Source organism: Erpetoichthys calabaricus, chromosome 9 (genome assembly GCF_900747795.2).
Source record: "Erpetoichthys calabaricus chromosome 9, fErpCal1.3, whole genome shotgun sequence".
In the NCBI taxonomy this organism is placed as follows: Eukaryota; Metazoa; Chordata; class Cladistia; order Polypteriformes; family Polypteridae; genus Erpetoichthys; species Erpetoichthys calabaricus.
Window position 1 is genome coordinate 44,688,363 of NC_041402.2, and position 144,179 is coordinate 44,832,541.

The window sequence follows — 144,179 nt, forward strand, 5'->3', positions numbered from 1 at the left end:
AGCTGGTGGTGGATTTTAGGAGGCCCAGACCCCTCATGGACCCCGTGATCATCAGAGGTGACTGTGTGCAGATGGTGCAGACCTATAAATACCTGGGAGTGCAGCTGGATGATAAATTAGACTGGACTGCCAATGCTGATGCTCTGTGTAAGAAAGGACAGAGCCGGTTATACTTCCTTAGAAGGTTGGCATCCTTCAACATCTGCAATAAGATGTTGCAGATGTTCTATCAGACGGTTGTGGCGAGCGCCCTCTTCTACGCGGTGGTGTGCTGGGGAGGCAGCATTAAGAAAAAAGATGCTGCACACCTGGACAAACTGGTGAGGAAGGCAGGCTATATTGTTGGCATGGAGCTAGACAGTTTGACATCTGTGGCAGAGCGACGGGCGCTCAGCAGGCTCCTATCAATTATGGAAAATCCACTGCATCCACTAAAAGGTGTCATCTCTAGTCATCTCTAGACAGAGGAGCAGCTTCAGCGACAGACTGCTGTCACTGTCCTGCTCCACTGACAGAGTGAGAAAATCGTTCCTCCCCCAAACTATGCGATTCTTCAATTCCACCCGGGGGGGTAAACGTTAACATTATATAAAGTTATTGTCTGTTTTTTTACCTGCATTATTATCAATCTTTAAGTTAATATTGTTTTCTTGTATCAGTAAGGTTCTGCTGGAGTATGTGAATTTCCCCTTGGGATTAATAAAGTATCTATCTATCTATCTATCTATCTATCTATCTATCTATCTATCTATCTATCTATCTATCTATCTATCTATCTATCTATCTATCTATCTATCTATCTATCTATCTATCTATCTACAAAAAGAGACTGAAAATGTGCATACTCAGCTTTGGGATTTATAAAAGAAAACTTGAGAATTTGCATATATTTATTGCAATTCTGGCCTGTATGCAATATTTTGGAGAACGTGGGTAATGATGACACCCTCGATCAGTTAGGGAAATGCAGCCAAACCACCTAAATGATGACTCACTTACATCATAATTCATATCACTGAGCCATTATTATAATGTGCATTGATGTGACAAACATATTAAAGCTCAAAAGTGATATGATGCACACACTGCATTTAATTCCCTTTTAAGAGGGCCAATGCTGCAAATTTGCACTGAAGAACTTTCTTTTTATGTCAATTTATATTAGCTACCTGTTGTCTCTTCTCAAGATTGGAAACCAAAGCTCAGTAAAGCACAGGGTGTGACCTACTCCATTCATAAAGCTCTAAATATTATGCCTTATAGCCTACTAAAAGCCTAATGGTTTGTCACAACAAGGCTTGTCTGGCATGGTTTGAAAACTATGCAGTCATATATGAAGGAAATTAGCTTTTTGGGATCAGTTGAATTTTTTTGCTCATGATGATGACTGACTTATGAGCTGATTTAGACATTCAAGATCCATTTTCTTGAAACCGTGTGCTGACTTGGTCCTGGCATTAGAATGACAGACTACCTGAAATCGGTCTTAATGAGTCTACCACTGACCTTCAGTGTGGGTGGTCCTTAAATAATGACCAAGTGAGGACACAACAGAAGAGGCTACACACAGGAAAAGCCATGGGACCAGGTGGAGTCAGTCCTCATATTCTTAAGGCCTGTGCTGAGCCACTTTGTGGTATCCTCTGCTTCCTGTTCAGTCTGTTGGTAAGGCTCCAAAAAGTGCCATTGCTGTGAAACACATTCTGTATTGTTCCAGTTCCAAAGAAAGCAGACACTTCTTCACCTAATGACTACCCTAGTGTTTGTTTGTGCATACAAATGTGTTCACCTTGCAATGGGTTGTTCCAGTTTTTATGCCATGTGTTTGTGGCGATAGGTTCCAGATCCCCATGAACCTGCACAGGATTAAGCAGGATAAGAAAATGATATGATATGGAGTATGGTATTACTGTTGTCGTTGGTTGAGGGTAGGACGGGAGTCAAGCGGAAGGTTGGGATACCAAACAGGCCACCCCATTTAATTGAAAGGAAAAAGAAAATTGAAAATGCTAGGCATGTTTCAGAGAAGGGTTAACAAATGTAAAGGCGTTAGCCACTGGCTTCACAGTGATAGACTCTGGAGAGTGGTCTTATCACAGGATTGGAGCTCTATAAGGTGGTGCACTTACCTCCTGAATAAGACATTACTTGGGAGCACCAAGCTGTTATACCTCCCAGAAGGGTCATGGTCTGTGCCCTCAATGGCTGTCTTCTCAGAGCTGTTGGTGATAAGAAAGATACAAAAGTTAGCAATAGCACCCCCTGATGTCCTGGAGTGGTAGCGCTTACCTCAGTTGAGCCTGAAAGGTGACCCTCGGATGCACATGCATGATGACACATTATTATTATTGCATGTGCCTCAGCTATCATGATTTTAATGGTAAGCATTCTCCTACAATGCATTTTCTAACTTACTTAACATGTTGGTTGCATTTTGGAATTGAGTTAATTGCGTATGGAATGCTGACTGCAAGACCTTCGTAACCTATAATTAGATCTTCTAACATGTGAGTAGAATGCAAAAAGAGAATTACAGGCAGAAGTATTGGATCATATATTCATTATTTCATATATCACCTTTTTATAGTGAATGCTATCACAAGCTATTAATAATAAATAGTAACAATTCCTTACATTTATATAGCGCTTTTTTCACCAGTCAAAGTGCCACCCCACAGGGAGAACACTGGATGTGAACCCATGATCTCTTTATGGTAGCACTTCTACTGCACCACCTACATGTGTGAAGACTGAGAAACATTACGTCTACGTATATTTTTACAGTCTGAGTGCATGATAGTTAAATTACATGTTCTGGGTAACACAGCTAGCATTTGCAAACCTGTGGCTGGTACACACGTTTTCTACCCATCACTAAGATGTTCATTTATGGATTAACTGGATTTTTTAAAATATTTTTTTAGAAATGTTGGTGTGCAAGTGTGCTTATGATGGATTAGTGTCCCAGTGACAGTTAATGCTTACCTTTCTAAATAAGCTGCAGAACAGGCTCAATGTGATTTCTATAATAAAGCGGTCTCAGAAATTGGAAGAGAACACTGTGACAAATAACTCTAAACTGAGAATTTCACTCTTTTAATCTTAATAATAAAATAGCTAATACAGAAGTGTTTGAAACTGATAATAATGAATCATCCATCAATTTCTATTCGCTATTGTTATTCTTATTTTTGTAATTTTATACTGAGTGTGGCTGTAACAAGGAAGTAGAAGTTCCCACAAAAGCTAAATCAACATAAAGAATCATGGACATTGAATCAGACCAGACTGTATGCTGTGCCACCATACTCCACATTATTGTAATAATTACTGCTATATTTATTTTTACTACCACAATATCCATAAAACACAACTAGAACAGCAGAGTCACAGAAATAAACCTGGCATACTGCAAATTTAAATTCATATATTTTGACTGCATCTTCCGAGACTAGTCTTCCGTGGAGGAGACGCTTGTAGTGCATGGTTGGACTTATTACATTTTAAATAATGAAATAGACACAGCCACTCTGCTTTAATCTGCCTTAAATTAAAAAGGAAACCAATCTATATGAAAAAGTATCATGTAAACAAGGACACAATGAGAATATCTAAAGACAAATAGTGATGTTTATTCAAGGATTTAAATTTTTTGGTGTTCTTTGTTTGAGGTTGATACTGGCTGGATGAATTAGTTTTCTTTAAGAAGAACTTTGTTGTTTTGTATTCATATCCTTTCATGTCAGGCAAATGATGTGTTCTTATTTCAGCATGGAATTTTTAAAAAGAAGGCACAATAGAACCCAAGTTTTACAAATTATGCTTAGTGGTATTGGATGAATACCATTCTTGTTTTCTTATGCAGTATGCAGTGGTGATTCTCCAATTTTGACCTGTTCTGGATGGTATACTTTTGAAGGATAAATATTCAGACTAATTAATTCTAATATCTGGATCTGCTCACTTTACTGCTAACTTAAAGTGAAGATACGCTGATTTTGCTTATTTGTCTTGCATTTCTTGCTCATTCTCATTTTACAGTTTTTAACATAATGTTATATTCTATAGATAACTGTGTATATTTTCTTGAATATTTGTAGGAAAGTAAGTAACATCAGGCTTAAGTATGGATGTGCAAATGTGTTTCCAAGTGCTTGATATACAATATATGTGAAGATGGATGTGTATGTAGGTCAAGTGATGTTTTCTACAGGTATGTCTCTACATCCATTAGAGTATGTACTTGTGCCTCACCATTTTCATGCTTTTACAGATACAGTATGTGTCTAATTATTGTGCTATACAGGTCATAAGTATAGTCTTGTGACTAATGGGTTAGATGGTTAATCATAAGGTTGCTGGTTCAGTCCTCGTCACTGATTCGTCATGGGATCTGCATGGGCTCTAATTGTAGAATTATTTCTCTTTCTCTGAATAACAAAACAAAAACAACAAAAAAGGACAACAAAAAAAGCATTCTGTTCTCTGTGGTTAGAGGGGATGTAACCAACAAGGTACTGTCACAATATACTGTACTTTAAAATGTTCTGTAAACAGGTCCAGCATAAGTGTGTTTGGGTTTGTGTGTATAAATAAACCTGGTACCTTACAGGGTTGGTTCATACCTTATGCCAAGTGCTGCTGGAATAGGCAGTGTTTCTTTTGTAGCACTGAACTGAATAAAAAATAGAAAGTAAACAGATGGAAGGACGGATGTAATTTTGTTTGCCATTGTGGCCTTTTGATTAAAGCTTTAAAAGTCTGTTCAGTTCCTTTCTTTAACTTATAGTGTATTGTGATTGTAAATAAAACTACATATTAGGCACAAAAATAATGCTTTTGAGTAATAACTTCTGATTGAAAGATGCTATTTATAGATGCATAGAATGACTTATATTTGGATTGTATGGCAGCATTGTGATAGACACTGCTGTTTAATGGATTCAGTGTCCTGTGTTAGAATTGCACGTCTGATTTGCTGTCTATGTGGACCTTATAAGTGCTCTTCATGTTTGCCTAAGTTTTTCTCTGAGTTCTACGGGCTTCTTCCTACATTCCAAAGATGTGCATATTGGGTTGATTGGCAACTCTAAATAAGCCTTGCAGAAGTGTGCAAGTATGTGTACACTGGGCTGGTTCACCAATTATGTTTAAAGCAGCTGGGATAGGCTGTGGTCTCCATAGTAATTTTGAGAATGTTATAATTGATATTTTACCACAGAACAAGGAATATACTGTACACAGTGATGGCTAGTCAGTTATTCTTTAGTAGATGTAGTTGTATATTAACAATCATTGTCTTACTTTATGTCTCAGTTGTTCTTCTGCTTCTGCTCATAGCTTCTGCCATTGTTCAACACAATGTAATTCTCTTAATATCTATCTATCTATCTATCTATCTATCTATCTATCTATCTATCTATCTATCTATCTATCTATCTATCTATCTATCTATCTATATTTGTGCCTGTATTTTCAATTAATTAATTAATTACTTAGGAATAATAATAATAATAATAATAATAATAATAATAATAATAATAATATTAAGTGAATAAGGAAAATGTACATCTCTAAAAGTGCATCCACAAAGCTAGTAAAATCTGTCGTACCTGCAGGACGCATCCATCATAATACAAAACATGTATCACTTTATATAATATATAAAAATATATATATATACATAAATAAATATATAGAATCAATACTACAGGAACATTTCAGGTTTATAAGGTCATTATTGTCACATGTAGAGAGTACAATGAAATTCTTACTTGTATGTGATAATCAACTTGTAACACATCACCACTATCTGCCACCATGATTAGCTGATCACAACTACCTTACCTTAAAACATCTGTCTTGCTTATGCAAAGTTATTTATAGTACTTAAAATTCAATATCATTTTAATGTTATGAAGTAAAAGCGAAACCTCAAATACATTAAAGCATTTAAGTGAGAGTGATAAAATAAGTTGTTAATGTGTTTTGTTTGTGTTAAGAAATTAAAACATTATGTTGATGATGAATGCTCAAGTTGTTAGTGCGATGTAGAACAATGTACAGTAGAACAAATTCATTGCAATTATTTTCTAAATTATTCACTTTTACATAACACAACATTTTCAATCTTGTAGAAACTAATTTGGAGTCATAAGGGGATAGAACCTGTTTTGGCAATACTGGATGTAACGCAGAAAGAAACTCTTGATGGAGTGCCAAACCATTGCAAGAGCCACTCACACATACACTCATGCCTGGACAATTTAGAATGGCCAGGTAATGTAATATGGGAAATGAGAGGAAAACTGGGAGAAAATCCTTGTAGTAACTGGGAAAATGTGCACACAGGCAGTAATCGGGTATGGGATTCAAACCTAGGAATCTAAATATGTGAGGCTTTAACCACTGCACCATCGTGCCAAACTATTTGCTATTAATTTAAAAGATTTGTATCTATGTTTCACCATTATAATAATAATAATAATAATATTAATAATAATAATAATAATAATAATAATGGTGAAAAAGAGATTTTAGAACCAAGTCAAAGATAGTAGTAGCTACCTGGGTTGTGATATAGAGAGCGACCATAATACAGGTGCATCTCAATAAATTAGAATATCATCGAAAACTTAATTTATTTCAGTAATTCAATTCAAAAGTGAAACTCATATATTATATAGATTCATTACACACAGAGTGATATATTTCAGGCATTTATTTCTTTTCATTTTGCTAATTATGGCCTACAGGTAATTAAAACTCAAAATCCGGTATCTCTGAAAATCAGAATATTGCATAAGACCAATAAAAAAAAAGATTTTTAATAACAGAAAATGTTGGCCTACTGAAAAGTATGTCCATGTACGCACTCAATACTTTGTTGGGGCTCCTTTTACATGAATTACTGCAGCAGTGCAGCGTGGCATGGAGGCGATCAGCCTGTGGCACTGCTGAGGTGTTATGGAAGCCCAGGATGCTTTGATAGCAGCCTTCAGCAAATCTGCATTATTGGGTCTGGTGTCTCATATCTTCCTCTTGAGAATCTATGGGGTTTAGGACAGGTGAGTTTGCTGGCTAATCAAGCACAGTGATACCATGGTCATTAAACCAGGTATTGGTACTTTTGGCAGTGTGGGCAGGTGCCAAGTCCTGCTGAAAAATGGGATCAGCATCTCCACAAAGCTTGTCAGCAGACAGAAGCATGTAGTGCTCTAAAATTTCCTGGTAGATGGCTACACTGACTTTGGACTTTATAAAACACAATGGACAAACACCAGCAGATGATATGGCTCCCCAAATCATCACTGACTGTGGAAACTTTACACTGGACCTCAAGCAACTTGGATTCTGTGCCTCTCCACTCTTCATACAGACTCTGGGACCTTGCTTTCCAAATGAAATTCAAGATTTACTTTCATCTGAAAAGTGGACTTTGCACCACTGAGCAACAGTCCAGTCCATGTTCTCCTTAGCCCAGATAAGATGCTTCTGAAGTTGTCTCTGGTTCAGGAGTGGCTTGGCACAAGAAATGCGACAGTTGCAGTCCATGTCCCAGATACTTTTGCTTCACATTGCTTCACAATCCTCTCAAGGCTATGGTCATCCCTGTTGCTTGTGCACCTTTTTCTCAACTTTACATTAATATGTTTGGACACAGCACTCTGTGAACAGCCAGCTTCTTTAGCAATTACCTTTTGTGGCTTATCCTCCTTGTGGAGGGTGTCAATGACTGTCTTCTGGACAACTGTCAAGTCAGCAGTCTTCCCCATGATTGTGTGGCCTACTGAAACAAACTGAGAGACCATTTCAAGGCGCAGGACACCTTTGCAGGTGTTTTGGGTTAATTAGCTGAGTGGAGTGGGACAGCATGAGTCTACAATATTGAGCTTTGTCACAATATTCTAATTTTCTGAGATACTGAATTTTGAGTTTTCATTACCTGTTGACCATAATCAGCCAAATGAAAAGAAATAAACGCTTGAAATATATCACTCTGTGTGTATGTGAATTTCCCATTGGGATTAATAAAGTATCTATCTATCTATCTATCTATCTATCTATCTATCTATCTATCTATCTATCTATCTATCTATCTATCTATCTATCTATCTATCTATCTATCTATCTATCTATCTATCTATCTATCTATCTATCTATCTATCTATCTATCTATCTATCTAATGAAAATTAACATTTCGATGATAGTCTAATTTATTGAGATGCACCTGTATGGTTATGATAAAAAGTGAGTTGAAGTTCAAAAAACTAAGGAAGGGAAGCAGGAATAAGTGGAAGTTAGCAAAACTAAAAGATAATATATTAGAATTGTATAAACAGGCAACAGATGAGAATAGAGATCTAAATGGAAGTAATGAATTGCAAGAAATATGGTCATCAATAAAGACAAATATCCTAATAGCAGCATAGGAAGTACTGGGCAAGAAAATGAAGGAGAAATGAATAGAATGGATTATTGATGAACTGCAGAGGACAGGACAGAGGACAGAAGAAAACTAAAATACTCAGAAAAGGAGGAAGATGAACAGAAATGTTGAATCCTGAGGAACAGGACAAATAGAGAGGTAAGGAAAGCAAGAGAGAAGTATTGTGACCATCTATGTTTTGAAGGTGAACAAAACCTGAAAAGGGGAAATGGAAAATGATTATAAAATAGTACAGCTATTTTTTGGCGGAACATATAAATAAAAGTACGGCAATAATGGATAAAAATGGCAATATAATACTTTAGATAAAGATGAAGAAATCATAAAAAGATGGAAAGAGTTTATTGAAGAATTATATGGAGAGGAAGAACTGCCAGAAAATAATATTGAAATAGAAGCTGAAATAGATGTAGACGATCTTGGTGAACCTATACTGAGAGAAAAGTTTGTAATGGTGAAAAAATACTTGAAAAACAACAAAGCTCTAGGATTAGATAACATTCCAGCTGAGCTTCTTAAAGCAGGAGGAATAAAGATGAAGAACAGGCTCTATAAGCTGGTCTGCATGATACATGAGTGTGGAAAACCTGCTGATTTTGAAGAAAATATCATGATCTCCATACCTAAGAAAGCAGGTGCAATAAAATACAAAACACTACTGAATATTAAGCTTAGTGACACATGCATCAAAAATAATTATTAATAATGTCCTTCGATGCATAGAACGAAGAGTTGCGGCAATGGCATCAATTTGGATTTAGAAGGAATCGAGGTTGCAGGGAAGCAATATTAGCTCTATGAATAATCATAGAAAAAAGGATAGATAAGAATATGAGAACATACAGTACATAGCATTTATAGATACAGAAAAAGCCTTTGACAACGTTAAATGGGACAAAATATTTGAGATTCTGAAAAAAGGTGGAATTAGCCATAGAGAGCATAGACTGATATGGAATCTATAAAAGAATGAGAAAGCTATTTTGTATGGAGGGATGCAACAAGAATAGGCAAAAATCTGGAAAGAAGTTATACAAGGGTGTGCACCATCACCCATTGTGTTCAATATGTATATAGAAGAAGCTCTGCAAAAAGTTAGAGAACAAGTAAAAGTAGGAGTGATAGTGCAGGGGTAAAAGTAGGAGTGATAGTGCAGGGTGAAAGAACAGATATGCTCAGATTTGTGGATGATATTGCTATCTAACTGAAAATGAAGAAGACCTCAAATACATGTTGGAAATGAATGAAATTATGGAGATAATATATAATATGGGGCGGCACTGTGGCGCAGTGGTAGCGCTGCTGCCTCGCAGTAAGGAGACCTGGGTTCGCTTCCCGGGTCCTCCCTGCGTGGAGTTTGCATGTACTCCCCGTGTCTGCGTGGGTTTCCTCCGGGCGCTCCGGTTTCCTACCACAGTCCAAAGACATACAGGTTAGGTGGATTGGCAATTCTAAATTGGCCCTAGTGTGTGCTTGGTGTGTGGGTGTGTTTGTGTGTGTCCTGCGGTGGGTTGGCACCCTGCCCGGGATTGGTTCCTGCCTTGTGCCCTGTGTTGGCTGGGATTGGCTTCAGCAGACCCCCGTGACCCTGTGTTCGGATTCAGCGGGTTGGAAAATGAATGGATGGATATATGAGAATAAATGAATCCAAAACAAAAGTAATGGTATGCAAGAAGGACGAACAAGCGAAAGTGTAGATTAAAGAAGTAGATTCATTTATTTATCCGGAAAGAAGGATTGCTAGGGATGTGTGAAATAAAGTTGAAGCATTAAGCAGAATTAATCAAACACAAATTACTTTCAACAAAAAGATAAAGCTCTTGACATCTCAAAATAACAGTCTTCAAATCCGAAAAAGGCTCCTAAAAACATTTGTCTGGAGTGTAGTTTTATGTGGCTATGAGACATGGACCTTAGGAGTTCAAGAGGAAAAGAGACTAAATTAATTTGAGCTATAGTGCTACTGGCATATGTTGAAAATTAAATGGGCTGATAAAATAACTAATGAAGGCTTTCTCCAAAGAGTAGGCGAAAGGCACAGTTTATGGAAAACTATAGTTCAAAGACATGTGCTTGGGGGACACCTATTGAGATATGAAGGGCTCCTGAAATTGATAATGGAAGGACAGGTGAAGGGGAAGAGAGGCAAAGGAAGACCACATTTGTGATATCTTGAGCAAATAATGAAAGATGTAGGATGCAGGAAGTACCAAGAAATTTAAAGGAAGGCAGAAAAACATGAGGAGGAGTGGAGAGTTGCTACAAACAAATCTCCAGATTGAACAGTAAAAAAGAAGAAGAATCTTTGTTTGTTGGAACTCTTGGCACATTACACAAATGTGAATATGAAACTGATGTGTTTCATACTATTTTCAGACTAGTTTCAGACTATTTTTATATAAGACTAGGGGATCTACCAGAGCATGTGAGTAGATTAAGCAGTAAAAATATATCCATCCATCCATTATCCAACAAGCTATATCCTAACTACAGGGTCCTGGGGGTCTGCTGGAGACAATCCCAGCCAACACAGGGCATAAGGCAGGAAACAAACCCCGGGCAAGGTGCCAGCCCACCGCAGAGTAAAAATATATAAAGATTAAAAAATGAAGTACTGAGGAAGGGTTCAAACATGTTTTCAAAGAATAATGTAAAGTAATTTAAACTGTATAATTATTAGCTAAACATAAAGTCAAAGAAGAAATATTAGAATGATATTTTGTGCTTAAGACATTCTGGATTATCAGGTCCCATTCCATAAGACAGAAACTAGACCCTTATATAAAGGATATTCACACACACATGTGCAATGTGGAGCCAGAAATTAGCCTCATTACACATCTTTGTGATATGGATGAAAAAATGGGGTAAAATTCATGCTAACATTCAGAGTCTTAGAAAATGGCACACAGGTAAAGCCAAGGGTTGGTATCTGAACCGAGAACTTTGGAGCCATTAGACAGCATGGCTAGTCACACTGAGCCACCACAAAGAAAAACTTTCTTTTCTGATTAAACAGAGAGTGATGATGTTATTGCAGTAAGCTACAACTAAAAACTAAAAAGTAAAAACAAAAAAGTAGCTTTTATTGCGAATGTATTATTGCATTTATTGTTGATTTTATCTATCAAAATAAGAATGTTAAAAATATGTCTATCTACAAACAATGCAGACAAGTCATTTTATTTTCCCCTTTTGCTTTGTTTATAGTTGAAGAGAAGAAAATCTATAGAACAAGAACTCCTCAGCAAAGGTCATCTACGTTTTATCAAAAAGGTTCAAAGAATTTATTTGACTGCTGGGAACATTTATTAACTAAATGTTTTAAAAAATGGCACATTTACTCTAAGGTGGCAGAACTTTCTTTTTTGATGAAACAGAGTGTTGATGTTATTTCATTAAGCCAAAACTAAAAAGCAGGTTTTCCTTCAAGTGTATTGCATTTATTGTTTGTTATGTCTATCAATATAAGAACGTTAATAATACATCTATCTGCAAACAAGGCAGAGAAGCCATTTTCCCCTTTTTGCTTTGTTTACAGCTGAAGAGAAAATCTATAAAACAGGAACTTCCCATCAAAGGTCATCTGTGTTTTCTCAAAGAGGTTCAAAGAATAAATGCTGGGAACATTTATTAACTATATTTTTAAAATATTACATTTTATTCTAATGTGACACAGTGGTTAACACTTTTGCTTCATAACTTTAGGGGCCTGTATTCAGTTTCTGTGTGGAGGTTGCAGATTTGTTACAAATCTTCATGGATTTCTTCTGAGCATTATGTTTTCTTTCCACACTTCAAAGAGAATTACTTTTTATTAGTTTATTTGGTGTCTCTAACAAACCTGAATCGAGAGAACTCTATTTCTCACCTCTCTCTCACCATCACATCCATGTATACTGGAAATTAAAACAATGACCACCTTTGTGTAAGGAAAGACTATGCATTACAAGGCTCTTTTCTGTTGTTTTCATGATAAATGCCACTTGATTTTACTAAGAGCAAACTTCAGTAAATCTACAAAATCACCTTTTCCTATTTTATTCAACATGGAGCCATTTTCATGTCTAGAGTGGGCTAGTGGGCTCACTTAATTTGGGCTGTTTTCCACAAAATTAAATCACATTTTTATAGTCCAATTCTAATACACTAGTATTTTCAAAACAAAACTGTTCCCTGAAAAGTAAATCTGCTTCACTAGTAGAACATGGTGATCCTTCTGATAACATAACATTCAGTGAGTATTTGCATTCCTTTCAAAATGTTAATAAAACAAACTATGAATGCAATGGCTTTCAAGATTTGTGCCAGTCTCTGAGATAATGTATATAGGACCTCAAGAAATCTGACAATCTATTCTTCAATACACTTTTACAGAAATAATAAAGTGAACCAAAGTATCTGAAGTTAGTAACTACTGTATACTCATTACAAATGCCACTTGAATAGTGAGACAAATTTCCAATAATAAATAAGCATTATATGAAAATAAATGTGAAAGATTGCTTTATAAGCAGATATTTTGGATAAATAATACTACCTCTAAATATGACGCTAAATGTAAATATTGTTGCACATTTTTGTATTCAACATATTGTAAATGTCTATAAATGTAAGATATTATTCAGGTCACCTAAACAACATAAAAAACAATGTACAGGTATATTTAATGAGGAATTCATTGTAAAGATAAACAAGGATTATTTTGAAATATTATTTCCCACAACATGATCAGAAGATGCAAGGAATTGATGTGAAGGACAACTGACAACTCCCTAAAATTAGTTTTCTCTTTTGGTGAAGTTTAATTCCTTTACAGACTGGTCCATAGTTTAATACACATGATGTACACTTTTTATAACATTCTATAACATAAACTATCCTGGGGAAGAAAGGACTAACAAATATCTTTTGGGGGGCTTTAGACAAGCACGAATGCACACAAATATTCTATATCATTACTGGCAGATAACTGAACAAAATGTACTCATGTATTTGGTTTCAGTTGTCGTGGACGGCCGGGGCCCTTGCCCAACCGGTACGCCACCACACCGGAAAAAAACATCGAAGGAGATGTGGCCAGAACATTACCTCCCCCGGAATGCAAGGTGGTAGCCACCCTTGATGACAGTGGTGCCTCAGACTCCCGCAGGCCTCCATGGGAGTTGAAGTTTGATACAGCCCAATTGGGGTCCGTGGGTGCCGCCAGGGGGTGCTGCAGCATACACTGAGTCCTGGGCACTCTGACGGAAGTTCATCACCGAGCACCTGAAGCACTTATATAAGGGGCCAGCAGACACTACTCGGGGAGCCAGAGTCGGGAGGAGGAGGAGGAGGAGGATGAAGCTTGCTGAGGAGAGTGGAGGAGAAAGAGAAGAAAAGAAAATAAAGAGAGAAAAATAAAGAAGAGGAAAAGAAAGAAAGAAAAATAAAAGAGTGTGTTTTTGCTTGTTGGGACACTGAAATTGTAAATAAACCTCACGTATGCTTGGACTTGTGTCTCCTGCATCTGTGTGTCAGGTTGTAGTGCTCTCTAACAGCCACACAGTAAAGAAAGCATGATCATTGACCCAAACTATTGAAAGCTCAAATAAGACGTAAAATGTTACTGTTACTGCAAAAAGGACATAGCACAAAGCTAGCATAATTAGGGTGAAGGAAAGTATACTTAAACATTTCTTAAAAGCTTTATTTATTTTCCAGTACATGACTGTAGGGGGATGTAGAGCTTATTATGGCAGCACTGAGAACAGGGCATGAACCTACCCTTGGTAATGTGCTAGTCCATTACAGGACACCCTTAGCCTTACAGGGCCAAATTAAGTGTCAGACAACCTGCATGTTTTGGAAACCGGACTACCTACTAAAACCCAGGATAATAGTGAAAAGGCAGTGATTTGAACCCAGGAATCCTGTACTTTGACACATATTTTTAACCACTACATCACCTCCTTAACTGAAGCAGACAACCATTTGTTTCCCAACCCACTAATATGAGAGAAGTGTACTGGAGCGTATCTTGTCAACATTAAGGAAAAAGGTAACAATTAATTTTGGACAAAGCATAAGTCCATTGCAAGCCCATATGGCCACTCACTCATATGTCTGGTCAGTTTAACACTACTGAGTAACCTAACATGCATACATATTTGTGATGTGAGAGGAAAACCCTAGTACCTGGAAAAGAAAAAACCCATACCAACTGTGAAGGAATTGAACCTGAGGCTTTAAAGCAGCATCAAGTGCCATGCTCTCCTTAATTCTTAAATTCATAAAAATGTGAAGTTTACCACAGAGAGTAACATGTTGGATGTAGTCTACACAAACAACCCAGAAATATGTAAATCCAAACCATCTGCACGCCTGGGACTATCAGACCATGCATCTGTTGTGGAGTAGGAGTCCCAAGCTCTAAAGTCCAGGAAAGCATATAATCCTGAATATGTCCAATAATGCCCATGAGAGGGCATTAACCCTGGCTAGTAATAAGGGCAAGCACAGAATCTTTTTTTTTTTTTTTAAGATTTATTCCTCACAAAAATGTATTCCCGTCACAATAAAGCTCTGTGGAGCAGAAAGGCAACATGAAATTGCCTGTAACAATAAGGCAAACCAAGGTAAACAGAGTCCAAATATAGAAACCAAAAGCAAGGTCAAAACACAGAGCAGATGGTCAAAAAATCCAGAAAGTGCACAAGACATAAAGAATTTACAAAAGCACAAGAACTCACCACTCCAGAGAGCATTCACAATGAACTGCCAGGAACTGTGAAAGACCCTCCAGATTTATAGGATGCATGGCAGTTCCTGGTAGTGATTGGAGGGTGGCGTCACCTCTGGGGGACCATCCACAAAACACATGGAACATAGTAAAGGCAACAGATATACAGTACATAGGCAAAACCAAAAATAAAGAATGAAATCATAAAAGAACCAAAGAGAAGCAAAACATGAATCTGAACCCCAGCCAGGGGAGGAAGCCTGGCTGAGATATGACAATATCCCTAACCCTGTCCCTAGTCTACAAACCAAAAATCCACAGGATAAGACCTGTTATTAAAAATGTGCAGGTATTGACAGAGGAAGCAGCCTCAATTCTGCAAAATGTCCTTGAGTGTACAGACTGGGATTTGTTTGAACAGGGAGCAGATCTTGAGGAATATGTCTTATTTGTACTGAGATATATAAACTTTTGCACTAGGAATGTTCTTTTAGAAAAGATGGTAAGGATGTTTTCTAACCAAAATCCTTGGATAAAGTACAATGAGCAGGCATTGCTTAAATAATAAAATGTAGCGTTTAGGTTAACACACAAACAGACTTACAGAGCAACATGAGGGAACCTCAAGAGAGGCATCAGGGATATTCAGAGCAAATATAATAAGAATACTGAGGAACACGGTGAAAGCAAACAACCTGCAGTATGTGAAATGGAATTAAGGGACTGATAGATTACAAGACCAGCACTTTGCAGTTAGTGATGACACCAACCTACCTGATGTTCCAAACCAGTTCTTTGCCTATTTTAATACTTTAAACAGAGAAGATGCACCTTACATTCCACCCTCTGTAGGACAGCAGACACTGGTTCTATGGTGCCACCAGGTGAGATGCACACTGCAGAATATTAATGCCAGAATACAGTGGGTCCAGATGGAAGGCCCAGACATTTAACCTCATATTACAACATTTTGCTGTCTCAGCATGCCTTAAATCTCACCATTCCAAGCCTAGAATAGCCAAACACATCTGTGAATATCCTATTTGTGGACTTACCTAGTTTTAGACACTTTTCTCTGCTCATGGATCATGAACTTCCTGTTAAAAAGACAACAGCACATCAGCATTGGGAACCACACTTCTTCTGTTCTCATCCTGAAAGTGGGAACCCCACAGGACTGCATGTTGATCCCAGTGCTCTTCACTGTCTTTACCTATGACTGCACCTGTCCAATACTATAATTAAATTTGCTGATGATTTCACAATAGATGGACTCATTTCAGACAGGGAGCAAACGGCCTGCATGAATGAGGTGGAACAACTAGCTGAGTGGTGTAAGGACAACAACCATCTTAGACTTCCTTAGAGCTGACATAAGATAACAGCTGGCATTGTCCTTTAACTCCTCTTACTTGGTGACAAAGACCCAACAGAAATTCACATTCCTTAGAAAACTAAAAAATGTTTAACTTCCTCAAAAACTTCCACAATCCTCTCCCACTATGTGACTGTGGATCTGCATCATTTGGTGTAGGTGGCTCAGCGAGCCACTGGGGTGGGCTTCTTGCATCTGGACAGTAACTGTTTTAGCCAACTGAAGAAGGTGGCTAGCATAATCTGCACATAAACAACACACCCTGGACATTCTCTGTTTGATCCGTTATCATCTGGTAGGTGGTATAGGGTTATCATCAGCTCCCACACAAACGGACTGAGAAATATGTATATTTTTTTTCCCAGAGTTGAGGCCTCCATCCCCATGTCCAACCTCAGAGAGCTGATTTGAAACCCACCTTAGACTTTTGTTGTACACAAGCATAATTGCAAATAAAGATTTCATCCTTTCTTCATAATAAGAAAGGAAATATTTTTTAATTTATGGCGGGTTGGATAATGGATGGATGGATGGATGAATAAAATGAAAGGAAGTTAAAAAATGACTTTTTATTACATAATTTTGAGGATTTATGAATGAATGATTAAGTGAACCAATAAATGAATGATGAAATATAGCCTTGATATAAGTCTCTTACTATGAAATTCAGCATGTTATGTGTCGAATTCACTATAGACAAGCTGAATGAAACGTGTTTAATTTATGCATTTTATTGTGTAGGCAATGGGGTGTAGTGTCGTCAGGAGACTAAATCACATAGTTCCTGGATCAGTTTCCGTCTTTGACGCAGTTTGGTCCTAAGCAATTAACGTAATCTGCCTGTGCTCCAACTGTACAAAAAAAAAAAAAAAAAAAAAATTACTAAAAACAGCAATGTATCCGAAACTCAGGATAAAGGCGTATACACAACCTCAAATACTCACAACTTTATATTGTGAAATCTAAACATTGACCCCGTAAGAATTAGTAGTAAGACCGGTCACCCCAAGTGCCTTCTCATGAACTCGTACACAGTTGTTTCCAGGGTATGTGACACTGTAACAAAAAAAGAAAAAAGAATAAGGAGTTTCTTAATCTGATTATTCAGTACAGAGCTGCGGAATTAAGTATAAAGTCGTTTTATGCCAAGACATTCATTTTAACCTCACTTTCTCTGGCACAAAGTAGGAACCAGCCCTAAACGGCACATCTGTTCTCCGCCTGTAATAAAACAATACAATGGCCGGAACATAGTATTAATATAAGTGGTCTGATAATAAATATGAGACTCATACATGTTTCACCTCCCCTCAAACTCCCTGTCGAAAAATAAAAATGTGAAGCGATGCGTAACCTTACCGGGGAAGCCCTTTTTTATCTCTCAGTTGTTCTCTATCCCTTTAAGAGTGAAGGCACCTGTTCCCATTGTCGCTGTTGCCCAGACGATATCGGTGTGACGTGCCGGGTGATATCACTTGGCAGTATCCTTGCCCCCTCCATGAGACGTCAGTGTTGTGAGTATAAAAGATAACCACGCCCCTTGCAGGGAGATTCTCACTCAGCGGGCCGTGTGTTAGAGGCAAGCGGGCTCCGCTGGCAGTACGCAGCGGCGGCTGGGCAGCAGGCGGTGTGAGCGAGACGAACCCTTTACATGGTTTTCAACGTTAGGATTACACGACATCTGACAGACATGTCGCGGCATCAGAGGACACCATCTAGGAGCCTTGACAACGTTATTGAGGTCAAAAGCAAAGTAAGTTTCTCGCGGTATTGTCACGGCTATCATAGTACAAGAGATTTTAGTAAATGATTCGCGGCGGGGTAACGGGAGGGAAGGGGGTGGGTGTTGGGCTTAGCGTTGGAATAGCAGCTCCAGACAGCTTTGTGTCGGGGGAGCCGTGGCCTTTCGCTGTTTATATTCCAGCTAATGAATGCTGCGGATGTGACACCTGCAAGTGCGGAGTGCGCTTGCCAAGCAGCCTCCCCCACTTGAGCGAGAGCGCGGCGTCGGCAGCGTAAGTCGCGGAGAGCAACGATGACAGTAGCTCGCAGAGTACCGAGTTGCCAGTCTGGGGAAGGATTTGGCGACAGAAGGTTGTCTTCATTCTGCAGCCTTCTCGGGTGCCTTTTTTTGAGACCAGATACTTCCATCGTTGTGCCCCAGCCAGCATCGCATTGTCTGTCTAGTTGACGCGGCTAAAGCTCGATCCGTTAAGTGTGCTGGATCAGGTGTGTCTGTCAGGTCCCATTAAAGGGGGACAGTTTAAGGCCATCGCACTGCTCCTGCATGTCTGAGGGGTCTTGTCGGGGGGTTACATCAACAAGATAAATAAAGCTGGTGTATTTTAGGTAGTCTTGTCTCTTATTTGAAAGGATAAATCTGGGGTGATTGAATTTCTCTTGCTTATGAGAGTGCATTGCAGTGATGTTGTTTGTGTGTCAGCATCCGAAGTGCCAAGTTTATACTGCACTAGAGTACCGATCAGGAGCTAGCTATCTGTATGACTTTATGTCGAAAGGTTCCTATATCAGTTTCACAGGTGCAAAATGTGGATCTGAAAATGGTTGTACGGAGTATTGTTTGAGACAGCTGTATTCCTTTGTAGGGCGTTTCAATTGCACGGAATGCAGTAGAACATCAAAATCTTGCCTGGAGAGTTAGTCCTTTGCGATTCCTGTGTAATAGGGTCGACATCTGGTGCCTGTTTTTGGGACAGGTTGCACTCTTTCATGCTTTTCCTCTCACAACTGTGCTGATTCATTGATTGATTTCATAATATGCTCCCCAGGCGCCACTGATACCCTGCATTTTCTCTTTTTTTGATAATAGGATTTCTTCCTTTTTCCAGACATTCAAATACGAATTGGGCTGCATTTTACATGTTGATGGGATTGTCTCAATGTCTGTCCATGCAACTTTAAATTTCAGTTATATTCAGACATCATTTTTGCATAAACAAGAAAGAAATCAACAAACAGTAACAAATAGTTTTATGGAGTGATGGTTGTTAAGTAAGTGTACACAGTACAATGAAATTCTTACTTGCATGTTGCCAGTAAACATGTAATGATGATTAGTGATGACAACTACTTTACTTCAAAACTTTGTTTCCCCTCAACTGAATAATTTCAGAATTTCATTGTCTATTTAAGGACTGCACCCTTTGTTAGGTTTACATGCCTCTGCCTCTCTTATTAACTCAGATACAAAGATATTGGATAAACATGGTATCCATCTAGTATGCTGCATTTAAAAAGCCTTGTCATATCAATAACAGACTTGGACATTTTCATGGGCATCATTAAAGTGAGGCAGAGTTCAGTGTGCAAACTGAGAACTCTCAATTAGAGATTGTGATTGGAGAAACCAAAAATAACATAATTGGTCTGACAAAAATGTCATTAAATGGTATTTGTACTGACTGTTTGATATTGTCAGACTGTTTATCTTTGACGGTATGGATTTGAGACAGGCCTTTTATTGATCTGTTTGCAAATTCTGTCCCCCCCACCCCCGCTACTGGTGTCTGCTGTGTAGGGCTCTTTTTCCTACATTGTTTGTTTGTGTTATATTTTAAAACATTGTGACAAGTGCTTCATAATTACATAAAAGCATCCTTGTCTAGAATTTTTTAAAGCAGTCTAAATTGCTTTATGTTTAGAAATGTACGGATAACATTTGTTTTCTTTATTAAACTGCTGCATTTCCGTTAAATATAATTACTGGTTATATCAGTGTGTCAATGAAAAGTGTAGTTGTAATAGTTCTCCTCTCTGTGTTCAGTTATCTTGTGTAATTCTGGGTGAATTGCATACTGAATGATTAAAGTACTGAAAAAAGCCTGCTATGTAAGGTGTCTATTAGTAGCGTATATAGGAAATGCTAGCATTATATAACAGTTTTACACAATCTAAGTGAATGTAAAATGTGTGTAATTTCATTTGGAACATTTTGTCTTGCTCTACAATGTACTCACACATGTTTTAAGTGAGAGAAGAAAATGACAAACTCTTTCACATGCTCCAAAAAGCTGATAATTTTTTCCTGAACTCCTCACATGTAGTGAAATTAATTCTGGGTCCCCACTTTTCTCATTAACTGCTTAATATTGTTTTGGATAGAAAGAAAATTAATTCTGCATATCTAAGTGCGATAATGTACAGTATTTAGAAACCTCATTATATCTCATTATAGCATTTATGAGCTTCACTGCCTCCTAGCTTTTTGAAGTTCTAATGAAATCTGAATTTGAAAGCTATGCTGATAAAATATATCGCAATGTTTTATAACTAATTTTGAAAATTACAGTTTTTATAAAGAAAGCTAAATATTTATTTTACTATATACCTTCCTTTCTGCTACAAAATAGTAGTGAATTCTGATCATTCATTGAGAAAAATTGTATTTTGAATAATCGATATAAAATATATGGACTTACTCAAAATCTGATACTGATACAGGCAGTTTGTCTCCTAGCATTATTTATACTTTATGGTCTTATAGTTTTCTCAAGTCTAATTTATTTTGTAGATTTCTTTTATAAAAGCTGTTTTTAATTTTTTTTATATTTCTGACTATAAATTAATGATGACACCAATCTGATGCATTGTATTGGTATTGGGCGAGTACTGGCTGGATTGGATATCAGAAAAAAAGAAAAAAATTAATCCAATTCTTCAACAAATTCAGTTGTTTCATTTGTGATACATGTACGTTCATAGTTCTTTCATTTATATAAAAGAGAGATTGGCAGTCACACTATATTTTCTGACTTCTAGGAGCAAAAAGAACCACAGCAGTGGAAAAAGTATTAAAGACTGCATTTGATGTGTTTGAGCAATTGTAAGTGATTTCATCTGGGTTTCAAGTTTTCCTGAATCTGCTTTCTCTTTGACCATGCCACTTTGTGCAATGAGAGAGTGCTATGCTTTCAAGTGTCACATTTGTTTTATTCTTTACATTCTTTTCTTATACAACAACACACAAGTCATAAGCACTACATACAAGAAAAAGTAAAAATACATTTGAAATACAATCTATACAATCTCGCTATATATATATATATATAGTGAGATATGGCCGGCCGTTCATCCCGGCCAATACCCCCAGGCCGCCAGGTGGAGCCCTCCCTGCAGCATGGAGGTGCCCCGAATGCCAGAAGAGTTTTGATCTGACCTGGAAGTGCTAAGAAGTCACATGGACTGAGGGTTCGGAAAAACTTCTGGGTCAGGGAATATAAAAGGACTATGGGAAATCCCAGACGATGAGCTGTTGGGAGGCAGGGTGGCTAAGCGTCTGGGAGAGTGGAGGATTATTGTATTGGTTATTGTTATTGATTGTTTATTGAAGTATAGTGGAGGTGGAGGAGCTTTGTGCACTGTGTTATTATAATAAACCATTATTTGGACTTTTATCCGGTGTCTGGCGTATTGTCCGAGGGTTTAAGGGAGCAAGAGCGCCCCTATCTGTCACAATATATATATTTATATTCTTTTTGAACTCTGGTGCTACAAATAGCTTATTTAAAGTTTAACTAATTATTAGAGACCCTCAGCCTTTTTAGACTTTTATATTTCTCACATCTTCCTTCTTTGCAAACAGTGCAGAACTATTGGCACCTGCCCTAGTAGGTAATGAACAGTTTCTATCCACAGGTTGGAAGGTTGCTGAACTGATTAACTTGACGTGTCCTGTACTGTTTGTATTAAGCTTTCACAAGTGTTAACTTTAGAATTTGTATAATTAAACTATAGACCACAGGTGTTAACTTTTCATTTTTTATTAACAACTTTTAATTAATTATGTTAGATTATTGTTTAGTCACCATAAAAATACAAAAATAAATACAATCCCCTTAAAATACATACCTTTTCAAGTAATTTAAAGAAAATATTTATCCATATAGCATAGATGAAAATACAGTAAAATACTTAATAATTACACAATCATATTGTTTAATTTGTTTGGTAACTAGGGTTGCCAAACTACGCGCTAGCCACTTCGCGGATCTACCACTTGCGTATGGGGAAGCGGATGTACAATTTAAACATAATAAGATACAAAATATTAATGATATTAACAGATAAAAGATATTCATTCAAACTACAAATTAACTGATTATTTTAATGGGAATTGTTACATATGCATTATAGAATCAACTATTTTACATTACAGTGAGTAACCATAGTAAAAAATAGTAAAATGTAATAAATTGAAAGAAAATTATGTTTCATGTTGCATTAGAGGTATTTGTTGTGCTATACATTTTTGTTCTGTTTGGCTTGAAATTAATACACAGATACTTTTTAAACTTTTACTGTAAAACTTCAGTAAAAACAGTTTTTTGAATTAAAGTTTCGTCAATATCTCATTGAATTTTGATTCCGTCTTTGGACTTACAGCGTGACAACGCAACGTATAACTTCCTGTGAGTGAATATCGTTTCTTTCTCTCTAATAATTAACCGACTTTTTTGAATGTTTGTCCCTCTGACTTGTTAATTGTCATAGCATAAGCTATTCTAGTGGGAAACTCTAAACTTTTTTATATGAATGTCATATCAACATCTCCTTTGGTGTCTAAAGTTATCTGTGGAAGATGTACTACATTAACGTTCTTGTCGCCTGTTAAAATTTTATGTCAGAATTGTTCGACCAATTTTGAATACAGTTAATCATGTCCTATTGCATAGACCATCACTCAGACATAAATTACACAATAACATTACAATATATCCTTCTTTGAACAGTAATTCGGCTGGTGGAAGACCGGACAGGGTTAACGGTTGTAGATATTCTCTGGGAAATTGTAAGTTGGTGTTTTCATTTATAGTACCATCACCACCCACTGTTTCAGCATAGTCTATTGATACGTATTTAACCAATTTGTCGTGTAAACGAATTGAAAATTTTCGTGTTAATTCATTTGACTTCATCGTTTCTCGGTGCTAGGATTGCCCGTGTGCTCATTTCTTCTGTTAATAACCCTTCGGGATGAAATTGTTTAATACGTTTTGGACATAATAAGTCTTTTTTTATTGGGAACTTAAAGAGAGGAAAACGTAAAAATTTATAAAAGCTGATAGTGCAGGAACTGTGTCTGACAAAAGCATTCACATGAATGAGAGGTGAGAGGACCGTATGCGTGGTTGAAAAATGGTTGAGAGGAGGGTGGGACTTGAAAAAATCTCTTGGCAATAGTCTCGTCTCAAGATTTTCTTTTATAATAGAGAGATGTACTTATCTGAAACAGCCTAATTTCTATTTTTTTTTTACCATTTGTCTAAAAAAAAAAATAAAAAAAAATATGTTTTCTCGCTCATTGATGCAATTAATTGCTATTATCAGTTAAGCACTGCTTTTTTAAACCGTGTACCAGCAATACTGTCTTACTTCTTGGGGTGTCATTTTAAATATGGACTACCATTTTAATTATGCAATACTCATTTATTATCAAACCTTATACTGTATTGCACACAAACCAATAATAAACATAGCAAAAACCCCTAAAAAGCCACAAATCTATGAAATTGTCATAAGATATTTATCATTGATGGGATTGCCACTTCAGAGTTCTTTTCTTTTTTCCGTTGATATTGTCATATTGTTTGCTGTTGGACAGAACTGATCATCATTATGCTCTATTACATCACAAACTGTTTTCTCACGATCTGCATGAAGTTTACCAATGAATTTCATTTAGAGTTTCCTGGTTTAAAGAATTATTTTCTGTGTGCTTTGACTAAGAGCTTATTGTTTTGCCTCGGGTTTAATAACTGATTGATTTGACTTTTTGGTTAATGAACCTGATTAGGCTTTGACTAACATTTCATCTTCTGATTTCTACTTAAATTCTGTCTGCTATTTTCAGTAGAATAGCATACTTGAAATTATTAACATACTGTACCTGGTTAAATACAAGTGTAAACAATACTTTTCATTGAATAGTGGTTTTATTATAAATGATTGCTTCCTTTTTAATTTGTAGTTTTAATGAATATCTTTTATCTGTTAATATCATTACTATTTTGTATCTAAGTAAATGTAAAATATAGTTAATAGATTCTAATAAATTAAAGATAGGTTCAAAATAAATATTTTAATAATTGCATAATTTATTATGCAATTGTACATACACTACCAGTCAAAAGTTTTAGAACACCTCAAGTTTTCCAGTTTTCCTTCAGATGTAATCACTTGAAATGCAGTGAATGACCTAAAATGGTGAAAAGGTAAGCAGTAAACTGCCATGGGTTTAAATTGAAAGTTGGCTGGGATTGGCTCCAGCAGACCCCCATGACCCTGTGTTTGGATTCAGCGGGTTGGAAAATGGATGGATGGATGGATGGATAATCTACAGCAATTAAAGTAAATTAAGCCTTGCAAGTTGATGCAAGTCTTAAAGCAGAGTTGGAACTTCACTAGTTCAGTGTATGCTAATAGTAGTATTAGTATACTAATACTAATACTTCACTCACTGAAATGCTAGTACACTGTAGAAAGTTGTAAATTGCAGGGATAATGGTAAGAAAACGGCAATTAACAAATGAAATGAGACAAAGCATTATCACCCTTAGAAGTGTAGGGCTTTCATTTAGAGAGATTGCAAAAAAAATCAAAGTGTCAGTGAGTACGGTGCCCTACACAACCCAAAGCCAATTGGAAACTGGAAGAAACTCTAATAGGAAGAGATCTGGCAGACCCAAGATCACAACCCAATCAGAAGACAAGATTCTTAGGGTCACCAGCTTGCATGATAGATGTCTCACAGCTGAACAGCTTAACAGTGGTCGAAAAAAGCAAGTCTACTGTGAAGAGGAGACGTTGTACTGCATGTTTGATACGACAAGTGGCAGTAGTACTGCAGACTGGAAGAAAGTTTTACTGGATCGAGGAATCAAAATTTGAAACCTTCAGTTCATCACACAGGGTGTTTATATGCCATAGTGCTGGAGAAAGGATGATTCCTCAGTGTGTGACACTAACAATTAAACATGAAGTGGGAGTGTGATGGTCTGGGGTTCGTTTGCTGGATGCGGAGTTGGAGACATGCACAGAGTGACTGGGTGAATCAAAAGGATTACCACAGTTTTGCTATTATATCAGCAAAAGGAGGCTACTTTGAATACACTTTTGTATACTTAATAATTCCTTGACATAATAATTATTCATTTAATAATTATTTAATAATTATAATTTAAAAATAATAATTTAATTCATTCAATAATTTATTTGCCATTGTTTATTTGTTCTATGCTTTGATTTCATGAAACATTAAGACATTAAACTGTGTGACTGTCCATAAAAACTGAAAAAACAGAGGTGTTCTAAAACTTTTTACCAGTAGTGTATCTGCTTGTTGTATTAAGTTAATAACATTCCCGAGACTAGTAATAAATTATTCAGTGTTATCAAGGCATGCTGCCATGCTTTACACAACCCTGTAAGAAAGTAATTTTTCAGCTTTTATATTGAGATTGAACTGGCTGCTGTATCAGCAAACAACAACATTGTATTTTCAGAAATTTATAGCAACACTACATTTTTTTTCTTATTTTGAAATCTTAATCGTAAATCTTATGGAAACAAATGTATCAGTTTTGATTTAGACATAGGAAAGAACCTTTTAGATATTAATGGGAGAGAAATTTGAGATAGGAGTTTGCAGTGCAAAATGTTTTCATGAATTTTTTCACACAAACACATTAACAAGAATCTTCATAGTGTATCTTCTTTTTTGCTTTTAATAAGATCAGAACTCATATGGGTGTCTGAATCATAGTGCTTATTTTTTCGATGTGCCAAGGTGGTTCAGGATGATGATTTTAGATATGGGCAATACTCATTCCTGCAGCTCTCCTTTTGAGTGAATTTTCCCAGTAAATGTACAATAGTCTGCACATAAAGTCTTGAGTTTTGTTAAGGATGAATTTGAATCAAATAAAACCATAAACCCATGGTGTAAACATGCTTATTGTATGTAGTATTTAAAAAGTTGCTCACTTACCATTGGTTGGTTTGTTAAGAGTCACATTTCTTATGTAGCATGTAACTAAGTAACTGTTACTGTCCTAAAAAAAGCATGCCAAAGTCAAGTTAGCTTACGTGCATTATGTAAAGACAGACAGATTAAATCTGGTTTTCTGTTCTAATCCTGAACTAATTTGTGTTTGGACTTTTGCACTGTCCAGTAGGCTAAATGTGTTTTCAGAGTTGTTTACATTTGTAGTGGAGAATATTTTTTCCTGTGTTTTAGTGGTTAAAAGCAGTATTTTGTACTTCCTATGACCTTCATAGTTGTTTTCATGATAACAGTACTTAACCTTATAGGTATTATATTGAATACTGCTTACTGCAGTCCTTTTGACTTTCAGATTTCTAATAGATGCTCTTTCTTATGTTTGTGTTTAAGTGATGCATGTACAGTAACTGCCCAATTAAAATTTTTATAAATTTAATTGTATTCAATCACAATTTTCTGCTGATTTTGTCTGAACATTACATTAGTTGCACTTCTTGTATCTTGGAGATGCCCAAAAGTATATATTTGTTTTGCCTGCCTTGTGGCACCGTGTGTCAGTGGCCCCATATTTAGGCGATGTATTTTGTAAAGCCTTTTTGTAGTCTGCCTTTTCTCTTCTCAAAGTTTTTATGAGGAGTTTGATCTTTCAAGTGGCACCAGTTTTGTCAATGGCTGGCATGGCCAGAAAATCATTTTTTGCAGTATGTATTTATTTTCAGATGAGTAAGCCTAAGTGTGCCCCAAATAGTTTTACTGTGCTACCTGTTGCTACTCTTGTGCCCATCAAAATAAGACGGCTATTTTGCTTGGTGAAATATCTTTCCCTTTACTGAATTGACCATAAATAAATAGTAACATTTTATGAACTGAAATAAACTGATGTAGAAGGAGCTTAGTTTGGATGGACACCTTCAGAAAATTATCTGAGCTCTAGGAGATGCATTTGGTATTTTAATCTTAATCTTTTAATTTTAATCTACATTTTTTATAATTAAACAATAAACACTTCCACCAAAATGAACATTTTTCTTTGTAATGATTGTATAAATTACATCTTCACAAAATTAAATGATTCCTTCTGTTGCTATGTGAATGTATTGTTGTATTTTAAAGACAGCTAGATTTTTTCAGCTTTCTGCCTAGATTATTAAGAAAAGTATCCTCATCTAGACTTCAATTTGAAGTTAGTCTTAATTAATGAGGGTATTTGAAGAATCAGATTACAGATGTGTTATGCTGCAGCTAGATGAGCATGAGTAGTGTATTGCATCCAATGAATATATCCTCTGTGTTCAGGCAAGCATATATGCATGCCATTTTGTAGAGGTCTGAGGCTATAAAGCACACTAAGCAACTATAAATACTCTGGCAGTACCTGTCAATCCTTGGACAGAAATACTGATAGCTGAAAGATTTCAGCAGTTTGCTGAATGATTGTGGCTTATATTATTATTATTTACATTTATATTGTACTTTTCTCACTACTCAAAGTGCTTCAGTGAGTGGGGAGCCACTTCAACCTCCGCTAATGTGTAGCATTCACCTGGATGATGTGGCATATAGCCATTTTTGTACCAGTATGCCCACCACGCATTAGCTGTTAGGTGGTGAAGTGTTGAGAGAGAAAGATCACAGAGAGTCAGGACCTTTTACGTCTCATCCGAAGAATGGTACCATTTTCACAGCACAACTGGATTTAGGGCAGATGTGACATACTTCCACTGTAAAGGTTATGAATGATCTCAGATCACTGTGATTCTGTTGGTGACATAGGTCATGAATTGAGTGTTTTCATTCGAAATGTATTTTAGTACTGAGGTGCTGTCTATCAAAAACGTAGATTCTTCTAGGGATATTTGAATTTCACCATTTAGCATCTTGTCCATTTTGATTGCCACAATGGCTGCTGTTAGCTCCAATCTTGGAATCATGACAAGCTTCGGTGGGGCAATTCTTGACTTCCCCATGAGGAATGGAGGGTGTTTTTTTGTCTTTTTACTGGACAAGAGAAGATATGTGACTGCCATATCCATCTTCACTGGCATCTGCAAAATGCTGCATTTGTAATGACTTTATGGTTCCAAACCATGTAGGTTTGATTGGTTTGATTGATCTGTTCACATTGGAATGGAGGGTGTTTTTTTGTCTTTTTACTGGACAAGAGAAGATATGTGACAGTGCCATATCCATCTTCACTGGCATCTGCAAAATGCTGCATTTGTAATGACTTTATGGTTCCAAACCATGTAGGTTTGATTGGTTTGATTCATCTGTTCACATTGTAGTGTGCTAGCAACTGTAAGTCATCCATCCATTTTTTCCATTTCTGAAAATATTTGACTTCCACTTCTGCTTCCCACCCACATTTCTCTTAAAAAATTTGAGAGGGTCATAAACTGAGCTAACAAGAGATAGAATACCATGCCTTATAGGGGGCTTGTTTTGTAACTTTATCTGAAATTTGTAACAGTCTGTTTCAGTACACCGCTGGATTCCCAGGGCATTTTCTGTTGGGAGCGAACTATGGATCAAGTCTAAATCCTTTTGTTCAAGAGCTCTGTCTTCTTTGGGATTAGACAATTAAACTGCTGTTACTCATTCACTTGGCCAGGTGAAGTACCCTTCTGTTGCATAGATCTTGGTGATCTTTTGCCAACTTTATGGCTTGTGCTTCTGTTGCTACTGACTTTAAGCAGTCATTTACATAGAAGTTATGAAGCACAGTGTTAACAGCTTCCTTAGGAAATGCATCTCTGGCATCTTCAGCTATTCTACACAAAGCATAAGAAGCACAACTGGGTGAAGAAGTAGCACCAAAAAGATGTGCTGTCATTTTAAATTCCCCATAGTCATTACTTAGATTACCTTCAGGTCACCACAAAAGATGTAGGAGATCAGTTTCTTTATCTGGAACTTTAACTTGAGGAATCCAGCCACTGCCCTCTTCAAGCGTAGTCATTCTGAAAAGCAGGTGATTAGTTTAGTGTCCCCATCACTGCACTGGGGCACTGGGATCCACTTTTAGACCATAGGGTAAGTACCTTCTGCTGGCCTCACCAACACCAACCCAAGATTTTCCTAGATGGTTTATCTTCAAGTAGTGGTCAGGCCTGAACATTTAGGTGGATCATCTGTTCTGAAGTGCATGTGATATGGCTACTTAAGCACACTTAAACACAAAACATTGTTTGTTATCATTTGGGTATCCTTTCTTACTTTTTTCCATTTTGTATATCAGGTGATTGAGTAAACTTTGCTATTTCAAAAGTCTTTATACTATAATTTATTTTTGTGATGTCAAAGCATAACATTTAAGCTTGAATTGTCTCTTCGTTGGATCATTTGGTATATCTGGTAGCAAGGGTTGTCAGAAGAATTGAAATGTCACAAAGAATTTATTTTAACATTTTAAAATTACTTCAATACCCATTTTTCATGGTATTAATTCTACTGCCTACATTACAAATGTATGAATACTTCCAGTTCACGTTGGCTTTTGACCCTCTTAGGCTATCAGTTGGCATGCCTCGAGTTTCAGATCCATTTCCATCCACTCATAAGAATTAAGAAGATGGCAATTTCAGCAGCATTGAAGCCTTTACAGCACGCATAATTGACAGAGGGCAGCTAGGGTGGCATCTGGAAATACTTTGGCTCTGTGGCAGATAGAGACAGAAAACCACAAGATACATGCAAGGCTGTAGTGCAAGAATTGAAAGTGAGTCAGTACAAAAAATTTTGAGAGGAATCATATCTAAATTAAAAAATGGTCACTTTTTATTCTGTGCTGTTCTTTCTGAGGCAGCAATCTTTAGCAATATATGCCTCTGATGTTTCCTCAATTTTTAAATCCTCACTGCAAAGTCTGCTACTATAGCCTGTTACATTATTTGCATTGTAACGTTTCAGTGCTCAACTGCGTAAACAGTGGTGCTACTCTGTGTGCCCCTATTTTTCCACCTGCGTTTCAGAGTGGTATATGGTATGTCAGGGCTTATTTGCAGCCCAACATAGGCATGCAAAAGCTTCACGAAAGAGCATGTTGACATTCTAGTCTTTGTTGCAAAAAAACTTGCAAGTTATAAAAACGTTGCAGTTTACACAAGAATGCAATGTGCACTGTTTGCATTTTTGCACAGCCTTTAATTGTCTTAGTGGTCTGTTTGTGTGTTGCTTTTCTGAACAATTGTTTACAAAATATCTCATTAATGTTCTCTTCATGTGAATGTTTACTTCATGTTTGTTTTCAATATCTTTATGTATAATGTTTACAAAAGATTGTAATAATTTTCAGGGCTTTGCACATATCTTTTACAAAACATTGCACTACTTGAAGTATTTGCATTTTATGACTAAAGTTTATTTGATATCATCAATGTTAAGATTTTACTGCATTACAATTTATTTAAATACATATTTATTGAGTTACATTATATACTATATTGGGCGTTGAAAATGGTATTGAATCTCAATACTTTTCTTGGTATCATATCGAAGTTTGAAATTTTGGTATTGTGACATCCCTACTGGTAGCTAATCATTTACTGTGACACAGCCCTGATTTTTTTTTTTTTTTGTTTTCTCCGTGCCAACAAACAATGGACACCCACTCTAACAGAAAGCTTTGATATGTTGTAGAATTGATGCAAGATTCATTAAACACAATAGGAAAAGGCCAGAGAATTTTGAATTATGGTTCCCATTCTTCTGCCCTACTTTAATTCTATTTTTCTAGAACAGAATGAGTATGAGAAGTATCTCTTCTCTTATATATATTTCTCTTCTGGTTCGTCCTGCTTCCACTTCAAAACCGGTCCCACCCACAAGCAGCCGACACGGCATTTCTCGATTCCTATTCGTCCTTTTCCAAACCCTTCCCCACGCTACCTGCGACTCCTCTTCAAAACCGGTCCCACCCACACGCAGCCAACACGGCATTTCTCGATTCCTATTCATCCTCTTCCATGTCATGCACTATACTGGCCTGCTGAGCGTAATACATCCAACAAGTACTCGAGGTGCTGCCACAACAGTAAAGTAGCTTTACCACCTTTGCGGGAGCCACCTGTGTCTTTACAACAGCTTCTTACACAGCAAACATCAGAAGCTAAAAATTATCGTGAACACATTTTAGAATACAACTCTTCTTTAGCGTTTGCTTCCATGGGTGCACAGATAACTCAACCTCCTGGCCACGGACCATACTGTTTTAAAATACACGGGCAAATTTATCACCAAATCTCTCCACTATACACTAACACTTCTACCTCTTCAGGATATGGGTAGTTGTATGTTTTTGACACAGTGCAAGCTACTGAAATACGCTTACAAAATAAAGCAAACTCTGCATGCAGCGAAAATGTACTTGTCCAGCTAGATTCAATGCTCAGAACCATCAACCCTTCGCTAAATCATACAAACACATGCATAAAAATCGCTCAGTCCAATCCAACAGCATCTGTACGAATGGTTTTTAAGGAAAACCCTAGGCAGGATTTACGACGATACAATGCCCTGACATTGCAGCAATTTTCGTCGGAGAAGATGGCAAAACGCCTGCCAAAAGGGACATTTGCATCTATCCTATAGGCAACTCCTGTAAACAGATTTCCACGTTCAATATGAATTGCGATCCTATGGTTTACCCACTTTTATTCCCTTACGGAGACATTGGCTGGCACAAAGATTTACAACATGTTCCCGATAAAAGAAGCGCCAAGCGAATAAGGCATACTCAATGCCAATTTTACACGTACAGATTAGCAATGAGGAATACATTTAGTATTTTGCACTCCAGGGGCAAACAGTTCCACGTGCAAATCTTGTTGACGTACTGTTGGAATAATCAGACGCACTGCAACCAAACACTGAAAATAACGTACGTGTAGGCAAAATGATCATATTACCGTTCACATTTCCAGGAATTCCAAGATACATGCAACAAAACTATCAGGATGCCATGGCCATAGTACGTAAATTCGGAAAGCCTGATTTATTTTTTACATGTAATCCTGCTTGGCCGGAAATTCTACATGCACACTGTGTCTTTCAAGAAGTATTTATTTCTTCTTGATTTCTGAATTCCTTTCTCACCGTTTTCCGTTCCTATTCTTACACGGCGGGCGTCGGCTAGTATATAATAAGGGAGTAGAATTTGGGGAAAAAAGGAAATTGGAAATAATGCCCATGTAAGTAAGAAAAATATACTAGTTTTCCAAAGAGTCAGGAAGTGCAAATAAGGCAAGTTACATAACAAAAGCAATTTTTTTCAGTCTTCTAAGTTGTGATTTTTTTTGCATAGCTATAAAGCATCATTTTCAGTTATTTGCCAATGGTTTCTGTTTCATAGGTAAGTCAGCTAACCATTAAATAATTTATTTTATATTGCACTGTTTGTCTGATCTGTAAAACGTTTGTAAATGTTTTCTTTGTTTTATTTAGTTCAATGCAGAATTTAGAAGATTTGCTTTGAAGAGGTCAAATGTTGGGGGATTTCAGGAGTTTTACCGGCTAATTCAGTCAATTCATCAGATTCCCTGTGTGGATGTTCTGCTTGGATATACAGACATTCATGGAGATTTGCTACCTATTAACAATGATGACAACTACAACAAAGCCTTATCTTCAGCCAATCCGCTTCTCCGGATTATTATACAGAAGAGAGGTAAAACAAAGTTTACTTCTATTTTAATCTGATTTCTGTTTTAATCTGACTTCTGTTTTGCATCTTCTTTGTGATATTGACAAAGTAAGGCATGGATGAAGCTAACGAAGTATTATGATTTGAATTAATTTAGTTTTAGTGAATAATACTATTCTTTATTTTGAGTTTATACTATAACATTTTCAATGTAAACATTTTGTGTCTATGATGTCCTGAAATAATTTTTTGGCATTGCTTTTTACAAGCTTGAGTGCTTAAACTATTATCTGAACAAGTAAACTCTTACTATTTCATATTACAAATATGCGTTTATGGTATACAGTGTATGCTGATAAATTTTGGTGGCAGTAATTATAGTACACTGAAAAATTATACTACCTTTTCTGATTTACTCAAGTACAGCAAGCTTTTGACACTGAATGCTTTCAGATCTTTAACCAAAATCTAATAATAAAGTGCAACTGTGTAAATAAATAACAGCTTTTTAAACTTGTTTATTTTAACTATTTAACAAAGTTATGCAACACCGCCTAACACCATATGAAGTAATAGCCTCCTAGTTAAATTAGTACAGTTAAAGGAATACACTTAGCCAGCTGAACACAGCTAGTCTTGATTACGGCCACTAAACCTCACTTTTTTGGTTATCTCATTAGAATAAAATTTGTTAGCACAAAGATTCAGATGCAGAATCTCACAATGAAGAGGGGATTCCTGATGATATCAAAAAAATATTGATACCAGTCTGGAAATAACTACAAAGCCATTTCTGAGGCTGTTTGCCTCCATCAGTTCAGAGTGATAACCATCATCTCAAAGTCAAAAGTCAAAGCAAAATTTATTGTCATCTCAACCATATACAAGTATACAGATAGACAAAATTGCGAAGCTCAGGGTCCACAGTGTAACAACATGAAGTGCGAATAATAAATTAAAAATAGAATTAAAATTAAAATGTAAAATTAAAACACAAACAAAACAAGACATTGTGCAAAGAAAAGACAAAGATGTAGCAGCAATATTGACGTGTAGTAAGCAATATGAACATTGATGCAATGTATGGTATTTGCAATCTAGATACATATCTATTGACTATATTTATGTAATATAATATAAAAAAAAATATACAATAGATATACATAATACAGAAATTATCAGTGTATGATAATAGTTGTTTAAGACATGTGTAAATAGTGACAAGTCAGAATGTTTCACAGCAGAAGAATATCAAGAATGTCAAAATTCTTAAAGGTCAGTATGAGATTTTAAGTTCTTTTTTACATGCGCACTAGTCTTTGCAGGAAAGTGGCTCGCATGTATAAAAGTTCTGTTTTTAGAGATGGTTGAGGCAGTGTGGAAGATCCAAAATAGAAATAAAATAAAATAAATAAAACAAAATAGAAAACACTTGTAGCAGTAGTTAATCTTCCAATGAGTGATAGGCCTGCCAAAATTCAAGGTTGTGTTGTGAAATCATTTGGTAAGTTGCAAAAGATCCTGAAAAAAAATCCAAATAACTGGAAGTTATGCTTGCCTCATTAAAGGTTAGTGTCCATGACTAAACAAAAAAGTGTGAGAGTTGGAAAAAAACAATGTAGACCAAGGAGAACAAAAGTGCTTTTTACTCCATGTGCCAGGAAGTACCTAGAAGATTCCCAGGCCTTTTAGGAGAATATTCTCTGGGTATATGAGACAAAGGTGGATATTTGGCATGTGCCCTATTTAATTTGGTGTAAATCAAACAAAGAATAGCACAGTAAGAGAATAATACTAGTAACAAAAGATATTGGTAGTATGATGATATGGGAATGCTTTGCTGTCTCAGGATTTGGACAACTTGCCCTAATTGAAGAAACCATGAATTCTGCTCTGCACAACGCAATTTTTTGCCTGGTCATCTCACTGTGAGCTGAAGCTGAAGAGTAGTTGGGTCAGCAAAATAGCGAGCCAAAAGAAATCCACATGGCAATGACTAAAAAGAAACAAAATTAAAGTTTGGAATGGCCTACTAAAAGTCTAGACCTAATCCAGTAGATGTAGCAGTATCTGAAACAAGCAGCTCAAGGTCAAAAACCTAATGTTTTTCAGTCAAAAAGGTTTTGATATATTTTCGATGGTAATGTGATATTGAATTATAGGAAGCATTTAATTGTAGTCCTTGCAGCTAAATATGACATACTGTACTCGGGTAATAAGTATAAGGAAGCAACTACTTTAATTGTGCTGATGTAACTAGTGTACAGTAATCCCTCCTCCATTGCGGGGGTTGCGTTCCAGAACCCCCCACGAAAGGTGAAAATCCGCGAAGTAGAAACCATATGTTCATATGGTTATTTTTATATATTTTAAGCCCTTATAAACTCTCCCACAGTATTATAAACATTTCCAGCACAATTATACAGCATAAACCCTTTGTATTCTCTTAGATATTAGGTAAGATTCGTTGAAATTATGTATGTAAACACAGTTTATATACAGTAAAACCTAAATATTATTTTAAAGATATCGAGCGTCTCCGATATCACATATGTTACAGCCATTACGACAGACAGGCCACCAGCAATAAATACGTACAATGCAAGAAAAATTGTATACAGTAAAATGTGTGTACAGTGACACTAAACTATGTACATGTAATAAGTACTGTACGTAGATAATTAATTATGGTTACTCACCAACAATGACACGACGACTTGTCCGATAATGATGAGTTTAATTTTTCTGCACAACAAAGGATAACGTTACAGCTCTTCTAAAGGAGCCTCTTCAGGCGACTGTGTAGCACCGCCATTGTTCTTCTTCCAGCACTCTTCAATCCAAATCCCTAAAGCAGATTCCATCCAGACTACTGCCTTATCACGTCCACTTGCAACTCGTTTTGCGCCCTGGTTAAAGGACACTGTGGCCGTAGATCTTATATGCTTTTCCTCCTTTTTAAATAAAAAGAATCGTGGACTCATTGATGCTGTAATGGTGTCCTGCAGCGGTGTAGCTGTTCCCTTCCTTCAACATATCCAAAACTTTTACCTTTTCTGCAATCATTTGCATCGTCTGTTGGCGCTTGGACACGGCCCCTGAAGCAGTAGCAGGAGCACGTTAATGCTGAATGAGTGAGATGAGACTTCCTGGTTAATGCAGCACTCCGTCGCTGAGCCAATCAGCAGCACACAGGAACGTAACTGCGTGCTCTGATTGGGTAGCTTCTCAGCCATCCGCCAATAGCATCTCTTGTATGAAATCAACTGGGCAAACCAACTGAGGAAGCAAGTACCAGAAGTAAAAAGACCCATTGTCTGCAGAAACCCGCGAAGCAGCGAAAAATCCGTGTTATATATTTAGATATGCTTAACATATAAATCCGTGATAGAGTGAAGCCGCGAAAGTCGAAGCGCGATATAGCGAGGGATTACTGTAATTATTTTTTGCACAGTGCGGGTTTGGTTTTGGATAACTTTGCTTATTTAATAAATTAAAAAAAGTTTTTTTGTTCACTTAGGCTCCCTTATATAATGTTGCAATTTGGTAAAGACCTGAAAACATTAAGTATTAAATATTTCTAATAAGAGAAGAAATCAGAAAAGGGCAAATACTTTTTCATGGAACCGTACATTTCTGATTGAGACACATATTGAAACAATGGTCTAACCATTAGACCAGTAACATGCTGAGTTTATTCAATAAGCTTTTATATGATTTCTTATGTTTTATCACAGTTGTTTATAATGATAAATGTAGTGGAAGGCAGTTTGGTTTTAGTGCCAATAAAAGTTTAGTATTAATTAATTATCCAGAACAGGAAAACATCTTGTGATGCTGTATAACTTTTTGTTTATATTCGATTTATACTTAAAGCTGCACTAAAAGAAGTTAATCAATGTACTTGTATGAGAGAAGTGCTTAAAGTTTGTACATGATCACTTGAAGGCCATGCTTAAATTTTGCAGTATAACCTGCTACTATTAGTGCTGGGCGGTATGACCAAAATTCTATATCACGGTATTTTTCAAAATTATACCGGTTTCACTGTATTCAATGGTATTTTCTTCCCATGAATGAGTGGATGTTAACCACATTTTCCACTGCAATTACTGCAGTAGACTGGCTAAGAATAACCTATTCCACTGTCATGAGAATTGTACATTGTACAACAAAACATTTTAATGTGCACACAAGTATTAATACAGGTTTGCAAGGCCCCATAAAGTGATAGTTTTCAAGTGGGTGGCACTAATGTAGAGAAGGAATCATATTGCATGACAGTTGCAGTCAAAATATAGAATCTTTTTATTGAACAAATGTTGCAAACAACTTAAACTATAATTTTGACAACATACTTTCAACCATCCAATGAGGCATTTAGACAGTAAAATATCCAGAGGTGCTTGTCAAAAGTTGCACTGAACATGTCTTAGAAAAGGGGTAAATAGTAAATATTTTTGTAAACCAACTTCACTTTCTGTTAATGTTAACAATCTCTGTCCACTGACTCATTAGCTATATGGATTGTAATGGCATTGGTTATCTTGATCTACTACTTTTTTTGTGACAGTACCTCTAGCAAACGCGTCTACAAGTGACGTCTGACTTGAGTGTCCTCTAGCTTTTTCAGTTTTGCCAATCTTAGTTCCATACATTCATGGTACTCCAAAGCATGTTTGCGGCTAAGGTGGTGCAGCAAATTGCTCGTGTTGCCTCCTCCGGCAGCAACTTTAGCTTGACAGCATTTGCAGTAAATAGTTGTTTGGTCCACATCTGACCTTTTAAAACCAAAGTATCTCCAGAGAACAGACACGGCTCCTTTTTCAGCAAAAGTTCTTCTGTGTCATCATGTTAAACGCTATCGTCTGCTACAGCTTCAGTTTCAGAATGTTCTCTGCCCATTTTCACCACTCAGTACCTCCACTAACGCATGTACTCCATTGCATGCGTGTTTATAATAATAATTCTTTGCATTTATGTAGTGGTCTAGCAGTGAAAAAGGACCCCCCCAGTTTCCCGCTGCGCCACGTTCCGGACATTGTTTAAGCTATTTAAACCGGTTTTGCGGTATAAGAAAAATCCATATCATAATAAAAATAAAAAATGGTTTTCGGTATGAACTGGTATACCTCCCAGCACTTGCTACTATTCTTCTGATGATACACAACAAAGAAGCTCTGTATCCTAATTTGTGTTGCTTATCACAATCCAAGCATACTTGACAGCTAGAAGATATATTGAGTAAAGTGTATACTTTTTCACATTTCCTTTACATTTGTTTTGCATTTTTTTTTTTTTTTTTTTTACATTTTTGTTTTTTAAATGCTATTATTAACCAACAGTTTTAAGTTAGAAAGTGTGGGTGTATAACAAAATTAAGTTACTAATATGTAACTAATTCTGTTCTATAGAAAGATTTTATAGAAAGAATATAAAACAATTATTATAATTAGATGTTTAAAATAAGTGTTTGGATTGTTAGGAGAGAAAATGGACTGTACATTAATTCCAGTATCCTAGATTTTTAAATTCACAGCTTATATGTCTGATAACCGTTATTGTGACTTTCACATTTTTGTCTCTGCTTCCTTCAATCAACAGTCAAGCAAAGTGCTTAAAAAGTTTATTACGTTCAGTACCACAGCTTAAGCCCTTTTTGTCTCCTGTACAATATTTGGTGTAATTTAACAGTGTAATTAGTAAGAATTTTGGTGAATTAAAACATTATTAAAATGATGGGAATGATACTTGGTTTAAAAGATGTAAGCTCTGGGATAGGCTTAAATAACATAATCTTTAAGTCTTGAACGAGCACATAATAATGGGAGATTGTATTAATCTTACAAGGAGTGTAGAGGTCAACCTATACAGTCAGCATCCGCTGTAGAGTCAAAGATGTTAAGATCAGTAAGAAAACAGAATACCGACCTCAGATTGAGAGTCTTGGTTTTTGAGGCTTGTTTTTGTAGGCTTATTAGTATATTTGTGACATGATGCTAAATTTAAAAAATTGAGAAAAATTAAGACAGTGTATAGAACAGTTTCATGAGCCTCAGATGTGTCTTGATTATCATTTGCTTTTTGTATTGATTCATAAAACGGCTCAATTTATCACGCTATTTACTGTAATGTACAAAAATATACACTGTTTTGTATACTGTATTTACTGTATGTAACCTTTGTTATATTAATGTAACCTTGTCTTTTCAAGCCATTAAACATTTTTTATTTTGTTAACTTTTCTAGCTTGTATCGATATTAAACAAAGAATTTAATCAAGCTTATTATAAACTGCTTTTGCAAAAACAAGTTGTATTCTGCAATAATCAGAAGTATGTGAAATACTCCTAGTAACAAGTGGATTGATGCTGTGAGATGATAAGTTTAGAGATGTCTCTAAAAGGCTTTTAGCATGACTGAACAACCAAACTGAAAAGGAATCTTTGGGGGTGCCATATACGGCGGGAAAAAAGACAAATTCAAAAGGAAGAATTCTGAGGAGATAATGTAGGACAGTTTTATTCATGAATTAAGAATACAAATTAAGAAAAACTAAGTCAGTTAATATAGAAAACCTCATGAAACAGTTTATTCAGATTTTGGGAAGGGTCAGGTTTGATGGGATAAATTTAATAAGCAACACAAGAACTTAGAATAGCAAAAGTGATAGTTGTAGAAGCATTCCTCACTAAAGTGCAGTGCTCCTCATGATCATGTCATACTGTGAAGACATATATGCATTGGCAAAAACACTTTTTATGAAATCTCATCCATAGGCATTTACTGGTACATTGTTTTAGATCTGATTTAAGCTGTTGGTTTGCAAAGTCATTAAATAAACTGGTTAATGGTTGCATTTCAGCTATTACAAGAATCAAAAGGCAGCATATAAATATTGATTGTTATTTAGCCCTTAATCTGTCAATTAAATATGAAAATGTTGAACACAATCATTGTGGTCTGAAAAATATGACTATTATGCAGTTTTATGAGTTTTTCCACTATTGCCTATCAGCATAAATCACATACTATTTATGTATTTTAAGTATAATTGAGTCAGATGCATTGTTTGAAAAATTAAAGAAACATTGTTTAAATAGGGGTACAGTTTAATGTATCCAGTAAACTAATTGCATGGCTTATAAAATTGCTTTCATTTGCTTTATGCAGATAGATTTCTTGTCTGTCCCTAGGTTGCAGCTATCATATTTAGTTTTTATCTCATGAGTAACATCTAAATTAGCCTATTCACGAGAAAGTCAGCTCCAGATTACCCACCTTATTTGTTTAATGATGACTCCAGTTATATATTGCATAACTCTTGTTGTGTTTTTTTTTCAAGATATTATTTATCTCTTTGGTAATATTGTTACCTTTAACAACAAGGCAAATGTTGTAAAACACGTAAACACTATACATGCCACTGAGCTTCATCATGTAACAAATATTTCATGCAGTGTGCAGAACCTTTTTTTGCAAAGAACTTTCTAATGTTGTTACTATTAAAGCAAAATAAAAAAAAACACTGTAAACTCTGTAAAACTTACAGTGGTTTTCTTATATTTATTTCTCAAGTGGTACTAAGTTCGCATAGTAGAATGACTGGCTAGGCACTGATTTGACCTAGGAATCTTTCAGTTTTATTTTTTTTAACACTGTGTATTTTCTTTCTTTTTTCTTTCTATGCGAGTTTCATTCTCAATGTAGTTATTAAATTGACTAGGCCAAGTAATAAAATATAGTTGTGGCAGCACAGTTTTTCCCTTACATTCTGTGGGGGATTTGTCAGGTTAACTGTCAACTTTAAATGGTTCTGGTATAAATGTGGCCTGCCTTGAACTGACGTCCTATCTAGGGCTGGATCCTGGTTTTGGCCGTTACTAAGTGCTAACTTCCAGCTTTCCTGCAATTCTATTATGGAAAAGTGAGCTAAGGAAAATAGGTGTCGACAGATGTTATAGAGTAAAAAATAATTAGATATTACATGCAAGTTGTAATATGTTTCTAATTTTCTGAGGTCAAAACTGTAAAGAATAAACAGATGAGATATAAAAACAGAACAAAATTGTTCAAAATTCAGATCGTTTGATTTATTACCTTTGAGCACTAGTTCTCAAGACTAATGTTCAGTCATTTTAGGACTGCTCTGTGGAACCACTATGGTGAATTTCATTTATTTATTTCTTTTTGTTTTTTATAGTTATTCAAATTGCATTATTCACATCTTCTTAGCTCTGTTCTAGAAGCAGTAAAGAGACACCATGTGAGCTTATTGCTTTTCCAATGTTCGCCCTATATACTGTATGACCTGTTAAATATATTCTATTGTATATAACCTTTTATCCTTAATTTCTGATAGAACAATATGTGACCTTTGTCCTTAGTTCTACAAATTAGGATGAGCTACATGTTTTATTTTGCTGAGGTACCCTTAAACATATTGAAGTAACATAGATTGATCAATGAGCTACAAAAAGATTTCATTGTAAATTTCTCTTTTCTTCTGTTTTAATATCGGCTTAAAAACACTTTTGATGTCAATCAGGAAAAATTCTCTAAATTTAACTGTGCAGCAAATTGGTGGTATGTGTGTGCATTAGGACTAGTGGCATGCCTTTCCCAAGGGGCAAGGGAGGAAGGTTAGAGATGGGAGACATCACTCTCTTAAGTACTAGAAAACTGCCTCTGTCACTTGTGTTGTGTTTTGTCTTTTCTTCTCTAATCAGCTAAACAGTGATGCTTTTTTAGACTATGACCTTTAATTCTAATTTTTTCTGAAATTGTTAATCACAACTACATTTTTGTTTGCAACACCTTACCCTCCATTTGTTATTGTGTATCTGCTTTTATTAAAAAGTATTTATTTTAGTATAGTCAATTGGATAAAAGTTCTGTCCATCACATAGGGCTGCAAGCATTGCAAATTATTACAGAACTAGTCATTTAGCCCGTTACAATAACGGGCGCTAGAACAGTAGTGCATAAACATTAGTAGGAACAGTCTATATTAAATGGCAAGCGACTTTGACCTCATTCTTTTTGTTGGTCGTATTTTTCTTTCTTTCAGCCTTTCTTTTGTTGATGTTTACTTGCTGAGCTGACCGTTCTTCGTGGGCTGCCGCCGTGTATTGTGTGTCTTTAATTTTCTGTGACAGTAATACTGTCTTGTACGGCTCTATTCAATAAGGGCGCGTAGATAATTTAGTTCAAATGGCTGTGGAATATGTGAAGAGCAACAGGTGCAGATCTTTATTTACGCGCGCCTTTATTTGCTGCGCCCAATTGAGGTCGTCCTTTTGAGGCTCGCCTTTTTGTGCGCGCCCTTATTGAAGGATGCCTGTGCGCGCTCTTATTGAAGGATACCGTCTTGTACGTCCGCTGGCTTGTACATCCGTAATATATACGTCCGTATGTCCGTAATATACCTTTAATTTTCTCTGGCGGTAATACAGGCGTGCGCGTCGGTAATATGCCTTTAATCTCCTCTGACAGTAATACTGGCTTGTATGTGGCTGTAATATGCGTCACTGTATTGTGTACCTTCAATTTCCTCTCGCAGTAAAACTGGTTTGTATTTCCGTAAAACGCCTCTAACTTTCTCTGACAGTAATATCGCGCATAGCACCGTGCCCCGCGCATACGCACTTCACCAGAAGACACCCACACACGGACACCTGGACGCACATAGGGATTATATATATATTATGGCCAGACATAAGGAAGAAATGGGAAATTAATGTGCTGTACACATGAGATGGCAAAGAATATGACAGCAGTTGACATGAAACACAGCAGGTAATTAATTAACATTTTAAGTCTGATTCATAAATGGTTTATTATGTGACATGTATACAGTTTATTTTAACCTGTATATCTGTCAATTAGTGACCTAAGAAAATACAAATAAGTTCTTTATCTCGATCACATTGCATTTGCTTTCTTTAAGCCCTTCTTTTTTTATATGACATTTATAATTATTTTACTTTTAAACCAACCAAACCCCAGAACTGTTGTTCTTGCAATACAAATTTTGTGAAAGGCTAAAATCAGGATACACTTAAGCCTATCATTGTCAAAGCAGGTACATTTTAAAATTTGCTTATGTGTAGCTTTTCCACTGACTTTTTTTTTTATATAAACATTATCAGTAGCCAGGCACCCTTTTACGTAAGAGTAGATTGGAGCTTATTGAATACAGTGGTAAATCCGAGGTGTGTTTCACAGTTTATCATCACAGCGTGTTAATAACAGTGTAATTGATAATAGTTTTGTTCATTTTGTTCTTACTACCCAATAGCCATGTCAAAGGTGTAAAATCTTTATTTAAGAAGCAACATAAGCTAATAACAAACTTCATTATTGTAAATAAATTTCAAGCTACTATGGGTTGAACTACCATTAAAAAGGCACTCAATGCCTTATTCAAAATTAAACTCCTACTGCCCTTAAGAAATAGGTATACTGGGCTACTTGCTCATTAGTGTTCTAGGCAGTATAGTACGGTAATTCATTTTGTAGTTGCTTCATCTGATCTGAAGCTGTATGTCCTGAACACTCAGGCAATGAAAAGGCTTGATCTGTCAACTATTTACTCCTTGTTAATGAGCTGGCTCAGATGGTTTGAACACTCACTGGTCAAACCTAGTATACCCAAACATGTTGTTATGTTATGCTGGGAACAACAAACACTGTATTCAGAAGTGGAAAAACTTACAGATGCTTTTCATGGTGGCAACCCAAGGGCATGTTGTTGGGCGCCACCAGTAAGGAAAGCTCTCAGGCTGATGAAAGGGGCCTTCTGAGCAATATTTCCAAGTTGGTTTCCATATCTGAGAGTCCAGCTGGCAAAAAATGTGGCAGCTGCAGCGGTGGCTGAAGTGAAGATCCGTGTCTGGATAGAGTTTGGAGGGGCGATGTAAAATTACATTTGGACAACCTCAAAGTGGCATTGAAAAACCATTTGCTGACTCTGGAAGGTTAGATGAAACATTGCTGATTATAATGTCTGGTGGAGGCAAGGCTACACAGGTGAGTTAGATATACTGGTAATGCTGAAAACATTGGATATTCTTAAATATTTTCAATAACTTGCCTCTTCAGTATTGAGTAGAAGGTGGAAACTGTGCCTAAGGACTGGGCCAGAAGTGGTCTCCATTTTGGAAAGGAATACAAGAGGGTGTGTTTCAAGGGATCACACTTCACAGCCTCCCTGGGAAAGCCTGTCAGGCCTGGTCAGCCCAGCTAGCATGCTGCTACTGTGATGCTTAACAGGAAAAGTGGAATGAATACGGTGATGATGAAATTCATGATTCATTAAATAGATTCATGGGTGAGTTGCACTTATGGCTTGACCAGAAGACCTCACATTTTGCCCATTATCAGTAAGTGAAAACAAGTTAATGAACAAGATCATACTTTAGAAGAATCCAATATTGCATATGATCACCAAGACTTCCCAAGTTGTTGGGTCTGTATATGATTTTGTACTGCCTTCTTGTAATACTGACTGATTGGACTAATAAAAAATCTGAATAAAACAATTGCAGACTTAATAAGTAACAGAGGTAGCATAATGACATAACATCTTGAAACTGCCTGATTGTGGAAAAGTATGTATGCAAGTGTTTATATTTGTCTCGATGTCCCATCAAATGCAGATTTTTTTTTAATCTTTAACGTAGTGTCCTGTTAGTGTTATACTCTCTATGCCATATAATTTTTAAATGACAAAGTTAGAAAATTAATGGATAGCTGGACACAGAATAACTTGTTCTTTAGAATGTCATTGATTTAATGTGGTCAATTCATTGTAACAATGGTTAGGTTAATAGTTATTTTTGATTTTTATAACCATTTTCACACTATTCTAAATCATGATTTATCTGTTTTCTGTTTGTAGGCAGATACATTTTACCATGATCTCTCAAATAGCTGACTTTTGTTTTCTTTGCATTTTTTTTGCACGTGCAGAGTTTTAACTTGTAACAAAATTCAAGCAAAGAACTGTATAAATGGCAGTATTGCACATGCTAACAAAAAAGAACAAACTTGTTCAGTGACTATGAAAATGGAGCATTCAGAACAATAAGCCTAAGTAGAACAAAAATTAGTAGAAATAAATCTAGATAAAATTATTGAACATAATCTAGATAATCTTACCTTGATATCAGCCTTGAAGAGCATTTTTATACGCAAACTGCAGTTTACCTTGTTATTAATTGTCTTATTTGCTTAAGGGATTGGACTAAAATAAGAAAAGGTAATATCTGTAGTGATTTCTTAGTTTTAAAAAGTTTGTACCTAGGGCTCTGTACAAGCATATTTTTAGGATAGTTATGAAATACTTTAACAAATAGTATGCATGCTTTCCCAATGAAGAATAAATAACTTAGGTATCAAAATAAGGTAGCAATCACTTGTAAGGTAAAATTTAGAAATTTCTAAAATAATTGTATTATTTACATGAACTTTGTGGTTTTGTATAAAAGTTTAGTTTGCAAGTTGGCAATGAAACCCAGATGTGCGTCTCTAAAACTGTTCAACAACTCTATATTTTATTATTTCTTTTTTATTTAGCTAAAGCATTTGAACATTTTATCATCTTAGCATAGTAATGAAATGGTTCTTTATGCCAGAGGTAAGATAAGGTAAAATATATAGGATTAGAATCCACAGCCTTTGAGGTTAAACTGGAGTCAACAGGCTTATCCATTTTTGATTTAGATATTATTTTAATTTTGGATGAGACAAGGGATTTTAGTAGTGTTCATCAGTGGAAAATGTTTGTGTACTTACTTGTTAGTTTGCTTTATATGGCATCACTTGCTGGCTTGAGTTGAACAGGATTTCAGTTCTTATTAATTAAGTGTTTTTGAAATTACTTTTCATCAGTCTTGCAAGCGTCCATTTTAGTGACACTCTATTTTTTTTTGTCTGAGGAAAACACATGGAAATGTAAAGAATTCTCTTGGAGCTGTAAAATCCCATTCTTGCATTTTAAATTTGGAATGCCTACCACAACGCCTCACTTCAAAAGACTAGAATGTTTTTCATTTTCACTCATTTTTCTTTATAGTGAGGAATGATAAACCTGAGAGAGGATTATTTCTCATCCCTCATATCCCTTTCTGTCACATCATCTCTGTGTTGAGCCCTCGATTCTTTATTGAAACATTTTATATAATCCTTTCTCAAAGAGAAAACAGAAGACATTTCTGGGAAACTCGTCTTTCTAAGTTGCTTAATAACTGGATCTATCCCCCTTTCCATTAATGAGTTATATGTATTTTTTTTGTTAAGACAGAAGCTTTTTTGGTTTCTGTTTATGCAGATTAAACACCTAACAATTTGTTTGTATGTTTTAGCAATAAAAAACTTACAGCATATAGTATTCGGATTAAAGGAAAGAACAATAATTAAATTTGCACTGTAGTACTTTCTAAAAAATGTAACTTTTTATGCATTATATTTTATTTATTAAACAGCTTCTAATTTACTCCAGGTTCCTTTTTTTTTAGACTGCATACACTTTGTACAGTTAGTTTTGAACATCGGATGAAGTTGGGGTGATTGACAAGTATCTGTATAATCCAAAAGTTTGCACATATTACAGTCCTTGTTCATTATATGTAGCAAACCTCCAATTAGCATAACATTTCAGTTGATATTACTTTTTTGTTAATTGATAACCAGGTTTTCCCATTTTTTTCAATAGGGTTCTATAAGGCTGCAAGGTTGTGGGCATCATTAATAGGAGGGCAACTTCAATCTTTAGCAAGGCAGGAAACAGACATGCATGGGAATATTGTTCCATTGTAAGACATATGCATGTTTTGCCAGTTTAAAATTTTTCCATAAACTTGACAGCATGTCATTGCGTTGAAAGTGGAAACAAGTGTTGCAGTAGGAAAAGTGTGCTAATATAAGGAGAACACACCTAAAGCATCCTAATTAACTGTTGAAAACAAAGGGCTTGAATTCTCTGTGGTGGCAATACCATTCACTACAGCATATATTTTATACTTTTCTAAAAGACAAAACTAGATCGCTTTGCCAATACTTTTAAGGATTCAGATTGGTACCTGTATTACTATGGGTTCCATGTTGCTTTCTTAAATACATCATTTTTTTGTACAGGAATTCAGTATGTTACTGTTTTTAACTAAGGTACTAGTGTACCTGTTTTCTATAAGATGGCTACACTGATGAACAGACAACAGCATTTTGATTTGGTCTTGTTCTAGGGCAGTAGTTCTCAGCCTTTATTCCTCCAAGGTCTCCAGTATCCCATTAGAATATGTCAGACCCCATTTACACACTACATGATATTTACTGTCTTGTACTTTTTACTGCTGTCTTGACAAAGGTGACTTGTTTTCGATTAACAAAAACATTTACGGTATTCTACTAGTGCTATTACACTGCCTGTGTTTTTTACAGCATAAAATCAATAGACCAATTTAAAAAACCTGCCTGTCTGTTTTTATTATAAAAGTTATTATTACTAGTGCCTGAATTTCTTAAACATATGTTAAGGATAAATAATAACCATTAATCACCAAAATACGGTCACTGCAGACAAAAGTTGCTCAACACTTACTTATCTTAAGTATTACTTTTTAAAATAAGCATGATGGTTATAATGATTATGTACTTCTGGAAATAAAAAAAAAAAATCAAAAGTAATTTTTAAAATTACTATAATAATTATAATAATAATATAATAATATTACTATAATAGACTTTTTTATTTTTTAAATATTTTTATTGATTTTAATTACAAACAGCTAACACTCCATACAGTCAAGTCAAATTTAACAAATCAAAGCAAAGTTCAGCCCCTACCCAAGAGAAAGATAGAGGAGCCAGCAACCGAAGGTACTCTATAAAAGGAGCAAGAAAAGAAGGGTATCCTTTTCCCCAAAATGGAAGCTTATTCTAAAATGTTATTGATTAGTTCCTGTCATATTTTAAAAAACATTTTTTGGAAGTACACCAAACACAACTGTTAATGGGTTAGGAGTGATTGTGACACCAAGGCTGTCTGATAGTCCTTCAAAGATTTTTATCCAAAATGTTATTAATTTGGTGCATGCCCAGAACATGTGGCCAGGGAGGCTGGAGCTAGATTGCAAAGTTCACATGTTGTATCTTGCCCTGGAAACATTTTGGATCATTTTAAAGAAGAATAATATGCTCAATAAAATATTTTAAGTTGAATGACTGAATGCTTTGCACATGTGTAGCTCGAGTGTATTCTTTGCATGGCTGCCTTCCACTCCTTTTCTGAAATATTAAGTGACAGATCCTTTCCCCAATGTACTCTGGGGTCTTTGTAAGGAAGAGACTTTAAAATGTTTTTATAAATTGTAGAGATGCTATCTGAGTCTTCAAGACTGATCAACAATTCTTCTGGAATAGAACAAGGTGGAAGGGGAGGGAAATTGGGCAGACTGTGTTTGGCAAAGTTTCTAGCTTGAAAGTAGTGCAGGAATTGTGTTGATGAGAAGTTGTATTTGAAGCGTAATTGTTCATAGAATGCAAAGGCATTATCTAAGTACAAGTGTTTTAATCCCGGACATTTTCCAGACATTGAATAGTATATATTTTTGAGAAGGTGGAAAAGGATGGTTGTTATGTAGAGGTGCAACAGATATTTTTTTCTAACTTAATTGTAGAAGCTACTTCATTGTGCTCTGGATTTAGCACTGCACCGTTTCTATCAGTGGAAGTGATTAAACACATTTAACTCAATTGAAGATGCAAATGCGTTTTCTCTCCACATATAACAATCTAGTCAGCAGAAAAGACAAAAGAGTCATGTAGAGCAGTTGCTGCAGTCAGGTAAGCCGTGGTAGGGTGACTAGCCCTGACACCTTTGCCACCTTATAAAGTCAGCAAAGTGGTAATCTGTACATGCATATGTGAAGTTGAGTTACTGTCTCCTTCAAGAGTCTGTCTCGTCTTTAGCTTCATTCTAAAACAATAAAGTTCTTTATAGCAGTTAGTCATATTTTTACGTTTTCCTTGTGGAATCATTACAAGCAACCTATTTCCATGCAGGTCAGTAGATGTGATACGTTGTTCTGCATAGATAAACATAATCGGACACTAAACCCCAAATTGCTGTGTACGTATGGGGACTTTAACCAATTTCCATCTGGACATGATGCAGACACTGGAGACTCATTTTGATGTCAGGTGTAAATGTGATCTAGTTAAAACTATACATGGGCACAAATCTCTTTCTCTCTTCATATGTTTTTGGGTGTGTGTATGTATATATACATAAACACACACAGTCCCATGCACAGTTATTGTCACAATTATTCGCATCCCTGGTAAAGTGAAGCAAAAAAATTATATATAAAAAAAGTCCCCTTTTGTTGAATTACCATAGTCTCACATTAAAACAGAGAGAGAAATCCAATCTTAACTGAAGTAAATGTATTCCTCATCAATAAATTATTTTTAACAAAAGGCACGCAGCAACCCTGTATGAGGTGCAAGCCCTCTGCAGAACATGCTTACTCACACACATGCACACCCACTCATAAATGACCAATTTAAGCATACACATCCTAAAGAGAAAAACAACACAAATAGGGAGAATATTCAAACTCCACACATATATCTAAATAAAGTAGTTAAAATGTAATAGGCATGTTTTGTCACTGGCTGACATTATGCTGCAATAAATAAAGAATATCTTTTGGACTTAAGGGGTCCATTCTCCAAATAAGAGTGTTCCATATGCTCAGACTTCTAGGTCTGCTGTAAGCTTATAAATGTAACAGACCGAATAATCTGACAGTATGTTAGCATAAGCCAAGTGTATCTTTACACTATCAGGTCTCCATCAATTAAAAAATGGAAAAGTTTCTATTAAATACTTTTAACCAAAGAATTATTCACATTAGTCATGAAAGCAACTGGGGCTTCTTCATACCTAAGGCAGTATGCCTTTATAATGCCTTGTGGTGGTCTTTTATTATTAGTGCCAAGTCAGAATTTTTTTTCTTTTTCTAATTCTTGTTTTTGTTTGAGTGGATGATGTTTGTTGTTTGTTTTAGAATGTCTTTGTTTTCTGAGTTTCTGTAAAAGCTAAATTTCTCCTTGGCTTAAGTAAAGTACTGTTGATCTTTTGATCTATTGACATATGGACTTAAGAAAATAGATATTGAAATAAATTTTTATGAGAGTTGAGTGGTGGCACAGTAGGTAGCTCCCTTGTATCTACAGAATCCTAGGTCTCTGTCTGTTTTGGCGTTTGAATACACCCCAATACCTTACCCCAATTCTGTGTTTTCTTGTTTTATCTTTTAAAGGGCCATCAGATTCTTTTCTCATGGCTTAAAATGTTGTGTTAGATTTTTTGATGGCTCTAAATTGGTCCCCTAGAAGTCAATGTGGTTATGTGTGAATATGCCCTGCAATTGAATGACATCCCTTCCAGGGTTGCTTTTTGCTTTGCGCCTAGTTATTCCAAGATTGGCTGTGATATTAAATAAATATTTCTGAAGGATCTCTTAACTGATTATTCTTTGAATACAGACTTTCCCATCATTTTCCCCCTCACTCATTCTTTTAACTTGTGCAATAAGATTCCTCTTATTAAAATCACCACCTAGAATACGCAGTCTTTCTAGGCATGATGGCTTAAATAATGTTTGTTTTTTTGGATCAGTGAACATATTATTGTAAAAAGTAATAAATACAGATTAATAAGAATGTCAACTAAAACTTGTTTTTCTTTGATTAAATCAGTTGTGAAAGGTCCCTCATAGGATATATTGGACTACATAGTCTTCTATGTTTCTTACAAAATGTACCATATTGAATAATGTTTTACAAATGATTCTGAGCTGTTCACTGTTGCCTCAAGTTATTTATAATGGTTTAGTTTTTTGTTTCTTGAGAATCTCCAGAGAGTCCTTGCTGCATTTTGTTTAGCATTCTCACATAAGGATGCAGAACTCTCCATTATTACTAAAAATAACCTAACTGTCCCATGCAGAAGTGTTTTTTTCCTGTATATATATATATTTAATTGCTTCCTGAAAGGAGACAGACAAGTTGAAAAAATGCTGACATCGACTGTATATGATTAAATGAGATACAGCAAGTTTAGAATATTTTCAAGCTTAACATTCCTAAATGGAACCGATAAGAAATCTTTAGAACATGTAATTCCAGACAGAATTGTAGGCAATAAGGTAGAGACAGTGAAAAAAAGTCCAGTATTATAGTCTGTTATACTTATTTAATGTAGGTAATGTGGAGAAAAAAAGGTTACAATGTGGCAGGTTGTGAGTTAAAATGGCATTAAATTCTCACCAGCTGCACAGGCCGTTAAAGTGATTAATAAGGCTTTTAGCATTAGATCATATTCTGAAAAGCTGATATATGGGCCTGCTTTGATTTGATCAGCTCCCAGCCCATTGAGACTACCTCTTTGCTTGTTGCTTTCATTTAGTTGCTGAAACCGGTAAAAATATGCATTGCATTTTAAGATCTAATATTCATCAATTGTGAAAAAGGGGTGAGGGGGAAGAAGTGATTCTGGAAGTGAATTTAACTGCTGCTATCTGGAAAAGTTTATTTTGATTCTAAATTATCATTACATGGCCATATGTATTGTATTTGTCATGCATAATTATACTAGTAATAGTTGTCCATTCTGTACCATATATTTATGTAAGGCTCATGATTCTGAACCGAATAAGGCTAGAAAGTGAACGAATAATTAGTTCACATTTCAATGTATTTATGTTTTACAGGATTGTGGTTTGCCTAGTGTGATTTTTGTCCAGCGGAAACAGAAATTGAACACATTTCTTTATTTGTGTACTTTTGTACAGTCTTTGGCAAATATTTATCATTTGTTGCTTTTCTTTCTTTACTGAATCCAGATATTTCAGTTTTGTTGTTTGTGATAGGATTTTGATATGGACATTCTTAGAGCCTTATGTTGGCGCAGAGCAAGACAGGAAACATCACTAGATGGGACCTGAAATCAATATAGAAAGTTTTCATTTTAACATATAAATTTAATTCATTTAAATAATTCAAAGGCGTAAATTGACAGTGGATACTATAGGAAGTAATGCTTTCTTTGTACTTACAAATATTACTATTTACAGGTCTTTGTGGTCTATGTGTTTTTTTTTTTTTGTTTGCGCAACATTTTTATCCAACTTCCAGGAGGTTCCTGTTCATGTTTTATGCTGGATAACTTACATTGTCATCAATTAAACTAGTAGTCTAGAGCCTAGATAAAAAGAACAGTCTTTTTCTTTTCAAATTTGGTCTCAACTGCAAAATCTTCTCTCGAATTAAGGAGCTAGTTGGCGTGTGACTCCACATGACGGAAAAAGTGGTGCTTGAAGGTTGATTAATACTTCAAAGTCATATTAAAGCAGAGAGGCCTGAACTTCATGCTGGGTGTCTTGTTCTGCCTTTATGCACATATTCTTGTGACTTTTGTGCCAGAAAACCTGACAAAATTATTTGTAATTAAAGACTTTACATACCATCTTTAAGTCTTGTGCTGTTGCTCAATGCTCTACCATGTTGCTAGAAACTGTCTCTGTGAGTCTGTTCATGTTTTATAAATGGAAGAGGTATGCATGTATTAAATGTCTACTGCAATAATCAGTGAATCATGTTTCATTACTATTATTTTGTGTTTATTAAAAGCATCTGTTAAATAATAAGTATAGCCTCAGTACAAAAAAAAATTATATTTCAGATAAGCTCTGTGATTGTTGTATGTCACATTAAGAAAAGCAAAGTTTTAGAATAGTTAGTAACAACTGACTCGGCAGGTTGAACACTGTGGAGAGCTGTAATCCTTTCCTTTAATCTGTCTACTACATGCTGGCAAAGATGATGGCTCTCCGGCCCTTGCAAGCAGATGGGTCACAGGGATATGTTTGTCTCTGTCTGTGTCTATGTCTCTGTCTGTGCTAGAAGGTGCAGAGACTAAGCATTATTTGTTGGGAGAGGCATTTAAATTTTGTGCATATCTTCAGCATGGTTGTCTTAAAGTTGGATCTTTCATTGATTTCCATCCATTCTATTTGCATAGAATGGATTGAAGGCTGTTCATGCCAATAATATTACTGCAGGCTTAATCTAGCCTCACAGCGACATGGATTAGGATTCTGTGAAATTGTCTTCAGCAAAGTTCTACTAATATCTAATTCATCTGTTCAGAGGTGCTTGTACTAAATGTATACTTATTATGGATTATGAACTTAATTTTTAAATTCTAATATAGGGGGTGCTGTAATTTTAGATTAATTTTTGTCATCATTTTTATTAATCATGGACATTCTGATTTTAAAGTACAAATCATTTGTAGATATTAGAGGTATAGACATGTCCATTAAATAACCCCAAAAACAGGTCCACCATTTCTGCTACCATTATATGAACAATCATTGAGGAAAGTATTTCTAGCATTATAGTTAAAATGAAAAAATCTTGACCTTTATGATTACACAAAAGGTACATGAAGGATGATATCCCTAATACAAGTAATGTTTGGACGCTACTGTGTCAGCCTAAATGTTATTACCTGTTAATATTAAGCAGGCCATTTGTGTAGTACATTGAAATTGTTGTTTTTGATTGAGAATATGGATTTTTTTACTTTGCAATTTTATTAACTCTTCCTGTAATATTTCCCAGTATTTAGTGAGAGCCGACCTATCACTATATTCTGAGTCAGTAATTATCTTTCTTTTCTGGTTTTTATCTAAATCTCAGATAAAGTGTGCAATGCCTCAGTAATGCAAGTAAAGGCGAAGTCACAATTTCTTAAAACTATTTAGATGTTTCCTGTACTGTGCTCCTAATCCTAGTTTATATGTATCAGGATGATGCACAACAATTTTATCCATAAAGATCAAGAAATTTTAAGGGGGAGGGGGGTAAAAACAATTATTCTTAAAAGAAATAAAACGACTTTAGTAAAGGAGAAAATACTTCTTAGACGCAATAAATTTGAGAGTATTGTTGAGCATCTTTCTTTTTTTGTTATACAAAGGCAATTATACGTACAATGCATTTCAATATATTTGAATTTTTATAGTTCAAATTAGCAAGCAACAGAGACTACTGGAGAATTTTTTTTAAACTAGACCCTGGTAATAATTGGAGACCAGAGGAGAGAGCAAAGCAAAGAGACATAGTTGGGGGGCAGTGGTGGGGGGTGGAGGCAAAATTAATAATTTTAAATGATTCTTATATACTGTCATGTATATTTAGCATGCTACATCATTTACTGAGATAGATAATCACTTATCAATTATTAATCCATTTTCATTCCTTTATTTGTAAATAAATAATATGTATTCTGAGTCCTTTGTTAGAAAATGTGTCAAAACAAATAATTGTCATATCAAAATGGAAATAGACTTATTATTTTTACCTCAGTTTATTACAAGAGTTTCATGTTGCACATCTATATTATGTTATTGACTGACCTTCTTGGGGGGTCCCAGGATTACTGACAAATTGAGTGCCCATCTACTTTTCAAATATGATGTTGGGCAGGCATATTCAAGTGAAAAGAGAAGTTAGCAAGAGTACCTATATTCTTGTAGGGTTTTGAAGGAACGGTTAGAGGTGATTCTATGGATTCAGTGTTGTGCTTTTTGAATTGGTTTAACAGTTGTAACAGAGATCAGAAAGCTTGTTCTGGTTTTTGTAAACCCTAATAGTTTTGTACTTCACTTCTTCTTATTTGCTTCTGAATGCCATGTTTTGTTTGACATACTGTTGTGCCAAAGCTATATGGAAGATTGAAAAGATGTTGATTAAAACTGTATGGTGTCTCTAGATTTAAGTGGTTTAATGTTTCTCCTTGTATTGTGAAATAAGATAAAACTAAAACATTGTAAAATAACATTTTTTTGGAAAAAGTAAGATCTAGTTTTTCTTTTCAAAAAATATGAAATGCTACATCCACTTAGCGCAGAAAGTAGTTTCAGAGCAGTTTCTGCCAAGCCTTTTCCTTAACCTCCTTATTCAATTCATTTTCACAAGGAGGCAGCAAAGGAGTCATAGCAATAAGTGTAGGCTAGGAACTCGCCCTGCAAGAAGCACAGTATCACCAAACTGAACCAAAGTCAGTATTCAATGACAAGGCAGCATGACTGGCTGCTTCATTTGTTAGTTCTGTTTTCAGTAAGTCTGTCTTTTTAGCTGTTGACATACAGGGTATCGTCACTTAAGTATTTATTGATTGTGTTCTTCCCAATAAGCAGTTGCATCATTTTGTAAGGAAATAGACATGTAGCGTCTTTGATATTTTTTTAGATACATTTTTAACAGCTATTGAAAATTATTTAAATTTAAATTGAAAAACCAGCACAAGTTTTTCTCACAATTCAACATTAAGTATTCCTATGCTGTAGATGCAATTTATTCAAGATACAACTTGGGAGTAATAGAGCACCTGAAGCCAAAAACTACAAAAGCAGCCCAAGGGAGATGTAGTAAAGCTCTGTTTATTGACGGTGACTCATTAGGGACCTAATTTGTTGTTAGTTACACCTTTGCTACTTTTGTCCAGAGGCTTTTTGTTTTGTTTGTGTTTTCACAGTATCACCAACTTACACAGTATATAACGACCTCCTTTAGCCATCATGATTATACTTTCCAGTTCCATTTTGAAATAAATAAAGCTGTCTGCTTTTATCAAAATTTTGGCAGAGTATGGAATACATAATTCCTGATTTATTTTCTCTGCCTCATGCTTAATTGCTATGCAGTAAAAGTGGACTAGTTTTTGTGTTCTGTCTTAATTGATTTAAAAAGTGAGAACCATTATGGTATTGGTACATACTTCTTTAAGTTCTTAGGTTGGAGTCTCAGTATAAATGCTTGACAAGCATGCTTTTTTAAAAAAAGAAATTAATTAAATATATATTGTATCCCTCTTTGAAATAGTCTTATTTGTATTTTGATATTGTTGTCCACCTTGGCACAGTTAGTAGGTATTTCATTGTAGCAACCAAAGAATCTTTAATAGGAAACACTTCCACAGAAGGTTATATAGTGTACTCAAAAACATTGTATTTGTATTCAGAATATTCTACAAAACCTGCACTGTTCAAATTCCCTATCATCACTGGATACTGGCTATTCGTCATTTTTTATCAGGACCTAAAATTACAGTTTAAGAGTGGCCTACTTTAGGACTTTGATCCTAGTACAAAGTTTTATAACAAATTTGTAAATGTAATATTTTTGGCAAGCAAGGTAGAGTTGTTAAAAATTAAATTTATTGAGCAAAGCTGGATACTGGTCCATAGACAACATAACTAAAATTTGCAGCTATATTTCTGCTAACCTAAAGTGCTAAGAACCTCAGCACACCACTTTTATGCACTGTAAATGGCATAGCATTCTAGTTGCCCCTAGCATTATGATAAATTAATAAGAATGATTTTGGCATTTTGTGAGTGTTCTATGGACACTTAACTATATAGATAACAAATGCAAGCCTCCTATTGGCTGTTGAGGGAGCGTGAGAGATACATTCCTGCTTTTCTAGCTTCTGGATTATATTGAATGATTGGGGCATTCCTGAAATAAGTTAAAAGTGCTGTAAGCTGCACATCCTGTTTTTCTAGATTCCTCTAGACAGTGCCACTGCATAACTAGAGAATGTTACTACTGTATATGCACAGATAAGCTTATTAACAAGAAAAAAATTATCATTTGCTTAAAAGAAACTATAAATTCACGCATAATCGAAACTCATTTAAAAATTGATGCATAACAGGCATTAGAGAAGGGGGTGTGAAAAGATCGAGGACGGTCTTAAAGGAATGAGAAGGAAACAGACTGTCCAGTGACCGAGAGAAGTGGAAATGGGAGATACGATGAAGGTTAAAATTAAATGGGAGACGGGCAACGACGGAGAGCGAGAGCGCCTGAGCTGAATGGAGTGAGGCAGATGGTTGGGAGTGAACCTCAGGGTTGTAGGAGCCAGAGTCTGTGAAATGGGCACTCCCTCTGTGCGCTTTCTTAGGAGTAGGACCGGTCTGATTGACGGCCTCTCTCGCAAGGGCCGAAGGTGAGCGGCTGAAGAGGCAGCCCTGGGTAGCCCTGCTTACGGGTAGCCCTGCTTACGCCAAAGGAAAGGCGGCAGGGAACAGAGCCCAGATACAAAGTTGACAGCACCTGTTGGCGGCAAGGTTGCCAGGTAAGACAGTAAACATCCCTTCATCAGCAACCCAATCCCCCCTTCATTTTAATACTTTTCCTCCCAATTCCTAAAACTAATTTACATACTTAATAAATACCGTTTTAAAAACTGAGCACTGTTCTGAAGTAAAGAAAAGGTTTGTCACTTAAACTATTGTTTTAAATCGTTCAATATCGTTCAGACTTTCAATATCCATGCCTGTTTTCGGTATTTATTCAAATCAGGTTAAAGTATTTTACAGTACTTGATAAACAATCATGCTAATGAGAAAAACACAGTGAAATTTTCTTTAATAATAATAGTTTGCTGAACGTATTGCACATGAATCTCTCATAAGAAACCCAATTTTAATTATGTGATGCAATGTTTTGTGCTGTGAAATGAAAAAATGCATTTTAAAATGGCATAAGTGAAGACTGTTCAGCCTAAAATATAATAATATAACACAGTACACTTTCTTAGTTTAACTTACAAGCTAGAATGTTTGAAACACTGTAAGAAGTAAACATTATGTAAACATTAACATCCTGATAAACATCATTCAAAATAAGCTAACTAACCTGCTTACATATTTAGATTCTTCAAATAAATAGCTATTGTAATATTAGTATTTTCAGTTATAATGGACAATTTGTTAGTAATCACGCAGAAAATGGTGCAAGTAATCTTCAGTGGATGAAATGATTTATATTTGATTTGTAAATTTTTGGATCACCAGATCACTTGGAGAAAAGCTCCCACAGTCATGGTTCTTCCACTGTAGCCCATATTTTACATGTAAAAGACTATTTAGGGTTTTAGTTTGAAGTCTGTTCTTCAACTTTGTCTTCGATTTATTAACAGTGCTTAATGTTCTGTCCACAGTTGCTTTAGATATAGGTAGTGTCAAGAAAGATAGTGCAAGTGAAGACCCATGGCTAAGTCTTGGTTTTCCAGAAGACTCACTCTACTTATATACTTCAAACCAAAAGCATTCATTGTTTTATTCTGCCTTCTCTTTGTTAAATTTCTCCATTCCGTCTTAGTTTGATCTATGTCCCTGCATGTCACGTTGAACTCTTTTGCCAGCGATGTAATTGGTGTCTTTAGATGTGAAAAGAGCCTGTTTTGGATGAAACATATCAAGCTTCTCCAGCTTGTTTAGGTTTTCTGGCAAGCCACTCTGTAGTTCAAAAGCTAACTTCACAAGCATAACTTTTCACCTTTCTTTCACTGCCTCAACAGCAGACTTATTGGGAAGAGAGTCAGCAAAGCAGGAATACTTATAACCCAAGTACAGTAGATACTGTAGCTGCTGTTGGAATGAGAGAGTTTTCCAAATTGAAAATATCTAGATATGAAGTGGAAAGGTTTTCTAGGTAATCTGGATTAACTGGATTAACTATTAGTTTCTACACAAAATGAAAGCACATGGTCAAGTCCAGGAAGAGTTTAGATGGGCTGGCTATGTCTGCTTCAAATAGCTGATTTGTTTTGTTTAGCTTTCAGAGGGTTGATTATAGTAATATCAAGTACAGCTTATTATATGGATCAGATATCATATCACTTAGAAGACTTGCTGTGTAACACTTCTCTGTGTCCTTTGCTGTATTCAAAGGACGTTTTAAGACACCCCACTGGTCTAAAATCTTTACTACGCTTTCACCCCCACGTAGCCACCTTGTAGTTGCAGACTGTATCATTTTGTTAGGGATGGAGCATTCTAAAGTTGTACAGCTGAACACAGTCAATCCTCCTTTTTGCACTATCTGAGAACCAATTGTAAATGTCATGGACCAGGAAATCTAAACGTCTTTCTATTACCTCAGATGCTTTACTGTCAACAAGACTGAGTGAATGGCAAATAAATCCTACCAGAACAAGATGAGGAATCTTTTCTTTCAGCAGATTATATATAGAATGGCTACATCCAACCCTAACATCCATCCATCCATCCATTTTCCAACCCGCTGAATCCGAACACAGGGCCACGGGGGTCTGCCGGAGCCAATCCCAGCCAACACAGGGCACAAGGCAGGAAACAATCCTGGGTAGGGTGCCAACCCACCGCAGGACACACACAAACACACCCACACACCAAGCACACACTAGGGCCAATTTAGAATCGCCAATCCACCTAACCTGCATGTCTTTGGACTGTGGGAGGAAACCGGAGCGCCCGGAGGAAACCCACACAGACACGGGGAGAACATGCAAACTCCACGCAGGGAGGACCCGGGAAGCGAACCCAGGTCCCCAGATCTCCCAACTGCGAGGCAACAGCGCTACCCACTGCGCCACCGTGCCGCCCTCCAACCCTAACACTTGCCCCAAAAGTGCAAACCAAAGCTGTAACAAGCACATCAACTAGAGAAGTGGCATCTGTTTTAGCAGCTAGGATTACTTTAAAAAATGTTGAGACAATCTTTTGTTTTGTGAAACTTGGCCAATGTATGACTATAGAAAGCATTTGTGTAACATGTCAGTGCTTTCATCAATTACAATTGAGTAATAGCTGTTTCCAATATCTTGCACCAATTCCTTGTGTAGTTGTGGACCTAAGATGTTCACAATAAGAGCAGTGCAGTTGGTCTGATGAAGTGATAAGTTATTTAATACCCTGGACTGGGCATCTAATGATGACAGCAAATCAGACAAGTGGTACACTGTGGTAATGGAACAATATTCAGCAATAAAATGGCAAGTTTTAGTTCTGCCTTTTTTTGTTCATATGAAATGTTTGGAAAAAATATTGCTAAATTGGTTTGCACTCAGTTGCCGATTTTTCTTTTTTTAATATTAGCAATATGCTTCTGTGTTTTTGCATGCACTAGAAGATCCTTTTTGTGAGCATGCAGTGGGCACTTGCAGACAGCACAGAATGCTGCAGTGTCATCTCCCTGTTATGGCTTTAACCATCCTATATAAGAAAAGAACATACAGAGACATATTTGTAATGTTGTGAATAAAAATATTTAAAATGCAGTTCAGTTAAACTTATTTGCCACTTTGTCATCCTTGCTAAATCAGAACAAAAATCGTGAATAAGGGTTCATTTATCTGCATACCTAAACAGATTCTCTTCCTATTCTCTTTTTTTTTCTTTTTCTTCTCCATGTATCTATATTCACTTATTAATTTATCTATTTGCTTATTTTTACTAGGTTTAAGTTTTATTCTGCTGCCCATGCTCTCTTTCTCAGGGGTGGAGGTTGATTTGTTTTCAATCCCATTCTTGTAAAATTGATCTATTTGTATGGAATGTTGTGTGATTTCAATAAAATCAATAAAAAATTAAAAAAAAAAAAACAAACAAAAAAAAAACATTTATCTGCATACCTGAGTTTATATAGATTTTATAACTGAGTTGTTGGCAGTTTTATTTCACATATTATCAAAACACAATCATTTAATAATAAAGATGCTACCTATAAACTGGTTCTGTGCTCCATTTATTGTAGAATCTCTGACTGTAGCTTTTATGCTTTGCAAGTTGTCATTACATGCGGTAATATACTGAAAAGAGTCAGTTTTTATCTTGCAAAGTCAAACTGACAACTTCACACTACACCACAAACTAATACCAGCCAGATTTGCTTCTTTTGCTTAGCAGGAACCCTGTTAATAAAGTGTTAATAAAAGTGGAAAATTAACAGGAACAGTACAGACTGAGGAACGGCAAGCATGCCGATATCAGTTGGCTTGTCAATCTCAAACCACTGCTACCCCTAACCAATTATACATTAGCTTTGAGAGAGGGGTGCAGCAATGACAGGTGGCTGTTGCAATGTGCAGTATATGTGATGTGAACTGCTGGATGATATGTTCATCGAGTAATTGGGGTGGTGAAGATGTAGAAAATATGGAATCATGTTTCCATAAGAAGGGGTGGGGGTTCCCCCTGACCTGGCAACCCTGGTAGATGGGCATCTCATTCTGCAAGGTCCAGATCAGATTAGGGGAGGAGACACCAGGTTTAAAGGGAAGTATTGGGTCTCACTGTTTTTGTAGATTGTCTCTGGTCTTTAACCTCAGTGTTTTTAATGGATTATTCATTGAACTGTTTCTAACCTTCACCCACACCTTTTATTTCTTGGATTGTTTATTCATTTAACATTTGATGCACTGAACTTTGGGACACTTTTATATAAATTAAAGCACTATGCACTTTTGCACCTACCCCTTGCTTGGCATGAGTGTTCTCATTTGCTCAGCTCATTCGCTTGGAAACGTTATTGGCGGTGGCAGGTTGAAGAGGCTCTCGGAGGGAACCGGTAGCGTGGAGCCGATCTGCACCGTCACATCGTTTCCACCTTCACTTCCAAGATGTATTAAAGCTAAACTTGGCGTAAAGGTACGCATATTTTCACGGCAGCCTCACACCATGTGTATGCACATTTCTGCTCAGTTTTGCAAACAAGCAGCACTTAGCATCAAAGCAGTGTTATCGTTCCTGTGTCCTGGGCCGATTCACATCCATGATGTGGACATTATCAAATACATCATAAATAATTGCATATCATTTACAAATTTAAGGCACTTGATTGTAATCATTCTGTAACAATTCCATATTTGCTTTAGTGTTACTGCCTTGCACCCTTTGTTGGCTGGGATTGGCTCTTGCAGACCTCCGTGACCCTGTGTTAGGAAATAGCGGGTTGGATAATGGATGGATGGATGTTACTCAGTGCACCACTGATAATATTTTAACCTGTTTATTGTATTTGTGTGTGGTACTGGTATCACAGCTGCATAGCAACAGCTGATCGGAAAGCTCTATAGCGGGTTGTGACGAGAGCCCCAGAGAATTATCGGGATACAGCTTCCAACCCTGGAGGACATTTATAGGACATGCTGCAGCCTTAAGGAAGGCCATCAGCATCTGCATGGATTCCACTTACCCATGCCACAGTTTATTTGAACTCCTCCCATCTGGCAAATGCTTCAGAGTCTTTCCTGCATGTACCTCAAGATTTAGAAATGGTTTCATCACGTGCTACTGGTAGAGCTGTTTGTACTTGTATTTACAATTACCTCACTGTAAACTTGTACTACAACTGTAATGCGGTGTATCCTGAGCCACTTTATGAATCATTTGCTCTATCTGCAGTATATGTACACATAAATTGTACTTATGCTTTCATATTGTATATTTTATAATTTTTTTATCAAATTAATATTTTTATCATTAACTAGGAAAATAAGTTTATGGAGGAGATGCATATTGAATCTCATTGAACCATACAATGACAATACAGTATTCAATACAAGAGAGCACATATTTACAGATGATTATGACCAGCTACTATGTCGATTTAGATTTCTAAGAGCTATCCTTTTGGAGCTGCGTGATGTTAGAATAGTAGGATGTATACTTACTATTATTTTTATAATGAAATGCATTAAAGTATGTACTGTATATTACTTTTGCAGATAAATTAACTTCATTTAAATAATGCATACTTTTAATTATTAAACATATGGGGGCATGGTGGTACAGCAGCAGTAGTGATGAGCTGGCGCCCATTCAGGGATTGTTCCTGCCTCGCACTGCATGATTGCTGGCACTGGCGTGACCCTGATGAATGGAATAATAAAAAATGTATACCAAAGATTGTTCAATATTCCTTAAAAGTTTTGAAGAATTGGCGTTCTAAGCTTAAAGCTGGTTTTACATTTATTACAGAAGGTTATTATGTGTCGATTAGTTATGTAAAGATTGAAACCTAAGGACAGGAATTGGGGGTTGGTACATTTGATAGACACAGTAATGCTGCAATAAATTATTCTATTATCCTTTGTTACACATCTCTACCACTGCATCACTATGCCCCCACATGTATAATACATGCTTTAATGCATTTCATCATGAAAATGATATCAAGTATATATCTTAGTATTCTAAAATGTTCAGGGAGCTGTAATATCATGCATTTATTGTATTTTGTGTGACGATCAGTGCTTGCGTGTTCCTGTCGGTGTAAGAGAAATCCCATTAAAGAAGCACGCAGTGATTAACGACTGGGTCGGAGAACATATAGAATATGAAGCATTTAACGTGCTACTTTAGTTACGATGGGATTTGAGAAACTCTAATAAATTAAACATCGATTTTAAGATGAACTTTACGATGTACTGCTTTAATTACAAAATAAAGCATGAGATTAAAGTGGACCTTTTGAGATTAAAGTAAACGTTTCAACTTTAATCTCAACATAGTCTTTTTTTTTCTTCACTGTGTCCCTATTTTTGTTTTCTTCTCTGTGGCCCTAATATGCTTCTGTATGATACTCAGACACCCGCCTTTTCACGTCAACTTTGACTTTCTGAACCATGAACATTTGTGTGCCTCTCCATCAGTTTAATTTTGTGCTCATACCACTGCCTAAACCACCAGATAGTACGTTTTGCCTTGCCTACGCTTCACTGAGTAGGACCTCCATTTCGCATTTGCTGAAATTCTTCTTTTTTACATATGCTTTTACCATTGTCTTTTAATAAAAAACAGAATAGAAGAGGCTATATATTGAAATGTGCAAAATTCTAGGAGGAGTCAGGGTGGGACTGTAGGTGCGTGCATGTGTGTAGAAATTCACATTGATTGGAATTTATAAAGGCGTAGTGTGTGGAACTTTGCTTAGGCACAGTTTTTTGCATCTGAATTTTTTTGTGCATACACACATTTTTGTTTTTGTCTGTATGCCATGTTTTAGTGTGAATTCTACACAAGACATTATACATGAGACCTCTGGACCTTGAGGGATGACAATGTATTGTAGTTGTTTTAACCTTACAGATCCTTAGTCTAAATTCTATGGTGCCAATTGTCTCTATGGATTTTACATATTTTCCCTATGTCTGCATTTGTTTTCTTGTCACATCACAAAAAAACCTCCAGATTGTTAGTTGGAAGTTTTAGCCCTTTGCCATTGTGAGCACATTTGTGTGTGTGACTGGGTCCTGCACTTGTCTGGAACCCCATCTGTGGATGCTTCCTACCTGGTAGGTTTGAGAATGTTACATATTTTGTTGGAATTTTAAAAAGTGAGATATGTGTTCAGGTATTAAAGGCCTGGCGACTTATATATTAGCATTTGTGGCAAATGTGAGATTCTAAGTTTAAAAATAAGTATTTATTTACAAATGAAGCTTTGTTTTTTCTGACCTGTTTTATAGATTATTGTTTTTTGTTTTTTTCACTTTATCAAAAAATGACAGTTGTTCCAGTGAGCATGTTAAATGTGGGCATAAAATGTGTCCCTATTTTCAGTTTACGGAAGATACTTTAAAATGAACACTGCAGTGGTTTTCTTCCTCAAAAAGTATTCTTATTTATGGTGCTGATGCCTAAATTAAGGTCATACATACACAAAATATCTTAGCATGTGTAGTATATGTAATCTTCTGATTTTTTTTTTTTATTTTATTGTTAATAATATGTAATAGTGATGTATTCTATTATGAAAATAAAATTGTATAGATAATTTGAAATTATAAGTAAACAAATAATAAAAAATAATGAATTCTACAGTTTTGGATGTTGAATGAAGATAGATGGAGAAGATGTTTTAGCTTCAGTCATTCCAGAATATCCACCTTTCAATTTCTAAGCTACTGCATTGTAGCTTCGGTTAAATTTTTTTCTAGATAATGAGCCTACTTCCAAGTCTTTTTCAGAATAAAATAGTTTCCAGCCCCACAAGGACTTCATGCTTCGTGGCAGGAATAGTTTTCACATAATAATGTAGTGTCACAAATACACAAATCACATCATTTATTATTGAAGACACAATTGACCACAGAGTCATCTCTCCTTCTGAGATTCACACCATCCAACAATGGCCTTTGTTTGGCTAATTTCTTCTTATCCCCAGATTTGAAAATCAAGGCAGTTATTGTTGTATGCCAAGTTTTCCCATCCCAGCTGTGGTGGACTGTAGTTCATTTAGAGTTAGTATTGGTCTTTTAAAAGGTTTTGTGCTACTGCACCAAGCTGAGCAATAAAAGTTCAATTTTTTTGTGTAGCTCCTTAGGCCGTAATCCGTGACTGTAGAAAACAGTCAGAGGTCAGTGATTTCCAATATTTAATCATGAGGGTAAAACAAAGTAGGAGATTAATTGCTGACTAAGGGATGCAGAGATTTTTGTCCTATATTTAGTAATGCACTGCATTTGTAGTTTGTTAAAATAACTATAGATTTGGTAGTTTTGTCTGAATGTTTTTTCTGCATTGGGACAAAAACTCTTACGGCTAGTTTGTTTTATGATTGTACCCTTCTATTCCTCAGCCTCAGACTGTCTTGCTTCTAAGCCCTAGTTGGGTGGTGGGCACGAACGATATGGGCATTACCACTGTTGTGACCACTAGCTACCTCTGCATGCTATCATCTGTACTGCAATGCACTTGCACTGATTATTCTCTTTTGCAATTTCTTATATGTAAAATAGAAGTTAACAGATTCATAGAAGAGCAGTCTGTGATTGCTTGCTATTGCATGAATGAAAGAGTGCAGACATTTAACTGCATTAATCATGATTGGAATGTAAAAGCCATTGCAGTACCATTGTTTATAGCTAATCCTTTATCCCCCAATTTGTTTATCTTTAGTACACTTTGATTTTTGTCCCCACATTTCACACCTTATGAATGCTACAACTCTGTAAATGACTATTGTCAGAGTTTGTGTAAAAATACATTTAACAATCTCACTGAGCTGTAGCCTTGCAAAGTGATACATATTTCTTTTCTTTTGAACCCACTTAATTCAAGCTCAAAGTTCCATGCAGAGCTTATCTTGGTAGCTTTGGGTATAACACAGCAAACAGCACTGAAAGAACCACCAGTCCATTACAGATCACACTCACACACAACCCAACTCATCCTTCATTCCAGAGCCAATTTATAATCTCCAGTGAACCGAATGTGTGCACTTTTGCAATGTGGAAAAAAGGGGAAACTCAGAGAAAACTTTTTTTTTCTTTTTTCTTACATTGAGAATATATACATTTCACACAGACATTGACCAGACTGGATTTTTCAATCAGTCTTTTGGATCTGTGAGTCAGCTGTACTAACCACTGCACCACCACAATGCAAACCTATTTAAATGGCCATTTCTACATTTTTTGTAAATAATTCTATCAGTGTGACTGAGGGAGCTGCCCTATATTGTCAAAAGGTGTGCATCTTATTGAAGACTCATGCACTTGCACTATATATTTTTAATTTGTCACAAGATTTTCTGTGATTTCTATAAACAAGTAAAGTACCTCTTATAATTGGGCACAAGTAAGACCAATCAAAACCACTTCCTAGAAAATCACTTTTTCTTGCAGATATTATTATACTTAATAATTAATAACAGATTTACAATTAATTTACAGCAGATGAACTGCCTTTTTCTCTTTTCCCAGTCAGCAGTAGTTTGACCAATCATCCCACTCCACAGCTATAATAACTCTTGACTGTATGCCTCGGAGAGAGAGGAATATACTCGATGTATATTAGGAGTGCAAATTAACAGAGAAAAGATGGACTACCATCTAAAGTTGCATTTGTTATTAGTCTTTAGACAGCATTGTCATTTAAATATTAAATTGGTGCCGCACGCTTATGGTTTTAGGATAAAGTCTTGAGTTGAGGAGGCCTCCAGGAAGCATGGTTATTTTTCTTCAGTCATTCTGTTTTTCTTGTCATGCATGGAGTTTTGAACTCCTGAATATCTGTAAAATAATATACATCCCTGTAACATTTATAGGTTGCTGACAATTGGTATGTAAGAAATAAAGGATGATAGAAACAACACTAACTGCATGTGAATGTTGTGGTCTGGTGTAGTGATGCACCGATATGAAAATTCTGGACGATACTGATAACCAATATGTTTTTATCCATCTTTACCAATACCGATAACTGATGACCGATATATTATTTTTTTTTGTATTCAGGTATGAATGTTTTAGGTATGGTGAAAATATGTTATTTATTATCAAAGAAACAACAGTAGCATGTGAAACAGAGATTAACTTTTTATTAACTTGCTGAATTTTATACTCTTCTTTGCTATATAAGCAGCCAGTACTTTATGCGGGGGAAAAAGAGCAAGATATGGCTCATCTCTATAGAAAAAATACTCCAGGTCATGTACAAAAATCTGCTTAACATACACATTCTGAGTAACTTAAGCACATCAAGACACCATGCCATTACATAACATGGCATTGGGTATATTAACAAAAAAATGAATGCATATTCTTTGTGCTATAATCAGACATATATTACTTTAAGTAAAACTAAAATAAAGGGTACAATGAGGCCAATAACACTGGGCTTAAGTTGGCTTCTTTAAAAGTACAAATGGTAGGTTTTTCTTAACAAAAAGAAGCATTTCTGCCTTTTCACCAGCATGCCTGTTTCTCTTTTCATTTACTATATTTGACACATGCTGAAAAAAATTGTTCACTGTCTACACTGGTACAAGGTGCTGATAGGTACCTGATCCGCTGCCTTGGCCAAGGTTGGGAAACGGGCTGCATTGCTTTTCCAATACTGGAGGGCGCAGTTATTTCTGGAGATAGGGGGCTTACTGAGATAGTTATTCAGCTGAAAAAAAAAAGCTTACAAATGTTTACCTATATTATAATAAAAAAATAAATTATTATTAGGTTGACCAGATTTGTGGTAAAGAAAAACGGGACAACCACCTGTACCAACCATAGCCATTAATAAAAACTTGTGATGTTGAAAACTTGATGTATAATGATTTGGGTCATATAAAGGGCATTCTGTATAAAGTGTGATGTGAATGCACTTTTAAGAGATACAGAACAAGCTGTTCCAAAATGAAACCCTTTGTAACACAGGTGTGCCTTGAAATGCTGAGAGACTGCTGTATATTTCAGGGTGATTTTTGTCTTAAAGTAATGCTTACATTAAAACTGGAATAAATCTTGTATTAAAATCTTTTACAGTTCAGACACAGGAGATGCATCTTTCACAAGGTACAAAACTTGAAGCTACATTCTATCATGCAGGCGAACATGTTCCTCCTTTTTGCTAAGTGCCCACTAAATTAAATTCCTCCACTAATTTTCCACAGCGACTCGACTATCTACAATGGAAAAACCCATAAACACTACCGAAGCGTTTTGTGACAGCCTCCAAAAGTGTGGTTTTCGCCGTCTGAACTCTGAAATCTGTCTTGACACACTTTTTAAGCAGACGTGTAAGTGCTTCATCAGACGAAATCACGTCCGCAATTGTAGATGAATGTGTGCTTATGTCTTCAGTAAGTTGCTTGAATGGTTCGAGTAGAGTAATCATGTTTTCCACAAGTCCCCTCTGATGCACTGTGAGAGAGGCAGCAAACTCGTATTCAGCACCATACGCAGCAAGAGTGCACTTCTGATCAACCAGACTTTTCAGCATATAATACGTGCTGTTCCAACGAGTAGGAACGTCATGCTGAAGCATTCTTGTTGGGGTACCAAGATCTGTTTGTATTTCTCTCAGCCGTGAAATAGCGAGCGGTGAGTGCTTAAAATGAATAACTACAGTAGACCCCATGAAGTCGCGGTTCAGGGTTCGCAGATTCAGACGTTTGCGGATTTTTTTTTTTAGAACCTAACTATTAATTGTTAGCGGAAAACGCAAATATCCTCTGCAATTTTTTATGACTTTTTTTGTGGCAATACTGTGCTGTAGAGAGAACAGGAAGTAACCGCTGAGGGAAACATGGTTTGGGATGGTGAAAGTAGCCAATCTGAGAGTGTTATTAATTTCTCCTTGCTGCTGATTGACTGCAGCTTTGTGACGCATCTCCAGCTGAGTGTCCTCGTGTTTTCCATTTTGTTATTGTTTTGTTATTCTTAAACGCACACGATATCTTCGGATCGCCCTGCACCTTCTAAGGCTTCTGGAACTGAGCCTAAGCACCAGAAGAAGTTTAAAACACTCCAGGAGAAGGTTGAACTACTGGATTTGCTCCGGGAACTAAAAAGTTATGCTGCAGTAGCGTGCCACTATGGCATTAATGAAAGCACCGTACGCTACATAAATAAGAACGAAGCAGCGATCTGGAGTACCATATCTGTAAGTTTCTGTGATAGTGCCAAAAAGGTAACGACCGTAAGGGATAAAAATATCATCAGGATGGAATCTGCTTTGGCACTGTGGATCACCAACTGCAGGAAGAACATCCCCTTGGACGGTAACATCATCCGTGAGAAAGCACGGAAATTGTACCAGCAGTTCGCTACAGGAGACAATGTAGCAATTTCCCATCACAATGTTCCTGAAACCTATAAAGAATAGCCAGCACAAAACCCCACCAGAAGAAGACCCGTCCAAAGATACGACTCCTCCTGAAGTGCCTGAAGAAGAGGCGCCATCCAAAGAGTTTTAAATCCTGTGCATCGTACTGCACAGCTACTTCATCATCATCATCATCATCAATATCATTCATCATTGGTGAGTACCTGAACATTTTACTGTATTTTAAGTAAATGAAATTATGTATTTACTTATAACAAAGAAAACTACAGCGCATACCAAAGAAAACACGCTTGCATGAATTACAGTACGTATAGCAGTAACATTGGTATTTTACATTCTAGGACCGTGGGAGACGTAACAGTACAGTACTGTACAGTATACCGGTTTACCTTTACATTCTTTTTTTAGGTAATGTATTAAGGTAATTTTTAGGGATGCACCGATATGGGAATTTTGGGCCGATATCCGATAATATCTATACTGTGTACTTATCTGCCGATGCCGATACCGATGCCGATATACATACTGTATTTATAAGATACAGAGAAAAATGAGACTTGATCTGTCTGAACAAGAATTACAGACAAAGTGAACATTTATTTGTATAACAATTTTGCACACCACATTCAATCTTTAAAAACAAATGATATCTACCACATTTGGCTGGCTTCCTGTTGGTTATATGGGAAACAATTTTGCAGATTGTTGCTTTAAATAACTCTTTTCTCTTTCTTTTTGATGGAACAAATACAACAAATTCAACAATAATCGGAAAAATGAAAACTGAAAAAAATGGTAAAATGTACAATGACAATGAAATAAGCAGTACCACTTAAGAATAACAACTTTTGCAGATTATTTACAATCATTAAAATGGCTTCTCCTCAACCACATTTGGCTGGTATCTGATCCTTTGTTTTACAGTCTGCAGTATTAAATACCACATAACTTTTTTTCTTTCTTTTTGATGGAATAAATCTAACCAATCTATAATTTTAAAAAACAGAAAAGTGTACAACAGTAAAGAAATAAATAACTTTTTTTTCTGGAGGCTTACCATTCTTTTCTATTTTTTAAGCATGATGGGGAGGTTTTTCTTAACGAACAAGAGCATCTCTGCCTTGTCGCAGGAAATTCTGTTTCTCTTTTCGCTGATCACATTAGAAGCCAAACTGAATAATCTCTCGCTGTCCGCTAGTACATGGGGCTGACAGGAACTTGCATGCTACTTTGGCAATGGTAGGAAACCAACTCCAGTTGTTGTTCCAATATTTCAGTGGATTTTCATTCCTCGGGATTGGTGCTTCAGAAAGAAATCCCTGCACCTGCCAAGTAGCATGCATACATACTGTATACAGTATTATATTCTGTGTCATCTTTCATATGTAAAAGATATATCTGCATTTTGGCTTTTACCAGGGCTGTCAGATTAAGATTAGAATCCTTACAATAAAAATAAGTAAGTGGCATTTGAATTGAATGCATGACTGTATTGTATTTGCTGTTTTTTGAAACATTTTATTATTAATATTTTTGCTTTTCACTGTAGATCAGGGGTGCCCACACTTTATTGGCTTGCGAGCTACTTTTAAAATGACCAGGTCGAAATGATCTACCTACAATAAAAATGCTATATATATATATATATATATATAAAATATATACTGTATATATATAACATATATATATAATATTTTTTTAAATGGGTGTGTTTAACACAGAAGATGCCGACCGTTTAAGTAATGACTAATAACAATATGGGTTAACAATTTAGAAACACGTATAGGCTGATCCTAAAAAGTTGCGTGCAAAAACAGATCTGTAAAATCCCACAATAGTGTCCAGCACGTCTTAAGTAACATGAAGCCAAAGTTAGTGCCAAGTAAAACCAACAACCGCTCTTTTACATTCGATTGCCGTTTTTCTTTCTTGTCTTCCAAGATTTTTTATACATTCGAATTATGTTAGAATCGTGATATTCGATCCGACAGCCCTAGTTATTTACTTAAAACAATGTTGTAAAGATCTCCACAGAGCTTTTTTTTTTTTTTTAAACTCACCTCTGTTGTCATCTGGCTGTTTTCCTGAGGTATCAATGTCTTTTCTTCAAGAATTTCGTTGTACATTTCGAAAAGCGTGCAAGCCACGTCGTCATTTATCTTGGCCCTTTTCTGTTGTGTACCATCTATCTGTGATTCAGTCTTTTGCATTTCGTTCGATGCAAGTTCCATCTGAGCTTGCAACATTTTGAGTGCCTGTGATTTTACATCTGCATCGAAGTAGCGGTCTTTGTATCTCGGGTCTACAATAGTGGCAACACAGTACATGGATTCTGTGTAAATCTCAATGAAACGATTGTTTACAGCTTCCAAGAGAGCGCCTTTACTGGTTTTGACTCCGAAGTCAGTATGAGCGCTTTTAGTCAACAGTCGTTTTAAAGCATTAACTGAGGGAATAACGTTAGAAGCCAAGGCTTCAGACTGGCAATTTTCTTTTGTCAGTTGTTTAAATGGAGCAAGGAGTGTGATTATGTTCTCGATCAAACCCCACTGATTAGGCGCTAGAGTTGCAGGTAACTCAAAATCGGAGGCTACATATCAAGTTCAGTTTGTATAGTTTTGAGACTCGAGTTGCCTAATTGTGAATGCTTAAAGTGACCGACTATTTTTCTGCCGATCACTATTGTATCTGAGATGCTGCGCTGGGATAGTTCACGGCAAGCTGTAAAGTATGAGCCATACATGGCAAACTTGGGATCCCGCATTCCTCCATAGCCTTTGCAATGTTGCCTGCATTGTCTCGTAATACTGCATGAACATTCTCTTTGGGTATTTTCCATGTTTCAAACATTCTTTTAAACGCCACAGAGAGTGCAGCACCCGTGTGTGATCTGGAGCATTCTTGGACATGCAAGATTGCTTTCTGCAATTCAAACTTGCGGTCGATCCACTGAGCAGTTAAACTAAGCATACTAATAGCACTCATATCAGAGGTCCATATTTCAGTGGTAAAGCTTATGGCTGTGACATCTTCAGCAAGGAGTTCGTGCACATGACTTTGCACAATCTTATGTAACTCTGGAAGCGCTATGTCAGAAAAATAACGGCGATTGGGTATCTGGTAACGGGCCTTAAGATGCTCAAGCAGCCTTCGAAATCCCGTATCTTCTACAACAGAAAATGGCTGATCATCCAGTGCAATAAATTCCATCACTTTTGCAGTAATTGTTTGAGCTTTAGGGTTATCTTTATCAAATTTCTTTGATTTTTCAAGTAACTGATCAACACGTTGAGCAACTGCAGTTTTTGATTTTGTGCGCGTTGGCACAGGATTCTCCTCTTTTGCTCTGAGGAATTCTGTATATTTGTCAGGATGGCGCGTCTTCAAGTGTGTGATTAAGTTGGTGGTATTGAAATTTCGCACTTTGGTCCCTCCGCGCAAAACATTAGTTGAACAAGTGTTGCAAATGGCATATTTTATGTCACTCTCACTCACTTTGAAAAACTTTCACACCACAGACATTTTCGCACAGTAGCCCAGCGTCGCCTAAACGTCTGGCACATCCGGAACACAGTGAATGTGTCATCAAAATCGGTTCGAATTATCGGTCCAATTTAGTCATCGGTCCGATGCCGATAAAATTATTTTAACCCATTATCTGCCGATACAGATATAAATCCGATATTATCGTGCATCCCTAGTAATTTTTTAGGTAATGTATTAAGCTGAGTTTGCAACAAAATTAAAGTGCTTTGGGGCATATTGTATTTAGGGTTGAAACTATAAAAATAGACATTTAAAAGGCATTTTTTAACCACATCCAAAAGTCACGGTTTTTCACAATTCGTGGGTGCTCTAGGAACGTAACCCCCGCGAGTTTTGGGGGTATACTGTATTTGCCTCCCAATGGCAACACAGTCGGATATGCTTCTCTGGCTCAATAAGCCTTAATTTATAGCATGCTGCAAAGTGTGAGCCATGCAGCTTAAACTTTTATTGCTGCTTTCTTCCATAGCTTTTGCCATATTGTGAGTGTTGTCATGAAGCACAACGTGCACATTACTTTTTGAAATGTTCCACTTCGCTAAACATGGAATCAAAAGCTTGTGCGATTTAAAGTTGCAGAATGAGAACTGGAGAACTCTTTAGCATGCAACACCACTCTTTTTAACTCAAAATTGTCGTCAATCCAGTGTGCCGTTAGACTCAACATGCTCATGGGGCTGACCTCTAAGCTACACGTATCTGTAGTGAAGCTAATGTTGGTGGCATATGAGTAGCAATCACATCATATAATACAGGCAGTGAGACATCTGCAAAGTATCGCCGGCTTGGAAGAATGTACCGAGGTTCTAAATGATGTAGTAACCGACGAAATCCCTCGTCCTCAACTAGGGAAAAAGTCTGGTCATCAAGTGCGATCATTTCCATTATTTTAGTAGTTATGCCTTTAGCTCTGACGCTGTCTTGAGGAAATGTCTTTACGTTTTAAAGGGTTTGCTGTATGAGGCTACTGCTAGTGAGCCCTGGTAGCGTCAGATTTAACTTTCGTTTTGGTAGCATTAGCTGCTAGAAATTCCGTGTATAATTCGTTATTGTGATTCTTCAGATGGGTAATTAAATTTGTGGTATTGAAAGATTTGATTCTGCAGCCTCCTTGCATTATCTCATTTTTGCAGGTAGAGCATATAGCAACTCTTGTTATCTTCCTTTTCAACAGAAAAATATTTCCACACGGCTGACATACTGCGTTACTAACGATATCTGCCCAATGAATAAACAACGCGTGTAGTGCTCCTGTCTGCAAAACTAGGAAACCCTGTGGTGTGTTTTTTTTTTTTTTGTTAGTGCAAGGGGCTGCACCTGCATGCATGTTTTTCTGCAGCGTAATGTCTGCCTAGCTGAACAATGACAACATCATTTAATTATTTAGTGAACTGACAAGCCTGAATTATATCAGTTGGCTGTATCGGTTAAAATGCACACATCTGACCGATTTCGATGTCGTCATTTTTAATGAACATCAGCCCATAACAATACAGTTCCCGATATATCGTGCGTCTCTAGTTTCGTGCCTTTAGTACTTCTAGAGCTGCACTAAAAGAAAACTACAAAGGGGAAATTTTTTATTGTCCTCTTCTGTCCTGAATAATTCAGCCTGCTGTGTTTTGTAATGACATATAACTGGTAGGAGTAAGAAGTAAAAGAGAGGTGAGTGAATGGACATAGTGTAAATTGTTTTTTTGTTTGTTGTTTATTCATTATTATTCTTATCTAATTTTAATTTGTTTTTCTTTGCTTTTAACTATTTGTTTGACATCTTATAAGGCACTTTGAATTACATCCTGTTAAAATGTGCTATAGAAATAAGATTTGTTGTATATCTTTAATCAAGCATTGAATTTCTTTGGTTTTGCACTTCATAGAGGAGAAAAAAGCCGTAAGAAGCAGGATACAAGTAAATAAACACAAATCATAAATGACAATGCACTTTAAGGCACTTGTGATCTGTCTGTTGGCAGTTCGTCAAAGGTGGTTTATGGTGGGCTTGAGAAAACAGATGTCATATAAAGTGATCTGTGTTTTGCAGTCCAGTCACCTGTCACATTCGTAATGCTACTTGGACCTGTAAAAACACCCACAAGTAGACAAGCAACTGTTCAGTGCAGCTGTTCAAAAATAACTTTTTTTTTTGTATAAGCTCCTGTGTTCTCAGTCTAACAGCAGTGAATAGCACCTTTTAATAAAAATTTAATTATTACTTCATCCTCAGCTTGTGCTTCCTGTGGCGGATGGCCTGCGCCCTTGCCCAGCCAGGATGCTTTCTTAATGGAAGGACTCGCGGAGAGAATATGCATTATGTCCCCCAGAGCACTAGATGGCAGCTCTCCTGGGTTGCAGTGGTGCTTCTGATTCCCTGAGGGCTTCATGGGAGTTGGAGTTCGGCACAGCTCTGTTGGGGTCTGTGGGTGCCACCAGGGTGTGCTGCAGGGACTGTGGAGCTCTACTTCATTGGGCTTCTGCCTCACTTGGAAGAACAGTATTTCTGGATCATGCTAATTGACCACCGGAAGTACTCACGTGTGCAGGATTAAGGAAGCCCACTGCCACCGCTTGAGGGGTTAGAGTCGGGAGGGAGAAGACGAAGCTTGCTGGAGGAGGACTGGAGGCAGAAACAGAGAGAAGAACAGAGAGAAAGAAAGAAGAGATGGAGAAAGAGGAAGTGCTGTTACTGTGTACTGCTGGAACTGTGATTTGGGAAATGATTGAAAAGCGTTTCCCACTGAATAAAGCTTATGTTGTGCTTGAAGAACTTGTGTCTGTGTTTGTCTGTGTTGGGTTTGGGAAGCTGGTGCACTGCCAGCAGGCCAAACTCCGAAAGCTAAAATCTACCCTTCTAGGAATCAATTTTCATTACATAAATTTATTATTATTATTAAACCTTTGGCAAGCAATTAGTGCTCCTAGCAGCTCTACATAGATTGTTTTGAAAAAATCAATTTTGTCCCATCTGTGGTCATTTTCCATCCACCTGTCAAAACATGCTGGTATAACTGCTGTCCACAAACATTTGCTGTATGGTCATTTTAAATACATCCTAGCCCTATACAGTATGTATTTCTGACTTTTTGTGTGTCAAAATGTTTCTTATAGGGTGACATGGTGACAAAGTGGTTAATGATGGTCAGTGCTAGGGCCGCTGCTATTTTTAATATATATAAATGATTTAGTAATAAGTTGGTTAAGTTTGCAGATGATACCAAGATAGGTGGATTAACAGATAATTGGATAGCATACAGGCTTATGCAAATTTGTGGCAGATGAAATTTAATGTCAGTAAATGTAAAGTATTACAAATAGGAAGTAAAAATGTTAGGTTTGAATACACAATGGGCGGTCAGAAAATCGAGAGTACACCTTATGAGAAGGATTTAGGAGTCATAGTGGACTCTAAGCTATTGACCTCCCGACAGTGTTTAGAAGCCATTAAGAAGGCTAACAGAATGTTAGGTTATATAATATGATGTGTGGAGTACAAGTCCAAGGAGGTTATGCTCAATCTTTACAATGCACTGGTGAGGCCTCATCTTGAGTACTGTGTGCAATTTTGGTCTCCAGGCTACATAAAGGACATAGCAGTGCTAGAAAAAGTCCAGAGAAGAGTGACTAGGCTGATTCCAGGGCTATAGGGGTTGAATTATGAGGAAAGATTAAAAGAGCTGAGCCTATACAGTTTAAGCAAAAGAAGATTAAGAGGTGACATGATTGAAGTGTTTAAAATTATGAAGGGAATCAGTACAGTGAATCGAGAATGAGTTCATCAAGAACACGGGGACACAGTTGGAAACTTGATAAGGGTAAATTTCACACAAACATTAGGAAGTTTTTCTTTACACAAAGAACGATATTAGACACTTGGAGTAAGCTACCAAGTAGTGTGGTAGACAGTAAGACATTAGGGACTTTCAAAACTCCGATGTTTTTTTGGAAGAAATAAGTGGATAGGACTGGCGAGCTTTGTTGGACCGAATGGCCTGTTCTCGTCTAGAGTGTTCTAATGTTCATAGCTCTAACAAACTGTGATTAATTCTTGACTTGGTCATTGTCAATAACTAGTTTGCATGTTTTCCTTTGTGTGTATCTGGAGCTGCTGCAAGTGTTCTGGTTTTCCCTAGCATTCCAAAAACATGTGCATGTTCATAAAGAGAACCATAGAATTATGGAATAAGTTATCAGTAGTAGCGGATGTCAGTAGTACATTGGAGAAAGACCTTCAAAATTCATCTTGATGATATTTATCTGAAAATACAACTGATAGCAGTGTTGAGCTGGATGGCCTGTTCTGATCAAAATTGTTCTAATGTTTTAATATTTGATTCATTTTTGGTTATGAATTAGTAATGGTTGTTTTGAATATACCCTTCATTTGCATTTCAACCATGAAGATTATTTCTTAATGCCAGTAACAGCTGCAGCTTCCTGTAACGTTGTAGACAAAACTGTTTCAAAAAGTAGATAATATATACATACATAGAATGTTTGTGCAGTACATATATTTGATTTTAAAAGTGTATTATTTTGTTATTCTAGAATTGTTGTGCCTTTTTGTAAGGCATTTAATAAGATAAATAAATAGGTAGACTATATTCTTGCGTGTAACAAAAATTATACAAGAAAGCTTTCATGTCAGTTGTTTTTTTAACTTGGAACTTGTACTATAATAAGTGAACTACTCATGCGGTTAATAATGTTGAGTCCCTGAAGGAGAACTGCTAAGAGTTTAATTTTCAAGTTGAGTCAATTCCCTAACTGTGCATGTTGTTAACGAAAAACATATTACTTTTTTTTGCCTATTTTTTACTCTTACCCAATTTTACTTATAATTAAGAAAAGTGCATTGAGATTGAGGTGCTCAATTTCATTGCAGTAGTACTGTATTTACCTAAAAATTGCTTAGTAGTTAAGTGTAGTACATTGCCAAACCAAGGAATTCTATATCACCCTTGGCACTCCATTTTCTCTGCTAGTAAATTTACCTGCTTCTTTTTATTAGCTTCTCATAAAATGTCCGGTCTGGTAATGAATAATGCCTAGTTACCCCAACTATTAACTACTGTAACACAGGTCTTTCTGGTGCTTCATATTTACTTACAGCTTTGGATTTACAGATGTTATTAATAGTTATTAATAATTGATCTGAATGGATTGAAATTATGTTATCAGGTTCCCCAAAATACAGTAGATTTATATACAGTGTGCTTGGAGCTCCTTGTGTTTAGATAGTTTAACATAGCATCTTTTGATTTTGGAAGTGAAAGGAAAAAAGTAATATTTATGGTGACACAGTTAATCAGTGGCTTGATGCACTGGTTTTGAGCTGAACATTTTCAGTTTTCATAGGGGGTTCATTTAACTTTCCATATAAGACACAGGCAGAAAAATCCAGTCTTCACAATCACACTGCAAGGTACTTACTACTCAGGAATTAAACTAAAAATCAAATGGTCTCAGACCCCATTAACTTCTAAATGGATTAGCATATTGGGTGGAACTGTAGGTGACATTAATTAAATGCTAAAAATGAAAGTTGTGGTAAGCCATCAGTTTAATATCTGCTGTAGCAAAGTTTATTTTACATTTCTTGATCTACAGTAATCCCTCACCTATCGCGGGGGTTACGTTCCAGAGCCCCCCGCGATAGGTGAAAATCCGTGAAGTAGCGACCTATATTTATTTTATTATTTATACATATTTTAAGGCTTTATAAACCCTTCCCACACTCTTATAAACCTTTCTCACTCTCTTGTTAACCTTTCCCACGCTCTTATAAACACTTCCTATGCTCTTAAACACTTTCTACATTCTTAAACACCTCAGACCAACACTGCACACTGCACGCAGCGATCAGACATCAATGTGTCTGCACTCGCTTTGTGAAGGGGGCAGCTGAACTCACGCTGAGCAGAAATGGACTTTGTGCTGCTTCTGCCAAAATGCCTGCTTGTCGCTCTGCGCGTTGGGAAGGAGGAGTGTGTGTGTGTGTGGGGGGGTGTGTGAGAGCTGAACGCACCTTCGCTCAAACCCCCCCTCCCCGGAAGCGCAGTACGCTCCTGCCACTTCGCATTGTCAAGGGGGTGGGGAGCTGAATGAACGCTAAGGAGAAGTGGACTTTGTGCTGGCTTTGTGCTGCTTGTCGCTCTGCGTGTCAATAATTTTAAGCCTGTACATCACCAATTTTCCTGTCTCACTGTCTTGTCTTGCGTGAAGTTAAAATGTTTTATAATAGTGAGATGCTACTCATATCCTTAGCCCGACATCCACATATCATATGTGTTAACAAAGTGTGTTTTATAAGTTTACATGTGTTTAAAGCATGTGGGATGGGTATTTTAAGGCTTAAACTATAAAAATGTTTATTTATATGGTCTTTCTATATCGCGGATTTTCTCCTGTTGCTGATGGGTCTGGAACATAACTTCCGCGATAGGCGGGCAATCACTTGTATTTAAAAACCCGCAAAGTCGTGAATCCGCGAAAAGTGAACCGCGAAGTAGCGAGGGATTACTGTATACTAATAAAAGGCAAAGCCCTCACTCACTCACTCATCACTAATTCTCCAACTTCCCGTGTAGGTGGAAGGCTGAAATTTGGCAGGCTCATTTCTTACAGCTTACTTACAAAAGTTAGGCAGGTTTCATTTCGATATTCTATGCGTAATGGTCATAACTGGAACCTCTTTTTTGTCCATATACTGTAATAGAGGAGGCGGAGTCGCGTATCGCATCATCACACCTCCTACGTAATCATGTGAACTGAAAACAAGGAAGAGCCCCAAAGAGCGCTGAAGAAAACATTCTCCGTCAACCCCTCACACTCCCCCCCGCCCTTCCGCACATCACGGCATTTTCGTTAATGAAGTGACGTAATACTCCAGCTCCACCTTCTTCACTAGTTCATTCACCAAATTATTTGTCAATTATATTTCACAGTAAGAATTTACAACACGACTCAAACGCGGGAACGAAGGTAAATGACGTTAATTGTTGAGTGTCTTTTAATACTGTGTAAGCATACATATTAACACATGTGCAATTAAACGTGTGCATTTACGGGGTGATTTCTCAGGCTTAAAAGCTCGCCTTTTATTAAAAAGGAAAATGCAAACTGTTTTCATACTGAAGGGCACAAACCACGTTGGATTTCAGCTGTTAAACGCGCACAAATGTTGGTACACCAGATAAATAAGCGCAACATATTATCAGTTGTATTGTATGCTTACAATACATATAGAAATGTGTTAATCATTAACTAATAGTATGGGATGGTGTTTTTCGACTCGCGCCTTGATTTAAACGATTCTATGTCTTGGTGGGTTTGCGTAGCTTATTGTCAATATCTTTACGCCTGTTTTTAAGACTTTTTGACTGAAATAGGCTTTCACGAAAAAAGTTAGGGCTTTGCTACAGGATACACCCTCCACAAGTTAAGGAAGTAAAAATAAAGGTATATATTTCTGTTTTATTTAAACCTTTTAAGTTCGTATGCATAGCCCCATTTGGCTGTTTTAGTTTTTTTTTTTCTTTCTTCAGTAATATTTAATCTCCTTAAAGAAAAACAACATATGCATTTTACTTTTTTTGTATCTCATTAGTAATATTTTAGTGTAAAACGATAACCAGTATTTAAACCTTTTATGTTACTTTATAAAGTTATTTTACACAATGTTGAAAAATGAATAAGAAAGCTACATATTTTGGCAGCTGCTGCTTTAATTTTCAATGAAATGAAAAAAGCTCTCCAAGAGAAAACCTCAATGAAGAAGAAACAGTTTGCACTATCTAAAAAGGAGAAACCCTCATTTATAAAGGTTTGCTGCAGATGACTTAACTGAAAATAAATGAATAGTTCCTATGTGTATAATACATATTTATCTATTTGACTTATGCCTTTATTCCAGCAACTTGCAACATCTGAGGTACAATTTGTTACATTACTTTTGTTTTTTGCAGCACAGGCAGGTGAAGTGACTTCCTCAGGGTCACACAGTGGTGTCAGTACCAGGATTTGAACTGACAAGCTCCAGGTTTGCTGAAATATTACTGAAGAAAGAAAAAAAAACGAAAACGGGCAAATGGGGCTATGCATACAAATGTCCATCCATCCATTATCCAACCAGCTATATCCTAAATACAGGAGCCAATCCCTGCCAACACAGGGCACAAGGCAGGAAACAAACCCCGGGCAAGGTGCCAGCCCACCGCAGGGCGCACACACCCACACACACCCACACACCAGGGACAATTTAGAATCGCCAATGCACCTAACCTGCATGTCTTTGGACTGTGGGAGGAAACCGGAGTACCCGGAGGAAACCCAGACAGACACGGGGAGAACATTCAAACTCCACGCAGGGAAGCGAACCCGGGTCTCCTAACTGGTACCTTTCACTGCGCCACCATGCCGCCCGCATACAAACTTAAAAGGTTTAAATAAAACAGAAATATATACCTTTATTTTTATTTCCTTAACTTGTGGAGGGTGTATCCTGTAGCAAAGCCCTAACTTTTCTCATGAAAGCCCCTTTCAGTCAATAAGCCTTAAAAACAGGTGTAAAGCTAAACTTGCAGCACCACTATTCAATTACACTTGCCTAACGCCTCTCCTAAGGGGAGATACTGTGGGATCTGGGCATCAGTCAAAGCACTAATCACAGGCCCGATTAGAAAGCGGGAAGCTGTAATTTGTCGTCTCCCTCCCATGTAACAATCACAGCCCGTGTTACAACGCACTATGTATGTATGTGTATATGTATATATGTATATGTGTGTGTGTATGTATGTATGTGTGTATATGTATGTGTATATATATGTTGATATGTGTATATCCATCCATCCATTTTCCAACCCGCTGAATCCGAACACAGGGTCACGGGGGTCTGCTGGAGCCAATCCCAGCCAACACAGGGCACAAAGCAGGAACCAATCCCGGGCAGGGTGCCAACCCACCGCAAGGACACACACAAACACACCCACACACCAAGCACACACTAGGGCCAATTTAGAATCGCCAATCCACCTAACCTGCATGTCTTTGGACTGTGGGAGGAAACCGGAGCACCCGGAGGAAACCCACGCAGACACGGGGAGAACATGCAAACTCCACGCAGGGAGGACCCGGGAAGCGAACCCAGGTCCCCAGATCTCCCACCTGCGAGGCAGCAGTGCTACCCACTGCGCCACCGTGCCGCCCTATGTGTATATATATATGTATATATATGTAGATATGTATATATGTATATATATGTACTGTATATGTAGATATGTATATATGTATATGTATATATATGTTTACATAACCTCTTTAACACACTACTTCTCCGCTGCGAAGCGCGGGTATTTTGCTAGTAATAGTTATTTTCGCTATAAAGTATAAAAATTAGGGCATTCTTTTTTTATCCTTTCTGGTAATTTTAGTGACTCACTTTCAGATTTAGTGTTAGACTATGAAGAATATTTGCCACCTTGTAGCATGAAATTAGATTGCTGTTCTTTCTGTAGAGATTAGGTAGTGATGCTGCTGATCTAAATTGTCCGATTTTCTTTATAAAAGCCTTGATCAGTGATCAATAGATTGACTAATAACAGAAATGTGTTTTCAACCCATGCTTTTGTAAGCTTTATGCTAATTTAGTTGTAATGCTTCTTTCAATCAGGTATTATGGTAGTTGAGCTAGTACAGGTGTCCTTTTTCACTTTTTTTCCTGCAAACGACCTGTAAACAGGCAGGCTTTACCAGAGAGAGAGAGGGAAGATTGGAATATTAGCCTTTACACTGAAGAAAGTGGAATAATTAATAAACTGAGAAAAACAAATATAAGGAGTTGCCATGTGCAATTAGACAAATGGCAAGAAAAGCTACTTTAACAAATTCAGACCTTTTTATTTTGTCTTTCAATTTAAACAGGCACTGCTTGTCTGAGTGTGGATGGTGGGTGAGTTTGTATTAACTACAGTAGCTTACATTTTTAATTGGTAAAAGAAAAGATGAAGAATTTTTAAATTGTTTCTTAGTAAACAATAGGGTTGTTAGCTTAAAAACAAAGTTTGTCTGTTTTACTTGTAAATTTGTTAAGTATGTTATCTTTGTATCTTATGGACATTTGATAAATTTGAGGCTTATTTGGTTTATTATTTCTGTGTTTGATGCACTTTGATATTAAAATTGTATCCATATTTATAATTACATTTCAAAAATTAGGACTTACTTATACACTGAAAAAAAAAAACACCTGTATAAATATGGTTAAGTGTATATTTTAACAGCAAAAAAGATGTAGTGATTAATGATTAATATTGTTAAAAGCATTTTATTTTCTTTTTATGCCCTATGTATTATGGATGAATTATGGATAATAATTTCTGCACATAGTTTATTAGTTAAGGTATTTTCAGGGGAAGTACTTTTATGGTCACTGAATAAAAAGTCTACACAGCTTCATTTTGTTGATTTAAAAAAATGAACAGGTAATATCTGTTGTCTATAATTTAATTATAAAAATACCAAAGTTAACAGTTTAATATAGAATGTAAGGCTTCCGTGTGTCTGGTCATGCAGGGGTTTGGGGTAAAATGTTTTTTAAATGGATAAAGAAAAAAAAATCGGTATCAGAATTAGCCAGTTCAGCAACTTGAAATCGGTAATTGGTATCAGCCCTAAAAACACCTGATCAAAGCATCCCAAGTTTTTGGTAGAATGAAGGTCTGCATGCAGATTATAAGGAAAATGTCCTGTAAAGTCATTAAAAATGTTGTTAATTTCTAGGCCAGAGAATAAGTAATTTAAAACTTGTTATATGTATTTCACATTTACACACTTTGTTCTGGGTGTCTAGTTTCATACATTTCAAATAAGAGATTTCCTTCCATGGTGTAAAGGTATTGAAAGCCACTGATGTACGGCTTTAAAGCTGAAATTCAGTCTTACAAAAGAACTGTAACAAAGAGAGATAAGAGAGATGAAGTTCACAGAACAGAATTATTAATTTGTTTTAATGAGTACCAGTAATTAGATGCCCCTTTCTATACACCCACATTATCAAAAACATTAACTTAAAGGAATACTCCACCCAAAAAAAAAATATATATAATACATATATATATATATATATATATATAGTATATATATATGCACACACATTTATATATTATATATTTATATATTATATAATATATATATTTATATATTACTCGACTAATGTAGTGTGTAGTGGTGATGGAGAAAAAAAAAATTTATCTAATTTTTTCGTGGAGTATAACACTCCAAAATCAGGTTACAGAGGATGGGAATAAGTCTAGGACCTTGGCTATCAGCTTTGATGGTATGACAGTATTAAATGTTGAGCTGTAGTCTATTAACACGTACTGAAGCTTATCATAAGTATCTCAAATTATTTTTTTTAATATGTCCCAGCACAAGTCTCTTAACGCATGAAAAACATTTTTGTTCATCACCATAATAGGTATAGAAAGCATTAAGTTTATCTGGTAGAAAAAAATATGGATGCAATCTTCCATTTGAAATTTGTAATCATTGCCAGAATATACAGTAATCCCTCGCTATATCGCGCTTCGACTTTCGCGGCTTCACTCTATCGCTGATTTTATATGTAAGCATATCTAAATATATAACACGGATTTTTCACTGCTTCGCGGGTTTCTGCGGACAATGGGTCTTTTTACTTGCTTCCTCAGTTGGTTTGCCCAGTTGATTTCATACAAGGGACGCTATTGGCAGATGACTGAGAAGCTACCCAATCAGAGCACGCAGTTAAGCTCCTGTGTACTGCTGATTGGCTCAGCGACGGAGTGTTGCATTAACCAGGAAGTGTCATCTCACTCATTCAGCATTGCATTCAGAAGATGCAAATGATTGCAGAAAAGGTAAAAGTTTTGGATATGTTGAAGGAAGGGAACAGCTACACCGCTGCAGGACACCATTACAGCATCAATGAGTCCACGATTCTTTTTATTTAAAAAGGAGGAAAAGCATATAAGATCTACGGCCGCAGTGTCCTTTAACCAGGGCGCAAAACGAGTTGCAAGTGGACGTGATAAGGCAGTAGTCTGGATGGAATCTGCTTTAGGGATTTGGATTGAAGAGTGCTGGAAGAAGAACAACGGCGGTGCTAAACAGTCGCCTGAAGAGGCTCCTTTAGAAGAGCAGTAACACTATCCTTTGTTGTGCAGTAAAATTAAACTCATCGTTATTGGTCAAGTCGTTGTGTCATTGTTGGTGAGTAACCATAATTAATTATCTATGTACAGTACTTATTACATGTACATAGTTTAGTGTCACTGTACACACATTTTACCGTATAAAATTTTTCTTGCATTGTACATATTTATTGCTGGTGGCCTGTCTGTTGTAATGGCTGTAACATATGTGATATCGGAGACGCTCGATATCTTTAAAATAATATTTAGGTTTTACTGTATATAAACTGTGTTTATATACATAATTTCAACGAATCTTACCTAATATCTAAGAGAATACAAAGGGTTTATGCTGTATAATTGTGCGTGAAATGTTTATAATAGTGTGGGAGAGTTTATAAAGGCTTAAAATATATAAAAATAACCATATGAACATATGGTTTCTACTTCGCGTATTTTCACCTTTCGCGGGGGGTTCTGGAACGCAACCCCAGCGATGGAGGAGGGATTACTGTACATAAATCATTGCTACTACACTACAGCTACATCTTATGCTCAAGTTAATGTTTAGCAATAGCTATACAGTATTTGTTGAAATGCAGGGAGCTGTTTACTAAATATAAATTACGTATTATAGTAAATATTTGTATTTAAAGCATTACAGAAGGTAATGTATTAATCCAAGAATTGCATTTTAAGCAATGAGACTGCTGTTTCAGTTCCTCTCACTGATGTGCTGAGTGAACCTGAGCATAAACTTAAGCTTAAATTGCCTTGGCATTGCTTGCACAAATGTATATGTAAATTTTTAAAAGATATTGTGATTTTGTAAATTTCTTTACATAAAGGTTTCAAGCAAATATACAGTAATAGGAATGAGAAAATAACTAAGCCTTGTCAGGTCTCTACTCTACGCTTCATAGTTAGCAAAAGTTCCAAACAAAAGTTAAATTGGCCGTTTACTGAAATTTCCAGTTTAGAAAGTGTGATTTTCTTTTTTCTTATTTTATTCTTACAATCGTACTTATATTTCAAAACCGTAATTTTGAAATAATATAAAGTAAAAGCTATTTTTTGGAAGATTCAGAAACCATTCCAAAGCTTGTTACTCTAATTTAAGTTTTCATAGTGTGTACTTTTCATAACAGCTTCCAGTCTACTGTATATATAGAATAATTCATTTCTAATAAACAATCATTTATATTTTTTGTTTGTTTTTGTACCTGTTCATAACTAAATGTTGTTCTGTACAGTAAAGAAAAAATGTGACTTTTAATATTTATTTTTTAATAGGGGGCACCATGTTTACAGTATTGTATGCTATGTGAACATATTAACTTGTCATGATCATACCTGCACACTTCTCTAAGGCATGTGACATAGTATACTATTGTCTAAATTGACTTTACTCTGATTGCATATTGAAGACAGTTATGATTGCTTTAAGGGTCAACAAAACGTTTTCATGTGGTTTGCATGGACTTTTAATTAAATGATTAAGTGAATCATATTTACATTAAAGTGGTTTGTGTATTGTGCCTTCTGTAGTTCTGTTTTGGCCATGAAGGCAGAAACACTATGATCAAACTTGATATCACTTGTGTATTTTAAGAAACCTTTTATAATTCTTGGTTTTACAGTTTAGTTATCAGTAAATTTCCTTTCTTGGTTAAACAATGCCATTGCAAATAGTGTCTCTAGGCCTGCTATGATTTAGCATGACCTGTGGTTGTTTAGCAGTGTTATAGCTGAGGGTATGTGTATTACTTATTTTAAAAGATGTACACTGACCAGCAAGACACATTATGTCTACTATATACTGTGTCCAGCATGAAAGATAGTGATGTGCCAGAGACGAGTAACTGGCTGTTCAAAGGCATATCCAAATCCCAGTAAAGAAACTTGACAATCAGCAGTTTTGTGCACAGAAATAAATGTTTTAAGTGAAAGAAAACTTCAAATACTCAAGAGCTGGCTGTAAAACAAGTTTAATTTTTAAGTAAAATGGTTTATTTTTATAGTGCATGTCTTGTGGCAAGTGCTCAATGTCTGATGGCTCCAAATTCATTTGGACTCATCTAAGCCTACGTTTTTGTCTCTTTAAAGGCTCAAAAAAGCAATAAGGTCTGTATTAGTGGGGTTAGTAAGTATAGATGAGACCAACTTTGCCTTTCCACAGCTGCTGCTACAATTAATAAATGAACTCAGCCTTTGGAAGTCCTCATCCCTGGGGCTGTACTTTAGGAATAGCAGAATACGGACTGGAAATCTGGATGCATACAGTAGCACAATGATGCACTGACCGAGGCTCCAGGGAGCACTAGCATTGCAGCCTTTCAAAGCTATGTAATTCATAAGATGCTTTAATGGTGCTGTTTATTGATTATAGCAGTCATGACAGCTGGCAATTTTCACTTCCTTTCCTGTTTATTTCTATGCATCTGATCTTCTCATGTTTCTGGCAGGACAGGAGTCACCTATTGCATATTGTGGGAAAACCATTTCAGCAAAATTCACCCAGACTTTTTTAGGTTTCACTACAGAATTCACTTCAATCCTCATTTTAGCTATTAATTTGGGCCATATTCCACATGAAGAAAACTAATCAAGGATGCTGTATAGTCAAGCAAATAAAAGCAAGGACTAGTCAAAAAGTGATTCAGAAGAAAGGTGAACTTGATCATCACAGTATTTTGTATAACCTTTTAAAGAAATCCTGATTCATTATTTTTCAAACAAATAAATTGCATTTTATATTTCACAGCCTTATTTATCCAATCTAAAGGGGGTAAAGTAAATCACATTACTTACTTATGTTGCAGTATAATTTTATAGACATGATGTTTGATGACTTTTAAAGCATTTGTGTAAATGTGTCTTTGTAAATTGTAAAACAAGCCAAGTGGGTAGTGGGGTTTCTTATTTAGACTTATGCCTTGCCTAATGAACATGTATTAACTGAGCCATGGCAACTTGCAATGAGTCATGACACAATGCTCACTGTTTAAGTAGTTTAAAATTTGAGATTCTCAGATTAAATCATGAAAAATATCATGGCATGATTTAACTAAGATCATGAGTTGGTACTGCAGGGTGTTTTAAATTTTTATTATATGGATGTGCCAAGATGTGCCAAGTATGAATAGAAAAGTAATAAAAAGAGTTCTTCCTATAAAGCACAGCTGATAGAGAACTGTGTACAGTAGAGTATAAAAAGAATTGCATCTTGTCTTCTTCAGTAACAATACATGGCCTAAAATTAAGTGATAGGATCAGACTCCCTGGCTCAGTTTCAGCAGCTGAATGGACTCAATAAATAATACAGCAAAGAGTAATGTTTTCAGTGCACTGGCTCCCTTTCACAAAGAAGCTCCGTTTAGCCTGAAATGGAATATCAGCCTATAAAGGAGAGCCCTCAGGATCTGCTTTTTTGCTACTTGCAATGCTGTAGCTTTTAAAAAAAGCCCTTAGTGAAGTCCATGAAGGTCAAGGCTTTTAATGTTTGTCACAAAAAGCTACAGTCATACAGTCTATTTAATGAGTGATCAAGAAAGCAGCACCTTTGTATAAAGGCGCTGATGACCATTGATAGATTAATTTTTTGGAGTTCACTGAAATGTTTTAATGTTTTACAGTAATAAAAAAGAAAAAATGTGATTTTTCCTCTTAAGGCAGTCAATGGAAGTCCATTTACTTGTTAATAGGCATGGTCTATATCAATCTGTGAGGTGGATGTGTGCATGGAAATTAGGGGAAGCTTGCTCTGTTTCAGCCCCTTAATGATGCAGTAGTATGTCTTGTAACTGAGAAAATGTTCCATAGTGGTCAGTGTATAGGGCTTTTCTTCTCCCCAGGGAAGTTCAGGGGGCATGCATGCTTAGTGTTAGAACATGTTTATTATCACAGTCAACAGATAACCTGGTTTGTTTCACCTATTCCTTTGGGAATTACAGTACTTGTATAATGAGAAAAGTTTTGGGCAGCTGGGAACTTTTCAGCTGGTGACTTGTGTATTTTGCCCCAATAAAACTGTTTGCTTTTTTTTTTCTTTTTATTATACTCATGGAATTACCTTCAAAATTCAAAGTTTGTCAAATAACTGGCTGCCTAAAAACGGAATAGTTGTTTGACAGATAACATTTGGCTATAGATAATATACTGTACATTTTTCTTCTTTAGATTTCAAGCTGTTTACATCAGTTTGCTTCCTGTCTCATTTCTTGTACAATACAAGACACCTTACTTTTTGTGTAGCACTCTTCACTAAGTGCATGTGCAGAGCACTGTTAACAATTCTCTATCAAAGTGCAAGTATATACTAATTACTAAATTCAGAGCTGGTACATATATAAATACAGATTGGTTCTAGAATATAAACTCACGAAGTGTATTTAATTTTCTTTGTGGGGTCTAGTTTTTAATTTTCTGTGAGCGCACAAACTTTCTTTGTAATCCAAATATTGACTATACTGGCTAGACAATCAATTGTTTTCACAGCAGGGCTGCGGAGTCCATACATAAAACCTTGGACTCTGACTCCTCTATTTATGATACCTCCGACTCGTAATATGTTTACTATACTCACTCATATGTGATTGAAAACACATAACGTACAAGCTACAAGGTAGAAAAGAGAGATGGAGATTAAAATTGTTTACCAACTAAAATTTATTGTGGTCAATCGTTTACAAAATGTCATTAGTTTAAATACTTAAACTATTTTTCTAAAAGTCAGGACTCAAAATGTTTTTTGGGGGTTCTGGATTCATTTAATTTTAATATACAAGTAAATAATGATCTGTCTATGAATGAAGATGTGTTGACTGATCTTTTCTCATACTTTATATTAAAAAATGTGAAGACTAATTTACTTCTTGCCAAATTTTTGGTGAAGAATAATAGTGAATGTAGACTTTTACATGGGTAAACATTTAGGTTCTTAATCCAGTTTGCTTTTACATGTATATATGAAAGTAGATTTTCGGCTGTTATGACAATGAAAACAAATAATCAAAATAGATTGACTATGACACATACAGTAAAGCTTACACCAAATTTTGATGATTTGTGTCATACAATGGCAGCACATCCATGTTATTACATTTTTGTGATGTTAAGTGTATTGTTAGTAGCGAATCAGGGCTCCTTGTTTGGTACCATAAATACAGTAGCTAAAAAATACTAAAAGTTGTAGTATTTTAGTTCAACTGATCCACTACTTGGATATCTATCATGGTCAGAAAAATGTAGCTAACTCCCTCACTATTCAAAGTGGAATTGAAAATACTGGCAGTACCTTCATGCACTTACCTTGATCTGCTGGTGTTTGGTTGTGGAGAGGTGATAATGAGACCACATTGTTCACAAATAAGTAGAAAAATGTACTTTTCTGCAAGTGCAATGCATTCTAAATGATGGAGGAATTGTTGAAATGTTTAATGAATTAATAAATACACAATTATGTAAATAAATTATGTTTAAAATCACAGTTGATTATGTAATGATATTCTGAAGTGAGTGTCATGGTGAAGCAGTGGCAATGACATGCACGGTTCATATCCTGAGTCCTCTCTGTGTGGAGTTTGCATGGCCTCACCATGTCTGCATGAAATTTCCTCCCACAGTCCAAAGAAATGCAGGTTAGGTCAATTGGCAATACTAAATTGTCCCCAGTGTGCATGTTTGTGATCTCTTTGCGATGAAATCCTGTGTCTTGTCTAGGGATTGTTCGTGCCTGGCGTCTTATGCTTGCCTGGATTGGCAGACTTAGCCTTTCAAAATTTACTTTTTTAAAATATTGTATATATTAGACACACTGCGCTTATGAGGAAACTATGAAAAACCAATAGTATATATACAAATAGCTTCAAAAGGGTGCTTCTCTAGAGAGTACACATGCTATCATAATTAGAAAAATTGCAGATATTAGTGAATATGTAAACACATTTTTTACTTTCTTGATTAAACCTAGTGAATCGACTCGACTTGGTAGAACATAATCTTCTTAACTTGAGACTTAAAGTTTACTTGAGACTTGCATACTGTATGTAGGACTTAGTCCTATGTCTGTTAGTTGGAGCCAGTACATTTTTACTGACTCCATTTTCAGTAACCCAATGATTGCTTCCTATTCCACAGCCCTGGTGCCAAGTATGTCTGTTCTTAAACTTGGTCATTTTGTTTCATTTAAGTAATTTAACCTTACTATCTTTGTAACTCATCTTTGTACCTAGGACAAAAGTGAAGTGTTGCATGTTTGATCCACAGAACTGCATTACGCAGTTTTCTGAATCTATGTATGTATTTTATTAGTAACATGTGGTTTTGCTACCAGTGGTTGTATAGGCTACCATTGGAGTTTTGGGACTGGAAACCATAAGGCTGTATGTTTAGTATCCACTCAGCTCAAATTAATTAAAAAAAATGAATTTGGGGATCATTCATAAAATACTATACTTTTTTGTGAAAACAGTTTATAAAATAAGCTTTGTGGTGGTGTTTATAATCCACAAAATGGTCTCCAGTGCTCAGTGATTCTAATACAGCATTTGTCCCATCACCTTTTTACTGTTTCCACACAGATAGCCACTTTTTCCTTCACTATTTGTTAGATTTGACTGCCTGCATGAAGTAAAAATAATTTCCCTAAAAAAGAAGTAAAGAAGTGAATAGTTGTTTCAAAGTCAAACAAAGAAACTGGATTCTATAAATGATATTAGCCTTGGTGTCTCCTATAAATATCTTTGTTGTCTGTCAAGTTTTCAACTATTATTAAAATGGTAAGGTTGTTTGACTTTTAATTAATTTGTTAAATGATACACAACACAGCATTAAAGCCTCTTGATTAAAGCCTCTTGATTCTTCAGTATGTCTGGACTGCTGACAGTTTCTTTTTAGCCCTACAGATGTTTTGCAATATGCATTTTTTTAAGATCCAAAATACAATAAGACAATTACTTATGGACAGACCTTTTTTCTTAACACTGTCAATGACTAAACTTCATTTTAAAGTTAATCCCACATGTCCTATGCACACAACATTAAGTGTTTTCCCAAAGCTCATTACCAAATTTGATACAGTACATTTTTTGGGAGGGAGAATTATTTGTGTTTTGTCAAAAAAAAATCTAAAATCCAGGATACTCTGCTTACTGCAGAAATCGAAGTGGACTTCTATGATGAAATGTTGTTAGTAATAGCCATATGTTGCTGCTACACCAGTGATAGCCTCTTATATTACCTTTCTGTGCCACTAATGAGTTCATTGCTGGGAATAGAGAAAAAAGGGTCCTTGACATAAGTGTGTAAAGAACCCTGTTTGTCTGAATTCCTTTTCTTGATTTAGTTCCTCTACTGCTCTTCTGAGTTCCAATTAATTAATACCTGTTTCAAGTATAGACAGCCTAAAATTCAAATTTCATATTGTGCTAGTACAATCCATTTGAGCTGACTATAGTTTAAGCTAGCTATCTGGATACAAATCATTGGCTGCTGACACATTTAGATTGACTTCTAAAAGAAGCACAAAAAATGTTGTATCTGAAGTCATTTATCTTTATAATGTAATTTTATTCCTTAAGCTTTGAGTTGCATTTTTGTTGTAAACTACAAAGTGAGCTACTACCTTATTTCTTTTTGGATCAGGATTTGTTATGACTATTGTTTAATAAAACATTTGATTCACACATTAGTCTTACACAAATTAGGGAAAAATCCACATATCCTTTTATATAGAATTATTCGTGTTATATGTATTTCTTGAGTACTTTGTTCTCGTCTGCTTCAATCAGGGCTTTTCTCTAGAATACACACAGTGATATAAATGACAGGTCCTGATTGCTTTCTGTATGCTTTTTACACCTTGTACAGTATTTGCAAGCTTTTTGCAGTAGTTGCATAGTACGGTAGTTTAATTTGGAATAGTGATAGAGCTGGGTAATGTCCTGTATTAGTTTCACTTCTTTCTAATATTGTCTCTTGTTCTTCACCTTTTTGGTTCTGCAGAATGGAAGCTATTTGAAGGCTTTCTGTTATAATGAAGCAAGGTGGTTTATCCTCTGTGCCAACATCCTGTGTTTAAGTGGCAGCTTTACAATCTGTTGATGTGTACTAAGCAATACGAAGGACTGACTGCTGTCATTCCAGCATTATTAAACAAAAATGAACAGAGCATTTAGATGAGCACTAGCAACTGAATTTGTCTTGTTTATTTGCTTCTAATATTTGTCATACATTCAGGATACCTGACAAGGAAGAAGCTCTGCTCTCATAATCAAACAATGTATGCTCATAATCAACTTATATATGCTGACAGATATTGATAATTTTGGTGGCAGTTTTAAATCCCGCTCTCAACTATGGAGATCATTTTTTGATTCTAAGCGAAACTGCTGCCTTTTACTGTCCTGTTCTTTGTCCTTTACAGAAAGCATTTGTGATGTAAAACATAAAAGGGTGTGAAACGGGACCCTTTCCAACCCATTTCCTAGTTTAGCCTCTAGTCTGAAGTCTGACCCTAATCTTTGGCATGTTGCATCTTTCTGTTTTTTGCTTTTAGTGATACACTCTTCTTTCAGACTCGATTTCTGCCAAGATTAATTTTATATATTCTCTTTCATTGTGGACACTGCCTCAACTCTGCAAAGTACAGTCCTGCAATGAATTTTGTGTTTTTGTGGGACAACCTTTAAGAGAGACTGCCATGTAGCAGCTTTTCTCTGAAGACCTGGGTTCCATAGTGTATTGAAGTGAATAAGTACCATTGGTTTGACCTGAGCAGCAAGAAGTGATGATTGCTGCAAATGGGAAAAGAGCACAAGTATTGGTTATTCAGATGGTACATGGCCAGGGTCTATTTAGGATATTTATTGGAATTTGGATGCCACTCTAAATAGCCACATGTTTTGGCTAAGGTTGTCATAGGTTGGTTGACTTAACAAAACCATGATTTTGGTATTTGCATCTTATGGATGAGCAACGTTAAGATTTAATAAATCTGAAAAAAATGAATTTGCTATGTGCTGCTTTGATGTCGTTGACTTGAGGGGCTAAACCTATTACTGATTAATTAACCTGTCCATGTCAGCCTTCATTGTGATGGAGATTTTTTGTAAGTTGCAGTTTACTTATGAGGATATGCATAGAGAACTAGAAACTAACTCCGTTCAGGATGAAGTTAATTCTCATCTGTGGATGTTGTCAGGAGAGATCAGGGACATGGAGTCCAAATGGAAGTTTTTCAAGACCTCAGTAATGTTGCATTAATACTGTGGGTCCCTGCTGTTACAAGAACATGCTCTTTCAACAAGAACATGGGGACATAGCTGCCGACTTGATATGCACAAATTTCATACAGATTTTAAGTTTTTCTTCTTTCAATGAACAACAGAAACGTGGAGAAAATTAATAAGTAGTGTGGTAAAGACACACATCTTGGTGCCGTTTTATGTTGGCGAATCTAGATGAATAGGATTGGTAAGCTTGTTGGGTTGAATGGCCTTTTCTCCTCAGAATTGTTGTAATGCTCTAACACTTTTTAATAGTATAAGCTCAGACCAGTTGCACAAATTTACAACTGTAATGCAGTAACAGCATCCTGATTTGAATTTGTCCAATGACACTTGCAGACAGTATAGCATCTTATAGTTTGGAAATTGGGGCCCATTTTGCATTCTAAAATGCTGCAATGATTTACATATACATATGCGGATGAGTACACATCAGATGACTCTCAAATTCTGAAAAAAAGTGAATTTTGACACCAATTTATGAGGAACAACCTTGCATTGCAAAAATGTAAAAAAGAAACAGGAATATGGAGGTCTCAGTATATGTATAATTATTAATTAATTATAATATATAGAATATTATTATATAAAAATATAATTAATTAATTACTATATAAGTTGCAGTTTACTTATAATAATATATTATTAATTGTCACATATGAAAAAGTGTATAATGAAACATATAAGGAAGGAAGTGAGGAATAGGATGTATATATAAATTGTATGTATATATAAATTGTAATGACATCTGTTAAAGCATTCCAATGAAGCACATCCCACAAGAACTCCTGTACAACTCTCATTTGAGGAATGTAATCTATTGTAATGAATCAATTTATGTAAAGCTAGGATCACATTACATGACTTCTAGCTGAGAAGGAATGTCAAACTTGACAACTACAGTTTCTAATGTCGTTTCCTGAGGATGTCGAATTATACTATTACAAGTTGCAGATGATGACAAATTAGATAACTCTATAATGAATTTCAAGCATAGTTTCACATTTCCCAAAGTATCCCTAGGTCACCCCTTTTACTGACAGCCAATAACGTCATTTGATATTTGTTAAATGCCACCACATATATTGTTTACAATACAGTATATAAAAATATTTGTCCATCCATCCACCCATTTTCCAAAACGCTATATCCTAACACAGGGTCACGGGGTTCTGCTGGAGCCAATCCCAGCCAGCACAGGGCGCAAGGCAGGAATATTTGTACCTTTATATATTAAGTAGCTTGTTGAGAAAGGTAAACAATAGACATCTCTGGGTCTTTTTCCTGTGGGATGACTCTCTACACAATGGCAAAGCAGCTAGTAAAAAGTAAAGAGCAGAATTAGATCAGATGTAATGGTTTTTAGAGACTAGGGGCCCTGCCCACTGCTCGCTTTGCTCGCCAACCCCCAGACTTTGCGTCTCTGCTGCTTGCGTATGTGGATTTCACTTTCACCAAACAACAAATCTTGTAATTCTCGCGGATACGCCTCTTCATTGGGAAGAAACACTACTTTTTCCTGATGGCAACATGAATTAGATGATCTACAAGTCTCCGACTTAAAGTTTAAAGCTGAACAATATCTACATACTTCTTTCATATCACCTATGTCCATATATTCAATCTCTATTCGCTGTTCCATTATTTGACCGAGTAATAATTTCCGTTTGGTAGTGCTAATGCGATCTTTACTATCAGTTTTTTGAGACTTTCGAATTTTAGTGCTTTCATTATCTCTAACCTGCTCTGCATGTGCATCACACCAGTGTTTTTGAACCTCTTTACGATGTTCTACTTTGTCTTCTACTCTTTGTCTTTTATTTCTGACCCCACTTGGAGCTGAGAGCGCAGGAACTGTGTCTGACAATAGCATTCAAATCAATGAGAAGTGAGTGGACCGTGGGTGTGGTTGTAAATGTTTGAGAGGAGGACGGGACTTGGCAAAATCTCTTGGCAAAAAGTCTCATCTCGCGGAACCTGAAATTATCTCTCGCGGGAGTTGAAATTATCTTAGAGAAAGTCTCGTCACAAGATTTCCATTTATAATAGAGAGATGTTAATTGATAAGTCAGTATAATTTTGGTATAGCATCTAAAGTGTCTGACACAGACTGAAAAATTGAATTAGGCCTATGCCTGGTATAACAGTAGACACACAGTAGATGGTAACAAGAAAGAATGATTGTCCTTAAATGTCACAATTTAGAAATGTTTGAAAATAACCGTTTGCTCATTAGTAAGAAAATGCAGCTGAGGAACATTTTACATTTCAGGTCTGCAGACACCTGATGTTCAGCTCTATTTTATTTTCCATTACCATTTTATTTTAACTTTTTTCAGTTACCATGTCAAAATGTTGTGTAACATGTTGGCGAATAATAATTCCAGAGTATTCTCCTTGGCCCAGATGGTGTCGAAATGTTGGTTTAATTATTATTGGTGCTATTCTTTATTTACCAGACACCTTTATCTAAAGTAACATACAAAAACATACCATTATACATACAGGTTTGATTGATTAGAAAGCACAGAAAGACTGAAGTGGAACATTGTCTTCTTATAGGGATATGTAGAAAAACAAGGATTGGAGGTGTTTAAGGGATGCAATGGAACATGTAGGTCATAACAAGATATAGAACTTGAACTTTGCTTAAACTATAAGCTGGTGGATAGAGTGAATAAGGGGATAAGCATGTCTGAAAGTATGAGCAGAGAACAGCAGCTGCATTTATGAAGGTGCTGGAGACATTGGAAAGCAATTCCTAAGAGCCTAGACTGTTGGAGTATTTTAGTCATGTGAAAACAGGAGTCTAAACAATTACCTGAGAGGCAGAGGTTGAGAGGACGGATCAGATGTTACAAATCTTATAATCAAAGAAGTGACAGGCATAAATGTGAATTTCCCCTTGGGATTAATAAAGTCAGTCAGTCAGTCAGTCAGTCAGTCAGTCAGTCAGTCAGTCAGTCAGTCAGTCTGTCTGTCTGTCTGTCTGTCTGTCTGTCTGTCTGGGACTGCATTATTGAAAAAATGTAATTAATAGAGAGGGAATCACCAAGAGTTGCAATAATGTGTCTCACAGCATTACACAGCAAGAGAGTAACATCATCAAGGGCAGTGTTTACAGAATAAAGAATTCCCGGTACATTAGTGAAAGTTGTCCTGTGTAGATGCTCTAGTAATTCACATTTTTATTTCTCTGTATGTTTTAGTATGTATGCATTTCGTCCTCCACAAGTCCGGTCTGAGTGTTCCAGGTCTTTTTTACCAGTCCCGTTTAAGTGTCAGTAATGGATTGACAACCTTAATTTTCTGGCCTATAGGCTATGGCTATCCAAATATCCATTCATATAATAAACCAGATAATAAGCCAGTTTTTTTCCCGTAAAGCATTGTGGGTAGTTAATACCTCTTCCACTGGCAAAAGACGTGATTCAGCAGACATGAAACAATACTTCCTTAACTTTGCTTCACAGCTACATTTTTCATACATCCTGGATTATTGATTAATTACATTCTGCATAACTACAAATATCCATTTATTTTTTCCTCTTTTCCTTCTTTCATATGGTTCATAGAGTATTCATAAGATGAGTTTCTATAAACTAATGGTTCATAAAGTGTAAGTATATCTGTATACCTTTTCTAGAAGATAATTGGTTATTTAGAGGTGTATATAATGTCTGCCCTTTTCTAGTGAATGAAAATGTTTTTGTATTTTTCATAATGGCAGGTCATTCTTGGTTTGCACATGTGAATGTAAATATCTAATAACTTGCTAACTGGACAATGATAAGTAAAATGTAACATATTGAAGGCACTCCCATTTTCTCTTTTGGTGTACCGTACTACAGACCAATGCTTTTTAAGAATACATTTAACCTGCAGATGTGCTCATGCTATCTAAATCACTAAAGATAGCATTCCAAAAATAGCAGCAGAGGGCCTCTGACCTCTCCTGGCATTAAAAAAGCAGACCTATGAAAGTTAAGCATTCCTGTCTTCTGTATCATGTGTGGAGGAGTGTGCAAATCTCATACATGAAATGTGGGAGTGGTCTGTAGCAAAAATGCACTTTCTATAATTCAAAGCAGCTGAAAAATGAAGGAGGAGTAACGGCTGATGCGGAACAGATACAGTCTGGAGAAAAACACCCTGGTGAGGTGGACTGCATCACTTTTTTTTTTCTCCTGAAGGATCAGGGAATTAGATGTTGTGCACTGAAAGAGAACATTGCTGCCATCTGCTGGCTGAAATAGTGAAAGGGGTCTGATATGTGTACCAGTGTCAGATAAATCACAAAAACAATTATTTTATTGACATTTCTTGTGAGCAGTCATTGTATTTGTAAATGCCTTTCTCTATTAATTTTCAAATAATGGATAAAGTCCATCCATTCTGGGTACTGTTTTTAGCACTGTTTTTTTTTCTTAATATTTTTAAGATGTTCAAACCAAGTAAATGAAAAAAATGGAAAAGTGTGTTGCCAAAGTTTAAAGAAAGAATGGAAGAATTGCTTTATTTCATAACAGAGTAAAGGAAAATGTTATGACTGAACATTTCATGTTTTATATGGATATCACTAATAATTGTGAACCATGTCTCTGAAAAGTATAAAATTTAAAATAAAAATATTTTCCTTCATTTTGAATTAGTATATTTAAGAAGGGACTGAAATTTGAAGCTTATAGTAGAAAAAGCTTAAATCATTGGTGCAACGAATGAACAAAAATAAACAAGCTATTTCAGACCATGATGATTGATTTTAGTGTGGTTGTCACTTTCCTTTCCCATAGATTTTTCTCTTAGGAATAGCTTTGCAAATGGTTGTCATTGATTAAATGTAAACTGTTTTTGTACTGCAGTGCATTAAAGAAATGGGACTGCTAATTCAAGTGTGCTGTCTTATAACTCTTTTTTTAACTTAGGCAATGCAATATAATATTAGTGTTACATTAGTGAGAAGCATTCATGTTTACTCCCCCTTTTAGGAATGGGTCTCTTTGAATTTTACGATTTATTTGGTTTATTGTTACGTTTGGGCGAAGTACCTCAAACCAGTTTGGTAAGTGTTTCTCTGCTAAAGTCTCTCTCTCTCTCTCAACCCAAGCCGGAAAGCCAGGCTGCCTAACTGCCAAGCTTTACCTTAACATACTGTATGGTTTGGAGGGCAGGTGTGAAGGTGTTCTATTCCCCCATTGGTCTGAAGTATGGCTGTTTGGAATTGGCTTGTATCAAAAGCCTATCTCTCACACCATGAACTGAAAAGGACAACACAATGAAGAGCACAGCTCAGTGGCCATATTGAGACAGGCATGTGGCCTGTTCTGAATAAAGCTGACCACAAAATGATGCCTTAACTAGAGACATTTTAAGTAACTAACAAGTCTGTGTGCCGCCTGAAACTACAAATCACCATTTATCAGGTTGTATGGTTGCCAATATTCAAATGTACTTTGTATATTGTTATTATTTCTGAATATTATCAATAATACATTGTTTAAATTGCAACTTAACTCCTGTCTTTTACTACACCCCCCTTCCCCTAAAGTCCAACCCATTACAAATGATTAAAATATGGTAATTGGATGGCATGGTGCAGCTTGTACTCATGTAGGCTTGTTTTCATATCTATTAAGTTAGTGGCTCAATTGAATGAAATGTCATGTTTCATTTCCAAAGGTCAAGAAAGAGGGAGGGTTTGCCTTGAATTATAGTTATAAAAGTAGATAATGATACATTTAGATAATTTGTTTTCATTTATGTTACAAAATCAGATATTTTTGTCTAAATTCTCCATATACTGTAAGTACTGTAAGTGTATGCTTATATGACATAGTGTGTGTGTGTGTGTAAATACATTTATATATATATATATATATATATATATAATATATATATATATATTTACACATTTGTGTGTGTATATATATGTAATATACTGTACTTGATTATTTATTTATTGAGGAAAATGATCTGTTTCTATTTATTTTTATGTGAAAAAGTATGTGAATATTTGTTTTCAGTAACTGGTGTGACCCCCATGTTCAGCAATAACTACAACTAAATGTTTCCAGTAACTTGAATTTAGAAATTTTGGTATTTTTTTTTTTTATATTCAAATTTAGGAATTTTAAAGATCGAAGTAGAAGTCGTAAAACCCAGATAGAGTCTGAAAACAATGTGATTGGAGGTGGTCTCGGATGATATGAAATGTATTGGTCTTACCCTAAGGGATGTTCTGCACCTCAGAGAATGAAGGAAGTAGATCTGGGGGCAACTAGCTAACCTTAATAATCTTGGAAAATTGCAAGTTGTAGCAAACAGTTTACTACTACACTACTTTACTACATCCTCTGAAGTACTACTTGGACAATATTACACTGTAGACAGTTGTAAAGTCCAGTGATAATGGTAAGAAAACAGCAATTTGCAAATTAAATGAGGCAGAACATTATTACTCTTAGAAGTATAGGTCTTACATTTAGTGTAATTGCAAAAAATCAAAGGGTCAGTGAGTATGGTATCCTACACAAGAAGAAGAAACTGATAACAAGAAAGGGAAGATCAGTTTCAGCAACTGAAACAATATTGGATGCACTAAATTAGTTTGAAAGTCTTTTGAATATACACTAATAATCGTAGCATTGATGAAAGATGGAGGAATGGACATTGCTATTTTGACAAAGCTGATAGTAGGTAGCCCTTAAAAAAAACATTGGTTCTTCCTCTGTTCGCCCTTAACTCTTGCCTGCAAGTTCATGCCACCAGTTTGCCTTATAAGTTAGTGACAACATGATCAGCAACACATTCCCCAGTGCCATTTGCTGATCCAAGTCTGTATTCTACCTAAGGGTTCATTGGCAGCCATACACCTAGGCCATTACTGCTTAGCAATACAAAAGTGTTTACAAGTTAGTGCTTGCTTTATAGCACCACTTAACAACTGAGTCAAATCACTCAGGCCAGTTGGTATTGAACCCAGCTGCTCAAGCCCTCCCAACAGTCTGTAGAAACCTGAGGTGGTGTTTCTCTTGCAGGTACAGCCTGCTGACACTAGAATGAAATCTAGACTTGAACTGACTGAGCTCAAATGGTATTGCCAAAACTGGTTCTTTCTCTTTTGCTGACAGAGTAAGCAGACAAATACACAGACTTGACACACTACTACGTACTTTCCACATCATAACTTCATGCAAACCAACTTAACATGCATGCTAATGTTAACACTTTTTGTAAAATTCTTAGAAATAATTATCATAAACTGTAATTAAATTTCCTTATAGTGTATTAAACTAACCTGCCTAGCGTTATAACAAAATATTTTGCTTATTGCCATTTTTTTTATTAAGTTTCTTACAATGAAAATGAAACATGCACTTGTCCTTGGAAGTGATCAGTTAGGATCAGGTGCTTGGGCCAAAGAGAGGGAAGGAGCAGGGGCAGGAGGGTGAGCTACTGTAGACACATCAGTGTACGTCTCTGTGTTGAATGTCAATTATACATTCTTGCTTTTGCATATAAAGTGCTTTTTAAATAAGTGTTTAGGGATTTATGTAGTAACATCCTTGTGGTTGAAATGTTGTGAGGGTATGGGAAAATGAAACCTGAACATATAAGACTTAAAAGCACTTGGTGCTACAATTTAATATACTATCACAGCTTCAAATTAAGACCATCAACCTTATTAATGGAGGTGTACATTATAGATGGCAGGAAAAAGGACACAGTGCAGTTTAAGGTTGACTGACCCTAAATTAATGCTTTCTACAAAGGTAATACACCACCAGTAAAAATACTCTACCTAGCATCATGATTACTGAAAAATTAGTTTTCTTATTTGGACTGTATAATGTGCTAATTGGCTTATATCTGTATTCTTTGAATACATCACAGATTAAATTGTATTCCACTTTCTTTAGATTAATGTTTCATGGGAAACTAGAGACCATTTTTAGTTAGTTTTACACTGGGCCAGCATAATTATTTGGGCCTAGTGCCTTTAAGATCTGTCTATTAGTTTTTAATCACTGAGGCTGTTTTTGCGAAACAGCTTGTGCTAGAAGAAATAATTACATTTGCAACACAAAATATTTTAGTCCTAATGTCCCATATTTCATTTGACCTCATTTTCCCCTTAATAAATCCAAAGTCAGTTTAGTAAACAAACGTTTTTTTTTTTTTTAAATTATATTGATAATAATGTGCATATAGACACACCTGCAGTTATCCTATAGCTCAGCCTTTCACCAGGATATACTGTATACATACACCATTATTTACACATTGCATGCACTTCTGGTGTTGGATTGTTTAGGGTTTAGGCAGTGAGTGGTGTTTTGTTTTGTATTGACTTTGAGGTCTTTCTGGAAAGAATGGATTTATAATCATTGAAAAGTATGATCAAGGTCATCCTTCCAAATGTTGCACACAGTACAGGGGAGGAAGTGGCTTCACTCACCCATTAAATTGAGTGTCATTTCTCATTCGGTAAGGGATATTAAACCATTGGGAGGGGGGTTAATAAATCAGAAATGGAGAGTGCACATCAGAGGCATAGACAAAGATTTTGACAGATGATAATCTAAACAAAAGATGTCTCTTTAAAAAAAAATATACATTAAAATTTATTTTGTGCACTTGCATGGGCCCAATAAAACTGAAAGCAAGACCAACCTGCAATACAGTATATATTTACCTTGAAGTCTGAAACCTAATTTTTTTATTAGGTCCTTAAATCTTTATTATTTAAAAATTAACTTCGTAATGGGAAATATTTGGTGTAAATAATACCTGCAAAGACATTAAGGATACGTTCATTTGAGTATGTCCTAAATAAAAACGTCATGGTTTTGTTTTTGCTTTGTACCTTGTGTGGCTCCAAGTGGCCTTACAGTGTAATAAATGTATGTAGAAAATCGGTGCATGAATGGATAGATGAGTAGATTTTAAGTAAACCTGCATATGCTAAAATAATTATATGCAATATATTTACTTGATTTGTAGAAAGTGAACAACGTACATTTATTAGTTTGTCAGAATGAGTCAGTTATTGACAAATAACAACATGGTTTTGTTAAAAAATAATTATTCCTTGATGAGAGCTTATTCTTTCTCAGAATAAATTTAATTCGGTTAGAAGATTAGATTTCTATCTTTTTTTTTAGTGCGAGAGTAAGGTAATTCAACAAAAGGTGAATTTTTTTATAACTCTTTTTGTTCATCTTTTCCGGCATGCTAATAATTGTGGAGGGGACTATATATTTATAAAGAAGTTTATCTTTTTGCTGTGGTAGACAGCTTGTTGTATATCAGTAATTTGTTCCTTAGGAGAAGCATTAAATCCTGAAAGGAATTAATATTGCGACAAACATCCTATTGCTCTGCTGTTAGGACCACAGGAGATGTTGCCAAAGCAACAACCCCACAGGATCTTTGTAATTTGTTATTGGCTTAATCTCATTGGCTGCTAATGCTCTTTTCTTTCTTACCATTTTCTCACGGCCTACTGATCAATTTCCATCTCTGGGTTAATCAGGACTCTATCTGCTTCTTTATTTCTAGACTATCTTTGAGTTAGGTAAAGGTACTATATAAATGAAATACATTATTATTATTAAATATAATGTTTGTTCAGCTACAATGAATGATGTCATCTTTGGACACAGATGAAGTTGTTGTGCTGTGCTTATCTAGCTGTCCATTTATACAGTTAAAATTACAGTTAAAATATATATATTTTTTAATTGTGATATTCTCTTGACATTATCTATAATGTGTTGCTCATTATAGTGACTTCTCCCCCAGTAAGCTTGTGTAAACATAACAGTGTAAGTCAGTACTCCATTTTCTGCTAATTTTCACTAATATGAATAGTGCCCAAATAAATTTTAGCAAAACATGCCCAGTACTATCTTAAATATGGGATGATGGCATCACAGTGACTTTCTGTATCCTTTCACTAAAACATCTTCCCATGTCCCTTGGACTAGGAAGTATTAAAATAAAATATTCAGAAGAAAATAATAGTACCAGGGAAAATTATCCTGTGCAAATATGACATTCTTTTAAATATACAGTATGAATTAATTTACTGAAATACAAGTCAGATTACTATGAAGGGTATTTTGGAACATTTGCAATAATATAAAAGTGGTCTCTGGACTTTTGGCCTTTATTTAGTAAAACCACATTGTACATTAGTTTTATCTTGATGCTGTCTCTTACTGTTACTGCATTACCAAATATTTTTGTGAGGCATTTTTCTGCATTGCATAACTAATGTTATATTTTTGTGACAGATACTTTTTTGTTTTCTTTAATCAGTTTTTCATCAAAGTTAACATGTCACACTTTTAAATGTGCACATGCATCTGTGCTTTGCTGCAGCTGGCTAAAAAGCTATATCACAGTGGTTAACATTTTTCTGAATGAAACCCCATTTTGTTTACTTGTGCTCCAGTAGTTTGACCATAATAGAATCCTTCTTGTGCTTTTCAGTATTAATTTGGATTTTGGTTAGAATGGAGGCATCACAGTTTTCACTTAATGATGGATGCACAAAGGACACTCCAATAAAGAATTTGTGTCTATAGAACACTGTAGTGCACTTCTTGAACAGCCAGCAGACATCGTTTTTTAACACAAAGTTTAAGTAGTTTTCTTTAATAACTTTTTTACGTAAATATCAACATTCCACATTTAACTCTTGCATTAATGATACTTTACATTTGTGTTTTAGAAACAAAAATAACCAATTATTAAAATAACAATACAGTAATCCCTCCTCTATCGTGGGGGTTGCGTTCCAGACCCCCCCGCGAAAGGTGAAAATCTGCGAAGTAGAAACCATATGTTTATATGGTTATTTTTATATTGTCATGCTTGGGTCACAGATTTGCACAGAAACACTGGAGGTTGTAGAGAGACAGGAACTTTATTCAAACACTGTAAACAAACATTTGTCTCTTTTTCAAAAGTTTAAACTGTGCTCCATAACAAGACACAGATGACAGTTCCGTCTCACAATTAAAAGAATGCAAACATATTTTCCTCTTCAAAGGAATGCGCGTCAGGAGCAGATAATGTCAGAGAGACAGAAAAAAGCAAACAATCAGAAATCAATAGGGCTGTTTGGCTTTTAAGTATGCGAAGCACAGCCGGACAACGCAGCTGCTAGGAAGGGAGCAATGTTAAGGTAGCCTTTCAGCATTTTTTTAGAGGAGCGCCCGTATCGTCTGGTGGTGCGAACAACCCCCCCACTGCTCACACCCCCTCCCGTCAGGAGCACAGAATGTCAGAGAGAGAGAGAGAGAGAGACAGAGAAAAACAAACAATTAAAAATCAATACGTGCCGTTCGAGCTTTTAAGTTTGCGAAGCACCATGCAGGAAGCACATCGCTTGACAAAACAGCCACATTTAAGCCCAGCAAGGAAGAGAGCAATGTGAAGGTAATCTTTCCGTGTTTTCTGAGGAGTGGCCGTATCTTCTAGGGGTGCGAGCAGCCTCTGTGCTCACAATATATTTGAGGAGTTTTGTTTAATACGTAATACGCGCTCTGATTGGGTAGCTTCTCAGCCATCTGCCAATAGCGTCCCTTGTATGAAATCATCTGGGCAAACCAACTGAGGAAGCATGTACCAGAAATTAAAAGACCCATTGTCCGCAGAAATCCGCGAACCAGCAAAAAATCCGCGATATATATTTAAATATGCTTACATATAAAATCCGCGATAGAGTGAAGCCGCGAAAGACGAAGCGTGATATAGCGAGGGATTACTGTAGTGACATTTTTAACACTAGAATTACCAGAGCCAACGAAACAACTTGTAAATCTGGCCCAACTTAAATCCCTTCGCACCTCTCCGTCAGCGTCTTTTGTCTTCTAAATGTGTCGATAAGCCCAAGCAGCAAGCAGCCTACTATACCATCCACCCCACCACCTCAGAATGGGGAAGAAGTTCTCCCAGTTCCTGCCTTGATTGATTATCTGGGAGTGAGCTACCCAGAGTTGTAAGGGGAAATAATTTGATGTGTCTTTTGTGTCTTCAACAATCTGTGTAAACACATTGTTAAAACAGAAAAGTTTTTCTTGTTTTAGCAATAAATAACAAAATGTAGACATGAACTGTATAATGTGTGAAGGCTAATGGCCAAATATCAAATAAACACTTTCACAAAAGGTGCAAGAACAATACGACTGCTTCCATGTTGTAGTGGTAAGATCCGCGGACTTATAATCCTGTAGGTCATGAGTTCAAAACCGGCTCCCTGGCAAATTTACCATTTTGAGTAGTGAGCTGCTCTTATTGTTAATATACAATAAAAAACTTATATTTGATTTGTGTCTGTAACAGCCGGTGTAAATTTATACTACTTGTAAAAGTTAGCGTGTTTTTTTTTACATTTATTCTCTCAGTTACGATACAACACCCACCCCCGCCCCAGATCTGATGCGGTTATTTTTTATCTGAAATTGGGAATAACTTTAGATGTGAGTTTAAAGACAATGGAACTGGAAATTCTCTGATCTGGAGGGATAAAAGCTGACACACAAACGCTGGTGAATCTGCCTTCTTTTTATCTCACCGTCACATTTTTTTTAATTCAGTTTTATTGAGTGACCCTGCTCATGCTGAATTAGTATGCACCTTATGGTCCATGATGTCAAAGCCGCACTGACAAAAAACAGAGACATATGTATATATTTGGAATAACTCATTTTATGACCGGTATAGTACATTTCGGAAAACATTGTGGTACTGATGCAACATTATTCATATTATTCATATTCATTTGCATGCCTTCTTGCGGTTTTAATCAGTGACCGTGTTTTTTTTATTTTTTTTTTCCGATCTTGCCAGTGTCCAGTTTTGGGTGCATGGTGTTTCTTTTGTAGTCCAGGACATGCAGAGGAAAGAATAGTACAGAGAGGTCAGTTCTGCGCTATATGCAATCATCAGATTCAAATGTTAACAGTTCCCACACACCCAAGGACCGTCCTTTCTATGTTTACGACATGTGTACCTGTTGCAATGTACACACTTCTCTCTGTGCTGTGGTTACTATTACACTGAAGGGGCTGGGGAAGCGGCGGCCTTGGAACAGAAGCTTGTCGAAGTTGCATCCTCTTTTGCTTTATCCATCTCCTTTTCTAGCAAGAAGCAACAACGAAGCTCCTCTGCAAGGTGAGCCATGAACACTCTTCCTTTCTCAGTGGCCCTCATGCATGCCTTGTACAGTACATGTGCGTTGATCGCCACCAAGTCAAGTGTGTTATAGCACACAGCAACCGGCCCCCTGCGTGCTTCCTGCTCGCACTGAATAAGCTCACGCCTTCTGGTGCACAATGTCAACACAGCATCGGAAAAATAAAGAGACAAATATATGTGACATTTTGAAGAAATCATTTTATGACCCAAGCAGTACCAATCAGAAAACATTGTCGCACTAATGCAATATTATTTGAAAACGAACAGTGTCAGAGCAGCTGTAAATGTGTGGCATTTCTTAAAGTTACCTTTTTTTCAGTCTTATTCTGTCATTCACGTTCACGCTCTCCCTCGCGCACCCCCCCCCTCCCCCCCCCCCTTCTGATCTGACTGTAACTAACAACTCCAGTATAAATTCACACCCGATCTGATGCTGTTCGTTTTCAAATAATATTGCATTAGTGCGATGATGTTTTCTGATTGGTACTACTATTCAGGTCATAAAATGATTTCTTCAAAATGTCACATATATTGTCTCTTTCTTTCAGGTGGGTAATAGGAACCACAGCATAGAGAGAACTGTGTACATTGCAACAGGTACCAGATGGGTTATGTTGTGTGTGTTTATAATTTGTTGTTGATCAAGATATGTATACTTAAAAGGTAATATGAAAATGTTTGTCAACAGGTAGTAAGATATTATTATTAAAATAAAAAAAACATACCATGGCTGTAGAATTCTATTCTTCCAGAGCAAAAAGTACTTAAATAATAATTTTGACCATTTTACAGGTACTATACACAACTTTCTTATATTGGAGGTAATAGTATTTGAAGAAAGAATTGTTGTACTGTACCTTGATAAGACAAAGAAGAATGAACCTCAAGAACAACTAATGTTGTATTCATTCATGTTATACATTCGTTTAGTGCATTAAATGGAAATGTGATATAATGTGATAATAACACTGTGTTTATTTGTTTCAGCTGAAGCAGACATAGGACTTTTCCCATATGGATCTCTCCCACGTAAAAAGAAGGGGCTTCATGGCCTTCGTCCGGTTCACAAGTCAAAGCCACACCTTCCTATCGGATTACCGCAAGACTTCAGACAGATCTCTTCCATTATTGATGTAGATATTCTTCCAGAGACACATCGTCGTGTCCGTTTACACAAACATGGCACTGATATGCCTTTAGGCTTTTACATTCGAGATGGAGTAAGTGTGCGGGTCACACCCCAAGGATTGGAGAAGGTGCCAGGTGTCTTCATATCCCGATTGGTTAAAGGTGGGCTAGCTGAGAGTACAGGCCTACTAGCTGTTAATGATGAAATCTTGGAGGTAAATGGCATTGATGTTGTGGGAAAATCCCTGGATCAAGTGACGGACATGATGGTGGCTAATAGCCACAATTTGATTGTAACTGTGAAGCCAGCAAATCAACGGAACAATGTGGTACGTAGTAGTAAGGCATCAGGCAGTTCTGGTTTCTCAAGTGACTCAACTCCCAGTCCAGCCTCCCATTATATCAGTAACTGCAGTACACATGAAGGAGAGAGTGATGATGAGGGCGACTTGATCATTGAAAATGACAGCTTACCACCTTACCTAGCATCAGGTTTTGTGGACGGTGACCATCAGAGTCTCCTTCAGCACTTTCAGCAAAGTTTGTCACTTCATAGTTCACTCTCTGACAGCAAAGCCTCACTGAGCTCCACAAACACTCACAATGGAAGCCCCAGCAAATTTAGCACCAGTCAGGAGAGTATGAGAGAAGATGGCAATATTCTTACCCTCTAACACACTGGATTGTCATGCCTGAAAAGAAAGACTGACTGTGCCCTTTTTAGGAGGTTGCATTGAGATGACCTGTTCTGTCAAAGCTAGAGAATACATGAAACAGTTTTTTGTCTCTTCCAAAATAAGAAAACTTAATCAACAACCAGAATATTTAAACCCCAAAATGAATGGCTTGTTAATTTTTGGGGATGCATCCTTGAAGGACTACAAGAGAAATGTTTTAGTCCTTCAACAATCATGATTGGTGTCCTAACATCATTTTTTTTTTTTTTTGGACTATTCACAAACAAATTATTGTCAAAGTGGTGATAATGATTTGGGGAGACTACAAGAAACCTTGAGTTCTAAATATTTGTACTTGATACTGTTCTGTGGGGTTTTATTTCTTTTCTCCAGCCAGACAAGACCACTAGTGACTAAGCCTTAATTTTGATTGTACAGCCATTCTGTAAACCGGTTTGACACCATTGCTTTTATTTTAGTTAAAGTTAGGCTAAGTTATAGACAGATGAAGCATCTCTGACATATAAATCACTACTAATATTAATCTATAGTACTCTGACCAACATTTACGTAAGTCTGTACTTGTCCCTGTCTTACACCAAAGGCTGCTGGGATATAGGCCCTGATTCCCTGTGTATGTCTGTAATGGAAAATGCTTGCCAGGTAAATGAATATGTAAATGCACACACAGTATGTGTGCTTACTCAAGCAAACTGGATAGGCTTTTATCTTAGCTGTAGAATGCAAATTATGCCCCACAGTTTTATTATATTTATGAAAATGTTTTGTCCTGTATATTGTCATTGATATATATTCCTTTTATTAGGTACAGTATATTCTATATATTTATACGTGTAAAATAACAAACATAATAACTGGCACTACCATCATAGATAGTCTTAGCTCATTCATATACTTATTGCTTTATTCTAATCTATTGGCGTGGTTTGAATTTGAGAAATAATAAAAGAAAGCACACAAATAATTGGCACGCTAGTCTTCTTTATAATGTTTTCCCACTGCTCAGCTATAACTTAGTCAAGTTTGATTTAGGTTCAAACACCCACATTTCAAGACGAAATGTTATTTTTATATTCATATTCCGACAATAATTCATTAAATCTTGATTTAATATTAATTTCTATGATCATCATTTTAATTATGCCTTTTGCTTGCTGAATGCCCAAAATAAGAACAATATCTAAAATGCTATTTGATATTAAAACTGAATTTGGAGATTTTTTCAAAGATTTCTTGATGCTGATTAATTATTTGCAGTTTCTTTTCATTTTAATGGTTTAATATTATACATTTTCTAATAGTTTGAGATAGGTGCCGGTTCCAGGATTACACAAATACAGTATGAAGACATTTCCTTGTTTAAGAATGCATATATAAAATATTATAACAGACAGCCTTCGTGTAATACCCTAACTCTGCTTTACAAAGTTTTGTGCTACTTGTCTTTTATAAAGGGCATGTGGCTTTAATTTCTAGAAATCCCTGGGCATTACCATGTCATGACCCTTAGCAAGCATATGAGCACAACTGCCCCAAGAAACCCCCCTTCCAGTCTATATTCTCACAATGTAGGGCTTTCTTTGAATAGGTTGTCCAATTTAGCTTTTTCTCTGTTTCTGTCAACCTTGACAAAAGAAAATTTAATATATATAGAAAACATAATTTAGTGTTTTATTCCTGGTTGAAAGGCAAAGACAGTCTGATATAAAGTGATTTGCATGTCAGAGATAACTGCTAGGCCACTAACGTCTTTTTTCAGAGATATATGAATTGTTTCTGAAATAAGGTTATAGTTTTTAAAGTGTTAGACAGGATAATACTAATGTACTGCAAATATGGAAAAAAAAGGCTGTGCTACTTTAAAGTAAAGGAAACAATGCTCTATGCAGAGGGGTTCATCCTGCAAAACAGTGAGGTTTACTGTTATTCCCTGTTCATTAACATTACAAAGGACCTACAATACAGTAAAACGTTTAACATAATTGTGGACATCACAAGGTGTATATGAGACATTTTCTGACTGACAGTTTGAATTTCAGCATTTGTGTTGTATTTGTTAGAAGGGCTGGACAAAATGGCCTGCAAAGCACTTTCTGTCATTCCAGATCTTACCAAGAATTTTATTTGCTACCTCTTTTTACTCACAAGGATCAGGTAAGGTGTATGTTACAGCCTCTGAAATACTGTATGTGAGGCCTTCTTACAATGGATGTTGGCTTCAAATGGTACACTGCACTGCAAAAAAGTATTTTGCACAAGTTTTAAATGGAAGCTTTTGCACCATTTTTTCTTTGGTTCAAGTGTATGGGCACATTACAAATCTCAAAATGTAAGTGACATTTGAATACACTTATAGATAAAATCCTTAACAAGGACAAATACAGCTGCTGATGTGTACTCCTGTTTAAAGAAGAATTTTAATGAAGGAATATATTTTTTTTGTTCATCAAAATATTTTTTTGTTTATAACTGGAACCTCGACTATCTGATCCTATTTTTTGTTTCTCCTTTGCAAATTTCCAACCACTTTTTTCATGTTGTAATTACTGATTGGTGAAAGCTTTGTCAAAACTGGCTTTATACACTGCTGTCTCATGAGTTGTTCATGCAAAAGAAACATTTTAGACTACCAGTACAGACTTTCTGTTGCCAGTTGCCTAATATGAGTTTCCCTAAATTAGTGCGGAGTTGAAATCCAATATAAAAACATAATCTTGCATTAGATTTACACAAGAGTGCTGCTGCTTTGTAGATATTTGATTCTGGGTTAAAAATTTTCCCCATTCACCCCCAAATGGAGTTTGCACATTAAATCCATTTTCCCATTGTTTTCTCTGCAACAGCTCGATTTTCCTCCTCTTTCACTCCAATGATATGTGTATGTTGTTAATATTACCCTGTGATGGAAAGGCATCCTGTCTAACGTTGGCTTAGAAAATGAATATTTGCATGATGCACATGTGTATTCTGAGTGACTTGCAAGGCAATAAAAATGCCCAATTTATATACACACAACTGATGGCAAGACTTTCAAGAACTTGACACTTTTCATACAGTTTGAACCTTAGATGGAAAGTTATAATGATAAGCCTTGGGACTGTTTGTATGTATGTGTCTACCTTTTGAATGTTTCTTTCCATCAAAACACGAACTGTGCAGCACGTGGGTGGACAACAGCTATTCATTTGCTGGACAGTTTTTGTTTTTTCTTGGTTTTGTCCTAAAATCGATCTGAGAGCTTCCATCGGTGTATAAATAGATAAAAAGTTAATTGGGCTTAGGGTTATTGGTTTGGACTTGACTCTGGTTAGCAGCCAAATACTAAATTGAATTTTTAAATGATTTGTTTAATTTTCGAGTCAAAGTTTTGTATTATAATGTTAATAATTTTTAACTTGTGCAGTACAGATGTAAGTAATGTTTAACCTTGAAGCCATTACAGTTTGAGCAAAACCTATCCATTACTTCCAGCCTTCAAATTCCCCACTTTGATTTACTGTATTTCCACAAAGGTTTGGCCAACATGAGACTTGTACTGGCTAGTCAATCTTGTTTTTTATTATTAAAAACCAGACCTCTAGGTGATATCGTTATGGGGCTCATTGGAAGAATACATTTAGAGACTTTGCTAAAAAAGCACAATTGCATACTTATGTGAGGTGATATACTGATGTTCTTGTTTTTATTTGTAACTATGAGTTTTACATTTGCACATACTGGAGTATGTCACTGGATCTCATTTACATTATTTTTTTCTGCATTCGTCAAATTGTTTTGTTTTTTTCACCAAGATTGTTTAATTATCAGTAAATAATCAGATTCTCAGTTCCTATAATATTTACAAGTTTTTCCAACTTTATAACGCATTTATAACTAAGAAAAGTCACCATGCCCTTGACTGTAAACACAGGGCTCTTAAGACCTGTCCTTTTGGGTACTTGAAATGATTTGTTTGGAGGGACCATGCTAATTTAGTGATACAACATCCACCAGATTTAAGAAAAGCTATTGGGAGTGCAAGACAGGACATAGGCAGACACTTTATAAAGGTTCAAAATGTTAACTTTGCTTCTGAAGAGACTCTGTAAAAAAATGCCATACTGTGCAGTGTATCTGCAATATTATAAACTGTGACTTGTCATAATACACACAATATTTAACATATTCTAACACAAATGTTGAGGCGAGTCAAGAATATAACTCTTTATTTTCTTTTTACTGTTATGTCTCCATTTAGAAACCCAGAGTATGATCAACTGTTATGTAACATAAGAGATATCTAGGGAAGTGGTACAGACTAAACAGTTTACATCAGCTATCTTAATCTTGCTTTTTGCTGTATCTTTATTTTGCTGAAACTGCAATGAAATGCATAATACGCTGTATAATGTAGTTCAGATATGAAGCATATCATGTTTCAATTTCTTTTTTCCTTTTTGAAAAATTGGGTATGAAGGTTTAGTATATCATAGGGGTAGAACTCTTGAATTTCCTCCTGCCCCGTTATATAATTTACAACCATCTAATTCTGTCTGAAGTTTAAATAATGCTTGTTTTAGCACAGCTGTCTGCTTAATGCAGGGGTTCTCCATTCCAGTCCTGGGTAGTTCCACTGGTTTCAAGTCATCGTCCCAATCAATTTCTGTGATTTTTTTTTTTTTTTTTGTTTCCCTAATTCTGAGATTAAGTAAATTCTGGCTTACTAGTTTCTGTGATTCCCAGATGTTAGAGGGACTCAATCTCAGTCCTGGGTGAGCATGGTAGTTTCAGGTTTACATTGCAAACAGTCAGTTGAAGATGATTGAGGACATTGCTTGTAGTGAAAATCTTTATTTTGGGACTGAGATGCCGATACTGAGCTACTCTGGCTTAAAACATAATGTGGTCTTTACCCAGCCTCTTGACATCAGCCGTAGGCCTTGTCTTGATACTCCATACTTGTATGATCTATTAGAACATGCAGAAATTCTTAAATGGCTTACATAAAAGACATTTGTGTTGTGGCTGTGATGCTTGTGTCCTTGGTCCGTTTGCCATTAATTCAGATTGTGGAAGTACCAACAACAAGTATGCTAAACAGCAGGATTCTTCCTGTTATGTGCTGCATAGGACATAGAAATAAAGAAATGGTTCTTGATAATAAATTTGCTTAAACTAATTGCAGAGAGACCTGTGGGTTACACTGAGCACCAAATAAAAAATGTTTTAAAATATGATTTATTGATCTTAAGCCTAACTTAGCGGACTTTTAACTTCCACATTTCCAAGCTTAGCTGATTATGTAAATTTGACTTGTCTTCAAAACATTTACTTTTGATGGTGTAAAGGGTATATTTTATAGAGTCACAAGCTACTGTCATTGCATCCACAGTTCACATTAAGAGAGCTCAATGGGCAATTTTAATAAATAAAAAGTTGGGCACAGAATCCAGTCTACATGACAGAGGGTTGGTACTCTTCAGGCTGACAAAGAGACACACTAATCCTCAGAACTTGATGTCAAACACGCTCAAATCTTTAACTGAGGCTTGTCTTAAGCCCGACTTGTATTTAACTATAGACTTTTTTTAGTTAAACGTACATTATGTATGTGTACAAAACAATGAAGGGAAATTTTTATTACCATGGGAGATTTTCTATAAGATGTTTTATATATTAAAATATGGACAGTATTTTTTCATATTCTTGTACTTTTTTGTATATGAGAATTCCTTGACGTCTCTGTATCCATCATGATTTGGAGGGATAGGAGGGGAAATCAAGACAAATTTATAATATATTACTGAATCAAAGGGTTCTGGGTGTAAAATACTGTGAATGTTATACATGTAACCTGATTATAAAATATTATCTAAGAAAATAAAGATGATGCTTAAAGCAGTTGTGTGTTTTGGTTTGTGATGTGAAAGATGGGATCATTTATTTTTAAAAAATTGCATCTAATGGCCCATATACAGCTGGTGATGATATGGCCCCATAAAATCAAAGTTCTGCAGCGCTGGCAGTCTTTAAATGCACAATGCACCAAACATGACTCTGTAATGGAACTTTAACCCTATGCCAGTCAAATGGCAACCTAGTATGATGCTCCCAACCATGCAAAGAAAGTAAAGGTATGATGGCCATAGTTTGAACCATCCACTCATTGTAATATTTCCCACCATATTTGATTTTTAAAAATATATGTCAATGGCATGTTTTTCAGTTGTGCTTTTTGAAATTTTATGTGCTTCTGTGTAAACCAGTATTCAGTCTGCAGTCGTTTAAATGATGTTTTAGCAAAGATACGGCAGGCATTTATAGCCTGCACACAATATGTATGATTTTTGGAATGTTTGAAATCTCTACTTTAGTAGCGTTTTTAGTGAGTAAATCAAACTTTATATGAAGTTAAAAGCTACAGTTGAACTAAACTCCAGTATCCTTTATTATCAAAGAGGCACTTATAATATGCATAGCCTTTTTTGATTTTTAGGAAATACTAAGTCTTTATTGTGCCTTCACACAAAGCCTTCTGATGAAGCTATCTGCACCCACTCCTTTGTTTTTAAAATAGTTGTTATTCACTTGGACATTTCTGGTTCCTACTATTTAATTGCTGCTAAGCTGTGGAAAAGACAAAGCTTTCAGGTAAGATGCTGAGGCAGAATTTCCAAACAAGCTGCTAAAAAATCTCTCTTAGCATAAATATACATCTGTAATGCCCAGGTTGCCAGCTGCTTTGGCATCTGCTTGAACCCGGGTCATTGATAAACATGATCAGGATAGACTTATGCATTGGTGCAGCAGAAAATGCATTTTATTCAAACAGGCAGTGCCCAAATACACTGTGCAGAGAAGTTCTTCAAACAAATAAATAAACCATTAAAACAAGTGCTCTTTGTGTGAATTAAAAAAATCAATGAATAAATTGATTTAAAACCAGCTAATAACAATCCTCCATTAAATTATTGTGCAACCCTCTCCACACACGCTGGAGCTGCAAATGGGGGAAACCTAGCAAGATCCTCAGTAACCCTCATCAGCCAGGGACCTTATTGCCACAATGCACTTCACAGGCAAGGAGCCCTTCTGGTGGTCACAGTCCATTGCTGCATCGCCTCAGCTCACCCTTTTTCTCTTTCTAAATCTGAATTCTAAATTTGTTCTAGCAGCAACACCTCATCTTATCCGGCTCTTTAAAGAATCTGCAGCGGACTCAGCCTCCTTGCTTCTACAGAAACCTGACCCCAGCCTGTGGTTCTGAAACAATCAGCAGGACCCAAACTGCTCTCAAGGTAAGTCCTTGCACTGAGCTAGATGGACCTAATAGACCGATCCTCACTCTTTTTTGTTGCTTGTTCTACAGTACATTTATTTTTTTCCTCCAATTTCAATTCAACCCCATCTCTGTTCTACTCAGGCTCTTTATATTTTATGGGCGCAGGTTCTTTGCTTAACGTCCTGCTGAGTGTTAATGAGGAACAGCTAAGTCAATCACACCAACAAGTTAACAAGCAATAAGCTAGTTACCTCACTGGCCACCTGGCCTTCAAGCAGTAGGCACCCACACCCAGAAGCCCGAGCCGCACTGTTTTTATTTAAAAACTCGGCCCTGCAACGGATCCCTAATGCACTTTACCACAATATTTAGAAAAGGTTTAATGGGTCTGTTTTCATCTCATCTAAACCATCCCAGAAAACTTGTTTATACAGTTGGGTGATCTGGTCCGCATACTTCACTGCTTTCAGACATGAAATTGTCAAAGGGATGTTGATCTGCACCTAAAAGACTGCATCTGTGTTTACTTTGTTTGCTTCAGCAGTACTTAATTTGTAGAGACTCGTAATGAAATCTTAGGAATTTTATACCATCTGTGTTTGGGTACACCTATACACTCTAACTATACACAAAGCAAGGAAGTCCTCAGCATTTCAAAAAGGGTGCTTTGATTTTTGATTCAGCACTGCTGTCTACCCTAAACAGCATGTCTTAATATTACTAAAGCTTATCTCTTCGCAGAGGCCATTTTTATGGGCTGCCAGTGACTCGGCAAGATGGAATTCCAGAGATAGCATTGTCTTAGCATTACCGGGAAAGGATGGTCGGCAGGCTCTGGATCTCTGATCTCTCTGAGGGCGGAGGTTATTAAAAAAGTAAACCACACTCACTCTAGTAAAATACAAAGGGGGCTTTATTTGAGGGCTTGGCACCAAGCGCCATTTCAGGTTCAGTGCACAGTGCAATTATGAACTGATTTGACCTCATTAGAATTATAAAATACACTGGAAACCATAGCAATGGAAACAGCCTGCCCAATGGACTGAATATTATGAAAAATGGGCTAGTGCATCATGCGTGAGGTGTCTATCCAGTGCTGGCATTGCTATTGTGATATCTGCCATAGGCAGTCCTTTGGAAAGAAAGTGTCTCAAATTGCTGGCATTTGTTCCTCTTTACAAAGTTTTACCAATGTTTTCATTACCAGTTTGATAAATTATTAGGGGTAGGGCAGAAAAAGGAAATCTACTTGTCAGAACTGCCCTTTCATATGGTGTACCCTCTTCTTTTCATATGACTAGCTTTTGTACATGAAGACAAATCTCGTGTCATATCCATCCATTATCATGTTTCAGTATTATAGGTAGCTTTCTTATGATACGTTTTGTATAAAGTGCCAATGTCTTGACCAAAAGTGTGAAAAGTGAGGTTGATAAATATGGCATAGTCTCAAAATTAATTCAACAATTACTGCTGCATCCCAATGCCATTGTAAAATGCTGGAATGACAATGCTGCTCATTATTATGGCTAGAATCCGCATACACGATAAATGTGGGAAATGGATGTCACTAGGAAAGACTACTTTGGATGGAAGCACTGGAAGTGATCTGAGTGGGCTAAACCGATTAATCAGCAGATCAACAACAACAGTTTATTTCTTGAACTGCACAAAATCACACAAGGAATGTGCCAATAGGCTTTAACAGGCTCTGCTTTTTGACAGCCCCTTAGCCTTGACTCCCAAAGAAGATGAGACCCCCCAAAAAACCCTTGTAAGGGGGGAAAAAAAAGGAAGAAAATCTTGGGAAAGGCAATTCAGAGTGAGACCACCTTCCAGATAGGTTGGGCGTGCAATGCACAAAACAGAACACAAGTAATCCTCTTTGCAAAGCTAGATGGCCAATCTATCAGTGCCACCTCAAAAATACAATACAAACAATACAAACTACAAGGCAAAATGCAAGAATAGATTATAACACTCAATAAAATCCCCACACATCCAGTTTCTCAAATGTTTGTCAAAAGCTTCACAATAATTAACGTGTGCAACCCACTCATTGCCTTTGGTAATGCATGTTTGTGAGGATGATAATATGAAGACAAGTAATAGAGCGAGTGTCTGAGAAATGGGATAGGAATCAGGCTCAATCTCCTCCTCGAATGGCCTAACTGTTTGGCTCCAGCAGTCACTGTCTATGGCAGCGTTTCTCAACCTTTAAGTATTTGCGACCCGAGTTTTCATAACAGTTTTAATCGCTGTTGTGATCTGAGATTTTACATATAACTTGATAAATATTTTGTATGTCTTTATTTGTAATTTTGGCAAAGCAATGTGATTTAGTCCCCCCCCCACCCCACCTTAGGAATGGGTCTGTTTGAATTTTACGATAGGATTTGGGATTGTTTGGAATTGGCTTGTCTCAGAGGCCTTTAAGTACCATGATGTCCTAGTGGCTCTAGGGGTTGGACAGAACATCTATAAATGTATGTGTTTAACCTCACAATCTCTCTCTTACTAACCAACATCTGAAAGAAGCATCTCTTGCTAACCTGTGATGATGAAGACAACACAATGAAGAGCACAGCTCAGCAGCCATTTTGAACAGACATGTGGCTGAAAGCTGAGCACCAATGATGCCTTAACTAGAGACATTTAAGTAACTACAAGTCTGTGTGCCGCCTGAACTACATATCACCATTTAATCAGGTTGTATGGTTGCCAATATTCAAATGTACTTTGCATTTTGTTATTGTTTATGAATATTATCAGTAATACATTATTTTATGTGTAACTTAACCTCTGCTTGTCCTTTTACTACATCTAATTGCCTGAGGTTATAGATATAGAAGGGAAGGTGGGGATAAGTTATATACAATAGTACCTTATAAACAGTGGTAAGTCTGTGAGATTAGGCATTCTAAGGCTACATATTAATAATAGAATAGGGGAAAGTAGAGCAATATATATTACTCTACCAAGACAAAACAATCGTGCCCCCCTAACGTTTTTTTGAAAGGAGCCCACTAATACCAATTTGTTCTTTTTTAATTAATGATATATCATAGATGCATATTTTATTATACCTACTTAACTTTTAGCGACATTTATCTAACTCTATATTTATTTTTCTAGTATCAGAATGTAGTTTAAGTTAATTTGTTTTGGTTTCAATAGATGTATTTTTCATATTTTCGATTCTTGTTTACTTTTTTTCACATCTTCGCGCCCCCCTTTTTGTTACTTCACGCCCCCCTACCCACAGTTTGAGAACCACTGGTCTGTGGAGTGTTATGTTACTGGCATGGTTTATGGGACAAATCAAGGGGAAGATACATTCATGTATGGTTTTAAGTGACTGTCTTCATCCCATGTTTAAGCATTTCTTTCCTCCTCCTGGGAGATTTTGTTTTTTTTTGGTAAAAATGAGTCTGTCCTCAGACGGTGCACCATCCAATGGCTGACAGACAAGGTAATAAAATTTGCCATTGTAGCGTGCAGCCTGGGGCCCTTGCCCTGCCGAGAGCTCCTCCACACTAGGAGGACCGGGGGAGCAAGTGTGGCCAGAGCGTTACCTCCTCCAGGACGCTAGATGGACGCCAGTGGTGCCTCAGACTTCCACAGGGCTAAATGGGAGTCGGAGTGTGGTGCAGCCCTGTTGGGATCCGCAGGTGCCACCAGGGGGTGCTGCAGCAGGAACTGCCGAGCCTTTATGGGCAGTTCTTCCGCCACACCCAGAGGTGCTGCCGGAAATGAGTAATCAAGCCCCTGGAGCACTTCCGGGTCGCTTATAAAAGGAGCCAGCAGCCACCACTCGGGGAACAAGAGTCGGGAGGAGGAGCGATGAAGCTTGAGTGGAGGAAAAACGAGAAAAGAGAAAACAAAGAGGAAGAGTATTGTTTGTGTGCTGTGTTTTGGACTTTGTTGTACCTGTGGGAAATGGGAAAGGCGTTTCCCACGAGGAAAAAGAAAATGAAAACCGTGTATGTCTTGAACTTGTGTCCCGCACTAGTCTGTGTTGGGTTAAGCTGCCGGTGCCAGCCTGGTGGGCCACACCATATACAGTGCCCTCCATAAAGTTTGAGACACAGACACATTTTTACTTGATTTACCCCTCTGCTCCATGGTTTAAAATTGCAAATCAAACAATTCAGACATGATTAAAGTGCACTTTGTAGACTTTCATTTATGATAATTTGCATACATATCGGATACACCATGTAGAAATGACAGCACTTTTTCTACATGGTCCCCATACTTCAGGGCACCATAATGTTTGAAACAATTGGTGTTTTTGATTGCTCATTCCTTCATTAGTGAAGGCATAAGATACCTCGGCTTATTTCTACCCTTTGTAGTCTGTAGTTGCCATTGTTTAACATGACGATAAGAGCTGTGCCAATGGAAGTCGAAGAATCCATTATGAGGCTGAATTATAAGAATAAAACCACTCAAGACACTGTGCAGAGGAGTAAATCAATGAAACCTGTGTGTTTGTCCAAAATATTATGGAAGGCACTGTACCTTCTCGGCCACCAGATCTGAGCCGCACTACATCAATGGCCCTATAAACCTACAAAATGTGCATCTGGACGATCTGAGAACAATATCATGGGTGTTTTCTTCTTCCTTTGCAGATGAGATGGCTGACTTTTTATGACAAATTGTACAGCACACCACCACCGGCAGTAGATATTATTATGCAGCATACAAGCCATTCTGGTCTTCTAGCATAAGACTAGTGCTTTGTTGAGTCCATTTGTTCAAACATTACATATACTTGTTTTTTAAGGTTGTTTTTAATTAAAAATTAATTTTAGTCATGCTTAAAGTCTCAAAGTGTGTATGTGTTATTTTTTGAGCGGATAAAGGCATAAAACTGGCTGTAAATGTGAAAACTTGAGAGAGCTTTCACTTAGGTCAACCAAATTTTGCATACAAGTATTAGATAGATAGATAGGTACAAAACGTAGATTTCTATCAATTTTTGGGCTATTTCCACTAACTGGAAATGGTACTTTACCTTTTATTCATGCAGCTGCAAAGTCTGATTTATTCAACCTTACCTTTATAATAATTGTTCAATATATTATTAATTTGTTTTGATTTGTTTTTGATGGTTCTTTAATATACATAATCCATCCATCCATTATTCAACCTGCTATATCCTAACTAATATAAACATATAATCATTGACTTGCGGTTTATTCCTCTAAATATCCATCCCCATATTGGAGTATTCCAGAAAGTCCAGGGGAGGCCACTCCTGATTTTTTTTAAAAGGAACCATTTTTGCATTGTGCGGTCTTTAATTACTGGATTATTGAGTCATTGGTAACAAAGACATGCTGTGTTCTTTTTTTTATAGAGATATGGAGGCAGGCTCAGCCTCTGAGCAGCTTTATCTGTTCCCACTGCTGATATAAAGAGTTGAAGCAATTACATTGTTGAAGTTGAGCTGCAGGCAAAAAAAAAAAAAATGTATTTCTTATGAAGGCAGTTTCCTGCTGAGTATTTGAATTTAATCTTCAGGCAGATTTTAATAACAAAACCTCCTTAGTCCCAGAATAGAACTTTCATTCCGGATTGGAAATGCGGTGGGCAGGCCTTTACTGTTATCGTCTCAACACGTCAAGGTGCTAAAAATAAGTCAGAGATGAGACTTGCAGTTCCCAAATAGCCAAGTTAGCTCTGTGTTCAGCCCAGTAAAGAATTTTTAATAACAGCTGGAGGCCAGCAGAGAAAAAAGAAGTGCTGTTATGTATTCTTCATCCTCTCTCCAGGATTACTCATCCATAGGAAATCCTAAAACTCAAAGTATCAGCAGGGGGGTTGAAAGATAGCTGTTTGGTATGTGAAGGCTGGACCATGCTGTTTAAAGCTGCCAGGTTTAACCTTGTAGTGTGATCTCTACAGTTGGTTATTTTGAAGCCTTACCTCATACTGAGCGATACTGGCTTGGGATTCTGGTTCTTAAACTTGATACCAGTGATATTCACTTCACTTTTGTTTTTTTACAGCATGCCTCACGTTAGAAAACCTTAGGAATGTACAAATACCAGAATCAGAACTGCAGTGTATACAGCACATACATACAGTGTATATTTTCACAACCTTGATATGTAATTTTAACCAAAGTTTTACAGTTATTTTAAAGTGACTGACACTGCTATCTACAGGGCTGTTAGCTTAAAGTGTGTCACAGGAAAATTGATAGAAGCAAATTTAGAGGGAATATGCAAATCGATATTCGATAGTGTGGTATTAGGCACAATACTCGAGTTTAGATTGGGACATTGTGCTTCAAAAATATATTCCAGAGAAAGAATATAATAATACATACCTTGACTTTCGAAAAGTTTTTAATACAGCAAATCACATCATTTCTAGAGAGAGGAATTGAGGGTGCAGAAGGCAAATGAGTATAGAAATGGCCGAAGGACAAGGGTTTATGGTGCCAACAACTTTTTTCTGAATTACATTTTCAAAGTATTAGCTCATATATCCAGAAACTACATACTGTAAATATATGTTTTATGGCTATCATATATTATGCATCTTTTCCAGGGTTTTTCACTCATAGTCATCCTTTACATAATCTTGGAGGCAGTCTGTGGCACACTTCCATGAAGCCGGTCGCCTAATGCGACATACCCAGCAACTCACCTCATCTAGACCACGACTAGCTCCAATAAAACAAGTTTGCTTTTGTGTTTAGTCATAGCGCTACTAGGCTCTGTGTGCATGAGGGCTGACAATCAATAAATGCTCATCCAGTAGCACAATGTTTCTAATAGAAGGATGAGAAATAAAGAACGCAAGCGTTTGGGACATTGCAAAACAGAATAGAAGCTCGTCTGTCTGATATCTTATGTTTTATGTACCATTACAAAATGGAAGAAAGTAAAAAAAAAAAAAAAAAAAAAGGCTGAGATTGCGACTGAACCCGCTGTTGCTGTTAACCCTTCATATAGTGCCAGTTCTTTCAGGCAGCACGCTATTGGCTCTCAGAAAATGGGTTGAACTTGACTATTCTAGAAGGTCAGCACTCAATCAGTAAATGTGACAACCTTTCAAGCCTTTATATTGACAGGTCTGCGACAATGTCAGCAATTGTGGTTTGATAAATCTCATACCACACAACTAGAAGTCATGTAATGTGACTTTGGCTTTAGTTGGCAAATTCGCAACAAACAAAAACTAGATTATCAGAGATACACACTTCGAAAATTATTAGGAACACCTGTACACCTGCTTATCCATGAAATCATCTAATCAGCCAATCATGAGGCACCAATGCAATTCATAATATCATGAAGTTACACGCGCGCAGTCTCTTGAATTTACTAAGAATGGTGTGAAAATCAAAAAAAACCCAGTGAGTGGCAGTTCTGAAGACAGAAATGCCTTATGGTGAAACAGGTCAGACAAAATTGGCCAGATTGGTTTGAGCTCACAGAACGGCTATAGTAACTCACATAATAAAGTATCTATCTATCTATCTATCTATCTATCTATCTATCTATCTATCTATCTATCTATCTATCTATCTATCTATCTATCTATCTATCTATCTATCTGGTAAACATTCTGTACAACTGCAGTGAGTAGAAAAGCATCTCAGAATGCACAACATGTCGAACATTGAAGTGAATGGGATACAACATTAGAAGACCACATTGACTTCCACTCCTGTTAGCCAAGAACAGAAAGTTGAGGCTGCAGTGAGCTGAGGCTCACCTAAACTGAACAGTTGAGGACTGGAAAAACGTAGTCTGGTCTGATGAATCACGATTTCTCTTGATGCACACAGGTGGTAGAATAAGAATTTGGCACCAACAGCACGAATCCATGCACCCAGCCTGCTTTATGCCAACAGTAGGCTGCTGGTGGTGCAGTGGTGCGAGGAATCTTTTCATGACACACTTTTTTGTCTGTTAATACCAGTCAATCACTGCTTGAATGCCATGACCTAACAGAGTATTCTTGTTGACCATGTGCAATCATGTCAACATAAACCAGAATCTCAAAGGAGATTTTCCAACAACTTGCAGAATCCATGCTATGAACAACTGAGACTGTTATGAGGACAAGAGAAGGCCCTATGCAGTATTAGTATAGTGCTCCTAGTAATTTGCTCAGTGAGTGTTTGTCTATTGACTTTTCAGCAAAAATAAATATAAGCTCTTACACGTGGAAGAGAAAAAATTAGATATTGTTAGATGTATTCATGCTAGCAAGAGCTATCTGAGGAAAATTTGAGTGTCATAGTGGATTTGTCTCCTGCCTCAAAAAGTAAATGAATGTCAAAGGTTTACAGGATATTGTGTTATACAGTATACTGCAGAGCTGTATGGAATACAGATTTAAACATTCAAAGTCTGATCCTTTTGACTGTCATGTTCTGCAGCTTTTCCACTTTGCTGACTGATCATGTCAGATCTTGGTAGTGTGCTGCTTGATCTTAGCTCAGCCCCATCTGATTTTGTACTCTGAAGATTATTTCCGTTAAATTCTAATCTTGCTGGATCATCTTAGTTTTCTCAATGGAGATTCATTTTGTCAAATCTCAGTGCCCTGCTTCTTCACCTTTTATATCATGACACTGTGCTCTCCAAAACCCATAACTTAATTAGAGTACCCTAGTCTTTCTAGTATTCTTATCCTTTTTATGTATAAATATATTTTTTATAATAATATATATCTTGTGTGTGTTTGTATATATATGTATATATATTTATACAATGGAACCTCAGTTCACGAACATCTCTGAACACGTACAAATCGGATCATGACCAAAAAGTTTGCCAAACTTTTGCATCTGTTCACAACCACACACTCGGTATATGGACAAGCCAGTTTCCCTTTCGGTTTGTGCGCGCCGATGATTTCCGCACGTTCCACCCGAGTGTTATAAAGTCACATGGACTGAGGGACAGAAACACTTCCGGGTCAAGGACTTTAAAAGAACTGTGGGAAATCCCAGCAGTGAGCCGGAGTTGGGAGGGAGTGCGACAGAGCTGCTGGGTGGAGCGGTGGATTGGTTTATTGTGGATTACTGTTTGTTATTGATTTATTATTGAGTATAGTGGAGGTGCTTGGTGCACACTTGTGTAATAATAAACTCATTATTGGACTTTTATCTGGTGTTTTGGCATATTGTCTGCGGGTTTGGAGGTGCGACAGCACCCCCTACTGTCACAATATATAATTTTATGATATTTTTTTTATTCACATTCATCCTTATTTTCCATTCAACTTTACCCCATAGTGACTCACAATAACTGATCATGGCGTTCTGAGGCACCTTAATCCTTGATGATTTAAGTATCCTTTGTACTCATTTCTTTAATGCCTGCTCCTAATAGATCTTCATATCCTACAGCCATTCTTTTCATCTGCCAGCAGAGCATTCTCATGATATGTGGGTTTGTCCCTTTTGTAGACTAAAATTTTTGCCAATGGACAAGAACCCTGTGCTGAGTTGGTTCCAGTCTTTTGGCAGATGCTTCCATGATGTTGACCTGGACTAAAAGGGTTTGGTCATGGACAGCTTAGTTTCAAGTAGCTGCAGCTCCATCCTGGTTGAGTCAAGATCAATGACATGTGTTTGTACAGCACATTTTTTTATACCAGTGCAGCTCAAAGTACTTTACAAATCGCACAATTCTATTCCACATTACAAGTGGCTTCACAAAAGAATGTCATTGACACAAGTTGTTGTTTTTTCATTTAACACTAATAAAAAAACAATAATTTGAAATCAAAATGTTTTCTCTACAAAGATAAAATATCTGTGTGTCATTTGGTCACATTTTGCCTAAGAAAATGAAAGCTGATTTAAAAAAAACTGCCTGAAGTGCACAGTCAGCATTGGCACTAGGATAGCTCTGGTTTACTTTATTACCTTTTCCTGAAAATGAGCCCCCCACACCCCTAATCCTCCTTTACTCACATCAGTGGGAGTGCAGATCTGAATGAGGTCATTTAAAACAGAAGTGACTTTTCACTGCCAGGACCTTGATTTTAAACTTCCCGGAAAAATGCTTGTCTCTTGAGAAAAATCCGTCCATCAACTGTCGTATCGCTAGCCTTTTCAGCACATTTTCTGTTAGCACACACTGGTGCTGTGTATTGCACTGTTCATTGAAAAAAGTATTGAGCCACCCCAGAATATAATAAAGCAGCTCACACAGATTTAATTTAATACTTTAAACATAATCATGTTGCACCAGGTTAAAATGAAATACAACGTAGTCAGAGGAAAGTGATCTAATCATATTGTGATTAAGTGTTCAGATGGAATAAAACAACTGGAAGGTGCCTAGACGATAGTGGCATAAGGTTAATGGTTATTGCCAGCCTGAACACACTCGATCTAATCTTGTTTATGGACACCCCTCCATATTATAGAGTTCATGTGTTCATTTTTGCCAGTTGTATAAAATCAAACACATAGCCATATAATCTCTATTGACAAATGCTGCCAAGTAGAAAGGGCTTTCCTGAAGAGCTCAGTTACTTTAAACATGGCACTGTCATAGGATGCCATCTTTGCCACAAGTTGGTTGGTGAAATTTTTGCACCTCTAGATCTGCCCCGCTCAACTGTAAGTGCTATTATTGTGAAGTGGAAGCATCAAGTAGCTACAGGAGCTCAGCTACAAAGTGCTACACACGCAAACTCACAGAGCAGGGCCACCAAGTGTTGAAGGACATAACACATAAAAATCTCCTGTCCTCTGTTTTAACATTCACTCACAACCAAGTTCCAAACTGCTTCTGGAAGCAACATCAACACAACAACTCGGGAGCTTCTTGAAATGGGTATCCATGGATGAGCAGCTACCCACAAGTCTAAGGTCACTATGTGCAATGACAAGCATTGGCTGGAGTGGTGTAAAGCTGACCACCTTTGGATACTCTGGAGCAGTGGAAAGAGTTCTCTCAAGTGACTAATCTGTCTGGCAGTCTGCTGAATGAATCTGGCTTTGGCAGATGTCAGCAGAACGCCACCTTGCAGACTGAATAGTGACTGCTTGAAATTTCGGTAGAGGAGGGATAATGCTTTGTTGCTGTTTTGCAGGGTTTGAACTAGCCCGCTTTGTTTTAAATAAAAGGTGTTAATGCTGCAAAATGAAAAGACATGTTTCAGCATGACTGTGCCCCAGTGAACAAAGCCAGATCCATTAAGATTTGGAAAGACCTGAGTGGCCTGCACATAACCCTGGGCTCAATGCTATGAAACACTTCAGAGATGAATTGGAATGCCAATTATGAGCCACATCTTCTTGTCCAACATCAGTACCTGACCTCACAAATACTCTTTCGGCTCAATGGGCACAATTTATCTCTTACACACTCCACATCTTACAGAAAGCGTTCCCAGAGAGGTTTATAAGTTTTTAAGTGGTTTATATTCTGAAAAGAATTTTAATGCTCATGGTTTTTTGAATGGGATATCCAACAATCTCATATAGGTGTGATGGTTAAGTGTCTGCGGTCTTTTGGCCATACAGTGTTAGTTCATGTATGTTTACATTTAAGCAGTGTTTAAACTGCCAATATCAATGAATATTTTCAATGTGTAACAGTATTTTAAGGATAATGGTTGTATTCCCATTCCCTCGTGGACTATGATGTTTGCTGATGACATTGTGATCTGTAGTGAGAGAAGGGAGCAGGTTCAGGAGACCCTGGAGAGGTGGAGATATGCTCTAGAGAGGAGAGGAATGAAGGTCAGTAGAAACAAGACAGAATACATGTGTGTAAATGAGAGGGAGGTCAGTGGAATGGTGAGGATGCAAGGAGTAGAGTTGGCGAAGGTGGACGAGTTTAAATACTTGGGATCAACAGTACAGACTAATGGGGATTGTGGAAGAGAGCTGAAAAAGAGGGTGCAGGCAGGGTGGAATGGGTGGAGAAGAGTGTCAGGAGTAATTTGTGACAGACGGGTATCAGCAAGAGTGAAAGGGAAGGTCTACAGGACGACAGTGAGACCAGCTATGTTATATGGGTTGGAGACAGTGGCACTGACCAGAAAGCAGGAGACAGAGCTGGAGGTGGCAGAGTTAAAGATGCTACTGTAAGATTTGCATTGGGTGTGACGAGGATTGATAGGTTTAGAAAAGAGTACATTAGAGGGTCAGCTCAAGTTGGACGGTTTGAAGACAAAGTCAGAGAGGCGAGATTGCATTGGTTTGGACATGTACGGAAGAGAGATGCTGGGTATATTGGGAGAAGGATGCTAAGGATAGAGATGCCAGGGAAGAGGAAAAGAGGAAGGCCTTAGAGAAGGTTTATGGATGTGGTGAGAGAGGACATGCAGGTGATGGGTGTGACAGAGCAAGATGCAGAGGACAAGAAGATATGGAAGAAAATGATCCGCTATGGCGACCCCTAATGGGAGCAGCCAAAAAGAAGAAGAAAGGTTGTATTCCCATAAGCTCACAATGATGCTGAATTAAAACACTCTGACTAGCCTGTGATGAATACTGCTTATTCATTAAAAATGAACTTGCAAAGTTGTTTTAATGTAAAATAGCTTCACACAAAATTTACCTCAAAATTATTATATATTGTTTCTAACAATATTACCTTGTGCATCTGAACAAAAATAAGTTTGCATGGGTTACCATATACAGTATGATTAGATTTTATTTATTTATTTATTTTTGCATTTCCTGGGGTATTTTTCTTGGTAGAGAATTCCACAGTTAGGATATTTGCATAAGGGAATGATCCTTCTTGGGGATGACACTGCAAAATATTCCAGATGATCATCATCTCACCTTTGTATAATGCAGGGGTAGCCAACTCTGATCCTGGAGAGCCACAGTGGCTACAGGTTTTCATTCTAACCATTTTTAAATTAGTGTCTAGTTTTTGCTACTAATTATCTTAATCTAATTTATTTGCTATTTAACACTCAGACCCTTTAAGTCAGGACTGAGTAACGTCAGTCCTTGGGGGCTGAAGTGTCTTCAGGTTTTTGTTCCAACCCAAATGCTTCATGAGAAATCATAAATTGCTGATGAAGCACTTATTGCTCAAGTGATATTTTTCTGCTTCATTTTTGTTGTATCACATGTTAAGATTTTGAATGCTTAATTGCTTATTTTAGTCTTTAACAGCTGTAATCATTGTTTTAACTGCTCCTTATTAGCAATAAGATACAAATGACAAAGGAACCAGCATTCTGCATCTAGCTTGTCTCCATTTCCACCCGTGTGTGTTCATCATTCACTATCTTGTTTAATAAAGTACTCAGAAGGAAACTGATGAGAAAGTGAAGAACTGAAAATTACTCATCTTTTTAGGCTTCAAATCACTTGAATGATACATGTATGATTAGAAAGAAAAAAAATCTATAATTTAAGAATAAACTGACATGGTAGAGTTAAACCACTGACAAGCTATGAAATTAAATAAGATCTGTTATTGGTGAGGATTGGCTTCTAATTAAGGAACTGGTTTGGAACAAAAACCTGCAGCCACCGCGGCTCTCTGGAGTCGGAGCTGGCCACCCCTGGTACCAAATTTAACTTTTCCCAAGTGCCGCGATTTTGTCTGGTGGTAGAAGATGATTTATGTTGGATTAAGTCATGCAGGTTAGTCGCTTTGGCGATACTAAACTGGCACTAGTGTGTGTGTGTGTGTGTGTGCGTGTGTGTGTGTGTGCTCACCCTGTGATGGAATGTCACACTGTCCAGGAGATTGTTCTTGCTTTGCGCCCTATGCTAGCTGTGACAGGCTACAGCACCCACTGCGACCGTGTTCAAGAATAAGTGGGTTAGAAAATGATTGACTGTTTTTGATAAATTAACAAAACTGTCTCACACCCTCCAGCACAAAAGAAACCTTTTCTTATCCATGAAACAATATGCCTAAAATTTTTAACCATTGGGCCTTTATTTTATTATTACAGTGTACAGTCTAATATTTTATTAAATGTAACTAATGTATACAAATCCATTTATTTGAAGGTATTAGTATCATAACTATTTTTACAGTAATATCTATCTATCTATCTATCTATCTATCTATCTATCTATCTATCTATCTATCTATTGTGGGAAACAGCCTGGACACAGACAGGCAGACATTGTTTTAAGCGCCACAACACGTTTATTTCCACGACTATTTACAAGTGCACACAACCCCCTTCACCCCAAAGTCCAGGCCTCTTACACAATGCCTCTCCTTGCCACCTCCACTCCTCTCCACCGAGCTCTTGCCTTCTTCTTCCTGACTCCGGCCATCGAATGGAGGGAGGCGGCCCCTTTTATACACACCCGGACGTGCTCCAGGTGCCTCCTGATGAGCTTCCGCCGCCCCTTCCTGGTGTGCCGGAAGTACCGGCTGTGCACCCGGAAGCACTCCAGGTGTCCCTGGTCTTCTTCCCCCCAGCACTTCCGGGTGTGGCGGAAGTGCTGAGGGCCAGGTCTCCACAGGCACTGGGACACCCCCTGGCAGTGACCACGGGGGTATAGGGTTGAGCTTCTAAGCTCCGTTCCCATGGTCCCCAAAGCCACCAGGGTGACAGCCCCCTCATGGTCTGGAGGAGGTGTAAGCCCTCCTCCGGTCCTTCTAGACATCCCGGCTGGGTACCACCCCCAATCACTCGCCTATCTATCTATCTATCTATCTATCTATCTATCTATCTATCTATCTATCTATCTATCTATCTATCTATCTATCTATCTATCTATCTATCTATCTATCTATCTATCTATTGTATAGTGCCTTTCACAGCTATCTATCTATCTATCTATCTATTGTATAGTGCCTTTCACAGCTATCTATCTATCTATCTATCTATCTATCTATCTATCTATCTATCTATCTATCTATCTATCTATCTATCTATCTATCTATCTATCTATAATATAGTGCCTTTCACAGCTCTCTATCTGTCTGTGTCTGTCTGTCGTCTGTCTATTTATCTATCTGAAACTGAATGAAAAGACTTATACAAACTAATTAGTGACTTGTATAAAATGATTTGAATCATATTGTATAGCCAAAAAGAATAATGCTAAAATAACATAAATTCATATAGGAGTACCTTAATCAAAACATGCTTAATTTTCTTCAATAAATTACACTGAAATAACTTAATATTTATTTGTAGAAACAATGCAGAAGCATGCAGCTCTGTAAAAGCTAACAATTTACATGAAACAAATGTTCACAATTCATTTTCTTCAGTTTAAGTTTCCTTTTATTTTTTTTTTTTACTTTTATCTCCCTAAATAGGGACCTTTTTTCCACCAATAATGGAAACCTAAATAAGGCATGGCCCTTTTTATATTCTCAAGGTGTCAAGTCATATTTCTTCCACTGGGATTTAAACTTAACTTCACTCTGACAGCGACGTAACCCAAAGAATACAAAATCCCAGAAGGTTGTTGCCTCTTGCGCAGCAGCCTTAGGAATGGCCTTTGCCATATTCATCACCGTCTAGGACGACTGTCACTTCTCAGTGTGTGGCAGTGTTAAGTACATACCGATGAGGCTGCTGTGCATGACCAGCAAGTCCAGTGACTGATTCACAACGTTTTTTTTTATTTATTCTAGTATTGAAGTCATCATGTCGTTTATTACCATAGGGAAGGCTTTAGTCATCTAGCTAGCTGTCAGTAAGAATATCCTCACACCTGCCACTCTGTATGGATGCCAAAATGGACGGTGATCAGCTTTGTTGCCTTCATAGCAATTTAACCCTTCATTATCCTATGACTGCTCTCTGATTGATTTTCCTTTTTTCCCTCAGTGCTCAGAAATATAATTATGTAGTAGATGTGTTTTATATTCTACCTTCTGTTACACTAAGAACTTTATACAATAATGTGTGTGTCACTAATAAGAAAAAATATGGCAGGGTGGTGGAGTAAAGCCATGGACTGAAGAAACGCCTTGAGCCACGTATCCATCGGGGGGTCAAGCGACATAAATGTAGTGTCATTCCAATGAGCCCAACATGTCACAAAGAGCAGAGTGATGGCTGATAATCTTTCCTTTTCTTCTTAGATATCCCGGCAAGGTTACAGACTTCATTCACTGTGATAAAAATGATTGAAATTGATTTTACCACAGACATTTCAAGAACAAGTAGGATGCAGATTTGTTACAGGAAATTGTCTTAATTTAATTCAAATCAGGATCTTGAAGGGCAAGGACCCATATTGGTATTTTGACACACATGGTGTCAATTTAATGTCATTAAGCCTAACAGACATTTCTTTGAAATGTAGAAGGAACACCAAAGGAACAGGAATACAGGGAGAGTGTGAAAACTGCACACAGACCGTGACCGGGCCAGGGTTCAAACCCAATTTTCTTGAGCTTTGAGGCAGCAGTAGCAGTAAGTGCCAGACCACCATGACATGCTGCTTGGACACACTGTAGATATTGTCACCTTTGCTTTGTTATTTATTTTTTCTTATTTTTTTCTGTTCACTAAGGTCAATTGACCTTAGCATTGGATTGTCAATAAGAGACTTAAAAAAAATAATTCTGTATTTAAGGATTCTATTTCTCCTAATTACATATCTATCTTATGTAAGAGAGCATTGTTTATTTTTTGTATACTCTTCATGCATTACTATTCTTATCTAATTTGAATTTGTTTTTCTTTGCATGTTCTTCTTTGACATCTTCTAAAGTACTTTGAGCTACATTGTTTGTATAAAAATGTGCTTTAGAAATAAATCTTGCTGTTATTTCAATATTAAGCTGCTGGAAATGTTCTACCAGTCCATAGTAGCCAGTGTGGTGTTCTATGCTGTAGTCTCCTGGGGAAGCAACTTGAGCTCAAAAGAAGCCCAATGACTGAAGAAACTTATTAGGAAAGCCTGTGCCATCACAGGACGAACCCTGGAAAGACTGGAAGCTGTTGTGGAAGAGAGGATGGTGGCAAAATTGGATGCCATCGTGAAAAATCCCCTCCATGAGTTGCTGTCTTGGAGCACTTCTAGCCACTGCCTCATTCTGCCATGGTGTGCATAGAAGTGCCCATTGTCTTTTCTCCACACTGCTATCAGGCAATTCAATGACTCTCCCAATGTACTTGTTAAGTTCATTTTGAAATATCTGCACAAAATTCATTTCTATTTATTCATTTATTTATTGATTAATTGGCTGTATTATTTTTCTTGTGAAACTGCATCCTTGTTTCTTATGTTTCTGCTGCTGTATGCATCTGAATTCCCCCCTGGGATAAATGAAGTTAATCTAATCTAATCTAATCATTTCTGCATTTAGTCATCTTCCAAACATTTTCTTCCCCCCATTTCTGATTTTTGCCTTCTCTGACCTCAGCTGTAGACTCTTCTATCCATCCATCCATCCATTTTCCAACCCGCTGAATCCGAACACAGGGTCACGGGGCTCTGCTGGAGCCAATCCCAGCCAACACAGGGCACAAGGCAGGAACCAATCCTGGGCAGGGTGCCAACCCACCGCAGTAGACTCTTCTACTCTGCTAAAAAAGGACAACAACAACAAAAAACAGTAGTAGGACTTAGTTACTAATAGTCCTAACTAAAAAGAAGAAATCTGACCGTACTCCACTAGTATTAGCGTATTGGCCACCTGTGTCTTTCAGAATCCACTTAAAAATGCTGCTAATTGTTGATTATTGTTGAATAATTTTGCACTTTCACATTTTTTGAATGTTTTTCCCCCTTACGTTCTCAAATTGGAACTTTGGATCCTAAAATTCTGCTCTGCTTGCTATACTGAGAGTAAAACGTAAAAGAAGTGGTGAGACTGTATACAGTTTCTATGCTCTGGAAATATGGAATAATCTACATCAGACTGGAAAGGTAGAGTTGTTTAAACAATGTCTTAAACTTACTTTTTTAAATCTGGCTTTTTGTTAAATTTGTGACCAATCACAATTGTTTTCATTTGCTTTTCTTCTCAGAATCCGATGGCAACCTTGTGCCACCACCTTTCTGGACAAAATTCCCTGGGGCTGATGGAAGAAAGAAGAATACTGAAGTCCTGTCCTTGATGACGTCTGCCCTGGGTGACTCTCTCTTTTATTCTGTTTTGTATCTTAAATACTGTATACGATAGAATGCCAGTGGGGCCTGGGTGGGATTTTGATCATGGAACCCCAGGTTTTTTCCCCCAAATGTGTTTTTGTTTCCTTCCCCATAGACCCTTACTATAATTAGTTTATTTAATTATTGTTTTTTTTTTGTTTATTTCCACTTACTACCACTTTTACTTTGTAAAGCACCTTGAATTATACTCTATATTGTAATGTATTTTATAGATAAATGTTGTTGCTTTTGTTGTTGCCTGCTGTTCTTTTTTGTGTTTTTTCAGGGAGTTTTGGAGACCTCTGTTCTATTTCTTATCCATAAGTTGTGAATGCATTAATGGCCCAGGGTCATATCAAGTCAAGTCAAGTTGGGGAGCATGCACTGGTACAGTGCATTGCTGCACCCACTACACAACAAAACATCTCGGGATTCCAGTTTGCAACCCCCCAGGCAGACACGTAGTCCAGTCCCACCCTCCAGGAAATGACCCTCTATCTGCCGCAGCCAGGTGTTACGTGGGTGACCCCTTGGCCTGGTCCAGCTACTCGGGTTCCCAACAATGGGGATCTCATGAGCCAGATCACCCTCAGGGAAACGCAACATGTGGCTGTAGTGCCATAACTGACGCTCCCTCACAATGCAGGTAATGTGCCTCATTCAGGACTCCATGAGCAACTGCTCATTCGACACAGTCAGTCAAACCAACGGTACCCAAGGATTTTCCAGAGAGACACAGTACCAAAGAAGACCAATCTTCTTCTCTGGATAGCGTCCATGTCTTGCAACCATATAGCAAGACAGGAAGCACCAGGACTCTAAAGACTTGGACCTTCGTCCTTTTGCTTAGATATCAGGAGCACTACACACCCCTTTCCAGCGACCTCATGACCCCCCCATGCTCCCACAATCCGTCTACTGACTTCATAGGAAGAGTCACCAGAAACATGAACGTCACTGCCAAGGTAAGTAAACCTCTCAACAAGGTCAACACTCTCTCCGCCAACAGACACACTGCTGATGGCGGTGCCCAAGAGGTCATTAAAGGCTTGGATCTTGGTTTTTATCCAGGACACTCGCAAGCCCAGACACTCAGACTCCTCGCTCAGTCTCTCGAGTGCCCCAATCAGAGCCTCCATTGACTCCACGAAGATCACAGCATCATCAGCAAAGTCAAGATCCGTGAATCTTTCTTCACCAACAGATGCCCCACAGCCACTGGACCCCACAACCTTGCCCAACACCCAGTCCATACAAGCATTGAACAGAGTAGGAGCAAAAACACACTCCTGACGAACCCCACAATCAACTGGGAAAAACGCAGAGGTCCTGCCTCCACTCTGCAAAGCACTCACAGTACCAGTGTACAGGCCGGCCATGATATCCAGCAACCTCAAGGGGATCCCGCGAATCCTCAGGATGTCCCACAGGGCAGCTCGATCAACTGAGTTGAATGCTTTATGAAAATTGACAAAGGCAGCAAAGAAACTCTGCCGATATCCGTGTTTGCATTCCATGAGAACCTTCAGTGCCAGGATGCGGTCAATGGTAGACTTATTAGGCGTAAAACCAGACTGTTCCGGTCGCTGGTAGGTGAGCAAGTGATTACGGATTCTATTGAGGACGAACCTAGCAAGGACCTTACCTGGCACCAAGAGCAGTGTTATCCCCCTGTAGTTACTACAATCCAGGGTCATATGTCTGTATGTATTTAATGTAAACTGGTTCATTGCTGCTTTATATTATCAGAAATAAGTCTGTTATTGTGTACCAGTTATGTTTTAGAAGGGTCTCTGTTTATTTTGGGTCATTTCTGCGTTTTTGTTGGTTCTCTATTTTTTATGTAATAGTGTTCCAGTATTACTTAGTATTTATGTATTGTGAATATGGATTTATTTGCTACATCCCTTGTATTCTGTGGGAGGAACCCCAAGAGGCGGGACAACAGTGACATCATTACTGAAGCCAGCCTCTCTTTATACTATGTGTTTGTCTGTCTAGTCTGACTACAGTGTTATATGTCACATTATAAATGTAGTTATCAAATTTCTATAATTCTTGTTTTTAACAATAAATTGTATTCCTCTGTTTTTTAAAATGAGTTTGCCTCAGCTACCTATATAATTTTAAGGCTAATGGCCAGAGACCCACCTCCTACAAAAGAGAAAAGTAAAGTAAATAAAGTAGGAGCCTTACTGAATTATTTAATCAATTACCGGCATTGCTAAAGGAAAGATCGATAATTGATTAACCGAGGTAAGTCTCTTCTCTTTCTCACATTATTATGACTGTCCCTGGGTGGGCAAATTAAAATTCACTCTTTCCATTCCTACAACGCACAAAGAGTCAGAGCTGAGAAACTGAAATATCCAGGCACTCAGAAATCAAAAGGGCAAAACTGTAAATGAAAATCAAAGGAGAGTCAAGACCAAAAACCTGATGCTGTGAATTAAGGCTAACTACGCTGGAGATTTTCAAAAATGTTGTTTTGCCAGCAAAGGATAATGCATAATGAACTGCTGCTATAAATATAGTGTTACTTCTGTGACATTATCAGTGCAATGTTCATGGTTACGTGACATATCCAAAACACTTTGTATAAAGAAAGAAAAACAAGACAGGAATAAAATAAATCGGTCAACCTGAATGAAATTGAAAAATATATCTCACAAACGGAATCCATTTAACAAAAAAATCCTATGATTGACCAAAATACACACATAAAACACTGAGGCCCCAGGTGCCCACAGTGATGGGCAGCTTCCTTTTTCAAGAACATCAATAGTCATAAATGAGGATGTACAGGGGTGAACAAGGACACAAACAACAAGTAAGGAGCAAAAGTGCAAATTACACATTTATTAACAACAACAGGGTCCAAAGTGCAGTGCAGTTCAAATCTTTAATAAACTAGGGGGCTTTACCCCCTGCTTGCTTCGTTCGCCAGTCCCCCTGCCTGCACAACGCATCAACAACTTTGTGTCTCTGCCACTCACGTATGTGGATTTCACTTTCACCAAACTAGAAAACTTTTAATTCTCGCGGATAGGCCTCTTCATTGGGAAAAAACACTACTTTTCCCTGATGGCAACACAAACTAGACGATCTATAAGTCTCCAACTTAAAGTTTAAAGGCAAACAATATCTACATACTTCTGTCATATCACCTATGTCCATATATTCGATCTCTTTTCGCTTTTACCTTTTCATCAATATTGCATTGACTTTTGATTCCTTGTTTGGAATTACATCATGACAATGCAATGTATAACTGGCCGTGAGTGAATATCATGTCTATCTCTCTACAAGAAATGTGTCTGACAATGGCATTCACACAAATGAGAAATGATTAAACCGTATGCGTGGTTATGTGGACAGGACTTTTCCAAATCTCTTTGCATAAGCTCTTGTCTCGCAGGGCCTGAAATTTTCTCTCGCGGGATTTCACTTTCACCAAACAACAAATCTTTCAATTCTCGCGGATACGCCTCTTCATTGGGAAGAAACGCTGCTTTTTTTTCCCTGATGGCAACATGAATTAAACGATCTACAAGTCTCCGACTTAAAGTTTAAATCTGAACAATATATTTGATCTGTTTTCGCTGTTCCGTATTAATTTATTCGCTGTTGAGTAATAATTTCCATTTGTTTGCGCTAATGCGATCTTTTAATATTCTTTTTTTGATACTTTCTAATTTTCGTACTTCCACTATCTCTAACCTGCTCTGAATTCATACCACGCAAACGTTTCTGGAATCTTTAAGACGTTCTACTTTGTCATCTACTCTTTGTCTTTTATTTCCGTCCCTGGGCATAGTTAAATCTCTTGGTACAAAGGCTCATCTCGCTGGACGTGAAAGAGTCTCTCTGAGAAAATCACGTCTCGTCTCCTTCAAAGATTTTTTTTTTATAATAGAGAGATAATCCATAAAATAGTGCAGTGGAGATAAAACAATAAATTAATAAATAGTTAAAACCAGGAATAGAATCAAAGTCAAGATCAGCTCCTCTCTTGTCTCATCCCCAGCCCTCTTTCTCCCTTTCTCACCGCCCCTGCTTACCCACACAGGTCTGCACAGCAGGACTGAGACGCAGGCGAATGCAGTCCACCATACAGCTCCCATCCTAACCACCTTTTTTTGGAGTCTGTTGGGACATCCTGAGCCCAGCTCCTTTGTTCTGCCACCTCTTTCAGTACCCATCTGACCCTTGGAGCAACTGATCCTTCCCTTGCTCTGACCACTTAGTAAAGGTCGATCCTCCCTGGAACCCTGTTCGCATTGTCGTGGAGCTTCACTGACTTATTCAGCTCTTCTCCCCTGCGCCCAACAGACCGCCCAGTCCTGCTCAGTTTCTCTCTTTTATTTATCTGGTTTCTTTTCCTCTGGTGTTCTCCCTTATTTACCCTTTCAATCTACTCCTGTACTCACTAACCCATGGAGCTGCTAATGAGGGATAGCTGCACAAATCACTTACTTGCATAATTAATTAATTAATTATAATACATGCAACAGACCTGTGACATGCCGCACAAGAGAAATGTAATATATATTACATCAGTCATGTGTTGACAATGGGAGATCACATCATAACATGATATCATGAAAAACTTACACATAATGATAAAATTAAACAGGTTACCTCAAAATAAAATGAAACTGAAACAAAAAAGTAAATGATACAGAGCCTTAGGGAAAAATTACGGAGACAAAAAGAGAAACCTAAGTCAAAAGAAAAAAATATACAGGTTTACAAATATTATTTAATGATGAGCTTTGTAGGATTAAATTGTTTGATTATTTTTAAATTTTCCCTACGCCGATAAACATCACAAAACTTTATATATATTTGAGATCAGTCAATTCTGACATTTCCACTCTGACCTTAGATCATTACAGACTTCTGAAAACTGATCTCAATTAAAGTGAAGCTTTTAAAATTACATCACTGTTTTTGCCCTCCTGCTTCTTTCTTTCTATGAAGGCAAGTAGTTTCATAGTTGTACTCTCTTTAGGCCTAATCTTGAAGTAGTAGGGTGTTGTACCATGTTAGTTACTGTGGATGCAATTAGAAGTCAAGCAAAATAACACTTTTTTTGGCTAACTGAACAGAAGACAATATGCAAGCTTTTGAGGCAGCTCAGGCTCCTTCTTTAAGCTGCCTTGAAAGCTTTCATATTGTAATATATTCAGTGTGCCAATAAAAGGTGCAATTTTGCTTGACTTCTTATGGGTCTTATCATTCATTTCAATGCATCCAATAATGAGTTTGTCAGTAAGCTGTCTGCATCTGAGTTTGCAAGAAGATGACTCTCAAAAATCATTCTGTTTGCACTGAGAGGAAATCCTCAAGTATCTCTTCTGTCAGCCAGAACATGGTTATGAATTTACTTAGATTATCAAATTTAAAAAGAAAAAAATGTGTAATATTCATTATGGTCTAAAGCACTTCCTACAGAGCTGACATAATGTAATTTGAGTTCGATAACACTTAGTTGAGAAATGTTGTTTGGATTCTTTTCTAGTACCATGCTGCTGATGTGATCATTTTGTTATGTCACCAAGGCAATGTGGTCACCAGGCTTGCATTTTTTAGCCGTCCTTTAACTGATTCATTTATTCATTCATTCATGGAGCTCACTAACCTAGCTTCACCTTGCTGTTCAGATTAAAAAGATCAGACCCAAGTACAAAGTAAACTGGGCATTTAAAGACGTCAGCTAGTATGATTAGGCTTTGGTGACTAAGTGGCCAGAGTATAGGCTGACAGTAAAGATTCTTCACCAACCTCTGTAGTTTCAAAATGAAGTCTGGGTTTATAGCCGTGACACAATACAATCAGTCTCAGACAGCATGCAGGTTATTTTTCAGTCCAAATATGGCATCTTGGTTATGAAGAGCACAGTTGTTTATCTGGTTTGGTCTGGAATGATTTCTGATGAGATGCTTCTCTTTTGCATGCCTACATTTGTTGTTGGAACACATTCTCTGTGGACAGTTGGCTGTGATGCAAGCATTGTGTGCCTTTTGAAAGGTTGGGCAGCATTCCAAACCACAACCATGGCACCCCCCCCCCCCCCCCATCTTATTTGTTTACTTGCTGCATGTCTGAAACCTTTCAATGACACTTGCAGAAGAGATGGACAGTTGGCTTGATATAGTTCAGATACGTTACTTTTAGATCCAATGACTTTATTCTTGTCAATTATGTGGCAGGTCTCCTAAAAGAGTGTGTATGTCCCCCCCACCCCCCCATCGCAAGACCAACCTTTAAAAAAAATCAAACAAAAAATCTTGGAAAGATATGAGGATCAAGCAGGATAGCCCTTTTTAAATTGCCTTAGCAGGTACTGGCAAGTATGAGAAAGTCAACAAAGCTGTTATAGCAAAGTTCTCAGGTGACGCCTGTGTGTAATCTGTGATCCAGACCCGTGAAATGATGATCACTTCCTGTCATTGTCTCCTTGTAAAGTCCGGCATTAGAAAAGAAGAAGCTGGAGTTGGAGTGGGCTCATCCACCTTAAGGGAAGAAATGGAAATTATGTTAAAAACTGCATAATATCTTTCCTTTTTCCCAACACCTGTTACACCCACAAGTCAGTCCCTATTAGAGACTTTGAAGGTTCTGTACTCCACACTGGTTATTTACGGGCTTTTCCTATAATTATGTGACAAAGTAATCAATGGACATCTGCACTCCCTCCTTCTCTTAACAGATAACTTATATGTGGCCTTCACTTATGACATTCTTCACAGACTTATAATATCTATCCAGCATGTTCTGAATGCCAGCCATACGTGCCTACTTTGCTTCAGTGAGATCATTTCATGTTGGTAAATGTGCCTGCATTCAATGTCCATCCTGCTCAATGAAGCTGCCGCCGGAGCAGCGTTAACCTCCTTATTAAGCCTGCTCGGAACTGTGGAATCTAATTCAAACCAAGATGGTGTCCAGTTACCATTCCATTTCATTATGCTGGGAGGTAGAGCATGCATGTAGCAAAGGCGCAGCCCAAGGTGACAGACTCTCTCATACTGCTGACAGTATAAAAATCCACTAATGCTCTTAGGTGCAGTCTCAGTACTCGAGATCAGTAGAATGCAATCACATTTTTTACAACTTTTTATTGTGTAATTTGAGACAAGGCTGATTATTTGGACAAGCAGCACATGCATATTGAGTTGGACGGATGACAACACAGTTGAAAGACTTCTTGTTAGAATTATTACCATTTGGTTGTACTTGTTTGCAAATGAACTCATAATCAGAAGTATGCTAGATATCAAATGTTGACACTTGGCCATTTTTATGTGTCTTCTACTGTCTACATGTTCCTTCTCAGTGCTGTTTGTGGAGCTCCATTAACATTTCAAACAAAGCAAGAATCCCTTAATGGTTGCTCTTCTATTCATTAGTTTTCTGAAATTGACTCCACCAAGGTTTACTGTGCTGAATTATTTTGTATGCCAGTTTCCTCTCCTGTCAATCCTTTATTCTTCATTCTGAGTGTTTTGTAAAGTTTTAATTTTATTTTTCTCTTGGCAATTTCAAATGTTATTGTAATCTTAATGGCAGCTTGGTAGCACAATGGTTACAATTTTCTCCTCCCAACCCAAGCCAGTTTATCTGTGCACAAGTTTTTCCTGAGCTTGCATGATTTTCTCAGAGACTAATCCAGGTAACTCCCACTTTGAAGTATAGATTCAGGTAACAGGTTATGATAAATTAACCTGGCATTAGTGTATATGTATAAATAACACCAATGTTATGAGATTCAGCCAATTTAAAAGAAGACCACCCATGTGTGGTAACTCGGCACTTAGTCTTCCTGTGCAGCAACCTTTCACCCCTCCGATGGATGGTGTCCTCTCAACAGAGCAAATCACAGTAAATGTTTTATGTCATATGGCCGGTTTTGTTTTGATTTACTTCCACCTATACGTAATAATTCCCACATACAAACAGAAAACGTATCCTTACCATGAGAGAAAAAGTACGAGGAATGTGCAATAAACTGATTATTTCCAGATCTCTTTTATTGTCACAAACACGCGTCAGAAACATGGAAGGTGCGACAGCTGTCTTGGATTTAAAAATCGACATACAGTATTTGGTAAGTTTTTAAGGTTTTCCTCGATGCCCCATACCCACCATTGTAAAGTGATAAGTGGGCAAAATATTTTTTTCAAATTTATAGAAAACACTTAACCTTACAGCACAATTTAATGTGGCAAAAGCATATATACAATGTTTTTTAAAAAAAAAATTCAACTTCAAACTTATCCTTTAAAGCAACCAAAGGATTTAAAGAAGCACAAAGGAGAAGAACACAGATGTTTAATTATTCATTCAATGTCATATTATACATTTTATAGTTTTTAATACAAATTTTGTGTGTTTTATTGTTTTAAAGGTAATAATTTTTATCATTTGATATTTTCCAAAAAAATATATATCCACCAGTAAATGTATTATTGTCTGATGTTTAGAGAATTTATAGTTTCGTGAAGCCTGGACAGCAAAATGTGCAGTATGTGAATTAAGTGCATCATCTCATGTTTAATAGGGACAGTTAGGCGCGCCTGTAAAATTTTGATTTCTGCTTGGGGGAAAATAACGTATAATCTATCTATCTATCTATCTATCTATCTATCTATCTATCTATCTATCTATCTATCTATCTATCTATCTATCTATCTATCTATAGAAGTTGGGGCGAACAGACAGCAAAAGTGCATTTTGCATTAGCATTATGAAAAATACTGTGATCGTTGTGCTCATCTCCTTTTCTGTTGCTGTTGATGGCTTCACACTCGTATCATTTAAGGTGTCAGCTCTGTTGTTGGGTATGCTGTTCCATGTTATATTTTTAGGACTTTATTACACCAAGTCCCCCTAGCATTTCAAACATTGTCCCCACCCCTTACCATTTTGGTCTGGACTAAATCTCGTGATCATTTTTCACTAAAATTTTTTAGTGTCTTGTTTTGAGACATTACATAAACAACAGAAATATTAAATAAACAAGGCATAGACTTGAGAGACTCTGGCTGTATCATAACAGCTATATACTTAATTGTAATGAATATTATCTATGAAAAGGTGGCACAGTGGGATAATGGTTATCAGCATTGCCTTATAGCTT

The 144,179-nt window shown here is 36.7% G+C and overlaps 1 protein-coding gene across 1 annotated transcript; it reads left to right on the forward strand.

Annotated features, from left to right (window-relative positions):
• Positions 1-17,797: 17,797 nt before the first annotated feature.
• pard6a (par-6 family cell polarity regulator alpha) lies at positions 17,798-115,598 on the forward strand. Its single transcript, XM_028809418.2, has 3 exons — positions 17,798-18,299; positions 33,009-33,231; positions 108,883-115,598. Exons 1-3 carry the CDS (start codon positions 18,198-18,200, stop codon positions 109,695-109,697), a joined length of 1,140 nt encoding a protein of 379 aa, XP_028665251.1. The 5' UTR covers positions 17,798-18,197; the 3' UTR covers positions 109,698-115,598.
• The last annotated feature ends 28,581 nt before the right edge of the window (positions 115,599-144,179 follow it).

Bases quoted from the DNA above. Each gene is read 5' to 3' on its own strand.
- pard6a (XM_028809418.2), top strand. From the start codon at position 18,198: ATGGTTTTCAACGTTAGGATTACACGACATCTGACAGACATGTCGCGG. The intron at 18,300-33,008 runs GTAAGTTTCTCG...TGTTTTATTTAG, and splicing joins TTATTGAGGTCAAAAGCAAA to TTCAATGCAGAATTTAGAAG. The intron at 33,232-108,882 runs GTAAAACAAAGT...TATTTGTTTCAG, and splicing joins GATTATTATACAGAAGAGAG to CTGAAGCAGACATAGGACTT.